At 43.0% G+C, this 144,179-nt stretch overlaps 2 protein-coding genes and 1 long non-coding RNA gene across 4 annotated transcripts; all 3 read right to left on the bottom strand.

The window, feature by feature from the left end:
• Positions 1-9,724: 9,724 nt before the first annotated feature.
• On the bottom strand, positions 9,725-12,810 carry LOC133207276 (uncharacterized). The gene is made up of 2 exons (XR_009724003.1): positions 12,736-12,810; positions 9,725-10,648 (listed from the first exon to the last, which is right to left on the bottom strand). It is a non-coding gene; the product is annotated as an uncharacterized LOC133207276 (long non-coding RNA).
• A 21,752-nt stretch (positions 12,811-34,562) lies between these two features.
• LOC133207277 (PDZ domain-containing protein 2-like) lies at positions 34,563-101,287 on the bottom strand. Of its 2 annotated transcripts, XM_061344039.1 has the most exons (3): positions 101,154-101,287; positions 97,653-97,761; positions 34,563-35,657 (listed from the first exon to the last, which is right to left on the bottom strand). In XM_061344039.1, the coding sequence occupies exon 3, from the start codon at positions 35,299-35,301 to the stop codon at positions 34,819-34,821; it is 483 nt and encodes a 160-aa protein (XP_061200023.1). In that variant the 5' UTR covers positions 35,302-35,657; positions 97,653-97,761; positions 101,154-101,287; the 3' UTR covers positions 34,563-34,818. The 2 variants fall into 2 exon arrangements, with proteins under 2 accessions (XP_061200023.1, XP_061200024.1); XM_061344040.1 differs by lacking the exon at positions 97,653-97,761.
• Positions 101,288-123,300: 22,013 nt separating this feature from the next.
• Positions 123,301-134,156, bottom strand: LOC133207278 (Golgi phosphoprotein 3). The gene is made up of 3 exons (XM_061344041.1): positions 133,948-134,156; positions 127,974-128,088; positions 123,301-124,788 (listed from the first exon to the last, which is right to left on the bottom strand). The coding sequence occupies exons 1-3, from the start codon at positions 134,026-134,028 to the stop codon at positions 124,364-124,366; spliced, it is 621 nt and encodes a 206-aa protein (XP_061200025.1). The 5' UTR covers positions 134,029-134,156; the 3' UTR covers positions 123,301-124,363.
• Positions 134,157-144,179: the final 10,023 nt, after the last annotated feature.

Here is a 144,179-nt window from a genome sequence, read left to right as displayed (position 1 = left end):
TGGCCTTGTTTTTCACCCATAAATTCAGCAATGGAGATTTGGCATGCTTTGTATCAACAAGCCATGCCTAAGTGTGCACTTTATGCTAAAATACAAGACAGCAAACACTATAAATCTTAGCAAGATAAGACAAATCCAATGTTCCCGCTGCTCATCTTTGACACCTCTTCCCCATGCACTGCAAGGGGATCATTAACCTCACCCCAGATCAGGCTAACTAACAACACAGGAAGCTCTTCTGCAGCAATATAAATATGTGAAGTATTTGATTCTTCGAGCAGCAGCTCTGTAGTGGAGACACTGGGGAACAGAGGCACTGGGGAAGAGAACCATGTCACAAGGAGGAAGACCTCAGGGAGAAAGCACATGAGGCTCCTAAAAACCACTGTGATTTAGTCATCTGTTTTGAAACTGCAAGTGCTGTAAAGTGACAACACGCGAGCCACAACCACATGTTAAGAGAGTTTGTTTTAAATCACGGGGTGAAAATAAGAATCCATTCTAACTCTGTTCAACATTCCCAGGCTGCTATGCAACTCTGCAGCCCACGCAACGCCACAGCTGTGGCAGCAAGGTCTTGAAAATCAAGTCCAATGAGCAAGAGAAAGCACCAGAACCAAAAACAAGAATAGTACCAGAGGTCTCAGACAGATTGGTGCAATCATTCCCACCCGGCCTTTCCTCTTGCATCGCCATTTACACCCCAGCTGCAGCCAGGCGGCAGGACAAAAACTGGCTCCCTGCCTCTAAAGGATTTCTTGCACAAGCTTCATGGTTCAGCAGATTGAAGGCTGTGGCTCAAAGCCTCTTACGCTGGCCACCCAAAGTACAAATGTTGCCTTAAATAACCCCTGTTGAGAACTGAGGCTTTCCACACCTTTCCACAAAGTAGTTGCACTTCAAGCAGAAAAATCTTTTAACTAAGTGATAAAAACCATCTGCCATGCAACTTAAATGGATCAGCCTCTAAGGATCCGCAAGCCATTAAAAAAGTAAATAAACACCCCCCCCCCCCCCCCGAAAAACTGATGCACAAATGTCTAAATAGTAATGACTCAATAATACAGCTTTTCCATGACTCTTAACACAAGGACAAAACTCTAAATTGCCTCTTCCAACACACACAGACAGAGCAAATTGGCACACACGTATTTTAGTGGCTGGACAGTAAATGCTGTTGATTTTCAAACCAGCATAGTCTGGATTCTCACTGCCTCAGCTGAACATCTCACAGATCCCTCCCAGTTTCTAATCGACCATCAAAGCATCAGGAGTGGCTTGTTTGCTCATTTTACCTGTTAGAATTCTCCAGATGAGCTTTTAAAGCTACTGAACAAAAGGAAAAATAGCAGTTAAGAGTGGATTTGTAGTACTGCATCTCCCTCAAATGCTGCTTTTTAGTGATCATCATGAAAGTATGGCCTTTTCTCTCTGATACACATGTATGTTCACAAAATGTATAAAGCTGATGCCCTAGATCTGTCATGTTCTCCATTAATAATTCAGATTACTGGCCATTTTAGGCATATACTATGTATGCTTCAAAATTTAGCCTCGTTTTTTAATGACCCAGTTGGTGTAAAGGGCTGCACTGCTTGCTCAAAGCTCTGGGAGACCATGGTACTCATCTGCCAACTGGAACTGGGCTTGGATAATGCCCAGAGAAATGATCTGTGCTGGTCTTTTGGCACTAGCTATAGAGGAAGACACAGATGAAGGTTTTCAAGACCATTTCTGCCAGATAACACACTTACATAAACAAGTGAGACAGTGATAATACTATTTCAGTAATGCCTTCAATGCTTACAGCTGACAGAATTGATAATTTTCAGCTCCGGTCATTCCCACAGCTAGTAAGAGTATAAATTAGAAATGCCATCCTCACTTTGCACTCAAATCAGTGGTTTCATGTATTCATAATTTTGCCATTTTTTTTTTATTTTTTTAGATGAACAAAAACCTTCTCCAAAAACTGTTAAGCGCTGATAATAAGAGACCCAAATACAAAGCCATTTTTCACCTCCAAGACGAAATACTTAACATCACAGCTCTGACACATATATACTTGTTGCCAACACCCTGCACGGTGCTCGCCTACATGTGGATCACCCACCGGCCCAGCTCCATGATCCATCCTGTTTACCATTTAGGACAGACATTAGAGCCAAACCAAGCTCCACCTCTGAAAGCCAGAAGAGCAGCTTGTGCAGATGTTGAAATTCTGGTGAGAAAGACAAACTATAAACAGATTTCCTAAAAGATCTGCCTTGGGACAGTCTTATCTAGCGATTCCACTAATTCCCTTGGTAGGGAAAGTAGGGGGGCGCAAATGAAATCTGCATACAAGAGATAGCTGGGAAAGTCTGTCAACTCAGGGAATGGGCAGAAGCTTATTCAGAACATTTGAGGACTAAAACAACTGACAGGAGGTATCGTTGTAATAAAGCCAAGTGCAGTCATGCACTTTGGGATTAAAGAAATATGTTCTGCAGCATGGGAGCTCAGCAGTTGGAAGTGATATAGAAAGGGAAAGACTTTGGTGGTTTAGTGGTTCATTGCAATAGTGTAAAAAAGCCAGATGTTGCCAGAGGTCTCGGTGAGTAACAAGAAAATATACAATCACCAGTAAGGTCTCAGCTGGAACAACATGCAACTTCAGGTTGCTGAGTTCAAGACAGGTTAAGCGAAACCGGAATAGTGCAAGAAAAGGTCAGCAGGATGACCTCTCATGAGACAAAATCACGTTGGCTTTTCAACTGAAGCAAAACGAAGGCTCTCTTTGGAGGGGAGAAGGAAAGATAAAGAAGTATGAACCAGCCATAAAGAGGCTCAGGCTGGAACTTGAAAGGAGGCTTATATCCGTCAAAGTAATACTGTTCAAACAAAGCTTGCCGAAAAAGAACATTAAGCAAGGGGCTGATTGTTCAGTGCATGAAGATTTACAGCATGGTTGCCTGAGATAGCCCAAACCAAGGGCAGATATGCAGGAGGTTCAAAGCTGGACCTGATCACACATGTCCTCATCACAAACTGCCTGATGAGCCCAATAACCAAGGTGCAGGAGCTGTACCACTACCCCAGAACCTCCAAGATCATCCCTCACCTACCACCAGGTGTTGTGCTGTCACCAGAGGGACATGGTGCTTTAAGCACATGAAGAGCGCACACACACGCTACCAACAGACAGTAAAAGCTACTTTGGATGCAGACAGGCTTCCCAAATCACTGCACAGTGAACTGGGTGATTTTTCCCCAGAAAACCTGAAGTTATGCCCAACTAACACCCAACGAAGATGATGAAAGAAGGCTCGTGAAGAGTACAGCAGTTCACTCAAAATGGCTGGGGATAGAGGAGAAACACTACTGAAGGAAAGTATGATGCTTCGGAGGGAAGAAATGAGATAGTTACGGCTGAAGGCTTTAGGAACCATCAGTGTGATAGCAAGCAATTTGCTATCATGGCTGAATCCCCCCACTATTCCAAATATTACCCAATAAAATTAACAGTGCAGGTAGGTTCAAACAAGGGCAGTTTACAATCTTGCTACTACAAATTAATCTCTGTTTCAGATGAAAAACATGAATTTAAAAGGGGGATGGAGGGGTGAGAAGGAAAACATAGAGGCTAATTAATGTCAATCACTATAAAAACCCATGACTGATGCTTTTGACATGATCCCTCAAGACGGTGTTCTGCAGACAGCCAAGCAATCGTGAGATGAGTGCATGAGTGCCACATCAATAGTGGGATTAGATAGAGGGTGCCTGGAAAACCACACAGCACAAAATCATCTCACACTGACATTTACATAGAATCATTGAATAGTTAGGGTTGGAAAGGAACATTTAGTCCCAACCCCCCTGCTACGGGCAGGGACACCTCATACAAAACCATGCCACCCAAGGCTCTGCCCAACCTGGCCTCGAACACCGCCAGGGATGGAGGATATCTGAAGGGGGGCTATAGGGATGCTGGGGATGGACTATTCATTAGGGACTGTAGTGATAGGACAAGGGGTAATCAGTTCAGACTTAAACAGGGGAAGTTTAGATTGAATATAAGGAAGAAATTATTTACTGTTAGGGTGGTGAGGCACTGGAATGGGTTGCCCAGCCAAGTTGTGAATGCTCCAGTCCTTGGTGGTCTTCAAGGCCAGGCTGGGCAGAGCCTTGGGTGGCATGGTTTAGTGTGACGTGTCCCTGCCCATGGCATGGGGGTTGGAACAAGATGATCTTAAAGTCCTTTCCAACCCTAATTATTCTATGATTCTATGATTCACAACTTCCTTGGGCAACCCATTCCAGTGCCTCACCACTCTCACAGTAAAGAACTTCTTCCTTATATCCTATCTAAACTTCCCCTGTTTAAGTTTTAACCCATTACCCCTTGTCCTATCACTACAGTCCCTAATTTAGAGTCCATCCCCAGCATCACTATAGGCCCCCTTCAGATACTGGAAGGTTGCTATGAGGTCCCCACACAGCCTTCTCTTCTCCAGGCTGAACAGCCCCCAACTTTCTCAGCCCCCAACTTTCTCAGCCCCCAACTTTCTCAGCCCCCAACTTTCTCAGCCCCCAACTTTCTCAGCCCAACTTTCTCAGCCCCCAACTTTCTCATCCCCCAACTTTCTCAGCCCCCAACTTTCTCAGCCCCCAACTTTCTCAGCCCCCAACTTTCTCAGCCCCCAACTTTCTCAGCCCCCAACTTTCTCAGCCCCCAACTTTCTCAGCCCCCAACTTTCTCAGCCCCCAACTTTCTCAGCCCCCAACTTTCTCAGCCCCCAACTTTCTCAGCCCCAACTTTCTCAGCCCCCAACTTTCTCAGCCCCAACTTTCTCAGCACGGGAGGTGCTCCAGTCCCCTGATCATCCTCGTGGCCTCCTCTGGACTTGTTCCAACAGTTCCATGTCCTTTTTATGTTGAGGACACCTGAACTGCACACAATACTCCAAGTGAGGTCTCATGAGAGCAGAATAAAGGGGCAGGATCACCTCCTTCAACCTGCTGCTGGTCACACTCCTTTTGATGCAGCCCAGGATACAGTTGGCTTTCTGGGCTGCAAATGCACACTAAAGCCAGCTCATGTTAACTTTTTCTCATCAACCAACACCCCGAAGTCCTTCTCTGCAGGGCTGTTCTGAATCTCTTCTCTGCCCAGCCTGTAGCTGTGCCTGGGATTGCTCTGACACAGGTGTAGGACCTTGCACTTGGCATGGTTAAACTTCATGAGGTTGGCATCAGCCCACCTCACCAGCGTGTCAAGGTCCATCTGGATGGCATTCCTTCCCTCCAGCGTATCAACCAAACCACACAGCTTGGTGTCATCGGCAAACTTGCTGAGGGCGCACTCAATTCCACTGTCCATGTCAGCGACGAAGATGTTGAACAAGACCGGTCCCAACACCGATCCCTGAGGGACACCACTTGTTACTGGTCTCCAGCCAGATATTGAGCCATTGACCACAGCTCTTTGCATGCAGCCATCCAGCCAGTTCTTTATCCACTGAGTGGTCCACCCATCAAATTGATGCCTCTCCAGTTTCGAGACAAAATATATACTATATAAATATATATATAATATATATATATTATATCCGTCCCAAAAGTTGCTAAATAACTGTCCCAAATGTTGCTGTAGAGACCTATGGATTCTATTCTATGCTTATGGCTTCCATACCATCTCAACAGCAAAAGCTTAAAATGCCTTTGTTGCAGGATAAATAGAAACTAGACTGCAAATTACTTCCATGCACAACTGCTTACTAACACAGTATATGTGCAAGGAAGGACAACTATGCCTGTAAGCTTTTTATCTGCAAATCCACCACCCTGCTGCCAACTTAGATTTAGAAAAGCCACAAACAGCACAAATAGCTCATTCTAGGTTCCTCCTCCTCCCTCCCCCCAATTATTTTGCTCACAGAGGGGTTTCATGTATAAATTATTTTTGCAGGTGCTGTACTCCACTTAAACTTCAAAACTTACAATATATTGTACAGTATTTTTAGATCATCAGGTAAGACTTAAACTTTCTAGCCATGAAAAGAAAAGGAATCACTATTCAAAAGTTTATGGAAGAAATGACCAGTCTCCCCCTATTCCTTGACCACAGCCTGTTGCTTTCACTTTGATGCAACTCTGGGACTAGTACAACCAATATCCCTTTCATTATATAGTCATCATTGCAACACCAAAGACAATTATTTCCTTTCTTAACTAAGCACTGGCAGGAGGCTTTGCTAAGCAATGGGATCACATAGTGGAAACAGCACTTATATTACCCCTTTTGAGATCTGAATTAAATTATAAGCAGTACTATGAGGTGTCCTCAAAACTACCAGCATATGCCCCCCACGCGCTCTCTTGCAATTCACCTGCAACACAAACAACTGCCTTTGGCAGACTTAGTGTTTGTTTATAAAGGGCAGCTGAGCTGATGGAAGACAATATAAAACGTATTTTCCCCTGTTCCTCAAGGAGCATGCCGGCTGCTCAAGCCAGCTGCTGCTCTTTGCAGGCAGCTGGACTCTCTTAAATTTTAGTTTTAATGACAAAACTAGCTTTTCAGCCATGAACCAGATTCCAATCCAGCCTTTTGCATCCCCAGCAGCTGTTTCCAGAACGCTGCCCAAATACCATGGCTGAGAGGCGGCTTCTTTAGAAGTTTCTTCCCTGGAGGGTAACTTCAGAAACCATCTTGGCCGGTCTAAACTTCTGCTTTAGAAGCTGCACTGGAAGGCGCTTCATGGTGTTTAAGTGAAAGCAACACTTTAAAAGGATTGAAGCAGATGGGCATGAGAAGCCAGGAGACCCTGCCTTTATCCAAAGCTTAAAACAGAGCCTACAGCTAGGAGAGAATAGCCAAATTCCTTTAGATCGGTGTAAATGACAAATAATTTCATTGACGTCCAGCTGGCCAGACCGCCCTGAAGAGAAGTCTTTTGAAGCCATGTAGCTTCTGAGCGCCATTAGAAGAGCCCAACAACACCTCCAGCAGCCAGAAGATGCTGCTGCATGGGCACTTACATGCTTTCTCTACAAGATGCAACCTACCTACCTCGGTTCACTCTGCCTTCCAACAGGCACTTAGAGTTTTTTCCTTTTCCTGCCTCTCACCTTCCTAGGGAAGCATCCCATCTGCAGCCCTGTCTCACCTTTTCCTCCCTACTCCCCTGTTCAGATGTCAGTGAGGGAAATGCAACAGGGCAGCACAGTTTTAAGTCTTCAGGATCTCTTGCATCACTGTTGGGTCTTCTTATGCAGGTGGTGCCTGGTAGTTCCTACCAAAAACATTTCACTTTTTTCACCATTATTGTAAGAACAATGTGAAAAAGCTGAGGCAGCTTTATGCAGAAAGCATTCCTCTGTCCTTTGCAGCCTTCTTCCCAGGAGATCTACAAGTCACTTCCCTTTGCTAAAGAAAGCAACTTTCCCCAATTTCATATCAGTTGGCTCATCATCAACCCAAGCAACAGAGTATTTACACCGGAGATGCCACTTAGTCAACAAATAAATCCATTCTGTACTCAAACCCAAAGAGGCATCAGTATCAGCTCAACAAACCACACTTATTCCTAGGTCACTGGTCAAGACCCACAGCATCAAGAAGTCACTTTCAGTAAATATTTTCACATTCAAGCATTTGGGAAAGAGCCAGAAACTTCAGACAGACAGAGGAGTATCTAGCTCAAGCCAAGCAGTTCCCTATGGTTATCCTGTCTCTGGAAGCTGGCCTCTTAGCAAGTTATTTACATCTCATGCTCATTCATATTTTAAACAGCTTTTTTAAAAGCTGTTTCCTACATATGTGTTTAAGGATTTCCATAGTTTTTTTGCTTCAGCTGCTGTACCCTCCTCCCCTCTGCTCTTTCAGCTTTGACCTAGAAGAGCACAAGAGCTGAAACTGGATCAGCCCGCATCGCAAAACATCCTGTCCCCAAGAAAGGAAGGGCAGTGTTCAAAGACACAGGACAGAGATCTTTTGCCTGGTATCACTACTCCCTCATCATCATCTGTGAACAACCAGCAGAGAAGCTTGACCTCACCAAGGCACTCTTGACCATCCTGGATTACAGACAAGAACTTGGAAAATGTGTTTCCTTCCTGTTCCTGGGGTGAGATTCCTGCTCCTCTCTGTAACTCCTGTGTCAGCAACATCAACGCTGCCCTGCTGCTCTCCCAGCTCACCAGCAGCTGCAGGGATTTACAGATACATTCCCTGTCTATTTTGTACAGTAGTATTTGGAAGCTGCACCACAGTTTCTTGAGACAAAAGGTCAAATTCTGTGAGTTACTGCAAATCTTCAGCTCCAGCAGAATTCATCTGTAGCCAAGAGGTTCTCCATGCTATAGGAATTGCTTGAGATGCAAATGTGACAAACCAAATGACCTATGCCAATGTGAACCTAAATCTCAAGGAAACAAAGCTGGCAGCTGCGCAAGTGCCTTCCTTTTGCAATGTTCAACTTATGTTTCATATTTACATTAGATTTACATAAAATTAGATATAGGGCACCACCCATTGACGGGGGGGTTACATATAAACTATTAAAAATGACATGGGTATGACATGTCCCAAAACCACCATACCTCACTCCAGCACAGGGCTAAGCAAACACAGCAATGCTACTGCCCATGCAGATCTAGGAGCAGCAGAGCCAACTTCTCCTAATGCTCTAGGGATCTACTTGACCTGAGCTGGCCCTGCACTAAGACTACCGACAGGGCTTCAGCCATCTTCCCACAGCCAGGAAGCCTGGAGATGGACTTGTGGGACTCCAGATGGACTGAAGCTGGGTCCTTAAGACAAAGCATTTCTGAGTACCCCAGTTCTACAGCTCTGGGAAACAGGCCAGGACCTGTGCCAGGTTTTCACTCAAGAGACAAGTGGCTTCAGTCAGTGACCACCGTCAACACTCATGGAGCATTCTGCAGAAATGGCAACATTTCACCTGAATCCTGGGTTAAGCTCTTGCTCATTTACTACATTTTGGCACACAACAATGGAATTCCACTGTATTCCCATGTATTTTACTTGAATGTATCATTATTCCTCATTAGCAGTCTCAGGCTGTTACAAATTTTTAGCACAGCAAAACAGAGTGCATTTACTCCAGAAGTGTTCCATTATAGCATTCCTACAATAAGCATAAGAGGTAGAGCAGAAGTACCAAGTCCTGCCCACAGGCTGTTCACACCCTCACAGACTTTACTGCAAACCAAACCTCTCCACCAGAGTGACAGCTACTACAGGCACAGTCTGGTGGAAGAACTGGAAAGAAGAAAAGCAACAAGACTGAAGAAAAATGCCTCAGCCTATAGTGAATGAAGGTGTGTGTGTGTGTGTGCATGAGTTTACGTGTGAAGTCAGGGCATATTCACATCAACCCAGACTTCACTACAGTCCTTGAAGCCAGCATTCTCACAAAGCTGGCTGTAGGCAGCGCCCCAGTTAAAACCTGTGAAACCTTCTTTAAGGGCTGCTGCATTTTTACTGTCCTTCACAAACACACAGTGCTCACCAAAGCATCCATTTCTACCCGCACATGTCAAACAGGCTACCACCTCATGTTCTCTGCAGTTGCAGCTCTACCAGGACTGTGGACTGCACCTTAAATCAACTCACAAAATAAGCCAGAGAACAAAACTTGACTGTTATATCCCAGGGCTAGAAGGAAAGAGGGGGGTGGAAAAAAAACCCAACACCCAAACCAGCCAACAGCTCTTCACGCCAAATGAGCAATTTTATTAAGGAAATAACATCTGAACAAGACACAAAGCGCACACACATTCTGCAGCTGGAATCTCTTGTAGCTGATGCGTCTCTTGGCTATATCCGAGTCAGAAAATAATTCAGCTCAGCCTTGGAGGGCTAGTGGTGGCAGTGGCTCTGTGGTCGCAGCAGGCACGAAGCATGGTCACAAGCCAAGTGCAGACCTCAGATGGTGTATAGCAAATCTGCCGAGAAGCATCTTTCTTCCCTGCTGCAGTGGACTCTGGAAATAACATGCTTTCAGAGACTCACCAATGTTCAGCCTCTAGAGGAGGGTTCTGACTGACCAGAGAGAAACTCTGGGGCGCCACAGCCCACCAGAAGCTGTCCTCTTCCCAGGGCTCCCCTGCTGCCAGGCTGTCTGTGTCAAGAGACATCTCCGCATGCAACCAGGGACACTCTGCACCAGGGCACAAAAACCCCTAGTGTCCATAGGGAAGGCAGAGAATGCCACACAAATTAAAAAAAGTAGGTAGCACCCAACTACACCACGCTGTCTTTGTCAGTTCTTACCCTAAGCCCACACGATTCATCATACTTTAAACAATAACAATGAAGCATTAAATGGCACTGACATACGTAGGCCTGTTTGGCATTTGCTGGAATAAACAGGACATGTACAGAGAAACAAAAGAGATCTTTGCAATTTCACATACCTGCCAGCTTCAGCTATACCTTACTGGTCTGTTCCCCACCAACAGCACCTCAAGGACCAATGATCAGTGTCAGAACAGTCTGCCACCTTCTCCTTTCACTTTGGGGTATGGTGAGTGAGTACAGAAGCCTGGCTGTCAGGGGTAGGACAGGTACCCTGATTCCACAGCCTGCTTAAGTTCTTTCCTCCTGCCAGCTGCACTTGAAGAAAGTTGCTCTGCACTAAAGACAAGGCATACAGAAGGTCTTCCGTGAAGGAAGGATCCTCTTCTCTGTGGATCTGTGTTTGCAGAACAGGATTACCTCTGCTCACACTCATAGTCTATGCATAGTCTCTAAATCACAGCAAGATCCTTCTATTCTGCTACAGGTTTTCTATTTCAAATGGATTAAGAATTTGCAGGCAACAAGCTTTCCTGACCATGAAGAAAAATCGTGACATATAGAATATATCATTAATACATTTCCACGAAAAGATCACACACAAGATATACCAGGCAAGATGACTAACCTTTCCAGCACATCCATGCAAGTAATAAAAATACTAAATTATGAATTTCTAAATACCATGATAAAATTTAGTCACTACATCAAAAATCTTTCCAAATCCTAATAAAAGTAACATAAGAGACACACTTTCTTCCCATTAAAAAAGTGAGGAGATAATTCCGAGATAATTCCCACCCCAGTCAGAAAACGGAGGTAACCCTGCTGTGACAGGTCTCACTGTTCCAAGTCCAAGAAGAAACCTTTATCACCTTTCACCAAAACCACCAGGAGGCTTCCCATCTCTCCATACCCCCTTAATGAAGGGGGATCCTCTTTTTGAGCCAGGAGATGGAGCCAGAGACACTCCCTACCATGAAGAAAGGGTGAGATGTGGGGGTAAAGAACCTCAGTTTCTGCTGTCGAGGATGCTACTATCAATCTATTACTATCAGTCAGTACGAAATGGCAATCCACAGTAACACACTAAGATGCAACAGACAGCTGCATAACTCACAAAACAGCTCAAGGAAAGTTAAAGACACCACCTACCTGAGCCAGCAAACACCAGTTACTCTTCTTATTCAACAATTTGAGAATGTTTTGGAATTAAAAAACTTAAGAGCACACACACATCTCTAACAAACACGCTGACCAGAGGTGTCAGGCATCAAAAGTGCTGTCAGGAGAGAGATGAATTAACCTCTCTCATCAGAACCGCTGCTGTTCCACACATCAATGCACAGCATTTCTGAATAGCACAGGGACCAGCTCAGATTGTGGATGAATTCATAAAACCTAGAGTTTTGCAAGCTGAATGGCACACACAGAGAGCACACTGTTGTGCAACACAATACTTAAGAGGCTTCCCATCTGCACTCCATTTCAAAGCATATTTTACTTGTTAGCTTCATTTAGAAGGTCCCCCCAGTTCCGCTGCAAGAGAGCACTTTGCCAAAACACAGGGCTGAGCAGAAGCATTGAATTTGTATCAACATAAAGTAAATATGAAGTAAGAATGAAGTACGCCTATGCCCTACATGTACAAAACCCACTGAACACCAACAGACTTTGGCTTGCCTCAGGATTAGGAGATATTTAGAGAACATGATGGCCGTGGCACTCGAACGCCACCAAAAGCTCTCGTAACTGAAAGCCAGGAATCAGGATAGATTTAGGAAGCGACAATTCAGCTCTATTTTCTGCATCCAGTTGGAGGACAATATATTTTCTTTATTGAAAGCCTTCAGTGCTCAAGCTTGCCAAGCAAAGCTCCTCTGCAAGGCTTTCAGCAGTGCTTTCATTTTAAAGATCTGGTATTCATATGTCCTACAGGGAAGCATTTTGTGACTTGAGTTGTAAAGATTTTCGCCAAACGAACTGTTTAGCGGGTTTGGACAGAGTCCTGTCCCCACGGGAAAGCGGACCCTGATGCCACACCGCAACTAAAGTTCCCGCCAGCCCCAAGTCCGAAGCCCCCAGCCCGTGTCCACGGGTGCCCCGCACCCCTCGTCCCCGACCAGACCCGAACCTGACAACCGCCCAGCGCCAACGGGGCCACGGCGGATCCCGCCGGGTCACCCCCGACACACGCCGACCCACCGGTGCCCCCGGCACCCAAAGCTCGGTCCCCCCGGGGGCCGCTGCGCCCCGGCCCCGCTCCGGCCGCCGACACAACTTGCGGCTCCGGCCGCTATGTGCCCCTTCCCCGCACACCTCTCCGCGTCCCTCCGCCGGGCTTGCAGCAGCCTTTCCGCAGCAGCGGGCGGCCGCGGCTAATCCCTGCCGCCTGCCCCCCGCAGACTGCTCATCCGCTTAATCACCTGCCGGCACCGAGCCGCGGAGCCGCTGGGCGCCGGCGGTGGCAGAGCCTGAGACTACCGGTGCTGGTGACGCTGGAGCTCCTGATGCCGCTGCTGCTGCGGGCGCTGGCGCTGCCAGTGCTGCCACTGCCGATGCTGGTGCCGGCGGTGCTGGTGCTGCTGCCGCTGCGGGCGGGGAGGCACCTTCGCCGGCGCCACCGCCTCCCGGGCGCGGGGCGCGGCTGCAGGCTGTTACGCGCGATCCCCGCCCCGCCCCGCCGCGCACCGGGATCCGCGCCGCGCAGGTGGGAACGGGGACCGCGGGGCGCGCACGCGCACGGGTACCCCCCGGGGCGAGCACGGTCCCACTGCGGACATCACCGGCGTGTCGTGCCTTATGCCTTCCCCCCCACACTGCACAGAGCCAGACCCGTCAACGGGGCTTTGACCCCAGGTCCGGTGCGCGCCCCTCCCCACAGAGAGGTAATGGGGTGAGCAGCGCATCCCTGCTCCGCCTTAGGTGACCTCAGCTGGGACCTGCTCAGGACACGGTGTTTTCCCCTCCCACACGCTTGCCACATCCAAACCAGGCTCCTGTTGAAAGCCACCCTGCACACTTACTCCCGCCACTCGGGGCATCCAAATTAAAATCCCCATGCAACAGCCGGGGGCTGTTTTCTAACCTGGAGCGGGGCCTGATGTGCCAAAGCCAAGTGTCTTTATCACCGGCTGTCATTTAACATCTCACGGCCATTTTTCAGGTATGTGGCAGACAGTTCCCGGCAGGCCTAACAGCACTCTGCTTATATCCAATATTGCTTTTTGGGGTTGTTGGCTTTTTTTTTTTTATTTTTTTTATTTCTACAGTCTAAATTACACAACTGTGGTCACATTTTGATGACTGACATTTTGACCATACACCGGGAATAAACCCTCTGCTATAACTAGAAAAAAAGGACCAAAGCCATAAAAATAATAAAAAGAATTATTATATTTGCCCAAGGGGTGAGGAGATCTGACTGTAATCAAGATGGACAAGGATGAAATTCTTCACTGAGTTCTGTGCTGTGTTCAAGCAGTCTTTTAACAGCTTAGTTTTGCACACAGGAGTCCTGGCTCTCAGGTACAGTACTGCCCCACACAGAAAGCACCGTCCCTCCTGTTTTTCAGGATTGTCAGCATGATGTTCAGCCTTCCAGGAGTTTAGAGGGAGACAGAAGAGTCTCTGAGCTTTGTTCCTTGGAGCAAAATTCAGAGCCTGGTGTTAGTGCCTCAGCTCCCAGGGAGCACAAGTAGTTAATTAGGTGCCAAAACTGAATGCATCAATAGTTAACAAACACATAGCTAATGCAAAGGGAAGCTTTCCATCCTTGGGATGTGCCTCTTTCTGAGGCTCAACACTGCTAACCAGGAAATGCCTCCCTTCCAACTGTGATTCATGGCTTGACATCTCCCGAGAAAAGCAAGCAGAAAAGACAAAAAACATCATAAGCCCCTTCACTTATAAAGCAGAGATCAGGTTGTGAGCACAGTGAGTGGAGGGTGTGATGGCTGCATCTGTCCTCTGTGAAGCACTGGGGCTGGGGAGTTCATCCAGGACACAGACAGCAAGTTCAGCCGCTCAGGAGGAGAGAAATGCACACCAGCATTATTTTCCTAGGAAAACAAGTAGCTTCCAGAAGGCTTCTGCCTAAGCCCTCTACGTCACCTCTTCTTTTAACTGAATTCCTCTGTGCAAAACACAATGCCAAATTCAGGATATTCACGTGGGAGGCAGAGGTTGTCCTGAGTCCCTGTTCTAAAAACTGTTTGTGATGTTCCCATGACGTGGTTATTATAATAATACAAAAGAGTTTTGGAGCAAGAATCACTCCCTGGGATGCCTCCTTTTGTCTCCTTAACTATTTAGGCTACAGTCATAAACAGAAAAGAGACCACAGCGGGTACTCTGCACTGTCTGCTATGACACTGGAAGTCTAGAAAGATCCATGAATTGTTTATCCAGTGGGATACAAAATATGACCCAACTTCCTATTCATGCAAAGGAAAATGCAATGTCCTTCCTGGTAAAATATATCAGGCAGAAGCAGCCAGAGGGTGTGAGGAGGTGCATTCTCCTCCCCACTGACCTGAGGAGCCATGGAGGGGAGAGAAATGGCATGTGGGATCTGTGGGGGACAAGGAGACAGAGGAGCAGCTCAGGCTCAGGCAAGACCAAAGTGGCCTGGATGAGAGCACAGAACAGGATCCTGAGCAACAGGAAAGCCCAGAATCCTTGGGCACTTCCCAGCTCAGTGATGGCTGTGCAAAGCTTCTCTATTTAGCAGCCATCATCCCACTGAAATTTTGGAGGATTTGTCCCTAAATGTTCTCAGCTCTTATTCTGGAGAATACTGATAGCAATTAGATACTTCACACGCACACATGCAGCTGTGTATTTCAAAGTAATCTGTTTTGATATAAGCCAAAACTGGATTTGAGTCATGGTTTTTTACAGATAAAGCATTGATTTATAAACACATAGTGCAAATGTTTAAGGAAAACTGGCTTAAGAAGAGCTACTTAGAACAGATCATCCTCTCCTGCCCAAAAGAGCTGGGCATCCAATTCCTTTCTAGCTTTAATTTCAGGAGTACAGAATGAAGGATGGAGAATATTAAGGATGAAGAAACTGTGGATAGATGAAACTCTCATGGCAGTCAAAAGAAGGCTGCAGAAACAACCATTTTGGCACTTAGCTGATACAGTTGCAATGGCATCCCCATGTCATTGCACAGGGAAAATGCGACATGGTATTTTTGGGACTGCCGTTATTTTTGGTTCTTGTCATCATCTGTGCACAAACAAGTTCTTGATTCACACTCAGGCAAACAACAACAAACACAAATCACCTTAGAGCCACACTCCTACAAACTAAATGTCACTGAAATCAGTTTCTCTAATGCGTTAGTATTAGAAGCTAATACTTCAAGGAAGCAACAGAGGAGATCTCATAAGCGGTAGGTCTGGTACCTAAAACTGCACTACATTTAAGCTTTACCTCAAGTGTTACCTTCAGAATCTGGAAGCACCAGAAACATTTGTTCTTTATAACAGACACAGACATTTACATTCTCCCAACACTGCTGTGTCCTGGGCATCATCTGTCTGACACCCCTGCCACACAGCACACACAGACAAAGTCAATTATATGGTAGGTGTTCCCAGGACCCAAGACTTTTTGTGGATCTGATGGACAGCAAAATGAGCATACAGATTTAAATTAAATTCCTTTGAAAACATAATAAGAATCCAGGACCGCACATAACCCAGAACAACATTGGGATGTTCCATTTTTTCCTAAAAGAATACAGCAACATTCAGAACTCAGCCAGAAGCCACAAAAATGACACAAAGAGGGTTAACACTGCATAGGAGTCTATCATGTCAAGGCACAGCCAAGGACTGCAAAGGGCATCTTCTGCTTCCAGCCATGCCAGTGTAAATACAAAAATCCCTCCCCTGACCTCCAAGTGGATCTCCCCAATTTGCTTGGTCCATTCAGTGCATTCTGGCCATCGAGTTCCCTAAGCATCCACAAACAGCACCTTCAGAAAGCCCCATTTCTGTACCACATGCTATTAACACTATGAGATGAATACCACAGAGAAAAGCTTTCCCTTACCATTTCTTCTGCACCCAAGCACAACAAAAGATTGGGTTTTTTTTATAAACAGGGGTTTAATAGCTCCAACACACAAGTACCATAAACAGCCCTGGAGAGCTGAATACCACAGCCCACAGCCACCATCCCAACCGAGCCACCCAGGGCTCAGCTAGGAGTTACACCCTCACCATTTGTGCCACAAACCCACCACGAGTTCATAGGGTCTACAGAAAAAATGTGCCCAAAGAATTCCAAAGAGCTCCCAGTCTGGCTCAAAACACCCCAGCCCTTAATCTTTAGTGGGGTTTTATATGTAAATTGCAGCCAGACCTGCCCTTGGGAGAGCTATACCAGAGTTATTTGTAAACACCCGCTTATTCCTCCCACCATGCAAATGGTAGGAAATAAGATGTTTAGCAAGCAGCCATATTAGAGCTGATTGTATGCATTTATAGTTCATTTCTAAGCTGATAATTTTAAAAATCAATTATGTACATGAAAAAGACTCCCACTTTTATTGAACATTGCATGAAACTTCAAACCGTGATGCAATTTATCTACATTTTATAGCTCTGATGTCACTTCTTATTTAATTTCTTTATGTGCCTGTAGAGCTTATTTAGAGGTTACCACAAATTTATAGGGGATAAAGACTTCTCACTCAGCAGGTCCCTAATTCAGGTAAGTAATTCAGGTAAGTACGTATTACCAGAACAATATCAATTAGATTTACATGGCATTAAGTACACTGTATTTAACCTCAAAATAAAAAGCAACCCAAGATCAGAGAGCAGAAAACAGATATAAGGAAATGTACTAGTGCTGCTGAAATAAAACAGGGAGTAATAACCTAGAAATCATGCAGTCTTAAAGTAATTTGCCTTATCTGCTACATTTAACACCAGCTACAGTTATTAAAATGAAAATATCATCAAGCCATCTTTCACATCTCAATCCTTACTGTTTGCATTTCTCTCAGTAATGTCCTCTGTTTAATTTTAACTTCTGTTCACTTAATATAGTCTCTTCTTTACAGTGTATGGCCTAGGTCTGAGACTCTACACAGAAAAATGTATTTGCTTAAACCAATGTGTTACCACTAAGAATTTTGTTTTTAAGTGAAAACACTTATCTAAGCCTGGTTTTATAAATTACAGGTTGGGGAGAAAATTTAGAATTCACATTAACCTCTAAAAACAAATTAAAAAGAAAACAGTGAAAGTCCAGGTTTTACCCTTCCTTGAATCCAAATACTCCCATCAAGACCTCCCCCTCCTCTACACTGAGCCAGACATTTTCTCCCAGATAATTTTTCGAGCACTGAAGGAAAAATACTTCCATGAAGATATAACATCTTACATTATGTACTCACCCTTAGATCCCTATTTAAATTGCATTCTTTCTTTCCTCAAGGTGATGGCAGTTTTCTCTGCTGTTAACCTTTCCCCCCTGTTGCGCAATTAATGCAAACTTTTTTTGCAGAGTTGAAGACTATGTTCTGATTTTTCCTTACCCTGTTTGGTCCAAAGGTTACCATTTCTCGAAGTATCCTAAGGACATTTTTACTACCAATAAGTACTTTGACAAGAACTATTTTTAACTCTGCTAAGCTCTGCTGAGTGTAAAATACTGCACAGGGTGCTCAGCAGCCTAGGGGAATACAGCTATCAACGGGGTTTGTTTTCTTTGCATGAGAACAGCAATATGAATCTTCCAGCAACAAGACTGTACACACAGTACACGATGTACATCTCATTATAAACCTGCAGGGTCAACAGATAGGGGAAAAATGTACTTAAAACCCACCAGCTGATAGCTGCCAACAGCAAGGTGCTTCTACTGGCTGGGAGGGCTCTGCACACCTGCTACTGCCCATGCCTCATGCTGAGACTTACAACTCTACTGGAGATGATCAACATGGCCAAGAGATCATCAACCCCCTCAGGATGTTGCTGGTGATCTGCTCCAGGATGGTGCTTCAGGTGCTCTCCCTGCCTTCCCCTACTCAGAGTATTGGAAGTGATTTAGCCATTCCATAAAATGGGACAAGACTACAAATCTCAGAAAAAGCATGAGGGAGGTAAGGTAAAGACTAGAGAGGCAGGCTGGTGCCACTTCCCATCCCCAGCCATGACCTCAACTGCATGATGATGCTGCAACAGGGAAGCAAGACCAGCCCTTCTGCTGAGGAAGGCTGCCAGGAGCACACCACCACTTAAACACACCTCCATGGGGAGTAATTCAAGCTCTGGTGTGTTTTCAGAAGCAGCCAAGGGAACACAGTGTTTTACTCCTCTGCAAACACCCAGCAGGACACTTACGCACTATATGCAAGGCCAGCATGCCAGCTAGCAGAACCTTCATAACAGGGCTACACAAGCTCTCTGTTCAGGGGCTGACTCCCCCCTGGCAAACACTCTGCCCATATGTGCTTGCTCACTAGGATTTCCTATCAAAGCAGTATTTTTCCCTTCTTCTTAACTACAAAAATAAAGCAGGTTACAGAAGAGGCTGCCCCCTCCAGCAACCTGTGCTCCACCCTGGAGTCATTTTATATTACTCTCCCCGGTGTCCTAAACCAGGGCTGCAGAGATTGTTCCAAATGTGGCTTTCATTTTATGCTAGGATAGCCTCCATTAATGCAATACGCTGTGCTGTGTACATCCAAAGTGGAAGCCCAGATCTTGTTTGCTTTTTTAAACACCACCAACCATCCTGCATTTTATCAGTGCGTACTTCCCAGCACGTGGTGGAACGTGCCATCCGCTCACCACTTATTAATGTTTCAAGAGTCTTCCTTAAAACATACATGAGATTTAGGGAGGATTTTGTTCTGGGAGTCTTCCGACCATTCTGTGCAGTCAGAGAGAGTAGTTTTGTTTCACAGACAGGATTTAATATACAGAAACATACTGCATCTGTTTCCAAATATTTTCTTTCTAAAGCCGTTTTGAAAACCAATGCCAACACGTGCTCATTTCTCTTTAAGGAGGAAACCTAATTTGGATTTCTTGATCCAGATCTTAACACCCAGGCTCAATTTTGCTTGCTAAAGCAACCTACAGGCTACAGCTAATATAAATTTAATCTGCAAGACTTCTTGTTCGGGCTGAATGGGTCCAGCGTGTCTTTGTTATAGGCTTCCCACTACATATCAGTAGTAGCATTTGCTACTGATTGCAGATCTCAGGCATCATGCATATGGGCTACATGGGCAGGCTCTTTTTGGACTTCTCATCCATTTGGGATTTTTCAATAGGATATCCCCATGTCTTGTTGGATCAGAGATTTATTTATTTATTTAGCCATTATCCAGCCTTCCCAAGTGTCTCCAAGGGGCATCAGTGTAAACAAGTGAGTCCTTAGCTTTGTGTTATATTTTGGAGGTGTGATGATTTCTCATGGACCTATCTGGTGCAGCCGATCACATTTGAGAACACATCCTACAGGTCCAATCCTTCCTTTACATGGTCATAAGCTAAGAATTACTTCTTTAGTTAATCAGGTTACCCTCGCATAATGCTTACATGTGGAAATGAGGAACCCTTCCTCTATCACCTAACATTTAGGATTCACCTCTTTCCCCCTCAGCGCTTATGTAAAATATCTGGGGGAAAAATGAAGTCATTTTATAATAAGGGGTGAAAAATAGTTTGCTTTTTTATTGTTTAGAGGAGTATTATGAACAAAAACCGATGTTCTGTGGTTTCAGGTTTTCATTTGGCAAGGTCACAGCCTTCCTCCCAAGTCAGGAGGAGATTTTACCATCAACTGAAAGGAAAAAATAAAAAATCTCAGTGACTACACAGGAACATTTTGATCAATTGTCACAAGCTAAAGGTTAAAAGTTACAATTTGCAGCTGACCTCAGAAAAAATAAGAGTGACAGTAGGTTTAAAATTTAAATATTCAGTCAAGCTATTTCTCTAGGACACAATTTTCAGGCTACTTTGATGAACGCTGCTGAAAGAGCAGGTGGCAAAACGTGACCAAGATGGAAACCTTTAGTCTCACCTCACATTCACTTCTTTTGTCCCATTCCCTGCATGAAGTTAATCCTCAGAAGAAGAGCCTGGGGAATGCAAGAAACAGAAGTCCCTGAACAACGTGAACAGCAACATAAACCTCCACCCTGTGTCCATAACCTCCTCCCTGTGTCCATACCTGAAACTCCCACACCACTCCTGCGTGTCTCCCATCGTTGGCTCCCTGACTGCCAAACTGGTGACCATAAACCAATGGGTACATGTGTGACGTGAGCATGAGAGAGGGTTATGGTTTTGGGCTGGGGAAGGGTGAGGATCGCATCACTGGGGGGGGACTCTTTATTAGGGACTGTAGTGACAGGACAAGCGGTAATGGGTTAAAACTTAAACAGGGGAAGTTTAGATTGGATATAAGGAAGAAGTTCTTTACTGTAAGGGTGGTGAGGCACTGGCATGATTTGCCCAAGGACTTTCTGAATGCTCCATTCTTAGCTGTGTTTAAGAGCCTTGGGTGACATGGTTTAGTGTGAGGTGTCCCTGCCCATGGCAGGGGGGTTGGAACTAAATGATCTTAAGGTCCTTTCCAACCCTAACTGTTCTATGATTCTATTGCCAGGCTGTTCCCAGTAAGTGGCCATGCAGCCATGAGATGAATTACATGGTTGTATTTAATCCTGTTTTTCTCATGTGTGTAGCTTGATACGGGCTCCTCCTCAGTTCAGTTGCTTACTAAGGAGTCTGCTTATACTTGCAAGAAGATTCTCACCAAATAAGAGTTGCCTTGAACAGGAAATCATTTCATCACATTTTCCCCAACAGAGCCCCAGAGTGGCTCCTTTTACCTCAGTAAACACACATCCCACATCCACAGCTGCCTTGCTAGACTTCTGCTCTAAAAGATAGCCCAGTGAAGGTATAATATGCAAAGTTTTATAAACTGGAGTGCTCCAACCAGAATATTGGCAGCTCCAGCAGGCTTGGCTTTGGACCTTCTCACTTCACAACAAACCTCAGAGACCATATCTGGAAATCAAAACTTCATCTGTGTGTTGGCAAGAGCACCACAACAAAAACAAGGTTGTGTTTTGGGGTGTTTTTTTTCCTCAAAGCCTGTACTAGGCACAGAAACGGACAGTGTTTTGGCTTCAAGAACTCAGAAAAATAGAATTCAGTTTTTCCATTCTGTCATTATTCCAGACAAACCCTACAGGTAAGTAAATCTCACTTGTTTATACTGATGCCTCTTGGAGGCACTCAGGAAGGCTGGATAATGGCTAAATTCATAACCAGGAAGGTATCTCATAAGCTAGGGCTTATTTGTATTGCTCAAATGTACTTCTGCAGAAACAGGTATTTCAAAGAATTTTAGCCTTTATGAAGCTGCTCTGACTTTATAACCTTCCAACAGACAGGCAGGTACCTGGAAAGAAATGCTCTGCAGTAAAGCCCAACATTTAATAAAGTGCTTTTTCCCTGGGGAGCTCAAGCACCTGCAGAAAGCAAGCTGCTGTCATCACCTCCCTGTCACCAGTGCCATGACTTGTTCACAGTGGGGGGAAAAGGCTTGACCAGGACCCAACACATAAGTCCACCCGTGCTATTTATTAGGCTGTAAGACCCTGACAGGAGTTAGATACATAGCTCTAAGTCATATGCAGTTTATACAAACATAACTAACAAGTAACTGATTTAAAGTAGAAGCATGCAGAAGATAAACGAGAGATAAAGTAGCCAACCAGTACAGGATTGCTGCAGAAAGCAACATGGACTAGTAGCAAATGCCACTAGTATGTTGAGGCAAAACTTTGAATGGAATTTAAACTAGTTCTTTATATTTGGTTCATGCTGGATTCTCACACCAGCTTATGACCTGGTATATAGCAAGGTTATATGACATTTTTTAATCTAAAGGGCTTGGCTTCACCAAGTCATGCATGACTCCTGCAGTGTAGTACATGGCCAGTGGCTCCCCAGTGAGCTGCTGTGCATGTTAAAGATTATAAAAAAAGGGAGACTGTGTTTCCTCATATTTTGTAATACTATTATTGATATTATCATTAAATGAGAGAATATCCTTGAGGCTGGGAAAACCTCAGGGAGTATGGGAGCTGACACCTGCACTCAGGATTGGTTTCCTTGGTTATGAGATCTAGCTGAACTGTTTTAACAGATAATGATATCTAATTTAATTACATATTAGGCAAAATACTTTTGATTATTATTCAGCCAGACAGAATTAATGAATTTCTAAGTCCTTCTATCCTATTTTTTTCTACCCTCTTGTCTTTTACCTCTTTTGTTTTTTTAAGCTCTTCTGAAATCCACCTCTCTCAAAACTGACATTTACTTCTCTACTAACTAACTTGGATGATTATTTTTTTTTTTAATGATGATGCCCCTTAACCTCATTTCCACAGTTTATAATTTGATTCTTGGGTCATCACGGAAAGCACCTGAGTCACCAAATAATTCTAATCAAGCACTGAGATTCTGCCTTTCTCATACACTATTTAAAACACAGTCCATTTAAAGGCAGAGAACTGCAGTAAACCCTTGTTGACTTTGAATTCCACACACCAGCCATTAACTTCTGATCCATTTGGCGCCTGTACACATTTTTAAGCCGTTATTATTTTTTTTCTCCACAACTTAACGGGTGAATTATTGGAACCCCATTTATTTTAACCACATAGTTCATCTTGATTAAATTGGCTAGTTTACTAAATAATTTTCTGCTCTCTGTATATTCCACTTACCCCCCAAATGTAGGCAATGATCAAAAAACAGATCAGAGGGAAGACAGTTCTGTGTACTGCTGGGTCAGAGTGGCCAGAAGAAATTTGGAAGGCAGAGTTTTCCCATTTCCATGGAGATAAATGGGAAGCAATTCCACCACAGCCCACAGCCTTATGGTATTGTCAGAGACCTCAGGCACAGCTTTGCTTTCATGTGCAAGAAAGTTGTGCTTCAGACTTGCCAGCCAGGAAGGCAGAGAGTCAGCAGGAGAAGGCAAAGTCATGAACTACTGGTGGTTTCTATAGTACCTGCAGCCATGCAAGCATGACATTCCCAGGGCTTCCCATGAGTGGAGATCCCTGCTCAGGGTCAATCAACCTGACTGCACACCTAGAGCCCCAAACATAGCTCCTTCAGCCAAAGACAAAGAATAATGCCCCGCATTTAGCTTTTAGAAACCTTAGAGCTAGGGAGATCCAAACACAAGCAATTAAAACAAAGTGGTGATGAATATACAGTTCAAACCCAAAGCTATTCATCAGATTCATGCAGCATGAGAAATGAACTAAGAATATTTAGTTGCCACTAACGTCTCTAAAAAATTTTCCCAGCAACTTATAATTTACGGACTCCTTACCATATTTCTGTTAAGACATGGTTTAAGAGAAAGTCTTGCCTGGCCAGCAGAAGTAATTAAAAAGCAGTTCTCACCTACTTAACTTGCAAAGGCTACAGAAGAGCTGTGTCCTCAGATTTTGCTGAGAGCTCCCATTACTCAAAGTAGAGGGCAAATCGTGCTTTGCTACCTAATGCCTGCTGGCTTTGAAGCCAATGCAACTATTGCTCTTTTTATTCACAGGCCCTTGTTTTCAAATAGAGTGCTTTTGGGAATAAGTCTTTTACTTGAATTAATTGCTTTTCCTGTTTGGGGAAAAACAAACAAACAGGTTTGTTCATTTAGAGAACTTGGCAACTGCAGATTGCCCATTACTTTTTTGGAAGAGCTATTCTGCGAAGAAAGTTAGCCCACAAATTCAGTAAACATATGGGATTTGCAAGTTAATCCAATAAGGCCATTATGGTGATGCTCCAGAGGACTAGTCACCATCAGGAGGGGAAAGGAGACTAATTCTAAAAGGATTTCCCTAAAGCCATTTTCATGTTGGGAAGTCAAGAGCAAATTTCCCTCTTAGTAGTATTAGTCTGGGGGAAGGGAGAAAGATAATGACAGAGACAACAAAAAAGAAGTTTGTGCCATGTCAGTGTGTTTCAAATTATGCAGCTGAGCTTTAAGGAAAACAAAACAGCCTTTATTCATATTTGCCATTTTTTACACTAGAGTAACTGAAAATAGGCGACAATATCCCCTAAATTCAGTTCTTACAGTCCAGAGTGGCCACCTTTGATTTGTACTAATTTTAGCAGCTGTTTATCTGGACAATTCATTTGAAATTTGTGCTGTTACTAACACCCATCAAACAAGCAACACAGTTAATGAATTTGGGAATACCTGATTTCTTAGGGAAAAATGTAGCAACACAGATCTATTGTTTCCTAGGTCCTGAGGACCACTTAGTCTTGGTATTTAGATTTATCCTCTCCACTGAAGTTCCAGCTACCAACATAAACTACAGGAACTGGTAACTTCATTCTCAAGAGACTGGATTATAATCTCTTTTACAATAGTTTTAAATAAGGTGTAGCAGCTGAAAGTCCTTGAAGCTGCATGGGAATAAAAGAGAGTCAGGTCTTCATAAGCAGCTCCCTCTCTGCATTCCGGCATAAGCAAATCTGCCCAAAATGCACAACATATTTCTGTACTCCTTAAAGGGATTAGCTACTGCGCTGAACAAACCCAAGAAACATTTAGAGTAATTATATTGCGTATATCGACACCTAAAAAGCATGAAAAGAAACAGTTTTCACTGCCATTTTATGAGTTCTTAGGTAAGGTAGGCTAAATTCCAGGCTGACGTAACCCAAAAATTGCTTAAAATATTTATATGACATTGCCCTCTAGAGGAAACTGAGAAAAATCTGTAGTTTAGTAGAACGTATCTACAGATGAAAATCTGAAATGTCGTCTTCAGCAGAACAATGAGCATGTTATTTTCAGTGAGAACATCACAGACAAGTTTGGCTCCATTTACTGCTCATGAGTTTTCAACAAGGAATTCCCAAACCTCTAACGCATCATCCTCATGTGGGCTCTATGTTCATATAGATGGTACCACTAATTTTACTGTTTATCACATGTCCATGTTTTTCTCTTCACTACCAGAACAAAAATAGCCCAGGCTATGAAAAATTCGTAAGTACTTAGTAATTTTTCAGTTGTCATGGCACAAGGAGCTACTGGTCAATGTGTATGAGTATGAGAAGCAGGGAACCACTGTTTCATTGAATAGTTACTGTGCTACCCTGAACCCATTCCAATGATCAAGTAACAGACTAGGAAAACACAGTCAAAATGGTTGCTCTGTTAATCAGTTATTTGGTTTGCTTTTTTTTTATTATTTTTTTAGAAGATCATCCTGTTATCTGTAACACCTACTGTGGAAAGAGAAAAAACAGACCTTGACACCTCTTTAAACAATAATCTCCTTCAGTCACATCTCAGCAATGTTGCTGCATTTTTAAAAAGCCTGAATCCATTTTCAACATACCTCTAGTTTCTCACAGTCTTGTTAAAAAGAGCCTTGAGTCTGGCTGGGCTTCTTGAGTGTTGGATGCTCTAGGGTGAAGTTTGCTTCTAATAATCACATTTGCCTGCTCTCGTCCTGTCTCTGTAGGTACAAGTCTTTTTGAACAGCCCCAAACCTTCTGGCAGCACCTGCCAACTTATCTTTTTACTGCTACTGGTCTGTTAAAAGCGTTTCCCTTTGGAGGTGCAAATGATCTTGCTGAGCATCATACGTTTTATACAGAGGAAGCAGTGAGAGCAGAGAGTGATGCTGCAGAGCCTGCGATTGATACATAAGCCCTTCCTGTCCTAACCTATATCTGATAAAAAGGAGACAGAAAAATAAGTTTCAAGGAGCATGTGATACTGCTTGGAGCTGGAGGGAAGTGTCACATCAGATAAGAAAAGCAATGAATTTTCCACAGGAAAGAAAAGCCTGGCCCCACAGTCATACAGTTGCAGCAGTTCTGGAGTTATGTACCTGCCTCTCTGCTGATCACACCTACATTTCTTATATTTACCCTCTCACTTATGTCTGTAGATAGCAGGTTCATGCTGACAAGCCATTTCTCTGAGGCTGATGTCAAGCACAGTCTCTGCCTCTGGAACTGTCTCCTGTTCATCCTCTTTCAACCCTCCCCGCTCCTGCACTTTCCAAGTCAGGCCTGATTTCCAGTGACAGGAGATAAGCAGGTTTTAAGCTGCCACCACTGTTAACGCTTTTAGCTCTGGAGGATCATAGTTCAGTCACAGTGCATCTTCCAGGACAGCAACCATCACACACAATGCTACATGAGGCTGGCAAGAAGGTATGATCGCCACTTCCTTGCAGAGTAGCCATGAAAGCCTTCTGAAAATGGAAACACTGCTTCCTTAGACCAATGCTATGAGAAAAAAAAAACAACATTTCAGTGAAGACTGGAGAAGCTGTGCCTTTCCAGGACTCATGGAACATTGGTCAGTATGAGTCAGAAAGGACAACCTGCATGTATCCCGCTGTAACGCAGTAACCTGGGTCCAGTTACATCCTCTTCCTCCTGCAGCTCGGTGCTCCCGTCTCATGGAAATCAGTCTTTAGCCCACACCCTGCTTTGTGCAAAATTTTGGACTCCCAGAATATGAGGAGAAATTCACATTTACAGATTAGAAGAGACACTATGAGTGACTGCACATTGCAAATTGGTGTGTAAGGGCACAAGCATTACAGAAAGGGCAGTAATAATGGGCACAAAATGTTCTTTGCTTGTTTTTTTGAACATCTCTATTTTTAAATATTGATGCCTAAAGCACTGCTCTGTGTTAGCAAATGCACTGCTGGAGAGGCTGTGAAAGTAACTGCTGCTGTGGCCAAAGGCCTTACCTGCTCTTTGGCTGGGAGGTGGAAAAAAGTGACCCTATTTTGCACATTCCAGCAGTTTGCCAATTAGTTGAGTTCTGCTGCATCCTGACAGTGCTTCCAGATGACCTGAGAGCATGGGATGCTTGCTTCATGCAAAGCTGAAAATCCCACTCATGACGGAAAGGTCTCTTGGTGCCACTTTGGCATCAGGGATAAATGATGAGGCACGAGGCTGATTCACCAAACCAAGCTGTTCCCATACTAGATGAATGAGGAGGGCAGAGCTCCCTCCCAAACAGTGGGCTTCTTGTAATTACAGCACAGTCAGAACAGCAAATTAAATGGAGACGCACAGCCATACATTTGGCCACAAGTGACAGCCTTCTAAGCAGAACTTTCACAGCTCAATGGAATAAAACAAAAGCATACAAAAAAATTCCAGACAACCCATTTTGTAACCTCTGAAGCTTTTGTGCCTCCTAAGGCAACACCACCAACCTCTGTCCAAGTCTTTTCAAGCCTGATGCAATCCCCTTGAAAAGAAAGCATGCAGAGCCAGGGCTGGAGAGCATTTGCTGCAGATAACCCTGGGGATGTTGCTTAATTATATATATATGTCCTCTGGGTAACATGCTTTCTACCAAGAGAGGCCAGCTCTGCTGTTGAGTTACAACAGTGTGTAAAAAGCAACGATGAGCACACTGCTCCCAAAATTTTGGGACCAACATGTGCACACATACAGGACATAAGCCATTTAAATCAGAGGGAGTCTGTCCACCATTTTTTATGGGTTTTAGATAAAGATAAATTAGATACAAGTTTGAGGAGGATGAGGGACTTGGAAACCCTGTTGAGGAGGCAGTTGTAGCAGCAGTGGGATGCTGAAAATGACCGTCACTACAAGGGAACACGTTTTGCCTCCACACAGGTTGGGTTAAGCACAGAGAAGTTGAGAGGAAAGGCAGGAACCACAGGGTGCAGAGGTGAACTGTGCTCAGACTAATAAAGCAAAAAGAATAAACAAGCTAAATGATCTCTGCTGAGTCTGGGGATTAGTGACCTTCTGTTTAAGTCTTTGGCTCTTGAGAGCCGATTTGGTATAAAGCTCATTTCTTCAGAGCAATTTATTTCTCAACACGTGTGGCCAAGTCTGCTCATACCTTTCCTGAAGACATAAAAGCAGAAAACATCTTAGTCCTGTTATATTTTAGGGGGGGGGGGGGGATTAATATTCACTATCAGCATAAAATACAGCAGCCGTGATTCAGAGGGGACTCCATTCTCCAGTGTATGAGACTGCAGGAGCACAGTGAGACACGTAGGCTGTGTTTGAGAAATGTCAGACATCCATAGGCTTCCTCTCATTTTGCACAGGTTGAGCACACATTCACTGTCTCCCCACCACAGCAGGTCAACTGGAGGAGAAAACCCTCAGCCACAGTCCCTACGTGCTGCTCATTTTCCACCCTCAGAACTCACACACCAGCCAGCTCAGAGGGCATGTCAGCATATGTTTCTCATCCATGCCTGTGGTAACAAGCTCCAGGTCTTAGCCTCTGTGCCCTGATCCATCACTTAGCAGCATGATGGGTGGTAATGTGGTATAAAAAAGGAAACAAATTCACCTCCACAATAGTTTACGAGTATTTTTTAGGTCAGTTATAAGAAATCTACTCCCTGAGATTGTATTTGGAGGCTGCAGCCCCCAGGACCGCTGTGCTTGTTTTCCTCTGTGTAGTCAGTGCTGTTAATATTTTAACAAGGAGCTTCCACAGAAATGTTTGCCCCTTGGCCAAGGGCAAAGGGCCAGGATACATTTCCATTTGTTTTCCTTTTAAAATAAAAATATTTTCTTATGAGCATAAGCAAGAAAAGGCCCTACTAATACCACGCAAAGCAGCTGCCTATACTGAGCAGCACTTTGTGTTGGCAGCACTTTTGCTTTAGGAAGGAGGTGAAACACGGTAAAACAGAGCAACCAATCTATGCAACCTGACATGCCCAGGAGGTGGGAGTGTGGTGAAACTAAGCTTTCTGTATTGACCACTGGTAGTTATGTATCACAGGGTGATTTTTCGCTATGAAAAAGGACACATGAAGGAGATTGCTTTGACAAGTGGAAAATAAATCCACAATAACTTCTGGGGTAACACGAGCCCACCACAGGCACAGAAACCTGAAAACCTCCCCTTGCACCATAACACAGGAATCCTTACACTCTAACAGCCAACACTTTAGTGTAAAGAACGGATGTGTTACCAAAACTGAGGGCCCCAGCTAATGAGAAGAGGGCACAGCCTGTGCTCCCCGCTCCCACAGTGTGTAATCCGCACACACCAGCTGGAGCACCTGGAAGCACTCAGAATACACTGCTGAGTTGTACGGATGCTCCAGAGATAACGGTGGCCACCAGCGCAACGACAAAGTGGCCAAGGTGAGGACAGCCAACCCCCTGCAGTGCCAGCGTCTCACCACAGCGTGGCAGGGAGCAGTGCCTCATGGAAAATGCAGAATGGGAGTATTGCACTTGGATATCAAAGAGTGACCAGATTTTGGGGAGGCGGTTTTCCCATCAAGAAACTTTCCATTGCGGGGCAAAGCAGCTTAGGATAAAAAATCATTCAGTTCAAACTTCTGAGGAAGGGGGAGTTCAATAAAAGGTTCCTTGAAAGGTGTGCTCTTCTGAAACATCTGCCTTCAAACCACATTGTCAGATTTTTTAGCAGCTCTACTCACAGACGCAGCATGGGTTCTCCATTCCCATCCCCTCAGTGGATGTATCGCTCTGAATCTCCTTGCATGCAGGGCCCCCAACAAGGGGGCAAAGAGGAAGAGCACTCCCCTGAAGACCACCACTGTTCAGAGTAGAATTTGGCTCTGAATACAGCCAGGCACTGAATATTGGCTTTCCAGCTCCAGCAAGGACTGTTTTGATACAGAGACTTAAGATTTCATCCAGCTGAGCCCAGGATTGTTATTGACTGCCACAGGCAAGCAGCACAAAGTGCTTTGCACGTCTTGAGACCTGTAATTTGGTTACATGTTCAGTATTGTGCTCTGTAATCAGCTACTAGCGCTTAGAGAGAAGCAGCTCTGTGTTTAGAATGTCTATATTTCACACAAATACAAATAGGATTGACCTGTTAGGAAAACCAGGACATTACCTTCATAATTCCAACTATCCTGGAGCATGTAGATGTGACATGCAGTAACAGCAAGCACTCAGGAAAGATCCTGGCTTTGCTGGAAACCCCAGTTTCAAAAGGTAAGGTCAAAGCTTCACCTTCAGTAGTGGCACTTGAAGCTCAGTCACAACTGCACATCTGATTTCTGAAGGTCTTTCTCAGAGTCTTTGAAAATAAACCAATTTCCTAACATTTGGCATGCCGTATCTTGTGCTGGGGAGGAGTCCTAGCAGCTCCCCCAGGACACAGGCTAAAGAGGAGAGACTAAGAAAACGCTGTGCAAAGGTATGGCTGTTGAAACACTTCTCTGTTTTCTGGAAGCAACACCAAGTTGTGGGTTAAGAAGAAGCCAGCCAGACTGTATTCCCACACATGGCGATGTTTGGTAATTTCTGGTGATGAGGAACACGGTATTTTGAAGCAGTGGTTGGGCTTCCTCAAAGACAAAATTTTAATAATATCTTGTGTTTATACCACACTGTCATCACTTGTAATGTATCTTACTCTGCTTTCTTCAAGAACAGTTTGAATTTGGAAATCTATTCAGCACTGATTTTAAAGATTAGATGTACATGGTATCTCCGTCCCAGCACTGCAGCTAAGCTTGATGACATTTGTAATCAAATATTTCAAACAGAATGATACTCATGACAAAATAATTCTTTTGCTATCCTCCCAGGACTTGCTCAATGAAGCCCCACTCAGTCATGCTCAAGAAATGAAGGATTCATTTGTCATCTGCAGGAATACTAACAGCCTCTCTCCAGTAAATGAGTAATAGACCAAAATGAGAGGAGTAGCTCCAAAATACATAGGAAGTTCTTGTCTGGGGGAACATAACCCATGTGTTTTTGAGATACAGTTTTATAGACAGAAGATAAATAAACATGCAGAGTTGTGACTAACCTTTATTCAGTACTCCAATACAGCTCATTTCCCTGCAATTGTTTGATAGACACACACGATTTGCTGACTCTGAAGAGAGCGATAATTTTCCTTCAGTCACTAACATCACCAAAATTGCCACCACCCACATCATTCCTCTCTAATGTAATAATACTCTGTTAAGCAAAAAGCTTTGATGATTATATTACTGCATAATGTTTCTCTAAATGAAAAGAAAGAAGAAAAAGAAACCAGCTCAGCAATAATCAGCCTGTCTCTGCTGTTTACATGGCAATCAGGTGGAAGTTAAAGAAGTAACTTTTCTCTAAAGAAGTCAGATTCTGCTTCTCTAGCAAGGAGAGACAGATGACTGATACCCACAGATGTCTCCTCCAAGATGTGGCTTGCTGCTCTTGTGTGCTGTGTCTAACTTCATCACCACCCCACAACCTGAGGATCTACACCAGGTAGGTGTCAAAAGAGCACAGTCTGCCCAGGGATGCCCAAACTGTTATAGTTCCAGCTATCTGCTCCTGCTGGCCACATCCATAGGACAGCCAGCAGAAGGGATCCTGTGCCCCTACCCCTCTTCTCCCATTGCCTGGTGTATTGGCTTAGCCCCTTGGAACAGTGAGGGTTTGTGTTGTGGGATGCAGCTGAAAGTGAGGTGAAGCCCAGGTTATGTAAGCACACTTCTGTCAGCTCTGCCACAGGGTTGTGAGAGAGGGCATGAGACTCTCATGCCAAATTCCCTGCTGTTATGGAGATAAATCAGGAGATTCCCTAAAGCCCCAGTGTAGACAACACATTCACCAGGCAAGATGGGGCTGCCCTGGTACACTTGGCACTTGAGAAATAAACATGTAAGCAGTGATTTTGCTTGCCTAATCCAGCTTGATGCTACAGAAGCTAATTTCGCTGACCGTGTGCAGGCTGTATTAAGTACATCACACTGCAAATCACAGCATTCACACCCCTTTGTGGACCTGGAATTGTTTCATAGCCAGACAATAATTAGGCAGACATAAATCAAGCCAGGGCTACTTTCAGTGTGCTGCCCTGCCCCAATGCCTTGAAGAGCCAAGGGAAAAGGGTGCTGCTATTGCCACCTTTGCAACAATATGGAAATACTCTAGGAAAGCTTCTACTTTAAAACAGTCTTCCCAGAAGGCAAGGTGATGTTGCCTTTCAGCCTGTTATAAACCTAGACAGAATTATATCCTTTCTGAGTACTCCATGAAGAAATCTACTGAAGGACTCTCAAAGCATCCTGAAGCAGATCAGATGAACAATGTGCTAATATGAAGATAGGCTGAGAAAGTCAGGGCTCTTCAGCCTGGAGAAGAGAAGGCTGTGTGAAGACCTCATAGCAGCCTTCCAGTACCTGAAAGTGACTTATAAGGATGCTGGGGAGGGACTGTTCATTAGGGAATGTAGTGATAGAACAACAGGTAATGGGTTAAAACTTAAACAGGGGAAGTTTAGATTGGATATAAGAAGTTCTTTACTGTAAGGGTGGTGAGGTACTGGAATGGGTTGCCCAGGGAAGTCGTGAATGCTCCATCCCTGGTGTTCAAGGCCAGACTGGACAAAGCCTTGGGTGACCTGGTTTAGTGTGAGGTGTCCCTGCCCATGGCAGGGGGGTTGGAACTAGATGATCATAAGGTCCTTTCCAACCCTAACTATTCTATGATTCTATAACATGGGGCTGGAGCTACAAAACAGTTCCCTGAGAAGCAAAACAAGGCATTCCAAACTGAGAGCATCCTCAAGGTCCCAAACTCAAGGTCATCCATCAACATCAACCTTGTCAGACAGCAGTTAATAAGGCAAGGATGCTTAGGATGCTGAAATTGTATCAGGTTTTGACTAAGAGATGTCTTAAATTTTGGCCTAAATTAGATGTAGAATATTCTAAACCAGGATCTTACAACAACAACACTGGCCCTGCACCACCAAAACTCTGCCTTCATAATGGCCAAGAAACCCTCTCAACTAAGGAAAATGGAGCACTTGGTTCTCATTAGCAGCCGTCACAGCTTGCTGGTCTAATAACAGAGCTTTCTAAAAAGAACAAGCCCAAAATGAAGCCTTCAGGGGAGGATAAAAAGAGCAGACATCCTAACATTTTGGACTCTAGTGGATATTATCTTATTAATAGTAAGACAACACTGCTGGCCACTGCAAACAATTCCCTTGGATTTTAGGAACAATCACATCTGGCAAAGGGGAAACAGCAAACTAACTGCTTTTTGCCAAAAAACCTCTCAGACTTGGGGGTACCACTGATTGATACTCCCACGGTACCAATATTTATACACTCATTGTATTACAGGCTTGAAATTACAGAGGAATGTTATCACACCTGCAAAACCACAGCCAGGTTGACTTGTCCAGCACCCACAGATCAAGGAATCACTGCTTTTATTCTGCCAATTGGCAGAATTGGGAGCAATGGCCACCCCAAATCACTGCTGCATTCACTGCCTGTTGGGAGCAAAGGCCATGTACTTGGCAGGATTGTAACTTGCAAATGTTACACCCCAAGGTCATTGTGGCTTTACAAACCCAACAACTAAAGCAGCGGATAAATAACCATTCAGTCTTCCCATCAATGCTATATTCTCACTGGACGAACCTGTGAAGATTCAACTCCTAACTTTTGTTTCAGTATGCAGCTTATTTCAGTTAAAGTTTGTTATTTGCTCCTGTTGCAAATCTCACCCGCTTGAGCGCTTTCTCAGCTAGTCTGAAACGGCATGTTACTCCAAAGGCCCATAAAACATGCTGGATTACCCAGGTTGCAGATCAACAGATTCTCCTAAAGAATGGCCGCTTAGCTAGCACTTTGCTTCCAAAACTGTCCATCCCCAAGATGAATCCCCTCTGGCAAGAAGGAGAGGATTTCATGCCCTCCAATACATTGCAATCTTGGGTATGAATGAACACTTTCATTCCCATGTTTAGCAAAGAAAGGCCTTTGCAAAGGGAAGTGTGAGCAAGTCTGTTGGCCCACAGGTGGGTCCAATAACTGATTCTACTGCATGCAGCAGCTGAAATAAAGAAGCAGAAACAATCTCTATCATTGCAAGAACCTTCATTTCTGAACTCTGAAAGGTTTCAAGTTTTCTGGGATAGGAGACAGCAAAAGAGAGCAAGTGAACTAAAATCAAAGGGAATTTATTAAAATGAAGTTGTTCCAATCTGGAAAACACAAAAACATCTTGCTTTGAAAAAGTCTGAGACAACATTTAGCTGTCAAAAAATCCTCTAAGATCAGCTAAGATGCAGCTCTAAAGATCTTCCAGTGCTGCTGAGTCTGTGTTCTTTTTCCCTCAAAAAACCCACATTTTTATCCAGACGCAGACTCCTCCTTCAGTGGACACCCTCCAGTGCTTACCGTGTACTATTTTTTGACACAATGACCCCTCAAAATCTTCTAGTGGATGTCCAAGAGCAGGTGTAGAGTAGTTATCGATTTGCTTTTGTTACTTATTTTCTACAGACCTTAGGAAAGAACCCAGTGCTCTCTTCAGGGCTGGAAAGCAGAGGTCAAAACCTCTGCTCTCAGACGTCAATCAGTACCAACCACAACCTGCACCACACACTGTGAGAGGCAGCCACTGGTGGCTGCTCTTCCACCCTTACCTCGCACCGGTGACATCCACGCCAACCATCAATTGGCCATTCAAAGACAGGATTTCATCTTTAAGATGCACTCTCCCGCACTTCCCAGCTGGGCTGTTTTTCTTCAAGTCCGTCACCCAGATGCACCCAACATCAAGCACTGGTCCCTTATTCCCCTTCCTCTTCTTCCCTCCCCGACGCTTCTCCCCATAGTCCCCCAGAGCGGGGATGTTCCCAAAGCTCAACCCAAGAACTTCATTTTTCCGCATCTCCTGGGCCAGGTACATGGTGCAGATCTCTGTATCCGAAGTGCTGCAGCTGCCTGGCTGCATTTTGCTCTCATCCACAGAGAAGTTGAGCTGGATGTACTCACTCAGCTTCTGTACAGCTGAGCGGCAGAGCTGCTGCTCGGCGCCCTCAGCCCCCTCCCGACGGCTGTTCTGCAGCCACTGGCACAGGAGGGGGAGGTAGACCCCTGCGTTGTCCTGCGTGATGGGCATCGCTGTCCCTGTGCATCCCCTCACAGAAGCAGCCCTGGACCCGATCGGCTTCCCAGACCTTGGCTCTGCTGCCTGCTGCAGCCCCCTGCAACACCTGAGGCCATGCTGGAGTGGGGTTGCAGATCCAAAGCAAGCCCCATCAGATCTCACAGGAATGGATTTTTTGGGCTCCAGCTACCAAGAGCACAGTCAAGGCAGGATGTTTGGTGTGAACTCACTGCAGCTAACCCCACAGAAAGGTTGATGGATGAAGTGGTGGGGAGTGTCTGTGGCTGTCCAGGTATGCCTGTTGTCAGGATCCCCACTCTGCTGAGAACGATGTCTCCTTCCCACCACGGCCAGCACACTGCCTAGTCCTGCAAGGAAGAAACGGCATGGTTAGAACTGCCAGAAACACAGCAGGCATCCAGCAGCCTCTGCCCATTATCCTCCCCGGGACAGGAGCCCAAAGCCGGGCTTGCACGGCCGCAGCCGCTCTCCTATGATTTACCACTTGAGGGCACCAGCTGCTCTTCTCAACAAGGGAATAAAAGGTCACGATTAGCTCCTGACCTCCCCGGTAAACAGGGAATTGATGAGCTGTGAAGATGTTCCTTCGACAGCGCCTTGCCTGGCACCGAAGCAAAGCAGATGCTCCAACCAAATCCATGCCAAGGACTGCCTAAGGAGCACAGCACAACACGGGTCTCGCCAGCCACTGAAGCTGGTGGATGCCAATGCTGAGCTCTGACCTCCTCCATGCCAGTGTTTTCAGGCTGGGATAGCCTTAATCTGGTCATTTTTCCGACTTGGCTTCCCACCAAGCTGCAGGAGGGGTGGGCAGCAGCAAACACAAAGGGTGAGGACAGGCAATGTGGTCTCTCCTCTTATTGGCAGTGGTGGCTTACAATGGACTAAACCTACCCTGCACGTAAAGCATCTAAGGGAGGTGGCTACCCAGTTCCAAGGGACGAGTGTTGCTCAGGTAAATTCCCCAGTTTCCCGCAATTCAAAAAGGGGTGCACACAGGCAGCCAGCAGGTAGCGAGAGCTGGGGCTTGTCAAGCAAGACAGTGAGAAAGGATTCTTTTCTATGATCATTAGGATCTATGAAACAAAGAAAAATGCTGACATGAGTCAAGTCTGATTGACCTGTTTCTTTTGGGGAGTTCTTTTCTAGAAGCAGATCCTGATCACTGATCTGTGCATCAGGAAGCTGGAAGAAGGCCACAGCTTGCAGCTTGCAGCCTGCATGTCTGCTCCAGCAGATGTGGATGCAAAGCTTGGGTTAGGCAGAAGAGCCTGTAGCAAGAAACCACGACTCCAAGAGCACAAGCATAAACGGACTCTCTGGCAAAAAGCTGCTGCTGAGAAGCTGGATCCAAACTGTTTTGCCACTTCCCTGGCTGCATGGTACTACCCAGATGGCCAGGGGTGACCCTAAGAAAGTGCCAGCAGGGCCAGGGACAACACATCAAGGCCACACATGATGCTCTGAGTAGGACCCCAGCATCTTCACAAACAGGGTAATTTTATACCAATGGCTGAATAGTGATGGACATCAGCTCAGGAAAGGAGGAAATGGCTCATCACTGCTTAATGAGAGGGATGTCTGAATTAGGTTCACAGTAACACACACAGGGGACAAAACCAGAGGAAAGAATAAAAACAGGAACACAGTTCTAAAGAGAAGGGGTGATAATACAGATTGACCAGGAAATAGAATTAAATCCTCTGAGTATCTTAGATAACTAATGAAACATACTGCTTTTGATAGAAAACTTAGGTCTTATTTAAGGTATAAGGTTTAATTTAAGACAAAAGTAATGATTTAAATGGCATGACTGGAGCTTGTTGTAGTAAGACACAGATCTGGAATACTAACATAAAGGTGCATAGCTTATATATGGACCAGCAGAGAAAAAGTAGACGAAACAACTTTTGGTATACTAAGGATAATGCATATACTTGCTCTGAGGTCCAGAACACAGAGGGAGGAAGATCTACTAAATTCTCCAGTTAATAATATAATGAAAAAAAAACCCAAACCAAACAAAAAACAACACAGGGTAGGGCAGAACAAACCCCAGTCTAAGAAGATAAAACAGATCAGGTGACCTCATAGCAAGTGACTCAATGGTAATGGGAGAGTACAGGCATGAGATGTCTGCTAGGAAAGGAAAGCAGCAGGAGACAGAGAGTCCTTGTTCCTTTGGAGCAATATTCTCGCATAACTGATAGGTCAAGTAATCATTAAGGAAGTGCCTCAAGATAGATGTGTTGGGGGTAAGCAGGTGGAAGGAAAATCATGTAGGAATGCCTGTGAAATGATGAAATCTTCCATACACAAGGGATTGTGGACAGCAAAACACAAGCGCCTGGCTTCAATACATTCACGTAAACCTGCTAGGTAAGAATTCATGGAGAAGAGTTTAAAGGAAAAAGAAACCAAGGTGAGCTGTAGTTTCTTGAAGAAACAACATTTTGTGCTTTCAAAGCACAGATACAATAACATCTCCATGCAGAAGAAGGATCAGAAGACTTGGCAGCATCACGAGCTTTTGATTTATCTCAAAGACAAGAAGAAACAACACTAAAAGGTTACTGAGCAGGAGTGAAAAAAATAGTGTGAACACACAGGCAGAAATATTAGAAAAGTCAGGGCATAAAACTGAAATGAAACTTGCAGAAGATTAAAAAAAATAAAATGTGTATTAATACCAAGAATACAGGATGGTATAGTGTTGTTCAAATGCAGAGAAAGTTATTGAAAAAAGATACCAAAAGAGGCAATGCTGGTTTGATTTTTGCTTTAGTCCTTGTCAAAATTTCCTACTATGCACAGTGGATTAATACAGTTAATACTACAACACAATGTCACTGCAAAGGTATATTATCCTCTCCTCAACCTGTTCCAGGGTGAGATCAGCCCTCTGTCCCAAGTCAGGTATTTCCAGAACAGCAGGGTCGGACAAACCACCTTCTAAATTCCCCACAACAGCAGCTGAAGCTATCCCTTGGTCACCTGTGAAAGCTCAGACATCAGGCACTGTAAAGTGCCGGAAGTCAGGAGAAAGGCAAACACAGAGCCTGTCTTCAAGGGTAGAAAGGGAAGCAGCACAAGGATGCGACATCAGTCAATCTATCTTCAATCCTCTGAAAAACTCTAAAACGAACAAAGAGACAGCTTGCATGCATGTGGCAGATAACAAAAACATAAGCAGCAGCAGATACAGAAGAGACAAGGAAAAATCGTATCAAATCAAATTAATTTCTTTTCATAATGGAGAAGCTGTTAGATGTCATTTATCTGGGCTTTATTATAGCTTTTGACACCATCTCAAACAACTTTCTCATAAATAAACTCGGGGCGCATGATTAAATGAGTCTACTATAAAGCCATACCCAGGGAGTAGTTATTAATGATATTCTGTGAAAACAGAAGGACACTGTGAGCTGAGCTCTGCTGGATCTCTATAGTCTAGTTTTGCTCAGCACATTCATTAGTGACCTGCACGATGAGAGGGAGCACGTTTATTAAATCTGCAGATTACACGAAGCTGGGAGAGACTGCAGACACACTGGAGAACAGGATTAGCATCTGAAATCATCTTGGCAAAAAATAATAAAAAAAAAAAAAAGTCTAAAACTTAGGATAAAGTTCAGCAAGGACAAGCATGGTGTACTACAAAACAAAAATCACAGATAAGGTTGGCTAGGCGGCAAACCTTTGGGAAGAGATGGAGGGTTTTTAAGGAATAATTTCTGCCAATAAAGTCTGGCTGTTGAGGGGGAGAAAGGTTGTTGAGGGGAAGTGTCAAGAGGGATAAAGCCTACCAGATATATGAAATATCTCTGCAGCCTTATGCAGGGTTGGGAAGGTCTCAGCAGCAGAACTGCCCAGTTGGAACAGAGCTCTGACATGACTGCCGGTCAAGAAAATGTGACTTAGTAGGAAATACTTGAGAAATTAGGGCCTGCTCGTCTGAAAGGGAGAAAAGGAGGTGGGGTGTGAGAACACAACTGAAGGCCCTCATGTACTTGAAAAGGTCCCACAGTTGAGTTATGGATGTGAATCACACTGGGGTAAGGTGTAGGTTTGCGGTTAGGTAGCACTAATGAGGATAAAGAATACCAAAGCACTGGAGGACACTGTCACAGATGGCTAGAGTCTCCATCAATCATGGTCTCTGCAGTGGGTTAGACAAATACCTGCTAGGAACAATGATTACAGCCAGTCTCCCTTGGGCTGTGGGAGGGAGTAGATCTCTCTGTTTTAATCCCTCTTACTTTTTTACCTTCAGTGTCATTTTTTGTCTTAGTGAGAGCACAGTGAGAGGTCATCTAATGGGTAACATCCATAACTTATGACAAAGACACCCTTATTGTTCCTTCAGCAGCGAACACAGGGTTTTGGTTTTTACTGGGTTAGTTCCCAGTAACCACACAGGGTTCAAAAGCATTCAAGATCTAGAAATTATCAGACCAAACCACCTTTTGAGGCCCTTTTTGGCCTAATACTTTGAGTGGTTTTGCTCTTAGCTGTTTATTTTTGACATTGGGTGGACATGTTATGGGCTGCCCTTTGCAACCTATCCCCAGAGAAATAGCACTGCCCTAGCTTCAGTGTGGAGAATCTGGGGCACGTTGAAAGCAGCTCACAGTTTTAGCTCCAGAGCCTCCAAATCTCTGCATCGGCCAAGGGCATAACCTGATGTTGACTTCAGCTTCAATCCTGCAGACAGCTGGGCAGGATGGGGCATTCAAAGGCATCTGCATCCCACACAAAACTCATGCATCATTCATTTAGCAACATTGCTGGAGGGCTCTCCCTCTCCATGCACACACATTCCTCCAGAGATCGAGGGTAGCAACCTGCTCCACCCCACCAGAGGCAGGCAGCCTTCAAAACCCCATTCCTCCTCTGCACAGGAAAAACTGCAGGCATCAATATGCTGCAGGTTGCTTCTCTATGCCCCTGAGCTCACTGCAAAGCCATGGCAGACACTTTAGATAATCATGTAGATAATTATGAAGTACTTTCAAGGGATTTGATTTTCTCAAACAAAACCTTCTGGCTTCGGAAAAAAAAGAATCTTGACAAGCATAAATAGGAAATACTCCTTCCAGATGAAACAGGAGGCACAGCACTGAGCTGAACACCTCTGTGCTGGTGAGAAGAGCAGTTCATGCTGTCTGATGCCAATGGGAGCAAAAAATAGAAAGGTGGCAGATTGTTCATCAAGGGAAAAAGTAGATCTGCCTGTTAAAAATGGCACACTCAACACTGAGAAGAAACTGATTTTTGCTCTTGACTTCTACTGAAATAGACTCATGATAAAATTTACTGGAGTTGCCATCACCTTGCATACTTCATACAGGTGACAGACCTGTCACTGTCCAGCTGCCTTGCATGGATTACAAGCCTTATATACAAAGGAGACTGATTTTATGCTCATCCAGGCATTAACATTTGCCTGAAGTAAACCTTGCCAACACTGCAAGCTCAGAACATCTCAGCTGGAAAGATACCAAAGTGGGAAATCCTACTTAATTTATTGGGTCCTGTTCAAATTTTAGTTCTGTTCAAATAGCAGGGTCATGATAGCGGAGAGACAGCATGACCACTCAGTTCGAGGAGGACCCTCAAAACAGACTATCCCTTCACGGGCTCCTAATTTAGAAAGACCCTCACCATGCTGAGTATTGCTTTTAGGGCTCAGATTTACCCTCCTCTGCTGCAGGACCCCAAAGGCTGCACCTGAAGCCAATCCACAGCATGGGACAGGGATCATCCTTTGCAGGAAGATGGACCTTTGGGGTCAGAGGCTCCCAGAGGATCAAAAAGATGCTGAAGCAAACACCTTGAAAAAACATGGTTGCTTGTCACCCAGCAGTGCCAACAGCCCAAGGACCACCTCTCTCCATCCAACCACAGAAACAACCAGCCACCTTGCACAGACGCAGCCAGCCCAGATTGGGTATATGCCTCTTCCCAAAGTCATGCCACCTCCACCCAGAGAGGAGAGCAGCCTGGTCCCTCCCCAGCCAGCTACCAGCCACAAGGATCCTGCTCAGCATCATCAAATCTGGTCCCTAGCTATCAGAGAAACTCTTTTACCCTATACTTAGTGAAACTCATCAAGTTTTAATTTGGAGTAAAGAGGATTTACCTCTGTTATTTTGCTGGAAAGCTGTCCCACCATAGCTGCAAAAGGTCTGTATTCCAGCTTAAATGTATTAACAATCACTTTATACCCACAGATGTGTTGCTTCCACAGCTTTCTGCTCTTCTTGGTGTTTATCAGCTCTTCTCACCTTCACCCCTGGAGTATTTGCAGCTAGAAAAATCAGCCTTTACCTGCTCTTTTTCCATCCAGCACTCTCACATAAGATGTGCTCTCAAAGGCTGAAATATCACTCACATAAATGAACTCCCTATCTTTTCCTCCCTTCCTCAGTGAAAGTTTTTAGCTATGGCTCAGGAAGCAACACACTTTTTTCTTCATTCTTTTCTTTTATTTCAAAATACCAAGTTAAACATAGGTGATACAGGTGAAGAGAGGTTGCTTCCTTTAGGCTTTCTTAAGGAAAAGCTATCTGAAATGATTGCTTACAGAAGAATAACAGTATTTTCATTAAATGAGTTGAGGCTGGAACTGTCAAAGAGCATATACGGACATTCAGGGCACAAGCACAACTTTTTTTGTTCTGACCAGCTGAGCTTTTCTTCCTGCATCATTCTCAGAGGAGTGATGTAAAGAGCTCCAACAATCACTTTCTCATAAGGGGAAAAGGAAATACAGAGGGTTACTAAAATGTCCTGTTACCAATTTTTAAAAGGTGGTTTGTGCAAATGACCAAACCACAATCTTTCAGGATAACCCCTCTGTCATTTCCAGCCTAGCCTAAACCTCCAGAAAAACATACTGACAGTTACCAAAAATGCCTTTCATCCCCTGAGTAAGATCACTTTATAATTGCCTTAAAGGTTATGTTTAACAGGTACTATTAATCTTTTATATATAGATGAAGGTGTTGCACTTGTTTTCCTAAAGTCACCTGGGCATTTCAACACCAGAAAATAAATCCACTAGCAGCAAAGACATTCATTTACTAATTTCTATTCAGGTGCAGCTTTCATTTCCTCTGTTTTCCAGTTAGCAACTAACAGCAAAAAAGTAACAATGGAACAAAAACTGCCCAGGAACTGAGCTTTTTCACTATAAGAAACACTAAAAGAAACACTGTTTTACTGTAATGGCCCAAGGTCTGAAATCCTTCAGGACAGTAGCAAATCTGTTTTATTCTGGATTACCCAGTGGTACAAATCAGATCCGGGTGCACGGTTATCTGTGCCGTAGTGCACACTTACTGGTCAGCTTTATGCCAGCAGTAGAAGACTACCTATATTTGACCTGGCAATAAAAATTTAAATCTTACGCTGGCAGGCTTTAAGGGATTTTGAACAAATTTGAATTGACAGTTTTATAGCAGTCAGCATTTTGTATCTCATGGCCTCAATGCTTTTAATCCATCTGTAGGAGCCCTAAAGCTGGATTTACTGCACAGTCAAGCCACAGCCTCATGTTTGACCTCACCACAAGTAACCAACAGGAATACAGGGACATGAAAACTGGGATTTCTGTTCCTTAGCATCAGCTGAATCCTCACCTCAGCTTGTCGCCATGGGCTCCCTTTCTGCCTAAAGGAGAACAGGCACTCTTAGGAAATGGTTATCATCTGGCCTGTTGTAGATCTTTATTTTCAGATGCATGACATCTTTCAAGTGCACTTTCTGCTCCATTGCCTGAATACTGTGTGGCAAAGTCAGAGATATCTGAATATGATCAGATGGATCCTACTCTAAAGCATGTAGTTAACCAGACAAATTTGGCACAGAAAAAAAAAAATCTAATATAGCATAGCTAAATAAAGGCAGTGGCAAACTCTCTATCAGCTCTTGCAGAAAAATTCCCTGTAATGCTTTTTAACTGCTTTGATTTTCATCTATTTACACTGACTACATCGAAAATCAAAAGACCTGTGCAAAAACCTAGTCTTCCTAAATGAAAACAAGTAATTGCCAGGATGTTTATAGGATCAGCCCAAGCAATCCCTGAGAACAAAGAACAGTTCACCAAGAGGACACTGAAATAGCCAAGCGCAGAAATGCAAAATTTGTGCAGGAAATGCTATGCAATAAAAGGGTCAGAACAGTTTGGTAAAAACCTAGCCATATATTTGGATTTCATTTGAAAACCTCACTACCAAGACAACACTGCACAAAAATGTCTCTCTACAAGAGGTGTTTATTTACCAGGCGTTCTCACAGTATCCAAACCAACTGGCAATTAGTAAAATACTTAAGGAAATGGGATTGTCCCTATTTTTATACAGAGGGAACAGAACTCTGAAAAGGCATTCATCCCATACAGCCCCATCTGACATCTTCTTGTACCTGCAATACCACTGGAAAATTTCATAAGTGCCATACATGTCCCTGCCAGGCACCACGAAGGGCACCATGTCTGCATGCCAAGCTCCAGTACTGGCAAAAGACACATCACATGAGGATGAGGAACCCTCCTTCCCTTTCACCACTTCCATCCTACCCACTACCTGTGCTACTCTGCTGTGTGCAGGTGGGGAGGGTAAGGCCATCATTTCCCAGACAGTGGGAAGGGAGCAAGGCTCCCTTAGGTTCTTCTACCCTCAACCCAGATCATCTGAGCACAAGGTGACAGCACTACAACACCAGACTCTTCTCAGTAGAGGAACAGTTGCTTTAACACCACTGTAAAGTCTACAGAGGCTTCCATCACCGGCACTAGCTCAAAGGCCATAGTGTATGTTTTTAGCATCACTACTCAGAAGCTGCCTCAGTTCTCACAAAACCAACCTCAGATGGAGCTACTTAAAGCACCTAGAGCCCTGAAGCCATCCACTGCCTCCTTTATTTGCATGTCCATGCAACATAAGCAAGCTCGTACAAAGAGACACATCTCCAAAACACGCTGTGTGAAATTATACCAGAATTCAGGGTTCATGATATCCTGGAAAATGCTTCCACTGGACCAGGAACATGATGGGATTTTAGTGTTATTACTAAAATACTATGAACAGGTGAATGCTGAAGAAACATTTGCCGTACTTCAGCAGGCAACAGTAAAACTTGGAAATGCGGTGTCAACCAAAGGCTACAGCTACCATGCCAAGGCCAGGCAGCACAAGTCCTTCCCTCACTGCACATCACTGCAGTCTTGCCTGCGTTCAAGCGGCTGCTGTCCTGTGGGGACAGGGAGTGCGATGCATTTTGGAATAGTGAGGCATTCATGCAGGAGGCCCTGGTCTGAAAGAAGAGAAAGCTAAAGCCAGTTGTGCTGCCCATGGTAAGACAATGCAGAGCCAGGGTTACGTTGATGCAGCTTCCAGGTTTAGGTCTTTTGCACATTAAACAGCAACAATGTCTGACCTGCTCAACTTGGTAAGGAAACTTTCCGAGCATATTTTTTGACCTGCCAAAACTGCCGCTGTGCAAGTGAAGTTTTAAGGACAGACACAGCAAGCTTTTAAACTGGAGAGACTGCCTGGTTCTAACCGATGGAGTGTATTTTCCACCATCATTCAGATGAATTAAAAAGAAGGCAGCAGGGGACATAGCATCCATCTGAGCATCCATTATTAATGAGAGGCTCAAATCTAAAACTCTTTCTGATACTGATGCAGAAGCCCGTTAGTACCATCAAGTTATTCTCTCTAGTCTTCACCCTTTTTACGCATACCGTCTGCAGCAGCCAGCCTGTTCAAGTCCAGGTCAGGTGCAACAAAGGAAAAGCTTTGCAATTTCTAAATGACTTTCTTAATCTTTTCAATAGTCTTTTACACTGAATGTACTTTTGAAGGAAAATAGGCTTGTCTTTTCGCATTCATTTAAACCAGAATGAAATGACTTATGTCAAAGACAAGACGTAAAATAATTCTCACATGATCTAATGTCCCAGAATATATCAAAGCAAACCTCTATAGCTGTCAGACAGTCAAAAACATCTATCTGCCCATGAGCCCTTAAAGATTACTCAATTTTATAGCAGAACAGAAAAAGCCTGCTTAAGGAAATAAGTTATTGCAAGTTTACGGAATGATGGAGGAACTATATTTTTAAAGTTTCTTGAAGAATGGTGCCTATACAGTTTTGCAATTATTCCACATCCTCCATACACCAACATCCCTAATCATCCTTTGGATCTCTTCCACTTGCTGAACAGCTCAGAGCTGGTGCTGGGAAGCACCACAATGATTTTTCAGAGTACTCAGAATTTGTTTCTGACATAATTTATAGAAGTAAAAACCTGGAGCAACTAAAGTCAGTGGTGCTTTTCTGGATTACTTTACGGTCGTGTAACCACAGTGGAAGTCTGATTTTAAGTATGCAGATTCCTAGAAACATCCCCTTACCAAGGTTTAAAATAGCACAGCTCTCTCACACCCTCATATGCACACAGAGAACTAGTCACAACTACAGACATGTAACGTACGCAACAGAGTTAGGCTTCAAATTTACATTTACATCTGGGAAGAATACAGGGAATACATTACAAAGGTGATGGAACAACTTATTCTTGACACCATCTCTAGACATATCAAGGATGAGGGGGTCATTAAGAGCAGCCAACATGGTTTTACCAAGGGGAAGTCATGTTTGATCAACCTCATAGCCTTCTATGAGGAAGTAACTAGGTGAATGGATGATGGTAGAGCAGTAGATGTGGCTTTTCTTGATTTCAGTAAGGCATTTGATACTGTCTCCCACAGCACCCTCATAGATAAGCTAAGGAAGTGTGGGCTTGATGATCAGTTAGTGAAGTGGATCAAGAGCTGGTTGAAAGGAAGAAGGCAGAGAGTTCTGGTTAATGGGGTAGAATCTAGCTGTTTAATATTTTCATCAACGACTTGGATGAGGGAACCGAGTGTACTCTCAGCAAGTTTGCTGATGACACTAAACTGGGAGGAGTGGCTGACACACCAGAAGGCTGTGCTGCCATTCAGCGAGACCTGGACAGGCTGGAGAGTTGGGCGGGGAGAAACTTGATGAAATTCAACAAGGGCAAGTGTAGAGTCTTGCATTTGGGGAAGAACAACCCCATGTACCAGTACAGGTTGGGGGTTGACCTGCTGGAAAGTAGTGAAGGGGAAAGGGACCTGGGGGTGCAGGTGGATAGGAGGGTGACCATGAGCCAGCAATGTGCCCTTGTGGCCAAGAAGGCCAATGGCATCCTAGGGTGCATTAGAAAGGGTGTGGTTAGTAGGTCAAGAGAGGTTCTCCTTCCCCTCTACTCTGCCTTGGTGAGGCCGCATCTGGAATATTGTGTCCAGTTCTGGGCCCCTCAGTTCAAGAAGGGCAGGGAACTGCTTGAAAGAGTCCAGCACAGAGCCACAAAGATGATTAAGGGAGTGGAACACCTCCCTTATGAGGAGAGGCTGGGGGAGCAGTGTCTCTTTAGCTTGGAGAAGAGAAGACTGAGAGGTGACCTCATCAATGTTTACAGCTATGTAAAGGGTGAGTGTCAGGATGATGGAGCTAGGTTTTTTTCAGTGATGTCCAGTGATAGGAGAAGGGGCAATAGGTGTAAACTGGAGCATAGAATGTTCCATGTGAACATTTACTGTGAGAGTGACAGAGCACTGGAACAGGTTGCCCAGGGGGGTTGTGGAGTCTCCTATGTTGGAGATATTCAAGATCTGCCTGGACAAGTTCCTGTGTGATGTACTCTAGGTTACCCTGCTTTTGCAGGGGGGTTGGACTAGATGATCTTTTGAGGTCCCTTCCAACCCTTGGGATTCTGTGATTCTGTGATTCTATGCTGTCCGGGAAGCTAGGGACCAGGTTAGGAAAGCTAAGGCCCAATTAGAATTAAACTTGCCTAGGGATGTGAAAGATAACAGGAAGGGATTCTGTAGGTACGTAGCGAATAAAAGACAGACTAGGAACAACGTAGGCCCCCTCCGGAAGCTATCAGGAGAACTGGCTACCCTGCATTTGGACAAGGCTGAGGTTCTGAATGACTTCTTTGCCTCGGTCTTCACTGGCAAATGCTCTGACCACACCACCCAAGTCTTGGAAGGCAGACGCAGGGACTGTGAGAATGAAGACCCTAGCAGAGGACCTGGTTGGAGACCATATTAAAAACCTGAACATACACAAGTCCATGGGACGTGATGGAATCTATCTGCAGATCCTAAAAGAGCTGGCAAATGAATTTGCTCAGCCACTGTCCATCATATTTGAAAAATCATGGCAGTCAGGTGAAGTTCCCGATGACTGGAAAAAGGGAAATATAACCCCCATTTTCAACAAGGGGAAAACGGATGACCCGGGCAATTACAGACGAGTCAGTCTCACCTCTGTGCCTGGCAAAATCTTGGAGCAGATTCTCCTGCAAGGCCTGCTAAGGCACATGAAAAACAACAAGGTGCTTGATGACAGCCAGCATGGCTTCACTAAGGGGAAATCCTGCCTGACCAATTTGGTGGCCTTCTATGATGCGGCTATGGAACTGATGGACAGGGGTAGAGAGGTGACCTGCACCTGTGCAAAGCGTTCAACACTGTCCCACATTACATCCTTGTCTCTAAATTGGAGAGACATCAATTTGATGGATGGACCACTTGGTGGATAAAGAACTGGCTGGATGGCCACACACAAAGAGTTGTGGTCAATGGCTCAATGTCCAGCTGGACACCAGTAATGAGTGGTGTCCCTCAGGGTTCGGTGTGGGACTGGTCTTGTTCAACATCTTTGTCAGTGACATGGACAGTGGGATTGAGTGCGCCCTCAGCAAGTTTGCCGATGACAGCAAGCTGTGTGGTTCGGTTGATACGCTGGAGGGAAGGAATGCCATCCAGAGGGACCTTGACATGCTTGTGAGGTGGGCAGATGCCAACCTTAATGAAGTTTAACCACGACAAGTGCAAGGTCCTACACCTGGGTCAGAGCAATCCCAGGCACAGCTACAGGTTGGGCAGAGAAGAGATTCAGAGCAGCCCTGCAGAGAAGGACTTGGGGGTGCTGGTCGATGAGAAACTTACCATGAGCTGGCTTCAGTGTGCACTGGCAGCCCAGAAAGCCAACTGTATCCTGGGCTGCATCAAAAGGAGCATGACCAGCAGGTCGAATGAGGTGATCCTGCCCCTCTACTCAGCTCTCGTGAGACCTCACTTGGAGTACTGTGTGCAGTTCTGGTGTCCTCAACATAAAAAGGACATGGAACTGTTGGAACAAGTCCAGAGGAGGCCACGAGGATGATCAGGGGACTGGAGCACCTCCCATATGAAGATCGGCTCAGAAAGTTGGGGCTGTTCAGCCTGGAGAAGAGAAGGCTGCGTGGAGACCTCATAGGAGCCTTCCAGTATCTGAAGGGGGCCTACAAGGATTCTGGAGAGGGACTCTTCATTAGGGACTGTAGTGGTAGGACAAGGGGTAATGGGTTAAAACTTAAACAGGGGAAGTTTAAATTGGATATAAGAAGGAAGTTCTTTACTGTAAGTGTGGTGAGGCACTGGAATGGGTTGCCCAGGGAAGCTGTGAATGCTCCATCCCTCGTGGTGTTCAAGGCCAGGCTGGACAGAGCCTTGGGTGCCCTGGTTTAGTGTGAGGTGTCCCTGCCCATGGCAGGGGGGTTGGAACTTGATGATCTTAAAGGTCCTTTCCAACCCTAACTATTCTATGATTCTATGATTTAGGCACCTAGATAAGTGACCCAGTTTTCAGAAGCCCTCATTAATGTCACCTACTCCTGTATGACCTTGAAATAAGCACTGAATACCTGTACCTTGATAGCCAGAACCTCATATTTCTCAGTTGCAAGGCTTTCTGAAGAAAAGGACTGTGCTTCCATGTAACATTTTGAATACTCCTATAGGAATTTACTGCGCACTCCAGTTCTTTCTGAAAACATGACTTACATGAAATAAGGGACAAAAAAGGCTTTGTAGATCTATAAATATTTCTAAATGCTTCCACTCTTCGCAGGACCTTCCTGTGGGAAAGACCTCTGTGATAATTATTCAGAAAACATGAAAATGCAAATAACATGTTAAGTTTGGACCTCATTGTTTGCAGGAGTCAAGAATCCAGAATTACATACAAACCACAAACATCTGATGTTCTAATACTGCAACTCTGTACTAAAAAAAACAAATGTGCCTAAATTGTTTACATTAAATTTTGATACGCACCAAGAAAGCTTCAGCTTAAAACTCTGCAAACTGAATACAGTTGGAAGACAGACTGATGTGACTTTACTGTGTTACCAGAAAAGCCACAATTTGAAAAAAGAAAGAGAAAGAAAGAGAGAAGTTATTTTCTATTATCTCTTAACTCTGTATTAAGACAGCAAAATTATTGTTATTAGCAGATTTAACAAGACATATTTCCATATCACTATTCCCCAAATCCATTTATCAGCTCTAATCTGACCTGAACACTGAAAATAATTATCAGTCTACTGTGAGTGCTCCCAGGCAACTGTGCCAAGTAGTGCTTAAGAAGGGAGTCCCAGAGAATATCCTTCCTATCTCAGCTTTGGCAGACCTCGTATCACTGCTCACTTATCATCACCAATAGTCACTTTCACTTCCCAGTAATTTGAATCTCCTTTAAACCTAAGGATGTGCAGGTAACAGTTTACATCTCCATCACCAATATCTATCTGGAGGCAACAACAGCATTTCCCTTCAACACTACATAGTCGTGCTTTGCTCACTCTCCATGAAGGATCAGTTTAGCTGTGTGAAGCACTTCAGCATGTTGGCAGAGCTCAGCTTTCCCCCATGCAGTCCTGGCAGGCAAGCAAGAACACACATGAAGCCAACTACGTATTACTATCTTAAGGAGTGCTTCTCTGAAACCACCCACATGACATTGCTTTGACCACAGCCAGCAGCACAGTGCACCTGAAATGAAGGCCTTCCATTGCAGGAGGGTCAGTCTGTGCATGCTGCAGTTTTAGTTCAGCTCCTATTCCTGCTCTCAAGTGAATGCAGAGGTTTTTGTGGCAACAAGGGCTCATCTGTGACCTCTGAAGGACACAAGCCACTGAACCATAACCCTGCTATTTCTGCCTCTGTCCTCTTAACCTCCAGCTGAACTATAGCAGCCTCCCAAAGCATGCAAACCAGACTGCATTTCTGTTTCCCAAACTGAAAGTTAACCCTGCTGGTATAAACTTGCTGGAAGCAATGAGCTGTCACCTCTCAGAGACAAGATGCTGCTGATGGTGATGCTGACCACAGCATTCATTTCCTTCTGCAGCCAGACCTCCAAGAGCAGGGGCTCGAGGGCCTCAAATCACTGCACAGTCATTGGGAGCCAATGCACTGCATTCAGCTGCCTTAGCAATACCACGGACATAAGCAGCATTCACCAAGAAAGCCCATGTGAGACCAGTCCAAGCCTCCTCTGACCTTCTTCTGGAAATGTGTGATCACCAAACTCTGCAGCTGCTTTTGAGGTTTCACAGAACCAAGCCCAGGATGGACCTCTGGTAGCAGCAAAAGCTGGACAGAGTAAAACACTACTGCCTTTGGTCCAGTTGTTCTCAGTTTGTTGGCTGACTGAAAATTATCCATTAAGAAAAAGGAGGGGAGAGTGCAGACAGAGCAAATTCAGTTTGTAATGTAAGGGCATTTCCCATGGTTTTGGCAGTTGTTAAGTATTTTCTCCCAGGACTGTAGGATCTACACCCAGCCAGTAGAGCCTGTGCTCTCAGGGTAACTTTAGGAGATGCTTGCCTCCTGGCAGTCTCCACGCAAACTTCAGCAGAGTCCAGATGCCACAACCCAGGCACATAAAGTGCAGATAACGACTTCACTCTTCAGGGACCACTGCTACCTCTGCACGTTAGTTAGCAGACTCACATTGATTAGGAGACACCACATACAATCTCACTAAATCTTCACACAGTCTGGGGCAAAGTTGTCAAGAACATAAGTTGCTGTCATGGTAGATCTCATGTATCCCTTTGATGCTTTAAAAAACTTCACTGCTGCATTGAGCCCTAATTAAAAATACGTAAATAAATGTTATGGTCTATAAATAATGATTCAATGCTTTACCTAATCATATGCTTTTACGCAATCATCATCTCTGCAAAGACAAGGAGCAAAGAAAGCCTGGAAAGTAAAGTCTTGCCTTTGGAAATTTTAAATATTCAAGTTTCTGAGCAAACGTTCTTACTGGGCTGAAAGAACAAAAGAAAGAGTCCATTTAGAGCTAACACACATAATAATCTTTACCATCCCATACACTACTGGTATAATAAACATACACTGGACTTACAGAAGCACCATATGCACTTTCATGTATTATGCTGTTCAGATGTGTGCAACAGCAGATTATACTTAAAAGAAGCCAGACAGGCTTTCAGAGACATGCTAAAGACTTAAAAACATGCAACGAGCCAACTCCCCCATGTAAGGTCTCATCATAATCATTCTCTGTAACAGGATATAACTACTAAAAGACACAAAACAGAACAACCACACACCCTGTGTTGCCCCCAAACCTTCTGCCATTAAGCTCAAGTTTTGAAGTGAGCCTCATTTAATCAGAACACACTTTTTAAAACTAAAAAAAAAGTGTTTCTGCAATGTTGGACTCAATACTATAAATTAAATGTACATTTTTGTTTGGTTTTTTTTTTTTCTTAAGAAGAAAGCGGGAGCAGCATAGACAAAAACCCAGATATCGAAAACTAAAGTAATAATCCTTCAAACACTTAAGCAGCTATGCAATACTGCTCATAGCAACAGACTTGCAATGCTTCAGTTTCACCATGTGCTTAGAAATAGCTCGGGATCACAGACAAAATATCTTTATGTTGTCAGCAGAATATTCCCAAAGACTGTATGATATATATTTAATACTTAACATGTATTTCAGCACAAGAAAATCCAACCCACCTCTTCATACTTGCAAACCCTTTTCTTAAACACTTTCTGCTTCAATGTTGCCACATCATCCCAAGTAAGATACTAAGACGCTGCCAAAGAGAGGGATTTGATAGCCATACCACTGCACTATGTATCCAAGCAAAAACAAAAATCAATTTTAGTGTTGTGATGATTAATGTTTCATTATGAGCAATCTCCCAGGCATGGAAGACCCAGCACCAACAAGAAAAACACTAAAGAGAAGAAAATACCCTGAAATTGCAGCAAGAACCCACTCTTCCCAAGCTCATGAGGAGTTGCCTATCAAGGACTGAAAACCCAGCAGCCAGGAAAGCCAGAGCATGACATAGCATTGCACTCCCCAGGATGAGACAGCACAGGTACATAACACCCTTCGCTGCTTTGCTAGTCCCAGGTTCTCCTATTGTGGCAACATGTAAGCATGGACCTGATGAAACAGCAGCTCTTCTCAGTGACTTCCTAGTATGGTCTGTTTGTGCACAGTGGGTAAAGAAGGAAGAAGCAGGCTGTCACACACAACTTTAAAAAGACCACATAAAACCTAAGCAATCCCTCATCCAAAACAAAGAAAGGACAAGTGAGACAAACAATCACCTGCACGTTGATAGGGTGGGTGGCAGAAGACAATTTCCTGCACTAAACTTGATCCACTCTTGGAGGTGCAGATGGAAGGGGCAGCAACCTCTGTCCCTCCCTGGATTATTCTAGCACCTTGCAAAGACATTCCCAAACTGGCTCAAAACCCAGTGGAAATCCCAACATAGGGAAGGATTTCCCCCTGGAGCAAAGGCACCATCCCTGCTCTCCCAGGCACCCCAAGCAAAACTGTAGCCATCAGAGACCAGTCTGTACCAGAGCTCCACCCAAAAGCAGGACTGTAACACCTCAAACTCAAATTAATGACTTGGTGGTACCAAGGAAACATGTGGCAACAGCAGCTTTATCAGCTGCCTCAAAATGAGCTGGGCTGATCTGCCAGCGCCAAACTCAAGAGGGCAAGGTCCTCTTCTGTCTGTCTTCACCTACTTTTCTTCCATTAATACTACTAAAATATGCAAGACTCCCTTCAGATTTTTGCACTACTTCATATTTTGGCTGACAACTTAGATGATACCAAGGGCAGGAGGTGTCCTGCTGCTGTGCTGCGTGGAGAGAGTCAGAGACAACACCCCAAAGAACCCACACTTCACCTATGTCTGGTGAACCACTGAAGTGATTACATAGGAAAAATGCTGAATGAGACCACAAAAGACAAATGAGAAATTATAATTACAAATTACAATTAGAATAGTGTTCTTATTACCTGGAAAATGGAATGCATCTTTAATTCCCTTTTCTATGTTTATTTTTACCAGAGGCAGAGGAGCTCTTGTTTGAATTCCATTCATTGTGAAGCATAGAAACTCATTCAGTTATCTTAGTATCATCCAGAAGGCAGCAACGTAACAGTCTTGTAAATCTGGGCTTTATCAGGTGAACCAACCCAGTATCATAGCATCTATTTCACATATTACAACACAATAGTTTGTAACTTCGGTTTCATTTTCTTTGTTCTGTCCCATGATGAAACACTGTGCAAGTATGTATATGTCAGCATGGCACTTTGTTTCTAAAAGCTGATTAAAAATGCATTCTTTAAAAGGGAAATATATGGAAGTGACTTTGGAGGCCTAGATTTTAAGCTTCTTTCATTTTTTTGACATCTGTTTGCTGAGTGCATATAATTTCTCTCTTGAATTATTTAAATGTCCCAGTGCTTTTCTCAGAAAAATGAAGCCAGATGCCCATCCTCAGAAATCCCTCAAAATACAAGAGTTAGTAAAAAATTTAAATTCTCATCCACTGGGAAAACCTAGTATTTTAAAGAGACATGTTCACTAGAAAATCAGATTAAAACACCTGTACGGGTCTGAAAGTGCCACATAAGTACACTAAGAAATATTTCCTTCTCTTTTGCCCTTTACCCTGCCTTCAGTCTCAAAAAGCTGAAGAGTTTGGGTGTTCAATACTGTTCTTGCAGACAAGGCTGATGATCACACATCCTCATCCTGCCAGTCCTCACATCAATGGAAAAAGCCCAATGCGCATCACAGGAGGCAAGCCAGAACAGGAGGTGTTGCCTGTTGTGAGGAACAACACCTCACGTGAATTGCCACTGCAAGCTTTCCCACGAGGAACAGCTATATTACGGACTCTCCTTCTCCACCGACAAAGCACACTGAAAGAAATTTCTCACAGCTTCTACAAAAAGCTTCCAAGTGCAACCCGTAACGGGAATCCAGTAAGGAAAAAAGCAGAATTAAAATAGGATTTCTTAAAATCATAATCTGCCAAGAGATATTTTCTGTTACTTTTCTATGAATAGTCTTGATACACTAGGTAACAATATTTTAAAAAATGTATGAAAAATTAAGCCCTTTTGTCACCCATCTCAGCTATTCATCCCTGGGGTTTCCAAGATTGCAGCCCTGCCAAGTCCTCTTGGGGATAGGCAGGTTGCTCCCGACTTCTCCTGCACTGCAACACTATATTTGTACATTTCCATCCCAAAACTGCTCATCTTTCATTAAAAATTGATTTTATTTCATAAAAGATAAAGGGGAGGGGGTTGCAAACAAGCTTTCTGGACTGTGATATGAGAGGGATAAAAATAAAGCAGACCAGCTTCCGAAGCAGAAGTACAACACTTGGAGAGGAAGAGGAAAAGAAAATGCCAAAAATAAGGTTGCTCGGATACATTGTGTTGCAGTTTATAATTCTAAGATGGAAGGACATGTGCAAGGTTTAGTTTTAGCCTCGTTACCCATGTACCCACAGCTCATTAGGATACCAAGACCCTCCATGGGCCCTCACCAGCCCCTAGGCAGGTGTTGCAGGATTGCAAACTCCTTTCTCAAGGTGCCAGCCACCCTCTGACTTCAAGTCAGGGATTCAGTATTCCTGAATAAGGAACAGTCGGAGCCCAAAGCAGCTACAGTACGTTCAGGCAAAATCACTGCAATGCACCTTAATGAGGATCAAGCAAGCAGGCACCAGTCAGTCACTGCTTCAAACACCTTGGGAGTGTGAGCTGCAATGCTAATCTTTCTATTTAATGGTGTAAAGGCTTTGGAGAGCAGAGATTTATTTAAAAGAGCAGACAGAAATTCAATGAGGCTGCCTTATTCAACCAGCATACAGTGAATTAAGAGAAGGAACATGCTCTCAGAGAAGGGTTTTGTTTTCTTCCTATAGCAACCAAGTACCAGGACACACCAAACACCAGCTCCCCAGGTATCTTCCTGCTCCCCTTCCCTCTTTCACCCTCTCTTCCCAACCATCATTACTGGATGTTGCAATCAAAAACCATCCTGCTCCAAGCATTTCCCATGCCTGAGAAGCCCCACCACTCTGAATCACAGCAGTGGCTGGTGAGGCTGAAGACAGGACTTTCAACCTCCTCAAACAGGCATTTAGAAACCAAGCCCCTCACTATAGAAGCAATCATCTCTAAAAAAACACAGGCATCTTCAGCAAACTTCAGAATTATTTCACGAGTCACTAGACTAGAAGCAAACTTCATCTGGCACTGCGATGCAAATTTTTTTTATTTATTTTATTTTTCTTGGAAGCATTACAAAACATTCACTGTCATGAAGGTGGTGAGAAAGGAGAAGTTCAAAATCTGACAATCTAGCTCCAAAAAAAACACGTTCAGAGCCCAACCTGAATATCATGGCTGAGCAAGCTCCTTGCTGCAGCTTTGGGGATGCACTATGTCCTCATGTGCTCTTTCACCCCAAAGATGCAGACAGTGTCTGGTCTGAGACATGTTCCCTTCCACTACTCCAGGGGATGATAGGTGCACACAGCCAGACTGAAGACCCGGCCATACAAGTGTTAGTGCTCATGAAAGCGAAGGCACAGGACCGTGACCCATCAGTGAGCAGGAATGGAGCATGGTTTTGACCTATCTTTGATCATCAGAGGTAATCACTGATCCTCAGTTATCACAGCACAGCTGACCTGCGTGAATCATTACCCGATATAATCTCCACTACATGTCTGAGCCTTAACATCCCCTCCAAACATACTGCAGTGGCTTGCTCTCAAGTCACCTCTAATTTTTATTGGCTGCTGCAAACCAGGTTTCATGCAGTGCTGTGAACCATTTGTTGGGGATATTAGGTTTCAAGGTCTCACTAATAAGCTTTCCAATGAATAACCAGTGAAAAATATCTTCTTTAGTCTTAGTTATATATATACTACTTGAACAAGAGTGACTGAACAGCAACAAGAAAACATCTAATTTACAGATCTGTGCAAACATGCATGACTGGGTGCTGAAGAGCATGATACCTCAGAAATCATCCCTGTTTAGGACAGAAGAGACATCTCAGGCACCAGCAAGTAGGAAGTCTTGCTAAAGCACCAAATATGAAGCTTTGGTTGCCATCTAAGGAACTATAAGGTCTTACAAAGCTAAAGAATAAATTTAACATCACAGAAAACAGTTACTTTTGAAACTTATGACCTATTTGGGGTCAGGGCATTTCAGTGGAGCTCTGTACGTGTTATCATAATTACTGCGCGTCTTCCAAGCAAATTTCTTGGACTTATATTCAGCATGAAAACAGAAAATCAGTCTCAAGACCTGCCAGCTTTAGACTTCCCATTCTCTAAAAAGCCCTTAGGCAGGGAACTTGCTACTACGAAACCCAAAGGTCTGGAAAGAAATCAAAGCGACTTTTTGCAGCTATGGGGATCTGGACCTTATTTCTGCTCTGGTTGTACGTAATTTTTTAATGTCAAATATTCTTTCCATTAAATGCTTTTCTGTCTTGGGCAAGGACAAAGGGAGGTAAAACTCCTGCTTTCTTGATTTTAACCTAGTACAACCATCTTGAAAGGCTGACTGCCCTTTTTCTGTCAGAGAAAGCATACTAACCTACTTTGGAAAGTATCTCAATAGGCCTCTGTCTCCTGGCTTGAAATAGGGTTGAATAGAGCAGTACATCCCTGCAGATGCCTCCACAACAATTTTGTTTAAATCTCCACTGATGTGGATCTCCAGCCTCTCTAGGTAACATTTCCCAGTGACTTCCACAATGTACAGTCAGAATTTTATTTTCTCAAGTCTGAATTCTTCCTCCTTTGCGGCAAGCCTATGTCCGTGGGCCATTTTCTATCTGGTGTTACAAGAGGAGGGTGTGTGAGAGTTTGCGCCTTTCGCATGGTCCAAACTTTTGGAAAATCACAGACACAGAGCAAAGGAGAGAAAGGACCAAAAGATACAGACTGGGCAGAATTCCTGTGCTAGTTGTATTCTCACATTACATAAATTTGTCATTTTTATTTTATTCTAAATGCTAATTTGTGGCAACACCAGCTGCCAATTTAGAGAGACATACTTGGCATGCCAAGATTTGTGTCACTGAGATTCGCGTCCCTTACTTAATTCTTCTGATAGTCACCAACTCTTCCAGAAAGACACATTCACTTGGCACTCTTCAGAAAACACTTACTTGATGAATGATGCTACCTCAAATCACGAGCCTCCAAAACTCAAAGCTCTTTGTCTAATGAAAACTATTACTGCTTTTTAATAAGTTCTTCAGCATTTAAAAATAGCACTCCTAATTTCCTGCTCCACCGAGCACCACCTTGACTTCAAGTCAAATTATTCACAACCTCTTCTCCACTGGCCCTGGGGGATACAAGTCTTGCGTTTTGGGGCTAAGTACTTCTCTCAACAGCTGTGAGAAGCTCTCTGAAGCAGGAAAGAGCAACTCACTCTTAACAGTCTCAGACATCAAAGCTAAGCCACCCGTTTTTTCCTACTATTTTAACCCAAATGTTGTAGGGTAACAAGCAGCAACACCTGTGGGATTTCTTTGAAGGAACTTGTATTCAAGTACATCATACTGTGGGAGAGCAATAGTATTAATTCAAGAGCCCACCAAAAAGATTAACATTAGCACAAAAATAAGATTTAGCAGTTTTAGCTTGCTCTAGATCTTGCCAGGCATATTTCTCCCAGGAAAACACCACAGGCAAAATACTCACCTACAACACAGAACCCAACAGAAGTGTGTGGTACTGTGCCACAGCACCACAAGACTTAGCTTTAGCATTTACAGTAGCTGTTTCATGCACAAAACCACAGGGCTCTTGCACAGAGCCCTACAGAGAACATGGGATCTCCTTGCACAGGCACCATCCTAAGATCCAGACAAATGCTCCAAGAACTAGCAGAGCCTTCACGTGGGTTGAAACTTCTTCCTTCACCCCAGCACGACCAGCCTGAGGACCCATCCCACCTGGAGAACACATACATCAAACAGACCAATGGCTTTATACTCTGTTGGCTTTCAGAAGTTGTTGTTAAGTACCTCTTCCACCGCTTTTCCATTTTTTCAGACCTTCAGCCTACTGCATTTCTTTGCACATTTTTGGAAATTCTTGTTTTTTATTACCTTATTCTTTCTTGTTGACACTTCATGAACTTTAAATATTCTTACAGGTAACTGAATCTCTTAAAACTGCCTGGCTTCCTGGAAACCTAACATTCCTCAAATGCTTTTACAAATCTCCTTGTTAACTATTTTATTAAAACACATCCTTCTATGATTATATTTTTGTTTATGAAATACAAAAAGAAACAGTGCACCCTTGTGTGACCTACTTCTGTGTAAAACTAGGAAAAAAAAAGGTTTTAACAAAATGGGAAATAAACTGCACAATATCTGCCTTTTTAAGTTCAAACAAAATTTCTTTAAGAACTTGAGGGAAAACAGATTTTTTCTGACAAAATGCTGTAACTGAGGGCTTAGTCAAATGATAAATATCAAACACCAGGAGACCTCCCCAGCTTTATCCTAATGTTCTTATATTATTTTTGATTCTGCAGCCCATGCAACAGCAGAAGAAACACCCAAGTACAAGCTTAATGAATTTGTTATTCAGTTGTTCAACATCTCCAATAAGACTTTGTGCTTTAATGCTGTGGATCTATGAAACAAATACCACCAAGTTCTTTCTCTGTAAAGTTTTGTTTGGGCTATTGACTCATTTATTTAATGAAAACTGCTTTTTTCCGCGTACATAAGGTGTGCAGCTTGAGGAAAAAGTAAAATCCAAACCCAGACCCTGCCATGTGTATAAAACTACTTTCAAAGGTTGTAACCGCAAAGGTAAAACAACATCCAGAGGATACTGTGAAAGAAGGCAATGAGCATGGTTAAAACACATACTCATAAAACATGTAAATGTCCCTCTGAAGTACTTAATGCTGACCCTCAAAATACATTACAAAGTCCATTAGAATCTTTTATTCAAAAGGAAAAAAATGATACTCCATCACATTAAATGGCAGTGTTTATCTAAAGCTTCCAGCTAATCTAATAGCAGCTTCTCAGTTTTTTTACATTGCAAACCAAGATAACCTTCACTCCACATCTGCATGTCACTTTCCTGTGCTAAGGACACAAGTGATGCAAACTTGAAACGAGTTTCTATAAAATAAACAGGACATGCAATGATATTATGGTTTAACCCCAACTGGCAACTGAGTCCTTGCTCACTCCCAGTGTGATGGGAAGGAGATCTGAAAAAAGGTCCCTTTGGTTGAGATAGGAACAGTTTAATAATTTGACTGAAATTAAAAAGTAATAAGAATAATGACAATACCAGTGTGTTATGAACATTATTCTCACACCTATTCCAAAACACAGCACTGTACTAGCTACCAAGAAGAAAATCAACTATCCCAGACAAAACCAGGATAAATGCCTAGGACCTGGCAGGTCCTCCCTCAATTCTCCTGTGTTACAAACCTTCCTTGAGGTTTACTTTTCCTCTTTGTTACAAGCAGTCTTGCTGGACACAGGCTACTGAAAAAAAAAACTTCCCTCGAATTTTTCCTTAGAACATCTTTCTTTTGGTGGATAGATAGATTTGTAAATTCCAACAGCAGTGTGAAAAAAACAGCCTCAGTTAGCTAGTTAAAAAAAACAAACTTTAGACAGCGTGCCTAAATATATATGTGCTTTTACATATACGCAAAGAGAACCACACACAGGGCAACCCATTCTCCTAGAGCAAAACTATAAAAAGAACTAATGCTTCCAAAATAAGGCTAAAATTGTGAATGTATAATTTATTTTTTTTTTTAATAATAGCACTGTTTGGGAAATTACTTCTAATAATAATTACAGGTATGTGAATTCCTTAAGTAAACAGCATATTCCCTAACTTTTTATGCTAAACTGCCTTGGCCTTATTATATATGCAAAGGAATCTGGACTTCGGCCACAGAGCATTTTCATACTGCCTTTAACCAGACCTTTCTGAAATCAATATCATCCATACACTCCAGTGCACTGAGCTTGTTCCTCTGGGGTCAGGGAAGACGCCCAGTTTAATACACAATTAAATTAAGAGATACATGGCAACAGCCTCTAGTAAATTTTAACCTCTCCTCCACGCATCATTTACTACCCTGCCATTAATTAAACAGAGCTATTACACTAGCATGTTTATAATTACCGTATTTTCCATAAAAATGAACAAAAGCTATTTAAGGGATCCAACCAAATGGCACTTGTTCATTCATGGTGCAGGACTGAATGCGGATGCTTCAAGTCAGCTGGCGCTTCGACAGCACTAACAGCAGTCAAGAGATGCATAGAGGCAGGTCAGTACAAATACTTTCTGCCCAGAAGAGAACACCACACTGGATACTTAGAATTCCTGCTTTGAACATTGACATCTGAAAAAGGAAGCACTGCCAGGTGTCTGGATACCCAGAGGAACCAGTGCATACATTAGTAAGCTCAACTCAAGATATAACCCTTCTGCAGATCTAGCAGGTTGCAATCCATTGTCTTTGTAAGTGCATTTGAAATTGTTTGGCGCAAAGTGCCATCAGATATTTGGAAATAGCATTACCACCACCCTCAAACATATGTCTCTCATCAGACAAGCCTCTGGAAAGAATCTGCTTTTGGTGGTGAGCAATGGAAAGACATGGCCATGGATGCTTGACTTGACAACTCCTCTGCATAACCAGTGTCATGATGTCATGAAACACCCAAATCTGCACAAGTGGACAGAGACACAGGACGTGCAGCCAACACCTTCCCACTAAACCATGTTCTGAACCTTCAGGTAAAAGATTTAAGATTCTTCAGATGAAACAGCAGATCACTCAGTGCGTAGGTTTGACACTGCATGCAGTCTAAGGCAGCTGCAATGCTAAGATTAGCCACAGATCTATCATCATACGTTATCAAATATAAACAAACTAGTCAAGTGACAACAAAGCCAAAGAAACAAAGGACTTTTTGCTTATGCTACTAATCCAGAAATGTGTAGCAAATACCTGAATACTTATACGCAAATTTGAACTAAAAAGAAAAGGGGGGGGGGGGGGGGGAAGAGATCTTTATTTAACAAAACAAAATGCTAAAAAGTTTTGTGTACATAGTTTCTCATTCATGTGTTAAATGTATGACACAAAAATCCCTACATTATTTCTACCTGAGAATGCTTTCAGCATAAGCAGAACAACGGGGAAGGAAGACCAAGTTTAGACTTACTTCACAAAATTATCAAGAAAATTGTCAGTCTTTCACCTGGAAACTCAGGGCCATTCTCAATCTGCAGTATGAGGTTTCAAATCCCTCAGAGGGAGAGGGATTGCACCCTGGACACCTGCTGTTTGGATAAATCCAATTAACATCTTCCGTTCGCTATCAGGTACTTTCAATATTTGGCATGGATCACTCTGAAAGACATATGAAGGCGAGACCGGAGCTGCAGGTCCTTGCTGCACTTCATGCTGAGGCATGGTATAGAAATGTAAGTTGGATGGGGCTCTGAGCAACCTGATCTAGTTGAAGATGTCCCTGCTCATTGCAGGGGGGTTGGACTAGATGAGCTTTGAAGGACCCTTCCAACCCAAATTATTCTATAACTTGTCAACAAAATGTAGCTACATGAAAAGGGATCATCATGGCTGTAGAGCCCTTGGGTCTTCTAGATCCTTGGGTCTCTGGTTTTGGAAATAGGAATAGCTCAGAAGAAGATAGTTTACACAAAAAGCTTGAAAACTTTCTTTTTATTATTTTAAAATGATTATGAAATCCTGGTCTTATTTTGCTTTGTGGTCAGAAAGAAGCATCATTCTGCTTTGCCAGCAGTATTAAAAAACTTTCACAAGTGTTCCCAACAGCGTTGCTACACAGCCCCTACTCACTGAACACATTTACAACTCAGGAGCAATTACCCATGAAGCATATTGCATTTTGGCCTGCTCATTTGTCTTCTAACAATTATTCTGCTTTTCAAAGGACAGACTCCTCCCCTTGCACGAGCAGATGGGGAAATGTCATCTCTCGTTCTTAGAGGAGCTTTTGACCAATGTTCTGACTTGGGCATTAAATAGAGCAGAAGTCTGCAGAGCTACCTATGCTTTATGGCATATTTTTTCTTATGCATGAGCTCTGCTGTCAGCAATGTCAGCAGGAATATGCATGATGTTACATGCAGTGTTTGTCAGCTGGTCGCTTACTATGCAGCAAGGGCCCAGGAGCAGCAAAGAGTGGAAAATCAGAGCCCCCTTCATTTAAATTTATAATCTACAAAATCAGGGCAAGGAAAGAAAACAGCAGAAATTGGCCCAAGTACTAGGATCTACACCAAGATTCAAGATGCTGAAGGTGCAGAAGAGCTCAGGAGCACCAGGGATGACTCACAGCTTGTTAAACCATGTGAGAGGCACACAACTTGCACAGTGGGAGGAATATACACAACATTGAAAGCCATAAGGCAGCATAGCCTGCCCCCAGAACAGAGAAGGACAAGAGCAGCTGAGTGACAAGGAGCACAGGGAACGGGGCAGTCTGCAAAGTGTCTCTGTTCAACCAAAGCTGTAGGAAGATGTGTGGCACCAGTGGGAACTTGCTCCTGTGGGGGCAATCAGGATGGATGTCCCTCTTCTGAGGCAGAGTGTGAAGGGATGCACTTGGCACCATTCATAGCACTGGGAGAGGACAGCATGCTCCCAACGGGGGGATACAATAGCACTTTATTGTGGCCAACAGCTGGCAATGGCTGCTACACTACACATGAAGGTTGCAAATCAGTCTGTATTATAATGTCTTCAGTTTGCATGCTCATAATTTATCATATTTGGTCTCCAGGGAAATATCTGCCACTATTTCATTACAGGGGTGTTTGAGGAGGAAGAAACAGTTTTCATAAAAGACTCTTGACTTTTGTATTGCGGGTGGAGGTGAGTGGGTAAACTATAGTTGCCAAAACAAAGGAGAAATAATTGCATTTCTTCTGAACAAATCCCCATGAAACCTGGGAAAGGCATGATTGTCCAAAATGAACAGGGTCTGTGATGAAGGCAAAGGGGGAATGCAGGCAGCTATAGGAGAGGTGAGCTTACTCCCACTTGAAGGACATACTTGTACATACCATGAATAACTTTCCAAAGAAATACATACCAGTAAGAACAAGAATACAAAGAATTTTCTTAGTCACATGATTCTCTGTGCTCACCATCATTATCTACCCAACACTTTCAATTTTAAGATGCTCTTTCTAACCAAGCTTACCAATGCTGCTTAAGGATGTATCCAAAAGTAGTTAGAAATAGAGCAGAGCAGCTAAATTTAGCCCCAATATACTCCATATCTGCATGTTTTTCCCTTTGTAAGTATTCATTAAAGGTATATGTTATAAACTTCATACATCAGAAGGCAAACTGGCATGCAGGCCACTATTGTAACTTACAAACTTTGCTATCCCATCTACAAGTTGAATGGGTTTATTTTGGTTTTACATCAAGCATCATGCAACGAGGGTAAAACAAGCAGCACAAAGCACTTAGTCACATTTCAGTGCCTCAGATGGGACCCAAGAAGACATCTCAATGATTTGCTTTGGCTCTCAAAATAGCCTACTGGAAGCATAACAGAAATGGTAAAATACTGAGTAATTATGCATAACAATGGCTGGAGGATGAAGTTGCAGATGCAGCTGCAAACATATCTTTTAACTGTTGTCTTGTTGGCAAAACTGCTGCTTAGAAACTAAGTATAAATTAATGCAAATGCCAGGCGGCTTGGGCTGCATACACTTCCTTTTCTTCAAGAGGGAACAAAGTCCTGCATGTTGGTATGGTTCAAGTATTTGACTTTCCTCTAAGTTGTTCCTGTAGCATAACCGTTCTCCTCTGCATACAGTAAGGGCCAATGTGAGGTCATGCTTCACCTTTCTGGAAGAGAGATCAGAAGTCTGGTTGGATTCAGCCTCTCTTTGAGCTTTTCCAAGCTGTCAGGGTTTACACAGGCAACTATTTTTTCCCTTGCTTCCAGTCCTTCATTCATGGAATGCTTAGAGGCTTCCTTACAAGTTGATTGCACACCAAGAGAGAGTTTACATTGCCAGTGGTGGCTGTACTGGGCTTGGATGCTTAAAATCCCTTCTTTCACTAGCATTTGGGCACTTTGAGTTTTACTTTTGAAAAATAAAAAGGCCAAAAAGTGAATATAATCATGCTAGGTAGCATCGTCACTTATCCAGCACAAAAGACAGGTTGCTATGCATCCCTCCAGCAGCATTCCACCAAACCTGGGCAGTGGGTTGCACTCCAGAGACCAGGTGCTGAGAAGGCACCAGAGCAAGCCTGAATTTTCCCCCTGAAATTCCCAGCTCGGCTCCTCCATCCTAACCTGGCAGACAGCATCACCCTCCCTCCCAGGGTACCGAGGCTACTATGGCCCATGTGATCCTGCCTGTGAGGCAGAGAGGCTTCAGCTGAGCAAAGAGCATGGCTGGGGGGTACATCTCCACCAGTCCAGCAGCCAAGTCCTGCCAGTGAGGGGGACATCTCCACCACCTCCCTGCCAGCAGCACTGCCTACCCAACCCCAGGGTAGGCTGCCCACAGCCGAAATTCAGGCCTCCAAAACCAAAAAGCTTTTTGGCTGTTTTCAGTACCATTATTGATCATCACTCTCAGGGTAAAAGAGGGGACAGATCTGTACAGCCTGGGGAGGACATGACTGGGCCACCAGCCATTGCAGGCTCAGCTGCATCATGGAATTGCACCCAAAATGCAAACAGGACCCAGGGTTTGCCACCAGAAGGCTCCTGTAGCAGACAGAGCAAGAAGCTGCTCAGAGAAGTTATAATAACTCTTAGCCCCAAAGATTTTGGAGTATAAAAGGTATTCTTGTATCAGACAACAGTAAGAGACTCTGTAGGGAGGTTAGAGAGACAGAGACAGACTTAATTCGCAAACTTAAGCCATTTCATGCATGAAGCTGCTCTGCAGCACTTGCAGTATTGACATGAGCAGACAGTAATTGCCAGGATTGTTTTCTGCTGAGCTCTCTCTTTCCAAAAAGTCATTACCCAATCAGTATGGAAAGTCATTAGCTAATCCCCTCAGGATCACACTTAACAGAATTTGGTGCGCTGCCTGGACACTGGCCGACAATATTATATATGAACGCACAAACGGAGGAAACATCTTAAGCATTACTCAGTGGGGTCCTCGGCTGCGCTGGTCAGAGCCCTGTGCTCACACACTGGGGCTTTTTCTGTCTCAAGTTCCATCCAGTGAATTTCCCAGCACAATTCTGGAGAGTTTCTGAACTGTCCTAAATTGCACCAGTCTGTAATTCCCAATAGTCACACATTTCTAATAGCGTTTCCCCTGTGCCAAGAAGAAGAAGAGCTGCAGAGACAGCTCTGCACCAGTGGAGAAGACAACCATCAGTGGGCAAATCAGAGCATACTGGGTGCCGAAGCAGAGCACACAAAGCCGTCCTCACCCAGACTGCCACAGAACAACTTACACAGCATCTACAATAATTCAGCAGAAGCAACAATATGCTCACTCTTGATCCAAACTAAAATTGTACTGCAAGATAAACCAGTCACGTGCAGAACCCAGATTAACTAATGCAAAAACACAGACTAAAGAAAAAACAGCCTCAGGATTGAAGATTAGCATAGGGAGTTGCCTGAGGCATAGGGAAGACATAACAGGCAAAGAATATCAAGGCTATTTAGCAAAATCAGGGAAACCAGGGAAAAAAACTGCAATCTGAGATGAGGATTTACAAGGATTACTTCTTGAGAACAAATTCCAGGCAGAGTCCTGGGGTTTGATGAGAGACCATTGCTGGCCAGGGTGAAGGCAGTCTGTGTGCCAGCTTGAGTAAACAACTTCTCTTGAAGTAACGATTTAATTAAAGCACATCTTGTCTCTAAATGCACAGCAGCTCTGTTTTTCTACCAGTTTTTCCCCATAAAAATGTGTCTTCATATGAAAGAGAGTGATTGGCACTGAGCGAGTTGACAGAAACTGGTGGTTACCATGGGAGAGAAAACAAACTTCATTTCTCAGTAGGTCTGCAAATCCTGAATACTTCCCTAAATGTGCCGTATGAGTGCAAAACATCCCCTTTGGGCCATCAATACACAGGAGGGTGCACTGCTGCACACACGGGGGTGTGATCGTCATTTGATGATTATGTGTACCTGGTGGCATCCATGACATAGTTATGGAAACACATAGAGGTGAAACAGGAAAGAAACACACACTGATTTATAGTTTCACATTTCTAAGAAGCTAGAATGCAAACCTAACTAAATGCACCAAGCACTTCACACTAGATATTGAGGGTTTTCTGGTTTTCTTATGCAGAGTTCAGATCTTCTATTTAACAGAAGCCCTCACCCAAGACTGTGAGCACCCTGGCTTTTATGAAGCTTTCTCCCAGCATCTCTGGGCAGCTAATATGCAAAATACTTTGGTTCAGATGCAGATATGTTATTCTTTGCATATACGCTATTATCCCAACTGCTTTGACATGTACTTGTGTCAAGTAAGGAAGTACCCACCAGCCTTCTTCAACTATTTGTCTGCAACAAAGCACTTCAAAGATTTTGGGAAAAAGTGATTAATAAAAGAGAAAAAAAAAAGGGGGAGGGGGGGCCTTCCCTCTACACATGCCCACCCTTAGGTCAGGCTTCACTTCATTATAGAATCACAGAACAGTTTGGGTTGGAAAGGACCTTAAGAACATCTAGTTCCAGTCCCCTGCCATGGTCAGGGACACCCCACAGTAGACCAAGACTCTATCCAACCTGCCCTTGAACACTGCTAGAGATGGAGCATTCACCACTGCTTTGGGCAACCTGTGCCAGGGCCTCACCACTCCCATGATAAAAATTTTCTTCCTTATATCTAACCTGAACTTCTCCTATATAAGTTTAAGCCCTTAGCCCTTAACCCCTTGTCCTGATGCTACATTCCCTGCTGAAGAGTCCATCTGTGGCACGCAAAACCCTTATACCCAAACCACTCTAGCTGCAGGACTAAACTCTGCCTGTACATCTTTGGAATGGCCAGACCCAGAACCCTTGCTATTCCTTGCATGGCTGCTCAAGCTCTTCCATCCTGTTGACACTGGCACCCATGAGGGAGCGGTGCATCCTTCCACAGCAGTGCCCAGACCCACTCCATAGGGAGCAAGAGCAATAACACAGGTGGGCAGAAGCCCACCTCATATTTTTCATACCAGCAGCCCAAGATCTAGGGCACGCAGCATGGGAATTCAATCAAAGGTCCAGGCCAGGCAGCCACTGAGCTGGCTGCAGCCTAGCATCACACTCACAATTAACTTTGACTGTCTATAATTTGAAGAGAGGATGCACCACACCACATCACACAGCACAAATATCCCTCCATGCACTACTGACTGTGCTTTTTATAAACTAACAACCAATTTCTGCTGCAACATTTCTCCCCAGAAACTAAAGCACAGCGCAAAATGATGCTTGAAAAATGCTGATTTTGTACACATGGAGAATTTGAACAGCTACATCATAATATTTTGCTGAAGTGAAATATTAATTGCAGGTCTGTGATGCTGTCTCTTTTCTTTGTTGGAAATATTAGTGAGGTAGTCTGTATCCATGGTACGGAAGCTGCGATCTGTTGAATAAATTTGAAACAAGAACTTTCCCCCCCTGTTTTTACATTGCTTTTAGGAGAGAGTAGCTGGAAAACCCACCCACACAGACAAATATTCAGCTGCAAAGAAATAGCCTGTTGTTATTTCAAATCCATACAACAACCCCAGCTCTGGCTGCCCCAACATTTAGAAAGTTGCTCTGTGGTATTGTGGAAGATGCATGATTTCTGTAGCAGGGATCTGAAGTAAGGAGGGAGATAAAATGTCCACAATTCCCTGAATCTCTGCATTTGGGACTATGAAAGGAAGAAAGAAGAATTGGAACTGTGTAAAAGATAACATTTTGTCTTAGAGAAGACTTTTTTTCTTACATGTGTACTTTTATCTGTTAAAAGTCATCTTTATAAAGATGTTCAGAACCAATAAACTTAGAAATAAAGATAGCCATCACAGATCATACCCAGCATTTTCCATTAATCATCTCCACTGCATACAGTAAGACAGCCTACTAGGTGACCAACAGATACATTCTAGGTTTTGAATGTTTTACCACAAAGCTGTCTGTCTCTCTGAGGAAAGGCTAGAAGAAAGAAAATTATTTATTCTCAGAAAGAGAGGTCTGAACATTGTAACAGTCTTTAAATCTGTGTAAGGTTATAAAAGGACAGCAGCCAATTGTACTCCATGCCCACTGAGAGTAAACCAAAAATTAATCAGCTTAATTGCCAGCAAGGAACATTCAGGGTACACATTAGAAAAAAGCTGCAAGGACAGGGCACATAGGAACAATCTAGGAAAGTAAGTTGTGTAATGTTCTTCCCTTAGGTTTTTAAAAGAACAAGTTAAGTAAACTAGGCTCCATCCCTCTGAGATGGCCTAATCTGGTCCTGCTCCAGGATGGGCAGTTGGATCCCACAATTCCCAATATCCCCCTGGTCCTGTATTTTGTTGACTTCCCAGTCCATATGCCTCCTAGGAGCAAAAATAGATGCCAATCAGAAAACAGGCACAATTTCCCCCACCCTGTCTGGGAGTCCTCCTATTGAATGCTGTGTCCTCTCCAAGAACAGACACATTTTTTCTATACTGACCCCCAAAGCCCAGTGCAATAAAACAGATACTCACAGAGTTGTGCTCAATACCCATCTTTTGCCAGCTTGGCATGGGTGAAACAAACATGGCTGAAGTAATGTTTCTGCTCTGACTTCAAGAACAAAGCAGACATTTCCAATCCCCCAAAAAACAGGGCTGAGAAGGATCACATTGTTCCTCCAGAGACAACCATTCCCACAGTACCGTCAGAGGCATGAAAATACACAAATGAAACATGACAGACAGCACCACCAGTGACCATGACTGCCATTACCTTGACAGTGAACCATATGCAGTAGCGATGCACCAGAGACGATGACACTGAGACCCAAGCTGGTCCTGAAGCTCCAAACCAAGCAGGAAGATCTGGCTTCCTACTGAGCTCCTGCTGTATATAAACGCTGGCTCTGTGTCCACAGGCAGCACATATATCTGGGATCCACCTAAGTTTCTACAGTTCATATGAGAGCAGATCACACCAAAAGGGCGAGTATTTTCAAAGCAATCCTCTGAGGCATAGGAAAACATCTGGCATCCCCCTACAAAGTCCTCCCTGCTTCCCACACATGGGCTGGACACCACACTGTGCTGTCAAAACCCTCAATCTGTTTATAAAAACATTTCCGGCAAAATGAAAACCGAACCTAAATGTTTCCTTTGCCAAATGATGCTGCCTCCTTTCTGGTTGTATTTATGGGGGAAGGAAACTGCTGAGTTATGAGAACAAATGAGTAAGTCACTGGTCACTTCCACCCCACAAAAAGTCTCCTACCCCTGAGAAAAAGGGCTAAAACAGACCAGGCATATATAGCAATTTATGCTGGCAGTAACTCTCAAATGTGGCTTAAGTTATACCTTGCCTTGGTTTCTAACTGATGTAAAACACCACCAAAATAAATGGTGCCACCGTAAAATAAATAAAATGCCATCAAACAAGGCACAAAACAGGACACAGGGGACTACCCACCCCTGGGATGCATACACACGCGCAAGGTGATAGCAGCAGCATATTTTCAACTAAACCCCAGAGAAACCAGCAGCTTTTCCCTTAAAGAGCCACATAGAAAAGCCAGTTGCAGCCAGATTTTAATTTTCAGGGCTGAGCTCAGTAAACCAGAGTTTATAACAGTGAATTATCTTTTCTTGCTGCTGAAGAAAGTCAACTAATTCACAAAGAGGGAAGAAAAGTTTAAGTGCCTTTGAGGAGGTGATGGTTCTGGTGCAGTGGCCGATTGACAGGGTTTGGCAGCACTCAGCATTATTGCAGTCTTTAACTGCAAGCTCATCCTGTAAGTCTTCTGTGCCTACACGCCGCATCATACCGAAATGAACACCATTATGTACTCCTGAGGTTATTTGCTGCTTGTTGCAGCTCCCCTGTGTCCTCTTCCCTGCTAACATATTTCTGCAGTTTGAGGGTATGCAGCTGAACCATTCCTCCCATCAAGTCTTTCCCTCAGCACCAACACTGTTACCTCAATGCCTCTCTTTCAGCTTTACCATAATCATACTTTCCCATAATATGTAAGAAAAATGAAGATAAACAGTACACAGTGTAGCCCTGATATCCACCATATGCTCCTTGCCAAAACAAGGATGCAGGATTGTAGCATTCAAAATCACACAGGCGTCTTAATCCCAGTTCAGGGTTCCCAAAACCTACCCTGGCTGTGGGAAATCAGACTGGTTTGGAGAGTACATGACACCCTGCCTCCCTGGACTGCTTTTTCCAGCTATCTGAAAAGAATGTAATGAAGTCCTTCAAAAGAATATGAGGCACGTACTCACATAAGAAGCTCACAAATGAACATTCAAATCACTGCTTTTCTCTTTGTCATACAGTCAAAGATACGTGGACAAGCATGAAAAGGAAGGCCAGCATGCCATCCCATGCAGGTAGGTGCATGTTAACACCAGGCACATGGTACCACTCAGAGTGTTAACCTCCCCATCAAAAAACAGGATGAAAGCATGTTCATTTATAACATCACTAATAGTTAGAAAGTCTCATCATTCCCAATAAATACAGCCCCAGCTGTAAGATTTCATGTACCTCAGAGATCTCTGCATGTCTGACTCTGCAGATACAACCTGATACTGCAGATTTTCTTTGCATTAGTTCTCTTTTATTGAAAGGATCTGAGGTTATTAATCTTTACATCCATTCAATTTCATATGCTTTTGCTGACAAATACTTTAAAGACAAAAGAATTCAAAAATCACTACAATTAAATCCCTTTTGATGGCTCCCATTTAAAAAGAAAAATCAAAGCCATGAAAGAGAGGCAGACATTAATTAATAAATGCATTCATAAAGCAAGCTCTAAACCTCTCACAAGACTTTGCCAGGAATACTCAATAGCCATGAGTTTCTGATGAAAGCCACATTAAGACAGCTTGTAAATCAATTCCAGCTTTTCCTCTGTAACTCAAAGAAGTCTTGGGTGCTTACTGAAAGTACAGAATTTGGAGAGGGGAAGAGCAGACCCAAGGCCACAAAGCAGAGGAGTCTCACACCGTATTTCCCTGGAGCTATTATTACAAGTGTCTATCGTCATTTAGCTTAAAACCGCTTCACAATATAGGGCAGCTCAACAATAATCATTGTCATCATCAGTCCTTTTGTAAGAAGGCTGCTTGTCAAAGCTAGAGAAACTGGGCAGTAGTTAGGGCACAGCTAGAAACAAGCCTTTTTAAGTCTGAAAAAGAGTCAAACCAGGACCACTCCATAACCTGCTGTTTTCCCGGCTGGCACTGTGCTCAGCTTGATCAGCTGGTGGTGGCTCCTCCAGATGAGTATTTTAGCTAGATACAATGAACATCACACTTCAGAACACACCATTTCAGCCATCAGCGCCCCAGCATGTACCCCACTGTCGGCTGGATGATGGAGTTAAGGAACCCATCCTCAAGTGTGAAGGTAGAGGTTAAGTTTTAATAATGACTCAAAGCACCACACTGACATCCCCCTAAACACAAAGACTTCCAAGTAAGGAGAGAAGGAAGCATTTCATAGAAGATATTTTGAAGTTAAAAAAAAAAAAAAAGTTTTTTATTTACATTATGAGCAAAAAATTTAGTTTCCATCCTCATCCCATCCATCTCATCTCCCTTTTTTGTGTTAGCAGCTTTCTGTAGATCTTACTGCTGGTTAAAAACAACAGACTTAATTGTCATGTTGCATGCTCAGCTTTTAAAGACAAAAGTATATTGTATCAAGGCAGAAAGTAGAGTTTTATAACCACTGTTAAATTAATTACTTAGGAAATCATCCAGCTTACATAGGTTTTCCACAATTACAATAAACTATAGAAGTGATTGGTTTCCATATTCATCACAGATGCATGTGTACTGGTCTCCTGGCCAGAACACTTCAAAGGAAAAACTGAAAGTGGACAAGATTTATTATCTTGATGAACAACATGTTCAAGTAGTTGTCATCACAACCATGGGCTGTGCAAGTACAGAACAAACTGATACTTTCCTCAATAGCTGAGAAATGAAACACAGGCCATGAACAGATCCAAGCAATGATATGAGTCAAGGATGAATGAATGCACAACACCCCACTTAGCAAATTCGGTATATTAAAAAAGGTATGCTTAAATCTCTATCACTTCATCACGCTGCCTCTATCACCATGTAACCATTATGTAAGGCAGTATAATTAAAAATAAACTTTTACTTCCCATCAGCAGTTATGCAATAACTTTCAATTAACTGAGATCCTTCATGTTTTAGAGAACATTTAAGGAGTTCAAGTTATAACTCAATGCCTTTTCTCATCTTCATATTCAGATCCTCCAACAGAAACTATCTGCGTCTTCCTTCTCATCTCTCCAGTACAAAGACTGTTTGTCAGGTTTTATTTAGTTTTATCTGCTTGCAAGATGCTGTCTCGGAGTCCTAAAAATGCAGAGACATATTTTGTGCAATCTGTGAGCAACTGTCTTCAGATGCAAGGCTACAGGGAGCCGATGAGCTCTTTTCTTATCAGAATGAGTCGCAAAAATGGATTATCCACACTTAATCCTCCTCACACTGGTGAATTTCCTGATTTTTTTTTTCAATAAAGTAAAATGAAAACTGGCCTGATGAAACCTTGTAGGAACAGTCTTCCCTATGGATGCCCAGGCAGAAGAGAAATTATCACTCTGCCATTTTAGATGACTACAAAGCTTCCTGCATCCATTACTACTTCTCCCTGTTTCCAGCACCCATTCCCCCATGCCTTTATACTCTGGTCACCATCTGCTCCCACATGATGTCCAGTAGTTGTGTTTTGGGGGTTCTTTTGCCTTTTTTACAGTCCTTTTCTCCCCACAAACTGAACAAATAGCAAATCATTTAACCTGTTTTGTTCACAGAACATTTTCACTTAGTAATCTAAATTCACTTGAAATATAATTATTTTTTTTACAAAATACGGCTGTTTTTCATGAAAACCAGTACCTCGCATGATCAGAACCCCGTCACTGAAACTCTCTTTCAGTTAAATCTCAAAAGAACAAAACCTGAGCTTGGGCAACTTCCCTTCCATTTTGAAAAGGGATTTAGAAAGAGAAGTGTGAGTTTTACTGCTGTTTGCTAATCCCAGCAGAGAGAAAAAGGGATCCAAACTGCCTGAAAGCTCATCCCTGAAAATAATGTGATTTTCCTATAAGATTAAAAAAAATAAAAATCTATTCATAAATTTGAGCTTAAAGAGGAGCATTCATATTTCTAACATATGGATCCATGGCCAACTTTTAGTGCAAAGCTGCCCCATCAGGCAGCAAGCTGACGAACAGAATGGAAACCAGGGCTTCATCTTTATGGTTATTTTCTTGCTTATTGGATTTGGGTTTTTAGCTTCACTCTGAAATGCTGCCATGCTACATTTAGTACGTAGTAGCTGGCATCACTTTAAAGGCCCCAGCAGAGCTCAGTCAGCAAACCAGATTAGTTACACTGAATGGGGAGGACGGCTTGTGTATTTTGGGGAGCGATGGGGGAGTAGGAAGACATCCCATTGAGGTAGTGAAAGCAGCAATGGTGGAGGGAGAGGAAGAAAACAAGGCTGCTCTTAAATCTTGACTTTCATCTTAGACAGCGTGCTCTATTTAACTGCACAAGACCATTATGCACGGATACGTCTCAATCGTCCTGGGAGACTTGGGCAGACTGTACTGCACACGAACTGCCTCACCGCTGGTGCAGAAGTTGGTTTCTTTTCATGCCACATCAGATTTCAGGTTAATGCACCCTGTCAAAGCTGTGGAGCAATGCAATCGGTGTCTGCATCAGTAAACCCAGCATCCTTCAGGTGGTATGTGAAGGCAGAGGTGGGTGAGCATCCTGAGCAAAACAACAGCACTCAACAGAGCAGCAGCAGCTCTGGATAACATCTCTTCTTCTCCAGAAAAGGTTCTGCCATTCAAGGTTCTTCCACCCATATGTAGAAGACTGCGATAGGATCCACCTTCACTTGCCTGTACCGTACTCAATTTGCCAACCATTTTGAAAAGGGTTTCAGGCCAAGCACTTTCTGTAAATTACTCTTTTCTCTGCAAGACCCATTTAATGGAATTAAATGAAGGGCAGATCTGGCCTACGGAGTATATGAAGTACAGAATTAGATCTTCATCTCATTCCATTACAGAAAGTTCAAAAATGGAGGAAGATTTTCAGTCATAGGCTGATAAAAGTTAATATAAAAATACAACACAGAAATAGGAAAATTCTACAAACTATTTTAAAATATATGGTTTATTCAAAGCATGTACATCATCAAAGAATTATAGATGACAGCTGCAGAGAAAGTGGATTAGGGGGAAATTTTAATTATTTTAAATTTCCTTTTTCAGTTTTTCAGCCAGATGAAAAAAAAATCATTAAAGCAGAATCATAAAGATTACTCTACAAGGAGAAAAAAAGCCCCTCACATTCAACTAAAGACACCAAATGAAGTTAAACACATATTTGACAATCTTCTATTCATTAAAATATACATTCGGGTAATCCCCTTGGGCTTAAGAACTTCTATAATGTAAAGTTAAGGTACCGTATTTTTCCCTGTATCCTGTCACTTTTGGGGCATTTCAGCATTTTTTCCTCCAATACAGGAAGAGGAAGGGTTTCATTTTGGACCTACCCCTTGGAAACTCTGCTTCCTCAGGGGTCAGATTCTGTACAGAGTGATATCTCTTTCCCTGTCAGAGAAGTATACTCCGCACAGCTCAGCTTTTTGGGAGGAGATGAAGGAACAGCAAGACAATTGCATAAACTATTATTAATATCTGGGAATTGCACCACCTTATCAATACATGGAAAACATGTAAAAGGGTAAAAAACATATTAGGTCATGTTTTGGGCACTAACCACTAGCTCACTTTCAGCTGTGCCTGTGCCACCTCTGACAACGCTCTTGCTGCCTCCATTGACCACCCATCACTTGGGCTGTGTAGCAATACCCACACGCACGACTCTGTCACCAACGGCTTACCCCTTCTTCACCTCCCCAGGAGAAGTATGCAGTGTTTAGATAGATAAAACAGTTTTGCAATCAAGTTACTTTATCATGATGTGCACACAGAGTGCCATCTTGGGGCAACCTGGTATTAAGTTATCTAGATATTTTGTCACTACAGGAACTGCAGACTGGATTAATTTCAGCTCACTTCCATTGCCTATATTACATTTCTGAACGCATGCTTTATCCACCAGAGAAAATCTTGCTTTTTTAAGGAACAATTTATTGTACTTTTCTAGACATCAACTTAAAGGCTACCTGAACTGAACAAAGTACTGACAGGACTTTGAATGCAAGTGCAGAAGTTGTGAGAGAATTTGTATTTGGTCAGAAGAGTGCAAACCTAAACACCTGTATATTGATTAAATTAATAAACCCATTAAAAAACACACCCTGCAAGAAATTTACTCTGTGCCTGCAACAGGACAGTTGTATAGGGGGAAAAAAAAGATGCACACAGCTAACTCTTGGAGAAACTGCTAAGAATTAAAGCACTGTATTACTGACATAAAAGCTGAGGTGCTGCTACTATTCTCTTCCTGCTGTGGAGGCAGTGCGAAGCGTCTGGTCTCAGGGCTTGGTTCTGCTGGAGTTGAGTTAGTCCAGAATCATTTCAAAATTGATGCAATGTCTCACCTCTGATGTTCAGCCTTAGCCCCACACAGCAAGCACAAACTCTCAAATCGGTGTCCAAGAAACACACAGAACCCACTGACAATCCTGCACACACAGAGCAACATGATGACGCAGAGGGGGTTCCAGGACCTGTGCCTAACCACAGAGTACAATAATGCAAAAACATGACTGTCCAATCTCAGCATCCCGCTGAGTTATTAGACAGCAGAGGAGAAATGCACAGAGGAGAAATGCACAAAGGAGAGGAATAACTGCATTTTAGTAACTCTCCTACCCTTCTTCTAGTAATTTAATACCAACAGGAAAAAATACCAACCCTTTCTGTAAATATACATGAAGTATTACTACCATGTGTGTGGAGAAAGGTCTTTCCACTTGCCTTCACTGCAGAGCTGAGATCCTGGGGGTGATCTTAAAGAGAAAAACAAAACTAGGGGTCTGCTGCAGAACCTCTGTACATGCATCATAAACCATCGGGTGCCCTGGCACAGCTCAGACCCACCAGCAGCTCTGCTCCAGGCAGCCAGGACCAAAATAACCAGAGTGGGAAAACTTCCAGAGCCATTACCTACTCAACTTTTACACAACCAAATACAATTTGCACTAACCTCCAGAAGTTCATTGTTTCCTTCAGTAAATAATAATGACATAATAAGTAAATAATCACAACACAAGGAAACAAGCAATGGGATTTAGAAAAAAGAGACTCAGTTCTAAGAGTAACATCCATGAAGATGTACAAGGAGAAAAGGGACAGGCAACAGGAGAGGTTATATAAACCAAAACACGTTTTACCTACAGAACTGATCCTGAAACACTTTCGACTTTAATACACAGTGATGGCATCTCCTACAGGCCAAAACCCTACTGCTGAAGAGTTGTCCTTACGCAGAGCCTGAAACAGCACATGTATGGCAAATGCCCCCCCAGTTGGAATGAGCTGGTCTCTACCTGTCAACCAGCAGGCAGATAATCCATACATTCACCTTTCTGTGCTCTTCCCAATAAGGTTGAGTGGTTGGATTTAAAGGAACATTTAGGAGAAGGTGAGATGGGCTATGAACACCTCTGCATCACAGCGACAGACCAAGCAACACCATGCAGTAGGGTGAAATGTGTGTTAACAGAAGCGCAGCTGCACGGAGTCCCTGTCTGGGTGACCTCCTGTTCACACGGATGGATTTACCAGCCATACAGACGTCCTAATCATGGCAATGAAACACAAGCTACTGCCTCCTGTGCTGAAAGGTCAGGGAGGGTCCATCAAAGGTGGTTTTGCTGCCACAGAAACAGATCAGCTTTATACAGTTGTGGAACCTCTGACACCCCAAAGCATGCCTTCTTCATGATGCAAAGATTAATCCAGGTTAGAGTAAATTTGGAAGCAAAACAAAATTGCTGTTCTTGGTTAAAGGGACATGAAAGGAAATAAAAACAACTTGTAACTGAAGTTTGCAAAGGCCAGCCTACAGGGAATTCATCATGAACCACATGTTATAAATATATTTCTTTAGTTTCCCTTTGCATCACCTTGAGATCATCCAGCCAGATGAGAAATTACTGAATACCAACAAATAAACATGAAAACAAATAGTGTCACACGTCCCGGAGTGGTAAGTGTCCCACCAGAAAGGAGACTCGCAACCATGCAGTAAATCATTCCCCCACCTAGATGCCTGTTTCTTGGAGGGATGTTTTTGCAGCCCACAAAGAGAAAGTCAGGTCCCAGACTTATGTCATCCCACGCTGAGTCATCTCATTACGCAGATTCTCTCCCCTACCATCACTCTTCGGCTGGGCTCACGTAATGACTACCGCAGAGCTGCAATCATCCATCCCTGAGCAGTCAAAGCTGGCATCCCCACCCACACCCCCAGAAAAAGCCACCCTCGCCCCAAATTCAGCAGCTGAACGTAAAACTGAGACCTGAAGACAAGATGGGGTGGTTGGGAGGAGTTCCTTTGGGCACCTGAAGGGACTCAGGCAGGGGATGCTGCCTAGGATACAGAATGCCCTACATAGAGGGGATGGGAGTGGGGACAGAGGAACAGTGGGGGATGGAAGATCTGTGCCTTGCTCGTGCCTATGACCAGGTTATGTCAGGTGTAATTAAGGCACGAAGCGTGAGTGCGTGTGCCTGAAACCCCACTGCAGACTGCTCCAGCAGCCTTGAAATAAAAAGAAAAAGAAAAAGCTTTTCTCAAAATAAAATCCCACACCATAGGCAGCAGTTCAGAGAAAAAAAACATGCTCCCAAATACAGGGGACCAAACCAAGGGAGGCTGCACCTCCAAAACCACCCTCCTCCCATGGGTTTTGGGAGTGCTGCTGCGGTTCATCTGCTCAGCTCCACCGTGTCCCCTGAAGGCAGAGCTGCAGCCAACGGGGAGCTCCGTCGTGTCTTCAAAGAGCTTAAAGTGGGTCAGCAGAACGGAGAGAGAAAACCTGATTAAAGCATGAAGAAAGCGGGCAGACCTGCTGCCTGGGAGATGGCAGAAGGCAGGGGAAGGCACTCACAGGCTCTGCAGTTCCACAGAGGCACAGAAAGGTGCAGACTGCTGGTGCCCTCTCCCAGAACTGCAGGGAGCGAACTGTGCCCCCCAAAACCCTATAATCGGATGCAGCTAACAGGAGCACATTTGGGGAGGGGGAAGTAGGAGGAGACAAGTGTGTCTCTCTGTCCTCCATACAGCAGTGTGTTAGGGCCACCTTCATCCATTCTGACTGAAATCAAGTGAGACAATTTTAATCCTTCCAATTTTAAAATCCCTCATCAGCCTGATGGCCATGTCTTGCACACTCCTTCCTTGCATTTGAGCAAACCAGAGGAAAAGCACCACCACCAACTCCCAAACTCAACCAACATCTTTTGGAAGCAATTAAAAATGCTGAACAGGATGAACAGGAGATCATGAGGAAGAAGCTTTATTTTCTCTGTTACTCTGATGGAGACTTTCAACCTTAAAATAAAACAAGCTAAAATGACTTGTGTGTTTGTAGACAAAACCCAGCAAATGGGTTTGGGGGCTGCCAAGCTGCAGGGGTGAAGAAAGAAACACACCCTTAAGAAACACGCAACTGCCAGAACCATAACTGGGGTGACATTTGAAAAGTAAGAGTTTGCAAACTATGAAACAGAGCAGCTGAGAGTTCTTGCAAGGACCAAGGCTTTCTTGATGTCCAGAGCAGGTGACAGTGGCTAACAGAGACCTTGTTATCCCCCAGTGCCACCAAAAACCCAAGGACCATACACATTCTCTCCCCACCTGGGCTTTCTGAAAACTAGCACAAATCTGACCTTGCTCTGGCAAAACACCTTCCAAGCCACATCGCTGGAAGCTGAGCATGTTTTCCTCCACAGATCTTGGGTAAATCAGCTCAGATCCCTCTATGGAGCTGGATACTCACCAGTGTGGTCTTTGGGCCCACACAAAACCATCACAACCTCTTCCTGATCTCCAGCTCCAGGGTGGGCTATATATTTGCTTAAAGACTTCCAATGAAAATATCAGCTTAAGAAATCACAGCAACAAGGGACGGGTGCGGAGAACATTCCTCACAAGAAAGAATATGAGCTCTGTAATTGCACATATCACATCTAGATACCGTTGTAAAGAGCTCTGCCTACAGAAGGAATAGGAGATTCTATCAAATACGCAAATAAAATTCAGGGATCTCTCCTGCCAGCAATAGAAAAGGCTATCAATAATTCATTTAACAAAAGGGGAGATCAAAGAAAAATATCGTATTAGTTTGACATTTTGATATGCCGGTTCAGGATTCTTCTTTAATGTAATACGTTACAAACAGCAAAGTACATCTATAAATGCCAGACATGTTTGTAAACTGTTGAATACAGCGGATCCTACTAATATTCACTTAGACTTTTTAAATTCATTCACTTTGACTGGCTTTCCATCACTTTTACTGCCTTTATCTAGCAGTTGTAGGTCAAGTGGAGCTCTCAGAAATGCTACAAAGAGGTTCCAAAGATAATGTTTCAAATTTATAACTGCATTTCCACCTATTTCTTCATGTTACCCACCACACAGCCTAATGTCCAACCCAGCTTGTTTGACTATCACATACTTGCTGTGAATTGCTTCAGGAAATTGTATGGTCAGGAGCCAGAATGTGGTGTTTGTGTCCTCAATCAACTGTGTGTGTAAGTTCACAGTCATATATAGTGGTTTAATTTCACTTACAATTTCCTTATGGGCATTTGTTGGAGTGGATGAAGTATATTATACTCCAGAAAGCACAGGCTTGTAATCCACAGATTTCAGTGTTATGTTGCAAGAGGTATTTACTGCAGTGGAGAACTGTTGGCAAATCTAACATACATTGCTCAAGCTCAGTCTGCATTCCCATTGGTGTGCAGGAGACACAAGGGCACTCGCATCTTCTAGATTTAGGAAGGGCAGGCCAAATTTCTTCCAAGATATAATCCTCTCTAAAATGCAGAGAATGTTTGACTATCTGTCACTTACAGATTCCAGGGTCGAGTAGAAAAGTTGTAGATGTAGATGTAGAAAAGTAAATATGGTGACGGAACACTGGAACAGGCTGCCCAGGGAGGTTGTGGAGTCTCCGTCTCTGGAGACATTCAAAACCCACCTGGACACGTTCCTGTGTAACCTTATCTAGGTGTTCCTGCTCCAGCAGGGGGATTGGACTAGATGATCTTTTGAGGTCCCTTCCAATCTCTAATATACTGTGATACTGTGATACTGTGATACTCCTGTTGTTCCATCACTTTGATTAAGGATTCTCTTTAAAGTACATTTTTAAGGAATATTCTGGAAATATTCCTGAATATTAAGGAAAGGTCTTTAAAAAACCATTTCCCGAAAGGCAAGTCCTTGATGGTAACAACCTTCATTAGAGGCTGCCACTGCATATGCTACCTTTGGAGGGACAGCAGTTGCCACTCAGGCACTGAGCATGGCTGGATCCTATAAGCCTCTTGGTTACAGATTTGTACATCCATGGGTTTTCTACATATTTTAGTTTTTAAATTACTATTTACATTGGCTGCTTTATCGGGAACATAACCGTAGTTTGACGGAGGGGGTAACAGTTACTGAACGTGATGACAGTCCAGATGGCAAAGCTGTTTCTAATCCAGATGATAAAGTCGTATCATCTTTGTTACATCCCGTCAGTTGTGAACAGAAAGAGTCAAAATGATTTTTTTTTTAACTTTTTTTCACCAACTGTTTTCAGAGTATGATGCTGACAGTTGCATCTACTGCAATCCTATGGCGCTGCCACATGTCTGAAAACGGCACTCACAAAACCATGCATCCCTTGATGGACTGCTTTTACCCATGCTGGCAAACACAGGGGTCCTCTGCCCTCCCAGAGTGAGCTGCCAGAGGGGAGCTTTTTCCCCACACAGTTCAGCCCCAGGAAATCCCATCTCCCCATACAGTGTCTCATAGCTCAGCACTATGTCTACAGAAGCAGCTCCAAGGAGCTCAGCTTCATGCCTGAGCCACCCTGACCCCACTGTCTCTTGGGTATCCCCCAGATCATGCAAATGTTGCACTATGCTGAGGAGAAGCAAGTCCTGGACATGCTTGCAGATGGCATACCTGCAAGTGGGACCGGGTGGTCCCAGAGGTGGCCTTAGGTCTTCCCTTAATCACATGGGGAACATACACAGGGATAAGATGTTCAAGCTAAAGACAGCTCTCAACTCACTCTTAAAGCCAGTACAAGGTTATTCTTTCTTTTTCAGATGACAATAAATCTGTTAAATCACTCGGATGCTTTTGAAAACTTCAATCACTGTTGGAATAATCCCGAAAGAATCTCAAAGCAGCCACTGCCACTCAAAGGGCTATGCTGCAAGATGCAAATCTCTGACGCCTATATCAAAACATGCCACTCCAGAGCAGGAGGTGAAGAACTGCCACAGCCAGCTGGTGTGTGACAGACTGACATGCAGCTGGGTCCCATCTGGTAGCATAAATTTTATTTCTGATTAGGAAAAACACAGCCCATTGGCACAGTGGCTGGATGAGGAGCTAGCAGATCTGACTGCAGCCCCCCACCAATATGACCTCTCCCAGTACTCTGGATGGGTGGGTGAAGCAGGTATGCAACCCTGGTCCCTGCAACATCACCAGAGAGAAAACAGGGGCACTGCACTAAATTTATGAGGTTCAAAGCACACGACCTGACTTTACGTAAGCCTGTCCACTCACTGATCTCTATATCACCTAAATCGGGGGGGGGGGGGGGGGTGTGGAATATTTCCCTGACATGCAGTATGAGCACAAACATGTTATTATTTGAAAGGCTGTACAAAGGTTAAGTCTTTAATCCCTTTAATCCAGACAACAAACAAACAAAACCCCAAGAATGGGATCCCAGAGCACAGCTGAGCACTATCAGGTCTCCCCCAGGCCTCTCCACTCATTGCTGCAGCAACTTAAGAGCCTCTAGCTAAAAAGTTGATGTAAAGGAAATAGATGCATGCATGGTTTTATTCCCTATTCTTTAAAGCTTATCACGGGCAATTTGGCAATCTAGGCTCATGTCTCAGTGAGAAAGGTTTAATCCTCAGGCCAGTGGTACCAGGGTTACTGATTTCCAGGCCTGGCTGCCTCTATCAACAGAGCTTTTGGACACAGTGACTCCTCTTACCTTTACTCACACACACAGAAAATGCAATTTCACCTAAATAAAATCAACACTGGTTGAGGCAGGGGAGTAATCAGGTAGTAACACCAAACAGCATCAGAATATAAACTGCAGAATGTTTGGGGCCCCAGAGGGCTCCTCTTTCAGTACACTATACAGAAAGCATTTTGGACAGTGCAGTGCATGCCAGTATTTGTACCACTCCCAGACCATAGTATTGTGATAAGTGGACACCAGTGCAGGTGCCCAAGGAGTTAATTTTCTTTAGGAAATAACCTGGCTTTATCAGAATAGTGGGAAATTATCCCACCTATTTCAATGGGAATTGGGTCATGCTGCAGCCATGTATCTCAAATGAACCACAGGAAGTGTCACTAATTTTAGTAGTAGGACTCACTCAATTCAAACTAGATGTTTGGTTATCTACCTTGACAAATAGTCTACAGAAAAAGTTTAGAGGGAAATCAACATTTCCTTTCAAAGCGTTTCTCATCTTTTCTGTATGTGTCTTATCAAATATGAATCATTCAGTGCAGATTCTGTCACTGGAATGAAGAAGAAGGGAAAAATTGGTGGACATGATCTGAAATGGCCACTACTTCAGCAATACACAGATAAGCCAGCAGAAGAGTTAACAGTGCTGCTGAAGCCCAACCCTCAGCAAGAATTTATAACAGTCTTTTTGGAAGCAGAAAGTTCCCTTTCTCCTCCTTTTGGCTACTCTCTGGGATGCTGCAATAGCTCCCTAAACCTCACCCCACTTTGCTACAAGACAGATTGGACCTAATCTCTCACTCTGAGCAGAGGTCAGAGTGGTGCTGGCAGAGCAGTGAAGCACGTGAAAGCTGTAGGGCTGTGAGATGTTCTCTGGTTATTAGAGCAATCACTCTGGTGTGTATGAAGCACACCAGATCCACACCAGTAATTCTTACTGTGGTACAGGTCATCACTGCAGTCTGCCCCCACTGCAGTCTGAGCTGCATATCATACGTAGAAGGGAGAATGCAAAAGGCAGTGGAAAGATGCAGACACAAACTATGTTATCCAGCCTACATGTCTCAGTGCACAGAGGCAGAAAAAGGAGAACACAAATGTCCCTACCCTAGTACAGGGGCCTAACACTAACCAAACTCAAAGGGATGCACAATGGCATAGAGAGAGCTGTTGCTCTGCATGAGCCTCCATCTGTCTCAGCAAATTCTGTTAAAGCATGTTATCAGTTTGAGGTTACACGTTCAGCAAAGGCAAAAACTAAATGGGTGGGAGGACGGACACCAATCACACAACACACATCCCCATTTGTAACTGCACCCTGAATTACTGTTAGAACGATGCTCAATCTGCCACGAGGATGGCAGGTGTCTGATCTCATTTTGTAAAATAGAAAAGGTCACTGCAAAATTGCAGCTTGTTCCTGGTTTTATTTGAAAAGGAAAAGATTACATGGTCCATTTAGACCATTTTGGGAGCAGTCACCTCTCTCCCAAGTGTTCCAATCTCCCCAGTTTTTCATCCCATTTCTGTAAAGCCCAACAGTTGTGTTTTAAGATCTGCTACAAAATCAGAAGGGCAATGACTGCAGCAGCCAGAAAAGGTGAAAAGAACTGTAAGGGCCAATAAAACTCCTTATTTAGACATTCTACATGAAGACTGCTAGTGCCATACCCTATCGTGCTGCCAAGCTCGTGCCTGCCTGAGTGCTGACAGCCGTTCTGTCCCTGGCAGTTCACAAGGTCGTGGTCCCTGCAGACACTTTATTCCACTTACCAGCCTGGTTTTCCATAGCCCCAGCAATTTTAGCTCTGTTCTCTTTTGCCAATAGCTCAAGAATATGACAATTAAAGATTGATGTTATAAAAGCATGGAAAGTTGAAAAATCCAGATTTTATTTTTTTTTAATATGATGCCAGACATATTCATTTTTAAACCTTACCCCTGTGGTTTAAGACATCAGGCCAGGAGTGTCACTTTTCCCCAACAGACTGCAAATGCTTTCTTCCCTTCAGTTGCCAGCTAGCTTTGTGGGCTTAGGTATTTTTCTTTAATTATTCACCGTAATGCATGAAACATTAAGCAGCTTCTTTCCATGAAGAAATGAGTGCTGCTTCCCAATGACAACAAGCTAAGTGTCCTTAATAGCAGGAATAAGGAAATGAGTTTCTTAGAACAAAGGGAAAAAAGGCAGGGAAAATCAGAGAAGCTCCCAAAAGGTAGAATTTACTAATACAAAAAAAGTTGAGACTTTGTTTTAACAAAATAGTCATGATCAGCTGACTTGGGAAATAAAAGCACGAAGAAACAGACTTTCAAAGCATAAAAATATATGTTTTCTGGTATAACTTCTGGGCTAGAATTTTTTTACTTTCTTGATGTTGATGGGGATCAGTCAGTGATGAAGAAACCACAGATGCAATGTTAGGATATGTAACAGTTGCATTTTCATAATGAGACTGAACCCCTGATAGCTGTGAGAAACGTCTGTTCTTTAGAACAGAAAGTTAAAGGCTGAAGTCATTAGTGAAAGCCATTCCAAGCCACAATTCTTCCTGTAAAAGCTGGGCTGCATACACAACTTCCAGTGTATGGTCTGCTTATTTAATGTCTTCTACAGGAGCAAGAAATGGTCTCATCAGGTTACAGAGCATCATGACCTCCTGAGAGAAACCTAGACCACTGCGTTTTCGTATCCAACCATCAACCCAAGATGGAACAAACCTGGTGACAAACTAAAGCTGATTTTGATGGGATGCTTTCCTCTGTCCTTGAAATTATGGGTAGGATTGTGTGGGCAAGAGGATTTTTTCTGAGTCTGGTGTTTATTTGTTGGGTCACAAAGGTAAAATTATCTCTGATTACTTAAAGCTGTTGGCTGTAGAGATAATCTCTGCATTAGCAGCTGTACAGTGGGTGGTTGGTGGTTTTGAATATGCAGTTGGAAGCAAAAAGGTCATTTTACACAGCACTTTAAAACAGAAAACACAGAATAAAAACTCCATCATAGTCCCATGAAGAAGTTGCCTTCCACAACAAGAAATTCTCATATTTACTGGCAAGGTGGAGAATGAGTCCCCAGTCGTATCTTTGTGCAGTCCTCTATCTCTCATGGCAGCACCCAGCTAGGAAGAAGACACTGAGCAAACACCCAACAAAGCTTTAACTCCTGCAATTGCAACATTTGTCTCTTTACGCGTCCCCAAAAGGAGACCGATTACCAAAAGCACAGCTTAAAGCAGAAGGTCACAGCAACTTGGCTTGAGAGCCGCCAAGACTGCTATCATGAAGCTAAACCCCGTATTAGCCTTGAGGGGAAAGCAGGCTCAAATCTCCTACCTTGATATGTCTTGTCTGGGAGAGATGGATATACTATGGATAAATATTTAGAGTACAAACACAAATCTCTATCTAAACTCTCAATCTGCTAATTCACCGAACTGAATACAAAATGGCATTTATTCTTTGTCCATCTGCACCTGCAGGAGAGCCACAGCAAGCTGCTCATTCCCAAGGCAGGACAACTTCGGTTTGCACATTTTGCTGTGGGTATGTACAGTTCTTTCCCTTGTACCTTCACTTTGTGTGCAGCTGCTGATCTTCAGTCCTGGAAAAGAAGGAGGTGAGTCAGGGTTAAGCCAGTGTTGGGCAGATTTCACGCTGGAAGTTTCCTAGGGGGCCTATAAGGATGCTGGGGAGGGACTCCTCATTAGGGACTGTAGTGGTAGGACAAGGGATAATGGGTTAAAACTTAAACAGGGGAAGTTTAGATTGGATGTAAGGAAGAAATTCTTTACTGTAAGGGTGGTGAGGCACTGGAATGGGTTGCCCAGGGAAGTTGTGAATGCTCCATCCCTGGCAGTGTTCAAGGCCAGGCTGGACAGAGCCCTGGGTGACATGGTTTAGTGTGAGGTGCTCCTGCCCATGGCAGGGGGTTTGGAACTTGATGATCTTAAGGTCCTTTCCAACCCTAACTATTCTATGATTCTATAAAGAACAGACATCAAGACCAAAGAGCAGGAATTGGATAGAAGATAGCAAGGGATACCAAAACATCCCAAGGATGGGAGTGACAAGAAGCAGAGATCCATACATTTCTTATTAAAATTCTGTATATGAAAGCAGAGGGGAGCATCCTTGCACACAACAGATTCTTGCGCCCTGTGTTCTCTCTTCCCTTCTAAGTGGCCTGAGACAGAGCAGAGATACACAGCTTATGTTATAGTTTTAAATATCAGCTATGGGGTTATTTTGTTGTTTGGGGTCTTTGGGGTTCTTTTAACATGTTTGCCTCAACTGTATGTGCACATGTACATGACTGCACAGACACTGCAGCATCCACACAGCCATAACTGCACGAAAGATCTGTAGGCACAATTGATAATATCTGGAACACATTTAAAAAATAGAATATATAGTTCCCTCAGCAGCTGTACTACTTTTCTTGCAGTCTTTACTAATTAACATACATTGAAGAGGTACCAACAATCGCAGATCCAAGGTCGTGCGTAGCTTCTTTTTTAAACAAGGCACAGAACAATACCTTCAGCGTTGGCAACGCTGCAGTCTCAAGTGTCATAGAACTAAAACTTCAAAGAGTTTCTTTTCCATAAGTCATCCTCCCTCCCCTTTTTTTTTTTTTTTGTCTTTTTTTTTGAATCACAGATACTAATCACAGTATCACAGTATCACAGTAGGTTAGAGATTGGAAGGGACCTCAAAAGATCATCTAGTCCAATCCCCCTGCCGGAGCAGGAACACCTAGATAAGGTTACATAGGAACATGTCCAGGCGGGTCTTGAATGTCTCCAAAGAAGGAGATTCCACAACCTCCCTGGGCAGCCTGTTCCAGTGTTCCGTCACCCTCACTGAGAAGAAGTTTCTTCTCAGGTTTAAGTGGAACCTCTTGTGCTCCAATTTGTACCCATTACCCCTTGTCCTTTCATTGTTTGCCACTGAGAAGAGCCTGGCTCCATCCTCGTGACACTCCCCCTTTATATATTTATATACACTAATAAGGTCACCCCTCAATCTCCTCTTCTCCAAACTATAGAGACCCAGCTCCCTCAGTCTTTCCTCATAAGGGAGATGCTCCACTCCCTTAATCATCTTAGTTGCCCTGCGCTGGACTCTCTCCAGCAGGTCCCTGTCCTTTTTAAACTGAGGGGCCCAGAACTGGACACAATATTCCAGATGAGGTCTCACCAGGGCAGAGTAGAGGGGAAGGAGGACCTCTCTCGACCTACTAACCACCCCCCTTCTAATACAACCCAGGATGCCATTGGCCTTCTTGGCCACAAGGGCACAGTGTCGGCTCATGGTCACCCTGTCGTCCACCAGGACCCCCAGGTCCCTCTCCCCTACACTGCTCTCTAACAGGTCGTTCCCCAGCCTATACTGGAACCTGGGGTTGTTCCTGCCCAGATGCAGGACTCTACACTTTCCCTTGTTATATTTCATCAAGTTATTCCCCGCCCAGCTCTCCAGCCTGTCCAGGTCCCTCTGGATGGCAGCACAGCCTTCCGGCGTGTCGGCCACCCCTCCCAGCTTAGTGTCATCAGCAAACTTGCTGATAGTACACTCAATTCCCTCATCTAAATCGTTGATGAATATATTAAATAATACTGGTCCCAGTACCGACCCTTGAGGCACTCCACTAGATACAGGCCTCCAACTAGACTCCGCCCCATAGACTACAACTCTCTGGCTTCTCTCCTTCAGCCAGTTCACAGTCCACCTCACTACCCGATCATCCAGACCACACTTCCTCAATTTAGCCGCAAGGATGCTGTGGGAGACCGTGTCAAACGCTTTGCTGAAGTCGAGGTAGACCACATCCACCGCTCTACCATCATCCATCCACCGCGTTATTTCCTCATAAAAGGCTACGAGATTGGTCAAGCACGACTTCCCCTTGGTGAAGCCATGTTGACTGCCCCTCATAACCCTCTTATCCTTGATATCGAATTTGGCATCCTCATGGGGTGGTCTATTCGAGCCACCTGGCCACCTCTCTTACGTCCCAACTTTGCCAGTGCAAACCTTTACTGGTTTTGGAAACTGCAAACCCAAGCCTCTTCTAGCCCCAGCTGCCTTCCTGCCCTCCATTCCCACTCCTCATGGAAACGAGCTGCCTTTGGCTGCCTTCCTTGATGTGCATTACTCAGAGTGATAATTTGCATTATAAAATACACAGGGATGAATTAACTTAAATTTTGCTCCCAAAGGCAAGCATTAAAAATCATTTTGAGGCACCCCCAACATTCCTGATGCCATCCTCCCCACTCTTTAAAAGCCACCTCCATTGTGCAACTGATTTTTCGTACCTTTTAGCAAGTCATTTAAGACAGCTTTCTCTGCTCATTACCTTAAGGAGTTAAAGGTTACACGGTCTGTATTGTCTCTCGATGAGAAAAAGAGACGGACAGGGCGAATGTTTTATTTATGTTTTCAAATTGGCTGTGGAAAGATTCATAAATGGATTAATTTTAATTACTGTCCTCATTTCCTTTTTTTTAAAAAAAAAAGAAGTCTTAAAATTAATGCACTGCTACTCTGCATATTAACAAATATGTCAAGTCTTTGCTTCTTTTAAAGCCCCTTTGTGCTTAGAGCTTTTTTTATTATATATCAAAAGCAGCCCCTGACTAGTTATTTTCAGAAACCATGTTGGAATAAAGCACAGGACAAACAACTTTCTTGCTGCTTAACAATGCTGCCCCATAAGTGATATCCTGCAGGAAAACCATTTGCACTGTGGCCTTTGTGTCCCATCAGGCATCACAGTGAGTGCAGGTCCTCCCTCTAAACCTATCCCTTTGCTGTTTGGTAAGTCAAAACTTAAGTATCAGCCCCAGACCAGACACATTTGAATAATGGCTTTAACATTCATCTCTCCTTGAACTGTTTCTCTAGTGGCTGCAGAAATTAGACTCCTTGCAGATAAAGAGCAGGCGTGGCACTTAGGAAGATTTTTAAAAGACCACATGTGATGTCTTCACATTTACATTATATTTCATTATGGCATGAAGCAAAAGTGGAATCACTAAAACATAGCAAGGACAGAAATACAGATTTTGTCTTTCTGGAGCTCACTAATCCCCATCTCGGATATCTGAGTTTCTTCTGCAGATGCCATAACCCCAGAGAGCAGAGTCATCAACCATCAGCCTCTGTCCCCATTCTCTCCCCATGGGACTCGTCAGAAACAGAGGTGTCTGCTTCAGAGGCTTTACTTAACAGGACAAAACAGGCAAGAAAATCTCAAGCCGTTTGCTATCTCTACGATCTCAATATTCAAGCCCCTATACACAAGTTCAGTTCCTGCCTCTAATATTTCTGACATTTTAGGACCATGTCTGAAGGCATCCTCTCTCCCAAACATCTCCCAGTGTTGACCCTGACATATATTTATATGCATTTAGCCTGCATAGCAAGCAGGACTTAGCCCTTCAAACACTACAGTCCACATGTCCCATTTCACAATAAAGTGCCCTCTATTATTTCCCATGATGGAAGGACCTGGAGAGAAGCTCCCTCCAAACGCTCCTGTAGCTCCAATGCCCAGGGACACCACGGCCATGGCCACCTATGCCCACATCATGTGGAGGAGACCAACAGCAGACGTGATGTCCATCCCGTCACAAACTGGGGTGCGTGGCACTTACAGAGGGAGGACAGGGCCTGTAGCTGCTACCACATTCTCACTGTTTTCTCCTCTCCATGCTCCTTCTATGAGCACCCTGTCCTCTCTGCACGTCCCAAATATATGAACGTGCCTACTCTTTAGCTCCTGGCAACTTGAGTCAGTCTGCTGTCCCTGCATCAGCAGGCACACAGGCAGGCATGAAATGAAACCTCTGGCCATTTCAGAGGGTGCACTGCTGTTGTGACACCCCCAACATAACCTGCCTGAGTGTTTTAGCTGTGAATAATGGACTCGTGTACAATGAAGTCTGGCACCTTTATGTGCTTCAGCCAAAGAAAAGGGGGAGGGAGAGAGAGAAGTGACACTTTTCCTTCCACTTGATGACAGCAAAATCTGATGGAGGCATGGAGGGGGATAAACAGGCTGGGCACTAAGCCCCTTATTAATTAATGCATGTTTTGAAAAAAGAAATGCAATTGTGCACTCATTTCTGCTGGTTTCTAGGAGCTTTTGTGACCTTAATAATTCATGTTTATGCAAGCCGCTTATAATGTTAAGCAGTTGTTTTGTGTAGATTTTGTCTATTCCATTTAACTGAGATGAATAGATCTAGCTGTGAAATAAGGTTGGCCAAAATACTCAAAAGGAAGCTTTAAAAAAAATTACAGTGTTTTTATAAAGACAAACAAAATTCACAGCTTTGTCTGAAATAATTTTCCATCCATTACTGATAACACACATGTAAAAAATGCAAAAATATTTCCCCTTCCTCCCCCAGATTCATCTTTTCCCTTTCCTTTTCACGTTTTGGCAGCATTTCCAATACCATAAACTTTCACTGTTTCTCAAGCACACAATCAGTGTCTCCTGTCTGGTTTGCTTTTCTTCAAAGCTACAGAAGAGTAAGGGGGTGATTACAAATACCAAGATGATCAGGAAAACCAAGAGGCAGGTAGAGCTCCTGAGACCACCTTTAAACTCACATTTTGGATAGCAATTTGGGCTCCTGCAATGCACAGCACCCTGTAGCAAGTGGATTGATAGCTCAGGGAGAGGGCTCCTTCTTCCAGACTTGTGCCTATCACCCATGAACACACAAGTCCTTTAGGACTTCAGATGGTGGCTCAGACTAAGTAGCACCTTATACCTGATCCATGAGGTAGCCAGAAGAAAGCATGCCAGCACCCAGAAGAAGCAGCTGTTTATTGACCTGAATGCATTTATAAGCCTTTCCTGTCACACCAGATCAGACTATCCCTATACATTCTTCATTGAAACAAACAGGTCTCAGAAAAAAATCCCCATTCACTTTGCATCAAGACCATTTTTCTCACCCTTGCTTCAAAATTTGCCCAGATTTAAGGGAAACTGAGAACCTCCTCTTTCCTGGGCAGGTTTAGGAAGGAGACAGGGAGGCTGTTGTGAAGGTTTGCATCTCCTAAATGCTGGCAAGCCTGAGCACACCCCTGCCAGGCCATGTATAAACTGGAGGCTCTTCTATAATGACTCTTAGTTGGTTTGTAACGTGATTCCATTTAAACAAGCTCTTATTTAAGAAAAACAGTATTCATTTCAACTGGAATTGCTGTTTGCTCCTCAATATAGTCTGCCAAATACAGGTTGCAGCTGTACCTCCCAGCAAACAGAACATTTCCGTGTGCAGCAGAGGAAGAGTGAACTCGAACTGTCCCTACAGTGCCAGCAGATTCATAAAATAAATAGAAGTGGGAACTGAAAGAAAAAGATGACTGTAAAAGCCATGTGGTTTTGTTCCAGGTTTGCTCTGGCTCTAGCAGAAATGGGCCCCAATGTACCATTTTCTTCCACAAATAAGGGATATTGACACTTAACCTACACAAGCACTGACACTCAGAGTGTACGCAATGAACCTGATGTACCAAGTACCAACTTGATGTACTTTCAGTAGTCTGTGCAGCCAGGCGACGTTCAGGCAGTTACAGAACAAACTGAAACCAGGTGTTTTAAGGCAAATATTAGATCTTCCACTGAGAACCTCAAGTTCAGTTCTAACAGACTAACAATCATTTCAATTGAAAACAAAAATTAATGTAATTCGTCTTAGCAGCGAACAGTAGTTTTTTAGAACAAGCTGCAGTCCCCTCCTTCCCACCCACAACAGGAATCAATGGATGCAGCCAGAGTCCTGTGAGTATGAGCCCATAGCAGTATCATTGACAGCAGATAAAAATAATGTCCACCGTCTTCACTATCTAATAGCACATGAAGCTAAAAAAGTCTCCTTTTTTCTGTTTACCTCTGCTTACAAGGTGCAAGGTAATAGTTTTATTCTCTATAGATCAGGTACCTACATGAGTCGGCATCTAATCTGAGCCCCATCTGATGTAAGGCCATCCCCACCCTGAGGAAGGATTAGCTCCAATGAAATTGAGGAGAGACATTAAAAGAAGGCCACATCATGCCTTCCAACCCGCAATGCTTCCTGCATTCCATCAGTGCGATTACCTCTAAGCTATCATCCCGTCTACAAGCAGTATTCAAAGGCTACAGATAAAATCATTAATCACAAAGCAGGCTGTTTCAAGGCAAGACTTGCTACACAGACTCCATTTTCCCAAAGTCTCTGCACACACCAAGAAAGCTACTATTGTATTAAAGGACCAGTCCAAACAAGAAATGCCAATTTTAAAGAGTTTCCCCATGTTTCTCAAGCTGAGCTACCATTTTTGATGCTTGCTGACATCCACAGAAGTACCATGCAGGAGACAGGGAGCTAAGGACTAACAAACAAACCTCAAATTATCAGTTCACCTGGGAAACTTGCAACTGTGATATCAAAAGTTTTCCCTACTTCACACCCAAAACCACATCACCTCTTTGGCAGTGAACAACCACTGATTTCACATCCATCAGACTGGAGCACCCAAGCTGCATCCACGCCAGAAGCACCACAGCCACCCATATGGCACTGATGGTGAATGCTGTCTTCTGCAGTTGTAACTACAGGCCATTACCTTTCACTTAGAATACATTTAAAAATAAATAAATGCATAAAGTACCAAATGATTTAGTGAAATGTTCTCCAGACAAACCCTAATATCTCAACTTCAAGAAACAAAACTAATTGGAGGAAAAAGAATATTTTCATTTATAAAGCTCTGTATTTTAAAATGGCACTTGAGTGATGGGCAATTACACATTAAGCAATTTCTATTACGTAGTAACAGATACAGCAGGAAGGATTAAAAAAAAAACCCAAGCCTAAATACTCCAAGAAATAAAATTAGTGTGCAACGCTTGTATGATCAATGTAAACGTAACCACAAACATTTGCATAAGAATAGTGCAGTAAATAACCACCCCACAGCTGAGACACTTACAGACACATTAGTGAATACAGTTTCATTTCTTGCTGAGAGGATGGCAATTTATTAAACCACCCAAACAAAGCATGTTGCAATCACCAGTCGTGCTTTAATTAGGCAAGAAGGATCCTTCTGAATGCAAAACAGAGGACTAGGTGAACCAGCAAGTCCTTTCCAGGAGCTGTGATTCACCGTATTTCAGACTACTCACTGTATAGAAGTTTAAGTCTTTTGATGACCAGGTGGACATGGACTGAAAGAGAAGTCTGCAGGCCAAGACAAGCCAGCACATCACACCCAGCTCCACACAGCCCCGCACCTAACAGCAGTGACAGTGCACCAGCTGGAATAGCTATGCATTTTGGAGTGGTGCCACCCATTTCGTTGTTGCATTTATCTATTGCCAGCTGAGCTATGGGCCAGATTTCCCATACAAAAATGCTTTTTGGTTTTTTCTTCAGAAAAGGGAGATGTCTGCTACTCCGTACAAGAGGGGAGATAGGATATGCCACATTTCATCCTGCAGCCCAAAGCCATCATACCAATGAAGACATTTCTCTGCTCAGTTTCTCAAGAAATATAACCCCTATGGAGGAAGGTTGCTCAATGGTATGGATGAGGTGCTTTGTTTTTCTGCTTCAAAGACTAGGAGAGTAAAGGGTGGGGAATGTTATTAAGGGAAGGGGAGTACATTATTAAAGGAAGGGGTGCCTGGAAGGCAAACTGAAAACTGGCCTGAAGTCATCTCACCCAAACGTTCATATTCCCAGATAAACACGGTGAGCGTGATCCTGGCAGAAATACCTGCAAGGAGGGCTCAAAAGCTGGAAACTGGCACTGCAGATCTGGGATATGGATGACCATGAGATAGACAGTCATCACTCATGAAACATTCAGGTCCTTCAAATCCAGGTATGCTGGGAAAACAGGTAAGTGCATAAAACCGGGATTAATATTTTAACGACAAACAGCTGGCTAACGCTTAATGTTTAATACCTGTTCCATTTGTTACCTGACATCCTTCATGATGGGAACTCTGTTCAGATGAGACAGGGACTTTAGTCTTTAACATGAGGTCAGTTGTCATCAGAGCTCCTGCCAGCCCTGATTAAAGCTGATGTGCTGACAGCAAGGCAGTACAACAAGCAGAGGTGGCTGCCACAGATCCACTCCATACACCTCCACTAGTGCAAGGGGACACCATGGAGCTGCTATGGCTGCTCTGGCTGCACCATTTGCATCAGAGCATCAGGGTTGTATTAAGTGAACAAAGTCTTTGTTTGGGGTTTGTGTTTTGGTACAGACTTTGTACAGAGGCTCTCTCAAAACCCGTACCATTTTGGAGTCTCTTTTTGATCTTTGATTGCATTGAAAGATACATAAATACCCCAACAAATCCTGGTCATCCAAGTATCAGCACAACCAGTAAAATACACAGCTCAGTATTAAAGCTAGACTTTCCCTAGACTGCTGGACAACTGCTTTTGTTCTGGGAGCAGAGTAGCGGCAGTGTGTTAACCCCTTCCATTGGTCAGATCACCATTATTGTTTTATATAACTGCCATATCTGCACACAGCTGGATACATGGAAAAACCTTGCTCCAGTAGGGAACAGGCTATCTTTTACCAATCTGGGAAGACTAGAGCACAGCTAAACTTAACAGACAACATGCAGTGGGATGGTGGCACCGGTAATACAGTATCTAGTGAAGTCCAAAGCTAGGCTGCTTTTGTGCAGATGTGTAACAGCCAGGAGACAACAGCAGGATGTTATCTACGGAAGGCAGCAGTGAACAGAGTGGGTCTGGAATCTGTTTTAATAGATCCTACCTCTATCAAACTTCTGTGCAAAACCTGTTTGTCCGAGACTTTGCAAAGAGCGAAGCGAGCATCAAAGCTCTCCTTCGTTTTGTAGGTCAGGAAGGCTTTGGGGTTGGCACAGTGTCAACTCATATGTATTCTGCAAAGTGCACTTTAATTTTTCATTATAACAGTACCTACAGACTTTGATTGAAATAAATAATGAACTAATTCGTATCATGAATCTAAGAATCACTTTCTTCCGGTCCCCATCAGAGAGAGGATTTTCTTCCCAGTGACAAGTGTTAACGCATTTCTGCCCTAGTTTCCCACAGTGGATGTCACTATTGAAGTGTCAGGAAGGAAGGTTAGAGCTGCTTTTTCAGTCTGCTCCCATCAGCCTCAGCAGTCCGTCTTGGATGAAAACATCCTGGCAGAACACAGGCTGAAAGAAGGCTGGATTTTAAACAGCACAGCAAAAGTCTTTGTGTTGTATATGATTAAAATGTAACACTGAATAGGTCTTTTTCTCAGTCTGAGTCAGGGAGGATGGCTCCACTATGTAAAATTACAGGGTTTTTTTGCAGAATGGCAGAAGTTTCACAAGTCTTTAATGTAGTCAGAGACCATTTTCTACGCTCTTCTCATTTTTCAATGCTGTTGTTTCTGATACTTCACCCAGCACAAATCCTGATAGGTACCACTCCATTTCTGAGAGCTGACAGAGGACAGCCAGCCATTCACCATGGTGGGACCCCAAAGTGGTACCTACCCTCACTTCTTACAAAGCAAAAATGGCCAAGACCTAAACCCAGTGGGATTCAGACGCTCTGTTTGATTTGACCCATTCCAACTGTGTCAATCATGATAACTTTAATAAGCACAGTTACTTGCAGAAGAACAAGAAAATCAATTATCAAAAGCTCCTTTACTGTAATTTCAAAGTTTTGCCAAATTAGTTTAATACAATTTCATTTCAAGAGGAATTTGTATTACGTGCACACAATAAATGCTGTAACTCACCCAGGTACTAATCCCCGTTGCAAACTGTGTAACACTGCAGAGAAAGTGGATAAAATGCTGCCCAAATCAAATGGTAATGAAATTAAAGCACAATTGGCATGGCTTACCACAATGCTTTAGCAGCATCTTTGGAAGATGGCACTGAAGAGGAGCCATTGCAATTAGGCAGGTATAATAGGAGAAGTGTTAGATTGCAGAATTAGAGCTGCTCCCAACTCCCTTGCAAAGCTTTACAATGTCAAAACAAGGCAGCAGTATCAGCGCGTTGATACTAGATTAGAAGCCCTTTTTAAACGGAAAAGGGTAATTATTTTCTTCTGCAAAATAACTAGAAATTAATTTTATTCACCCAAACTGCATCCGTCACTGCTGGAAGCTGCTGCTGAAGGACCACAAGCTCTGCCCTGGATGACACCACATTGCATGCAAATCTCTGGCTGAGTACAGTGGTGGCTTCACAAGACATAATGTCTTGTGACACAGAGAAGGTCAGATTGGACTATCTGACTGTCAAGATAAATTTATTGATTTAGTGAAATATATTAATAACACCATTTTAATTAAGACAACATGATACAAAGAGCAATACCACTTAGTCCATTGCAGAACTGAGTTAAAATACAGTATTCCTGTAATCACTTTTGTACATGATCTAGTTAAAATTAGCCAGGAGAGCTGTTACTGTAATGCATGGGAATACAAGTAGAAAGCTGCGACTCACCAAAGCGAAGTCACTGCACTCCATTATAACCTCAGCAGAGCCAGACACACCAGTTGGAAATAACAAAAGAGGGAACGCTTAAGGATCATATATAGCACAGCTCACAGACCTTGGGGAACAAAATGCATTTCATTACAATGGCATTGTTTCGACAGAAACAAAACCCAAATTACTCATTTGCTGATGTTGGTTTTACTCCATCAGCAATTGGGTACGTCTGCGTCAGTGCTGGACACACGGTATAAGGCAGTGCCAGGCTTTCCCCAGCTCTACACAAGAGCCAGCTGTCACATGGACAAGGGGATCAAATTCAGCAAAATAATCTTTTTGACTCTTTCTCTGCATACATTAATCTGCGTGCTTATTCCTGTTTACATTATGAGATGTATGCCATAAAAGAGCTTACAGGATGTGTATTGCAGCCAAGTTAATATTGCTGTTGGAGTCTCAGCCTCTATTTCCTGACTTAGCATTGCCCAGTTACAACTCTTTTTAATTCTTCATTTGTCCGATTGAGTTTATTAGTGGTTTGAACCCGTTTAAGGTAAGAATGCTACACAGAGCAGCTATTAACACCTGCAGGAAACCCAGGAAAAGAACAAGCCCTGTGCTGAAGACAGTAACAACATTCAGAAATATTTAGTATAGAAATGTGTACAAATACAGCAAAGAAAGGTACTTTTAGTAACAACATTCAGAAACAATTTAGAAATGCACCTACACTGTAAGGCATTTTCATATATCATTCAGGTAAAATCCACAGCTTTTCATATAGGGCAACTTAATGGACTTTTCAAGAGACAAAGCGTACTGTTTGAACTATTGCTACAACAGCAACAAAACTAGTTGTTTTTTTCACAGATGTCATGACTGGATTTTAAAGACAGGAAGTGCAGAAGGGTTATTTAAGTTGGACAAAACATTTCACAAAGCTTGTGCAGATGAGCTAAGGCAGGTGGACTCTACATTAAAGCCTCTTCCTCCGAATGCACGCTGTGTTCTCCTGGACCCAGCTGGGCTCCTGCCCAGAGCCATTTCTTTATTTCATAAAGCTACTGAAAAGCTAGCAAGATACTCATGGCAATACCATAGAGACATGCAAACCTATTAAATCTGGCCCTTATGAAACACAGGTTTGATGTCCCCGCCATTGCCAAATGATCCCTGCAGTAAATCCCTGCAACCCAAGAAGGCTGCAGCTCTCTGCATTCCTAGGAAAGCCTTTGCAATGCCACCTGTACTTTGACCTTCTCTCCCTATTTTGTCTTAATTGAAGGAACCAGAGCCTTCATTTCTGCTCTCGGGCTCCTGAGCATCCCTGGCTGGACTCAGGCCTGCTTATGCCCCTGGCAGAGCTGATGGTGCTGCCTTTGCCAGCTCACGAGCTGGTAAACCAGACTAAACATCTACTCACGTCAAGTGTTGGACTAACAAACCCCTGTTAAAACTGTGAATGGAGCATAAAGAAGTCCTCATGCCATAACAATGGAAAGACTTTTAGCTCTTCTTTAAAATAAAAAGAAAAAAAAACCCTCACATCCCACTTTTCTAAAATGTTCATGAGTTTTATAAAAGTAAAAAAGAAAAAAAAAAAAAAGGTTTCCTCCAGGCTAAGCACTGAATAATTTTAAAGAAAAAAGACTTCAAAGACATGTTTTTACATTCTATTTGCATTCAGGCATTTTGTTTTTCAGAAAACTATTACCTCAGTAATATTGCAGGCTATTTTCCACACATTGTGAGCAGCTTTGGCTACCCAGAAGATAATTTGTCCAGTGCAAGACCCATGCAAGACAGGGAGAAGCCACTCCACAAATGGCAAAGTTTGTGAATCATGTTGAGGAACTACAGCAATATTTGCAAGGACGTGCACCCTGGACATGAAAAGTGAGGGTGGCAGAGGGCATACACATATAGCATTTTGCTTTAAAATGAAGGCAGAGGGACCTAGACCAAAGTCGTCAAGTGCTTTGACAAGATCTACTCGGCCATTCCTGTTGCCCCTTTGCCAGGAGCAAAATGAAGCCCAAGCCCTTATGGCTCCATTAAAAAGAAAAGGCTAATGCAGGGGTGCTGGGGATGATCCTTGAACCCATTGCCACTGCACTGGCCAGAGCACACCAACCCCTTGCGTCAGTCCTTCACGAACAGCCCCCAGGGATGAGGGTGGCTCAGGCATGTCTCCTCTCACACAGCCGCACTCTCTCTAGACAGCAGCAGAGGAGATTTGACAGCTCACTGAGAGGAATTCATGAGCACTGTTGTTCATTAAAAGGCTACAGAGGGAGAGCACTGAGGTTAGTGGGATGGGCTATATTAAAGCCCATTTATAGCTTTATGGCCCTTCAAAGGGGCATCAGACCTTTCTGCAGCCAAATGTAATGGTCAGATAGTTACAAACTGAGACAGACTTAAGAGAGTACCCCAGGCTACCCGGAGAAGAGGCTGCACGGTTAACTTCAGAGTTTCAGGTCAGCTCTTGATGTTTTCCTCTTACGCATCTCATCCACAACCGCTTCCAGGCTTACAACACTGCATATATCACAGCCCGCTTTGTGCGGACAAGAGTATTTAATGACACTGAGAACTACCTTGTGATGATTAGGGCGAAAAAAACCCAGCCAGATGTTTCATGCTGTCTGATTTTATTAAACTGCTGTGTGCAGGGAAGGGGGGTGGTTGCTGTTTTTCTGTGACTGCTACCCCTCTTCCTCATATCCCCTGGCCCTCCTGCACTACAAGACAGTAACACGCACTGTCACGACATGACCTAATCCAGGGAGATAGCACGAACTGTCACAGCAGGCAACGGGGCTGCCCCTTGCCCTCCAGACAGACACACTAGGGTCAGCAGAGCAACGAGAGGGCAGAGCAAGCACCAGGGAAATTAAACCCCACCGACGCTGGGAAATGGACCCTACTGTCACCTGCCCCACTGACCTACAAAGGGATGCACCCCTCTGGCCCCAGGGCATGGAGTCCTGCTGGTCCCTGGGGAATACACCTCACCAACCCGCTGCGAATGGAGCCGCCAGGATTGATGTGGTACACATCCCACCGACCCCCTGCAGGGGGGATGCCGCCCTCTGGTCCGCTGGGGATGGATCTCTAAGGCTGATGGGGGAGGCACCCCACTGACACCTAGGGCGGAGGAAAGCGTAGCACTCCACCAACCCCCTCGGGGGAAGACGAAGCGCCTCAGCCCCACGGTGGGGAGATGCGCCCCTCCGACCCCAGGAGATGGAGCCCCCAGGGTAATGTGGAAAGCACCCACCGACCCCCGGGAGCCGAAGTCTCGCTAGCACGGGGCGCGGGCTGCACCTCACCGGCCGCCGGGGGATGCAGCTCCCCGGTGCCGGTCGCGGGGGGGATGACTCCCAGCGACCGCCGGGGAACGGAGCTCCCCTGCCCGCTGCGGCAACGCGGATGGATGGGCACGACCCAGCCCAGCCCTTTCGCCGCCCGCCCCAGCCCCGCGCTGCCGCCGCGCCCCGCACTCACCTCGGCCGCACGGGGGGACCCGGCGCCCCGACACCTGCCCGGCGACCCCGGGGCAGGGCGGCCCCGGCCCGGCGCCGCTCCCTCGCCTCCTGCCGCGCCGCCGCGCTGCCCGCCTGTCCCGGCACGGCACGGCCCGGCCCCGGGAGCGGCGGGGGCGGCCCCGATGGAGCGGGCGGCGCGGGGATCCCGAGAGGGGCGGCCCGACGGGGCGGGCTGCGCGGCGGCCCCTTCTCGGGGCGGTGCCCGGGCGGGTTCCACGACCCTCCCCGGGACCCGGCCGGCAGCCCTCGGGAGGCAGCGGTAGAGCCTGGTCGCACCCCGGGCTGCGGGCGAGGCGAGGGGGCCGGGGCGGGGGTCGGCTGGAGCTGGAAGAGTTGTTTGGAAACTCCGGCCCCCGAGGGGCAGGCGTTGCTCCGTACAGGTTTTTAATATTTTCGGGCACGTCAGGATCTTTTTTAAGTCCTCTAAATGCTTTCCTTGTATCGCTTTTATCTTCTGTTCTCGCTCAGCAGGCAGTGCTGGTTTCAAAGCGGATTTAAACGAACAGTGAATTACCCTTTTTCTTCTTTTAAGATCTAAAAGAATCTTTTTTTAATTTAAAAAAGTTGGGGGTTTTTTTGTTTTTTGTTTTTTTTTTTTTTTTTTACTGGAAACTCAAGGTTATTAAAATGAGAGCACATCCTAAAATGTTTGGTTGGTTTTTCAGGTTCACTTTTCCTAGGCTCTGCGAAAGGAAATGGTCAGCAGCTCTGTTTTCTTTCAAGCCAGAGCCCCTTCCTGACTCATGCTCCTGCTCAAAGCTCAGGGAGTGCGTTTCCAGTACTGCTGTTCTAAAATTAAATCTGGAGAAAAAAAAAAGAGAGAATTCAGATCAGCTGAAGTGTCTCTAAAGTATTGTCTTTATTAAAGACTCTGTCAGGTAATCACGTTACAATTTGGCCCAGATGCTCTGCCTATCACTCCTTTGAAGATGATTGCTTATGATGGCAATGTCTGGCCTGATAACTAAATCAGGCGCAGCATTTAAAGCGGAGGGGTGTCTAGAGGCACTTGTTGCAGTGACAAGCAGTGCCTTAGGACTCTAAGGATGCTGTTAGTTGAGCTGAATTGTTCTGCAAATGCAGAATACTTCCATACAAACAAAACAGTACAAACAGTACCGCAGAGCACGCTCTGGACCTCCCTCTGTGCAGAGCAGGGAGGTTTTCAGTAGCATCAGCCAGGCCATAGCTGCTGAACTCTGGGATGAGGCTCAAGAAAATAGGTGTGTGAATTTCAAGCCTGTTCAGTGGTTCCCTGCAGGGCCGGGGTCAATCCACTCAGCATTTAATGAAATCCCAGTGAAAACAGATTGGGGGTGTATAAAGTTCTGCCACCACTGAAGACACCGTGTGGCTAATGCTGCTCTGTGTCAGTATCAGACTAGCTCAGTCTCCATCCGTGACTTTTCCCACCCTGTTTCTATGGACGTGCCTTTGAACAATGTTTTGTTCATTATTTATCTGCATGAGAACAGCCATGCTTGCAAATGATTCCTCTGTGCTGCCAGGTAGCTTGCTGGTTAGGGTGCTGGCTCACAACAGCAAGACGGATGATGGAGCAAAGCAGGAGAAACCCAGAGAATTATTCCCTTTGACTCCAGAGTTCAAAAATGTGATTATTTCCCTGTAGACCATGAAGAATCCCCAGAGGTCATCCAACACCTCAGGATAGCAGCACAGAGTGCTGAGCCCTTATTTCAGAGCATGGCTGTCTCCTGCAATAAAACTGGAAGGAAATAATAGCCAGTGGCCATGCAAACATGATGCATAATTTCAGCATCAGCAGTGTGAGGATCAAAATCACCAATATATACATGCACTACTTTCCAGTTATCAATTGTCTTAATTTTAAATGTCTACAAGTCCATCTGATTTGTATGGCTTGTTGCTAAGACCAGGGAGCAGATTATGCCTGAACCATTTCTCATTCAAATCAGAGCAGTTCTATTCATTTCAGGGGTTACACTAATATAGAAGTGGCATGAAAAGGGACAAAGGGACTTTGCTCTGTCTTTCATATCCACCCACATAACAGTATCACTCAAATCTCTCTAAAGTCATTTCTCCCATTCTCTGCATCAGTTGTAAGATAACAATATAAAGCACTGAAGGTTTGGTGCTCCTGCTGCAGACCGTTTGGCTTCTGGCAGGGTTGTACCATGGAAGCAAAGCTAATGCTCATAAACAATGTCTTTTGCTAAGTACTTTTTTAGGCAGCTCTTGGCATTCATTTTTGTAGTGTAAATCAATTGCTGCTTATATTTTCTGATTTCAGGTCAGAAGTTTGAAAAGACACTGTGCTCTATATGTTTTGGGTTTATTCTGATGATCTTTATAGGAAGGTCAACTTTATCCACAACTGGAACCAGTAATTCTGGAGGCTGCCAGCAGTATTTTACATTCTCTTCTTACTCGTCTGAGAAAGACTGGTTTTCTGCTGCTCTTCCTAAAGAGCCATGCGAGCATCAAAATCCTAATTAAATGTCATCTCATGAGTATCGATCTCCCAACATTTGTTACTCAGGATTTGCAATAGCAGCCTCGCCAGATGTTGGTAGATAACATCAGCAGCGTTCTGTGTTTTTCTTGGACACCAGCGGAGTAGAGATTAAGTATATTCCTTAGTGTTTTCCACACTTCACCTGCCAGAGAGTGCCCAAAATCTCCTTTTATTTTACTTTAGATGAGGGAAGGATGCTGAAACAGTTATCTGGACCTCAGAAGAACCCAGAAGAGGAGCTGGAGCCCAAGAAAAAAGGGAGAAACCAGAAAGCAGAGAGAAAGATCAAATTAAGCCGATGGAGTAATATTCAGCTTTCAGGATTCAAAGGCTGCTTGGATCATATCACCTGGTGTGGCTGCATCAGCAGGACCGAATTTCAGTAGTTATATTTTCAGAAGCCTGGAGTACTTTCAGAGTAGCTACACAGCAGATTTTAGTCACCCTAACAACATTTTATCCAATGCCAGCTTTAGCAATCTGTAGTCTTGTCACATTCTCTGAGTGCAAGCAGGATTTTCTGCTCTGACCTGTGCCACTGTGACAGTGTCCATCTTCTGCTGTGCTCTGGGGATGGCTGGACAATATCCAGAGATCCAGCCAGATCTGCTGAGCCATCACCTGCCCTTGGCTCTCCCTGAAATATTGAGGTGTTAAGGTTTGCATTGTTCTGAGGTTTTTCTTCAGCTGATTTGGTGCTACTTGGCTCAAATTTAGGGCTTGGGGAGAGACTGTCTGGCCGTAGGTAAAGAAGTAAGCACAAATGAAAAGAACATCTTCACACTGAGGTAAGGTGCACGTAATGCTGCCACCACTGACGGTAAAAAGTGGAGCAGTAAGTATATGTGGAGCTGATTAACCTGAATGATGACTTTTCCCCAGCATCTTCCAAAATCCAGGCTGTGATTTAAAAAGCACAGCATGACTCCGCTAGCAAGACTTGTGTTTTCCTCTGTTTATGGAACAAAACTGGGATCCTTCATCTTTACTATTGTTCCTTTATCTTCTTGATATCTCTTCACAGACACACACTCTCCCATGTATATAGCTGGTATAAAGTAGACCAAGGACAAGCCACCACTGACTGTGCTATTATAATTTCCATTCGCAAGGAGACTAAAATGAACTATTCTGTTGATTTCCTTGTCTATGTGGAAAAATTAAGCAGCATGATTACTGTAATAACCTAGAGTTATTGTGGTCCTCAGGTGGGCACAATGCTCCAATTTTATTTGGAAATAATTACTTCAAAAGCAGAGCAATTTTTCCAGGACAGTGTCTTACTCTTAAAGAGTGTATGCGCATGGCTTCCACTGCATCAGCAGTGGCAGTGATTTTCTCTGCGTAAGCAAAGCCCAAGAGAGGGAACACATTACATATGGCTCCTCCATAACATGCTGCAGTAAATATGAGACTAAAAAGGCTGAATAAGAGAAATCTTGTAAGTTGGATGGAGCCGCACACTGAAAATGAACAGTCACGCCAGGCTCAGAGCCAGAGTCACAATTTGGCTCTGCATAGACTTGTGTCATCTCTAACAATTACAGTCTACTTTGTTCCAGCTGTAATTTGGATCACCACATAAAAAGGGAATAACAGCAACAAAATAATTATCCTGATCCTACACTTTTTTTACTGCCTTTTGAAGTTCTACTACATCTTTACAGAAGGCTAATAAGAAGAATAAGCTAATAGCTATGGATCCATCAGCAGGGATTTCTCTCCACTTACGTCTTTCCTCCTTAATTTTCACACACTAACTGCAAGCCTTACTAGGATGTAAATTTTCCCAGATGTGGTTGGTTTTCATCAGAGCACAAAAATGGGCAACCCTTAAAAAGTACTTAGTATTTAAACCAGTGTGAAACAGAAACGCCTAACTGCCTCCACATACAGGGGAGTGAAGGCAGGGAACAAAAATGCCACTATCCACAAGATCTAAACTTTGAAGTGAGAAAATATATGCTTAGATACAGTTATTATAAATTGTTTGTGGATACTACCCATTCAATTATTCACTTGCTGCAGAAATCTAAGATATGTACTTCATGTAAGTACTATAGCAGCACAAAACAGGCCAGTAGTTAAGGGTCAAAGTGTCTCAAACACTCAGCTATAGATCTTCATCGAAACATTCATTTTCCAAGATCCTGAGGGTAAAACCCTCTCTAAGATTATTTGCTATGTTTCTATAGTACAATTCTTTCAAGACTCTCTTCCCTACAATTCCAAGATCAACACTTGTTTTGATTTTAGTAGTATATGATATCAGGGGTCAGACTCATCCATGGATGAACTTGACTGTAGATAGACCATTTGCAGAAAGCAAAGAAACAGATACAAATAGTCTAAGGTTAACCAAAAAACTTAGTCACTAGAGATCATCTTAGAGCTTCTCATCAAGATAAAATTTTTCACTAATTAACAAATTAGTCATCCTCTTTATACTGTGCAGTGTTTATCAAGCCTGCTCTGAGGCTGTGTTGGTTTTACTTTGAAGTAATAAAGTTTGGATTTCTTTGATTTCTATTATTAGGTGACCATATCCTCCTTTTGTTTACAGCAGTGGTCCTGTGTACTTCAGGATTTATTGAATTTCACTGTGGACATTAGATTCATCAGATTTCATTAGATCCATATGTGGGCATATACAGAGTCATTTACTGTTTCAAAGCACCTTCTTCAGTTTGAACATCACTGCACAAAATTCTGCATCCGCACATACCTGAGGGAGAAACCAGAATGTTTTATTCACAGTAGTTGTTGGGTGTGTGCTGTCTTGACGGGATGATAAGGAAAGCACTGATGAAACCCGATCTTGCACAAACTGGCACCAAGGAGTTATAAAATAACTGCAATAGACACCAAGTCCTGCTTAAACATTGCCAGTGCAATCTGTTGCCAGGGAAATGTCCACATCTTCAGTGCACAAATAGCAGAGCCAGTGCCTAATCAGTACTGATTAATCAAGGGCTGTGCAAAGTAAAGTGTTTTAAGAGATTAGCTAAGTTTTGGAGAAGCAGTGCCCCACAGCAGCCAGTGTTGCTCTGTTACCGGGTACTGACATTGCTCCAACTTTCCACAGCACAGGCAACTTCATGGCCCATCAGAACCAAGGGAATCAGCCTGGTTTCATAATGTGAACCACCAGAATGATGTGCTGTCCTTGCAGGAGTGGGAAGCACTTGCTTTGCACAAAGCCCTTGAACAATCTACTCGTTATCCAATAAAATACTTGTCACACATGCTAATCATTATAAACTTCTGCAGTCAGATAGTACCATTCATCTGATGAGCTCAGCCTACAAATTTAGCTTGAATCTGGTCTGGCATCTGCCTTGAAGTATGCTTTGATTTGAAAATTACATTAAAACTCTGCCTGGAATTGTTTCTATGTGCGCACGTGGGTCTGTGTGTGCGTGGACACACAGACAGAAAAGCACCTAATATTTCAGTTCTGTTTGAATGAGTGCTGAGCACAACAGGCCATCTGCTAGTAGCTGTATTTCCAAACTTGGACAGAAAATAAAGGAAGGGATATTTTAATCTTTTTGCTCACAACAGCAGTGATTTCTCTGGAAATTCAAGCAGCTCTGAGTGGGATGTACCATTTCCAAAGGCAGCAGTCAACAGGTTTGTGAATTCTCTGTAACCTAATATATGAATATTCTACCATGTCAAATACAGACCAAAAAATACATGTTTATCTAGCCAGAGTCCATATGGCGGGTGCTTTCCAGGTCACTTGGAAGCTCAGATGTAAAGTGCTAAGGAAAGGCAAAACAGTCTTACTAAATGAGGGCAAGGCAGAAATTATGTGCACTGTCAGAACATCTTTGTGGATCATGAAGTCTCTGTAATAGTACATACAGTACCTAGTTAATATCTCTTTATCACACTCCCAGTGCACAGCCACAGCAGGCACTTCTGAACATCTTTTCATTAGGCTTTTGCCCTGTAATATTCCCTTTTGTATTTCTTGTGCTTACTCATAAATTAAAGAGAGAGAGATCCAAGGCTAACAAAATGCAGACTGGCTAGTGGAAAAAGCTGCAGACTTGAGTTTTTGTAGTGTTCACAGCATGCGATGCTGAGTCTTGTGAAGCAGCAAAAGTCTCTCATAAGTGCTCCTAAATCTTCCTTCGCTGGCCATTTCAAGCAACCAATATCTGGCTTCCTTTTTTTTTTTAAGTAAAACATGCTGTTACTCAGCTTGAACTACCTGGGGTCTAGAAATATGAAAAAAGCTAATAAAAAGTTTTCTGCACAGTTCTATTTTTGTGTTGAATCCAAAGCACTGCAAGCCAGAGCTGTTACTTCAAATGAACATTTTTCTGTGTCATTGAGACACAGGTGTGTTGTGACAAGCATAAGAAATCCAGCAAATCATCAGAAATCCTGATAGAGAGGGAGAGACAGGCCTAGAAAGTTAGACTGCTGCACTGCTCCTGAAGAATTGCAGTTTACAGCAATGAAAAATGCCCTTGCAAATAACATCATTGAAAATTTCCAGGACCTGAAATGTCAAATACTAATGCAATTCCGCTAAATATCCCCCATATAAATCCCATTTCAGTGACATTAAAGAGTCAGAAGTTAGAGAATTACCATCCATGGAGCTGAGAACCACAGGGGAGGGATGGAGATGCCTGAAGAGAGGAGGATCCAGATAAGGGCCAGAATTAGCATGCCCGTTATGCAGTCCATCCTGGTGAATTCACACATGGAAGTGAGTCAGCACAATAGCTGTTTATACTTCTGTTTCTTTCCAGAGTGGTAAATGAATAAGCCTTCTCCTCATCATGAATCTGTCAGGTTTAATGGAAGGTCTAGCCTGATTTTGTTAATTTGCTTGGAGCAAACAAGTTTAAGAGCCATAAACACCATGAATATCAAAGGGGTCTAAGTGATACTTGAGTAATACAAGGGACTGTTATGCAGGCAGCCAAAGCTTTTTGCATTGTTTTATTTACTTATCTTTTTAGTATTTCATTGCCGATTTGCAGTCTGAGCAGGTACCTGGCACCCAAGGGGTGCAAACCCACTGCTCCTCACTGGCTCCGTGTTGCTCAGCAAGCAGCTGCTTTTGCTTCACTTCTTTAGGGATCTGTGGCACCACAGGTCTGCCCGCAGGAGAGGAAAAGGCAATGCAGCAATGTACTCTTCCAGCTGTGTCCCACCTACCCACTTTGTGGGCTGGAGATGGAGCAGAGGTACATGAGTCACCTGCCTCTCTCAGAGGATGGTCCCCACCGGGTCTTTAATGCAAGGGGGCAGATCTGTATGGGAGCATCTACAGGCTGGTGAGAGCCATGCCCTTTGGGACCTTGTGTGACAGCCTCTGCAAAGTCTTTGTCTTGCAAGTCAGACAGGTTCCTGCCTGCATGGAGAGCACTGTACCATGGTCCATGTCTGGGCATAAATACACATTTGGTAACAATAGTGATTGCAGTATTTTTGAAGTAATTGCAGGGTTGGTGGAAGGTCATTAGGCAAATGTTATTTCTGATGGTGGCAGATTACATACTACTACACCCACTTCTGACACCTTCCATCAGTCACTTTGGCACATCTCCCCTTGATGCTCCTTAATGCAGAGCAATATAAAAAGTGCCTTAGACCTCTTTCACATCTCTTGTTACCCTGCCATCCTGTCTGCTGCAGGCCATTTGTGTGGCTGAGGGTGCTGAGCACCCATCTCTGCTGAGCCTTTTCTCATTCTTTCCCTGTACAGTCACTTCTGCCTGTACCCATCCAAACAGTGGTGGAGAAAGCACACATGGCCCCAAGACCATGATTCACCATCTTAGACCAACACAGATATGGTGATGAGGTCAGCTGGCACTCATTTAAGTATTATATATGTGATATTAATAAGAGCGAAGTTACTAAATTGAGTTGCAAACAGCATCTGGTTGAGAAACGAAGAGGGCTTTTCCACTCTGTATTTCTGCACAGCATCCAGCACTGGGAGACCACAGTCCAAGGCAAAGGGTCTACTATGGAGCATCACCCTGACCAAAACACCATGCTGACTGTGAATTAGTCCTCTCTCTGTTTCAGCTGTGATGAAAAAGCCAGCCTTTTGCTGACAAAATCTCATCCAGAGCAATAACAAAGCTATTGCTGCAGGCAGATCCCTCTGTTTCAGCACGCATGTAGCTACCCAGAGCAGCTGAAGTTGAGGAGCTTACATCTGCAGCATCTTTCTCTACAGATTAGCTCCCTGTAATGCAAAAAGAAAGATACCAGAGCACTTCTCAGACAGAGAACTTCAAGAGGAATTCACTGCTCAGCAGCCTAAGTCTGCCCATCCTCCGTCTCTCCCAGCAACACTCCTGCTCTCATCTCTGTGAGATGCTGTGGCTCTGTATAGAATAAGTGGTGACTGTGAAAAAACCCGACAAAGGAGAGGGAACAAATGGGATATTTCTATTTCTGGAATTGCCCATTAGAGAAGCATGGCAGTGCACTTTAAGAAATAAATAGGAACAAGAATATTAGCAGAGGAAGCTTATGCAGCCTCAAGACCATGACTCATCGGGTTAAATCGACCAGCTGAGGTCAGTGCTTCTATTTATCAGCTTTTAGTTGCAAATATGGTGATGGGGACAGTGATTCTATTACTTAAATTTTACATGCTCTGTAAAATACGGCAGTGATTAATGTCTGTAACTAAGGCAGCTAGCTAGCTAGATGTGCTGCTTTTAGAATTTGGAACCTATTTCAAGGTCAAAAGGTTTAGTTTTCAGCTGGTAAAATGGGCTTCCTACAGATTTCAGTGTATTTATAGGCAATAAAGGTATTTTGTGCTCTCATCAGCATCCAAAAACAGAGATGAAGCACAGCGTGATGAGAAAAGCCCCACTAATTGCACTTCATAGTCACCCATCCTTCATACATTGTGGGACCATGAAAGCATTGACCGTAAGCTGATGCCAAACACGAGGCTATTTTGAGAAACACAGGAAACACTTTTGTAATGTGGTGTTGGTTATCCTTTTGGTGTCCCAAAATTTGGATGCAAAGCATCCTCCTCTTTAGCCACTTTCTACCCTGAACACTTATGCCATCAGTGTGTGGGGGTTTGGATTACATGGTGCAGGTGGGGGGCCCTCACCCTTGGTTTGTTCATGGGCTACTGCATTGAAGCTTAGGCTCAAGCAGATGGTGAGAAACCATCTCTTTGAGGAATGTCTGCTTCTGTTGCCAGGACATTGTGTGAGGAACATTGCTATAATAGGTGCAAGTAACCTTACACCTCTGCTGTCTTGTATGTGAGATGTTAACATTTTCACTGTGAAATTATTCCATTCTGGGTTTTTCTGTCAATAAAAATAATAAAATTAATAGAATAGAATGAAATGAAATAAAATAAAAATCAGAGGTAGTGCTGATGGGAAGACAGTTTTCCTTTCTGTCAAACTCCCAGAACCCCATAGACATGTCCAGGTACATTGCATTGGTACAGGAAGAGAGATACTCTTCTCTCTTCTCTTTCATCAGAAAACCACAGGATGACGACAGGGCAAGCCCACAGTAGAACAGCAGCTGCATTACCTCCACTCATCTCTATTTCCCAGCAGAGAAGCAAAGGGAGTTAAAACCAAGCAACTCCCCACTCTGATTCATATCCCACTGCTGTTATCCTTCATCCCACTGCTGCACAGGTAAACAAGGGCTTAGTAGGTCTAAGAGAAAACCAAACTCTGCTCAAGCAGGGGAGCTCACTCCAGAGGCTGTTACAGCAGGCAGAGCTAGACTGACTGCTGCAGCACAATCCCAACTCTGTTGCTCAAAACTAAGAGCAGTAACACATGGAAGTCCCAACCCAACAGCTGTACTGCAACATCACAGCTGGATGCAGCCCGCCCCTGCAGCCCCAGGGCAGTGTGGCTGGGGAAAATACCCATGGGGAGACCACAGGCGTCTGTGGGCGCACCCATAGAAGGGCAGCACAAGCATAGGGTGCAAGGCAGGCCAAACATGCCAAGGGTTTACCAGCTGCCATCCCCAGCAAGCAGAAGGCTGAAAGGTGTGTTGGCATGTTGGCTAACCCCCCTGAGCATTTGGAATGGGGCTCGCCACCTCCCATCTCTTCCTTCCCCACTAGCCTCCTCCTTTCGGCCTTACTCTGTCAAGCAGACTTTCCAGGGGTGAATCCCTGTCCTTCCACACCACTCAGGCTTGCATCCCTGCAGCTGTCTTGCCTGCCTGCAGCCTCTTAGCAGTCAGACCCAGTCACCAGGATGTGTAAAACTTCTTACAGGAGCCCCGTAGGCCCACGGTAATTACAGGCAAATTGCAGTGCTGGTTGGGGCTGTGCTGTAATTACCAGCAGCAAAGATAAAACCTCTGAGCAGGCTCTCAAACCTTTTAAGTTAGAACTCCACTCAGCACTGGCCCTCTGCAGCAGCATCCATCAGCTGGTCACTGAGCAGGATTTCATGCAGTTTTGCCTTCTTCAAGGGTTTTGTTTGTTTAAGGGTTTGTTTGGGTTTTTTTGTTTGTTTTTTCTTTAAGGCAAACTTCTGTATGAGGTATTTAGGTCAGATTTTTCTCCCCTAAAGCCCTCACTAGACACCACTTCGTACTCATGAATTTCATTATTTCCGATGGAAATTGCATGCTTTCCAGGTTCCTGGAGCATCAAGGGGAGGTGGTTTAACTACTAATGCCAGCCTGCTAATTGTGTGCCTAGGTCTGGAGGCATCCTCTGCAGCCACTTCTTCACTAAGTGCTTGATGTCTTGAATTTTTCATGGCTAAGACATCTATGACTAAGGCATCCAGAAAGATTATTCTTTTTAAATACAGGTTAGCTACTCTTTTATTTGATCTGTGTGGGTGTTATTTCACTCAGCACTTCAGTGTCTTGTGACCCACTTACAGGCTGTAACAGGCTCCCGTGAACTTTCATGCCTTTATATTCAGGTTGCTCTTAACTTACTGAAGGAAAAAAAATAAAGAAAAAAACCTCTGAAGCAACTCTATCCTTGAATTTTAAATCAGAAATGCCTATTCTGTAAAAATGTAAAAATGTAATAATGTTTTATCAGTTCAATTCATGAGACTCATAGGCTATGAGAGCCAAGTGGGGCCTCAGCAGGGCTCAGGATGCTGGACTTGCCTATCAGGATAAATGCCAGGAACTGTTGTGAGCTTTAGTTTAACTCTCATGAAATCTCATGATCCACATCCGAGAGGGTCATGGAGCCAGGGCATCTTCTAATGTGCATGTGGCATTTGGGGTGAAGCTGCTGCAAAAGCTCAGGTGCTCGTCGCCCACCTCCAAACCCTCCCCTGGGCAGGAGAGAGCACTGGGAGACTTTCCAAGATCCCTTTGGAAGGAGTTTAAAAGAAAAGGAAAAACAAACCGAGTTCTACCCGAAAACAACAGCACCCTTTTGGGGAGTTCTGTTGGTGCCTGGCACTTTATTTTACTGGTGTAAGTATGCCAGGAGAATATGTGTGCTCTTCTGCACTAATAAGCCCTTAAGGAGTTTAAGCAGTTCAGTCTGTGTTTGAAGATGTTGTGATGTGGGTTAATCACAATGTAAATGCATCTTCAGAGGGAGAATACCACAATATAACGGCTGGGAGGTACAGTCAGGATACCAGGCGTAGAAATGTAGGACACTTGCACAGTGCAAGGTTAAATTTGTCCATATAAAGCTAGCAAAAGGTGAAAAGGAAGCATAAGGCTCCCAGTCTCTTGTTATCCTCACGTCAAGGCAAGAGGTCTTACCAGGAAATCTGATTTAGCCAAAACCTGTGATGCTCAGTGGGAAACAAATACAGCTTTTGGTCAGGAGGCTGGACTAGATTTACTAACAGTCTCTTCTCACCTTTAAAGTCACCTTTATTAACAGCCACTTCACAAGCTCTTGTAGCTTCAAGGAGGAACTTGCCATTTCAGAGCAAGGCAAATGAAGATGTGGGTGTATTCCAATATCTTGGTATATTCTACTTGCATGGTATACTTTGCGTTTTAGCTTTGTTTGTTTTAAGAACTGTGCAATATGATAGGTCATGAAGGAAAGCTAACAAGAAAGCAACTGATTCACTGAGAGAAAACAGGCAGACAAAGAATTGTCCCTTCAGTCCTAGAAGTAAGAGGCACCAAAGGTTTATGTTATGTAAATACTTAAGAAATCTAGCTCACGCATTGGAGACTCATCGATTTGTTTAGGTGCTTACTGAAACACACACACGATCTGCCCCATGATAAAACCTAGTCACTTTTAAGGGACCTCACACCCACATGAATGAACATAACAAAAGAGCAAACTGACTTCCAAAAGCAACAAGCTCTTGCAGAGCTGTTGATTTCCCTGGGCTCTCGCATTGGTCTGTGCTTTCAGTGTGTTTACCTCTCAGCTCCATCCCTTCCTGTCTGCTCCGTTCTGTCTGGTGCATCCCACCGTGTGCTCAGAGACCCAGTTTCTAGTGGCAGCTCTAAATTATTCTTTACACGAACACAGATACTTGTTTTAAAACTTCCCCTTTCTCTTTCCAAAGGTTTTATGCTCCTCAGAAAGGTTGCTTCACATCCCCTGTGACTCACAGCAAACAGACAGCGAGACTGAAAGTGGTGGGTAATTTCTAAAGAAATCCAGATTGTCTACGTGCTTTTTAATTACATAGCTATGTGCACACTTAATTAAATTAAAAAAAAGATTACCACAATTTATGATATGTATCCAACTCTTTAGCAAACAGGGATTGCAGCTGAGTTTGCTTCTTGACTCCTTTCCTTTGTAGGTGACCCTGGCTCATGTTTCTCCTTATGGTGAAATAACAAAAGGCAGTTTGCAGTATGTGCACTGTCTGTTCATTGCTGGAGTGACATTAGCCTTTTTCTCTTCCTGAGGGAGGCTGGATGAGTGTGGCAATTTGTTTATTGGACTTAAATGAGCTTGAATTGAAAAATAAGAGACGACAAGAACCTATGCTGAACACCATAGTGTCTCTTACTGCGCAGACTGGTGCAGTAGGAGAGATCCCTGCAGGGAATACAAGTTCTTTCTACACTACTAAATTCCTTGATACTCATTCATAAATATGAATGGGCATTAATTAGAAAAGGCAAGTGTTTCACTGATGCAGACACACAGTACTGTTTTCTGAAGAAAATGACAGGTGTCTACGTATTTTCTGAAAACATCCTGGAAATTCATGGTTTTTCTCACTTTCTTTTGTTCAATGAAAATATCCACAATGGGGTCTAGTCCTTAATGCTTAAAATAGTGAAACAACTTTATAAATAACACCCATGGAGTTGCGTGACTTTGTGAAAGCCAAAAAACACTTCTCAGGCCCCAGTACTCTGACAGTAGCGGGCAGGGGTGCAAAGCTTCTCTGCCTCCCCATATCCCCTATGCCATGCTGCAGGTGGGTCTGGTGCCTTGCTTGGGGTTTGCTGCCTGGATGAGACCACAGTGGTGCATTATCTGCCTGATACTGACATCAGCTTGCAAAAGAAATGTTGGTTCTGGCAGCAGTCTGTCAGTCAAATTAGGCATCAAAAATCTGTGCCTAAATTAAGTCTCATGAAAGAACTGAATAATGTTTCTAGCACATGTAAAATTTTGGGGCATTCAGGACAAAAACTGATTAATATTGTGTGGGCTGCTTTTCTTCTGTTCAAATAAAACAAGAGCAGACCACCCTCTATTTCCCAGCCTCTCCCTTTGCTATTTGACCAGCCTCTTGAGCAGGAAGCTTGCTGGAGTATCAAAGTTAGCAGTCACAGTTGAAGTAATGAAGCTGATCACAGGATTACAGAAATAATAGCTGAGAAGGACCTCTGGAGGTCATCCAGCTCAACCTCCCACTTGGAGTGGGGCTTTTGCCAACTCTGGATCTGGTCAGCTGTGGCTTTGTCTAGACAAGTGTTTAAGACCTCCAAGGATGGAGGATGGAGGATGGATACTACAAAGACTGGATACTACAAGGACTCTGGTTAGCTTGTCCCAGGGATGCACCATGGTCCTGGTGAATAAGTTTTCCTGAATTCTGATTAGAAACTGCAAAGGTGCAGTTTGATGCTGTCACCCACTGCAATATTATCTGCTGCTACTGATTTTGCAACTGCCTCCACAAGTAGTTGTGGATTCCTAGGCCTCCTCTTGTCTGGATTAAACAATCCCAGCTCACTCTACCTCTTCTTGTAAGCCATGTCCCCCAGGCCAATGACCACTCTGAAATCCCTTTGCTGGATTCTATTTTCTCAACATCTTTCTTGAACCAGGGGACCTGAAGCTGGTCATGATGCTGATGGTGTGGGTGAGGTCTCCAACATGGAGAAGAAGGCATTAATAACTTCCCTCAAAGTGCTGGCGTCCTTCTTAATATTGTGATGAGACTGTCCTGGTGGCTCATATACAACACAGCCCATGTCCTTTCCAATGGCACCACTAACATTTGATTCCCAGCCTGCACCAGTGAGTTGGGGTTTTTCCTATCCTAGGCACAGGACTCTGTACTTCTCTTTTCTGAACTTCCTCATCTTTCTCTTATACCAGTGTCAAGCTTCTCTGTGTCCCTTGTGGTCAATGCTCTTTCATGTGGCATGTGGCGTTATCATCTGTAATGAGGATGCACCTTTGTCTCTTCACGTAGGTAACTGATAATGCTGCAATATTAGCCCCAATATTAGCCCCAGTCTAATACTGGAGCCCAGTGGTCCAGCCAATTTACACCTCACCCAACAATCCAGCCTTCCAGCCTGTACTTCCACAGCTTCTTTCCAACAGTGCTTTAGAGATGGTGTTGAAAGCCTTCCTGAAGCCAAGTAGCGTTATATACGCTGCCTCCCCACATCCCCATAGCCAGGCGTTTCATCACAGGAGGCAGTTCTGTTGGTCAGGCCCAATTCGCACTTCATAAATCTTTGCCCTGTTCCATGTTTGGAAGTGGACTCAAGAGGTTGTGTGTCCTGCACTTGCCTGAGGCTTTAGACAAGGCTGACTGTGCCATGTCCTTCACCTCAAAGACAGGCACAGACAGCTCTGGCCCAGTTCCCACGGACTTCCCCAAGTCAGTGTGAGTTTTCTGGGTGAAGCTCACTGTCAGTCTCAGCCCCTTGGGGTGAACCCCATTCAGCTCCATGAATCTCTCTACATCCAGCCTCTCTGAGCAGCCCCTGCTACTGGCCACACCCTTCCATCCCAAGCTGTTGGGAAACACACACGGAGCTCTGGTGCATGCAGAGAAGAGTACATCAGCCTTTTCCCATATCTCATGTCACTTGGTTGTCTCCCTCACTCTTTGGTGGACCCACAGTGTTCACTATGGGCTGCCTCATCTGGGAACAGTGTACTTGGAGCTCCCCTGAGAACCCTCTAGATCTACAGCACTGAGCGTGGGAAGCCTGCAGGCACAGGGCTCCTAGCCTTTGGAGGAGACAAGCCTGCGAGGAGAGGAGCTTCCAGGGCAGCCTTGACAGCTGGCTGCACATCTGAAACCAACCAGGGACAAACGTGCAAAGCCTCGAGCAGCTCAGAGACATCAGTGTGGGAGAGCTGGGATTCATTTGACTGTACAACCAAAGAGCTGAGAACCAACCAGGCTCAAGTCCCATTCATTACTGAAAACCCACAGGGTGAACTCTTAGCTTTCTGAACTCCTTTCCATGCCATTGATGAACATAACCTGCAAGGCATGCTAAGAGCAGGATAGTCATCAACCTGCTCATGCCTCTAGTTATCTTCTAAGCGATTACCTTCTGAAGATACACTTCAATTAAGGCTGCAGTAATGGTTGCTTCACACTATTGCAATGCAGAGTAAATGAAAATATGCCAGACATTTCTGCTCTTCATGGCTCACAAAACCTTAACCCTTGTGCTGACCATCAGCCATATGTGATCTTGGCAGCAGGTCCTATCCATTCTGTACAGAAGAAAGAAGAAAAGAAAGAGGATTCTTTGGTACAATCAAAAGACAACTTCGCTCCCTCTTAAAGGAAAATGCAAGACAGTTGTTTAAATGTCTATACTGCGTACAAATTCCCCTGCATGTCAGTGCTGGCAGTACAGAAGGGACTCTGTATGCCTTTGGTTAAGCACCTCCCATTTGGATATATTAAAATGCATGTAAATCTTCAGCTGGATGTCAGAAGGAAGCTTTCAATAGCTAGGGCCTAACATCAGGCAACATATTTGCAGGAAGGCATTTATTAATGCAGTGAATTTAGCTCCATTTCCTGTTTGCAGTGTATCCAACTAACAGACCTCAGTTGTTATTTCAAATGTGTTTATAATTGCATCTTATTTCAGGCCTGTTTTGTTTGTACATATTCCAGCCTAAGGAAGGTCACACGCACTCCCTTGTTCGAGTACAACCGCTCACCCACATGACGCGGTGTTTTCCTGGATGACTGAAACCTTTATGAACGGCCGGCTGTTGCTCTCCCACACAGCCCCAGACACATCTGCACCATATTGACTGGTGGGCAAGAGCCAGACCCCTCAGCACACAGCTTTCAAGTCTCCTCTGCTGTGCTCAAAGAAACCCTTGGACCAAACAGATCTCCTTGGGACCACTCGGAGAGGAAACTCCAGGGGAAGATGCTCAGGTCTGTAACTGCTGTGATGGTTCATGGCTTGCCTGGCTGGAAAGCAGCTCCTACACCACGTGAGGGGCAGAAAGTCCTCCTATCCTCTGCCCCACAGCCAGCTCATTTCACCAGGGAGGGGAAAGAGTAACGAAGTGTGTGCCATTTTCAAAGTGTCATTAAGAGCATTGCTTAAGATTAACGGCCTCAGGAGCCCCAGACCTTTCCAGGAGAGGAAGCTCCCTTCTACCCAGGTTTTGTTCAGGCATTAGTATGACCTCTCCATCAAGGGCTCTGCTTACAGGCACAGCTGAGGCGGGTTATTGTGATACCACTGTTTGGAGAAACAATTTAGTTCTGCTAAATTCCTTCTGCAAGTCCTCTGAATATAAGGTCTGAGATTTTTAATGGTGTGTAGGTGGTGTTCCGTTTAGCATTGCAAAACTTACACATGACTTGGCTAAATCTTATTTTCAGAAGTGACAGAGGTCCTCAGGAGCATAAGGAGTCAGGGCAGGATTTTAAAAGCTGGTTGAGACATGATCTGGTTTCATTTGAACAGACAGGAAACAAATAAGGACCTACAAAGATACCCTGGCAGTGGCGAAAAAAGCGTATAAAGCGCCTGTCATTTCACTTTACAACCACCAAAGTACTCTTCTAACACCTCACTTCAAGATCAATCCCAGGAAAAAAGGAAGAAAAAAATCCAAGATTTGACTAAACGTACAAAAGGAAGGGGCAACAGATGATAAATCCTGAAGGACTACTGCGTAAGGTGACGGTAAACCCTTTCTGAGCAGACATCAGAAGCACTACATGGGAAGGCACTGCTGATGCATTAGGAGTCAAGACAGCAAAAATGAAAACCTAAAATATGTTGGTCTATTTTGCCAGAAAAACGGCTTATGTAATCACATTCTAAGTGAATCCATGCCTCTTTCTTCCCCCAGGTGTCACTTTTAATCAAATTAAATGGAAGTAACCTTCCAAAGAATTTAATTTACAACTTCCATAAAAATAGCCAAATAGAGAAGATGCTTTTTTGAGCTGCAACACAAACTCAACTCTTTTTTAAGCAGGAAGCCCAGAAGGGGAAATTATTCTTGTACATAATGCTCTCACTGTAGGAAAAGCTTAAGTAAGTGGTACCAAGTCCTTAAAGCACTGGCTCAGGAACAAGATCTACTTACATTAGAGAACTGGCAACAGCATGATCCTCAGCTACAAGTCTCCCTTCTGCATGGCCAATAGCTTGTTTTTGAAGCAGGCAAAAAGCAGCTTCAAGGTAAACTAGCATCACATTTTGCTCACCTTAACAAACCATCTGTTGTAAGCTGAAGCAGTGGCCAGCTGCTTCAGTTCAGCCACCAAGGCAGACTTTATTGACAAACCTATTTGTCGAAGAAGGGGAGGTTCCTTGAGGCATCGGCAGGGAATGAAAGCAGAGGGGAAAGAATCTGTGAGAACAGAGTAATGGAGAGTCAAGCTCGGGCAGACGGTAAAACAGAGCAAAAAATAAAAAAGGTTAGTAATAAAAAAGGGGAGAGTGGAAACAACCAAGATTGGATGATCTGTACAACTCATTCACAAGCATGAAACAGGAAGTCACCAAGCAACAGGGAAAAGAGAAGAAACAGAGAAGATCAAGAGCCAAATAAAGAACAACAAAAAAAGAGCTGAAAAGCAAATTGTTTGGAAGTACAGAAAGGTGGGAGGGGGGAGCGGGGAGGGAAAGCCAAAGGCCAGTCATCAGCATTTCATTCCGTTCTTTTTTGCCATCTTACAAACTAACTTTTCTTCTGTTTCTGGAGAAGCTCTTTCTCCTCCTGAGTCAGAAGGCATTTGTTACTGCCAGCTTTCCATGGGCTTCATGCTGCTGCTTTGTAGGCAAGAGAAACCAAGAGCCAATGGGAGGAAACTCCAGACTTCATTCAGAAATTAGCATGGGCAGCAGCTCTGACCATGTTTCTTCCCCATGCAAAGATCCTCCTACACACACCTGAAATCACACTTTTTGACACAAAACACTTGACAGTGTGTCATTCCTAATTAAACTGTTTTATACATTAAGAATTGCCATAGGATGTATTACTTTTTCAGTAAATTTGTATTTTTCTGAAGCAGGAAACCCTCTTCCGTGTGAATAGATAGAGGGACAACAGGGAAAAGTAGGACACAACAGGCTCTGACTACCTGAAGTGCCTGAAGCCCAGCTGAAGCCGAACTGAGGCTTTGGTGGAAATCTTGAAGTTCCATTTCCCAAAGTGGTGAACACCAGAGCCTTAAGAAACACCAGAAATTACTTAGCAAATTAAAAGAGAAAAAAATCCCCATCCTTTAGGTATTCATAGAATCATAGAACAGTTAGGGTTGGAAAGGACCTTAAGATCATCTAGTTCCACACCCCTGCCATGGGCAGGGACACCTCACACTAAACCATGCCACCCAAGGCTTCGTCCAGCCTGGCGTTGAACACTGGCAGGGATGGAGCATTCACAACTCCCCTGGGCAACCCATTCCAGTGCCTCACCACCCTTACAGTAAATAATTTCCTCCTTATATCCAATCTAAACTTCCCCGGTTTCAGTTTTAACCCATTACCCCATGTCCTATCACTACAGTCCCTAATGAAGAGGCCCTCCCCAGCATCCCTATAAGGCCCCCTTCAGACTGCATGCATGCAATACGCAGTAACCACCTGCAGCTCATAGCTTCAAAGGGTGCTTTATTTCTTTTCAGTACAGATTCAGTCCAGTTCACAGAGAACATGTTAGTTTATACATATCTTCACTTTGCAGGAAAAATGGACATGAACACGAGCACTCAGTCACCAGCCTTTGATAGGCAATTTATGCCATTTTTGCCTCACAAGCATTGTGTATGGCACACAGGTTTCATTAGCATCCTATATAGGACCACTGTTAACATCATCCTAAAAACACAGGAGAGCAGGATGTAAATTCCAAGGACTGTAAAACTGCATATATATGTACTGCTTGGGGATTTAACTTTCAAAATCCTGATCTTGACATTAACTTGAAAGTTTGTTTTAAAAGAATGTGTCCCTGAATGATCTATGTTCTTCCTTGAGGCACACGTTCAAGTTCAGGCTTTGGATAGCAGTCTTTATTTCAAGCAGCCATTGAGAGCTGAGGACTTGAAGCAGACAAAACTGTCTTAAAACCAGCTCTCAGTGAGCTGCAATAGCAGCTAATAGGAGGAAGGGTACCTGAATCTCAGCAGAACAAAGCAGTCTTGCACGTTTAACCATGTAATTAGAACCTGAAATACCAATGAAGTCAGTTCCTGTTAACCTACCAAACTTACCTTTCCTTGTTAGATACATGGTCTGGTAATGCTCGTGAGGCTTTGGGTTTTTTGAAGTCCAAGACTGGGAAAGCTCATCTATTTCCCCTGAACATCCATGCTTATACCAGGTGGTCTAGCAAAAGACACTGTTGCTCTTCACAAAAATCTGTATTACATCAGTTATTTGATAACACCCAGTACAAACTATCCCCATCACAGACAGAGGTTCTGTCTTAAAGTAAAATAAAGCTGATAAATACTGTAGGCAGTTATCTTCTACACGAAAAAAAATAAAAATCCCCAAATCTTCTTTCTGAGGGGCATTAAAAGCTAACTGTATTCTAAACCATGCTGGCTGTAAGGGTGACAAAACACCAACATCCTCTACAACCTAAACTGAAACAGACAGAATATGGAAAAGACTCACAGAACGAAGATGAGAAGACAGAAAAGGGACTACTAAAAAGATACTTTCACTCTGAAGCATGTTTCAATTAGCTTAGATTTTCAAAGTCATTTTAGAAGTTCTGTACACTTAACTTGCTCCTGAAAACTCCGCTATATTTCTGACCTTTCCACCTAATTATTTTTCTCTCCTTTCAAAGAGCAACAGAAAAGGAGAAAACACATCACAGGAGAGACAGTGAAAGCGGTGAGTTAGCATATACTAGCAAGCACAGAAAGTATTCTCTATGCTGTCAAATACAAGATCAACATGGCAACTTTCATTTTTCCTCCACTTAAACCAACTGCATTTTAAAATGTTTAAAAGAAAATATCCAAAGTTCATGCCCAAGCTCCTCGAAGTTAAACACAGCATCTTACAACTGAGAGAACACTTGTCTTTTTATTTGTAAACCAGAGGTTGAAATATCTTACAATGTATTTTTAACTTCATTTTTTTTTAAGGAAACAGCACTTAAGAACTGAAACAGTGTGCCATTAAATGTTAAGGACCATATTTTAAAAACCTTTATTAAAAAAGGTTATGTGTGAATTTAATGGTATGATGAATTTAAGTTGTATTTTAAAGTCAACTACTTAAGCATCTAAATGATTCAAAATGAAGTGCAAAATTGGAATTCCAGTCACAGATGAGGCTGTAGAGTTGTGCTTAAGACAGATGAGGTCTACCTACGGCAGGCACAGCTACACTCCCAAGCTAACTCGGTGTGTCTCAGCCATGAATCCTGCAGATCCGAGTGACACTGCCGATTATGTCAGTTTGATCTATTTAATATAAACTCTCCCTTTCTAATAAGAAGGATATTAACTAAAGCTTTCAGTTAAGCAATAAAACCTTTCTAATTAGCAACAAAAAAATAAAAGTGACATGCTTGCTCTGTTTCAGGCACTTTCAAGATCATAGTTTATTTACTGCAGGTAAAAAGCTAGTATACAGATTAAGGGAACCCTTAAATTTCTACTCTACAGTTATACACCATCTAGTATTCTTGATCTGAATATTAACCAAAAAAGTTTCTCAACACCTGTAAGCCCCACTATAAATCTGCATTGTTATAAAGGGGAAAAAAAAGAAGAGATGTAAATTGTTGCTTAATTTTTTCAATGCGCAATATTTACACTGTGAAATGGAAGAACAAGGAGTAGCAAAGAGGCAGTAAATTTTAAAAAGCCAGAGTTTTATATTTTTTTCACAAGTGGGCTAGTCAGCATAAATGTATGTAAAAAAAAAATAATTAAAAAAAATCAAAAAATCAAAGTATAGCAGAGCGTCCCATGACAGAAATCTTAATTGTCTGAACTGCAGTCATTATTTGCTAACTGTTTACATGCAACAACTGCTAGGACTGAATTTTTGCTTTTGAAGTATAAAACAGATTATGAGATTTAAGAGAAAAACATTAATTTGTGTATGAAATAAAAAACTGCACTCGAGAATTGTACTGGTCACTCTTCCATAAAAGAGGGAGAAGAAAATAATTAACAAAACAAAGTACAAACAGTGATAGAAAGCAGTCTCCTTCTGTACACTTAATTATCAAAGGCAATGCACAGACTGAGAATACCTGGATGGCAAACTCTGCAGACATTGGAAACAAACAGCTTTCACATACATGCTCTTCACAGGAGGCCTCTCTTTCAATTGAATGGCAATGGCTGACAACAAATAAGGGGCATCAGGTGTACAACTAAGTAGATCTTGCAAAATACTAAGATGGGGCAGTTGTTAATATACAATTTGAACTATATATACAATATAATGGAATGTATCCCATCCCAAAACTGGTTTATGAAACAACTGGACCTTTCCATACTAGCCTTATGACTCAGCTATCATTCTAATTAAAAGTACACAAGAGACTTACATAAAAAGTAAAATTAATGGGGCATTTTACAAGAACTATTGACAAAGCTGCTTAATGGCATTTCTGCTTTTAAAGTAATTTTGTTAGATATAATTGAAACACATCTGTGTACAAAATGTCCTGAAAGACACTTCAACACGGAGCTTTGGTGATTTAAACCACTTCGGTAACAATAAGATGAAAAATAGATTAAACAAAGTATTTCTGATAACTCCAACTGAATAGGAAATGGAATGCCAATATGGCAGTAAAACCTTTTTCTGTTGTTTTTAAACAGGAGAGTCTCTTGTACCAGCAGAATCCTGCATACAGATACACAGAGAAGGAGGGAATACACCGCTTATAATTCCCATTAAACAAAAGCCGATTCATCATGTGAGAAGGTACAAATTACAGAAAACATGAAGAGTCAATAGAAGACTAAACAACTGGTTTACATGAAAGAGAGAACACTTCAGTCTGAATGCAGTTACTTAGTGAAAGCTGCTACAACAGCCCACAGAACCTCATTCGTGTTGGCTTTCATACACTCAACCTCAGGGTCTAAATCCAAAAGCTGACGCACTCTCTTTGTGGCTAAATCATACTGCTCATCCAAAAGGGGGGCAAAAGCGTTCTCCAGAACATCTGAAGCATGGGCTAAGTAAACAAGTGCCAGCAAGCGCTTGTCCATGCGGTGAGGGTCATTCACCCATTTGTCAAGAACTGCTTCCTGAACCTTCTTGATGAGGCGCTGTTTGATATTGTTGTTGGTGAGAGGGTGCGTGGTCATGTCAAAAAGGAGGAAGTTCTGTTTCTCTGTTGTCAATACACCTTTTTCCACTAGATTTTTAGCTAACCGCTCACGGACATTTCGTAGTTGGTAGTGCAACTTCAGTGGGTTCCATGTTTCACCTAAAAAGACAAGCAAAATACCAAATGGTCACGTGAAGTCTAAGCTGCACTGTTAAGAGTGAATTCCCCACCTTCCCCCCCTTCACTGTGATGGACAATGAGCTGTGAAATATATATAGCTAACTATTACACTAAAATACTGTGGCAATGTCAGCATTTCTCCAATCGGACCTACCCAGATATAGACACAGAGACAGAAAATGTAAGAGCCTCCTTGGAGGAACTTCAGTGTATATCTGAAGTATAAAGTAAAAATCCCCAAACAAGCAAAACCCAAACCAGACACAGAGTTTAACAATAAACATCTTCTCCAATCTTGTACATTTGTTTACTTCCACTCTTTTACCATTTCAGAGACTGGAAGAAGTGCCATTGCCTTTCTTACTGCCAGAGAGGCAAGCTAATACAGACCTACCCGGAGTATTTCTTCATTTCGTCAGGTTTTCATTCTCTGTGTTCCTGCCCTCACCAGGTGAAACCATGCACTGTGTGAGTGGTTTGCACATACAAGCACATTAGGCAGGGAATTTAATATTTATATAGAAGTTATTTCTAATGATTTTTGTCAAGGGAGGAGAACTGGGTTCTTTAGAGGGCATGACTGTGTGTGGGTAGAGGAGGGAATTTAAAAAGCACAAAGTCAGCATCAACAGCTACCGATAAAGCTAGAATTGTTAAGCACTGAGAAATTCACCTTTATTTAAGAGTTTACTCAAGTTAAAATTTTAGATCCAGCCTAATAAAGTATTACCATAGGTATTAACATCTCTAAAAGAGTCTAAGCATATTAAGTGGTCAGAGAAAAAACAGCAGTACTTATTTCTTATACAAATGGAGTTTTCCGTAGGTGCAATACAAATTTCTGTATCAACTTGTTTCTGTACCAGAAAGCTTTTAAAAAATTCATTGGTATGACAACAACAATTAATACCCACAGATTACTTTAAGGTTTCTCCTGCTGTGATGGAGGGTGACATATGCTGTATCCAAGTAACAGCCACTTAAGTAAACAAATGAGGTGATACTAAGTGCATAGTGAAAGGCAGAAAAACCACCCACGCCTGAACTATACAAGTCCCTTGTAGGGCCCACACTCATTGAATATGATTCCTCAGCTTGACCATGAATTAAAATATCACACACACACACACACACACACACACACAAAACAGTAGTTTCTTTACAGCGTTTCAAAGGGCAAAGGCTATTTCCTACACTTGTCTACATTTATCAGGTGGATGTGGCTGTACGGCCATAAAAATCAGTACTGTGCTGACACCTTGTGACCAATCTCCTCAATTACACCGACACTTGCTGTGCAGGCAGATGTTTGTTACGTCTACAGAAGACCCGACATTTTGATTCAGGCTTCTGTATGCCCTACACTTTCTTCCCTTAGAAGCTATCTTAGAAACAACATCAGCCTGGCAAACATGACCTTACACGTCAACATTAACATTTCCATAATGGCTCTGAAATCGTATGTACTGTAACTTCAAGCCACATTCTTTCACATCGCTGGTAATGACAATGGGAGTAGCTATTTTCAAGGATCAGGCCCCAAAGAAAAAAGTTTATAATAAAATAAAACCTAACAAAACACAACAATACTTCTCTTCAAAAGGCAGTCCTCTAAACCACGGGAAATACAAAGAACTCTAATGCCATCCAAGAACTAGTAATAACAATATGTAAGTAAAAATGTTTGATCCAAGTGTTGGTCACCACACTGACAATAACCATTTTCCCAGAGCCAAAGCTCAGTAGGGTCAGGGAAACAGCTTAGCTCAAAGAAAAAATATACAACATTGTTCATTCATTAGTTGACCTTTTTTAAATCAGTCCTAACTTGATGTGCTCTGCACTGAGAGAGAAGGTGAAATGTCAGCACAAATTATGTATTTGGGGAAAGAAAAATGAGTTGGTTTTGCAGGCTGTTAAAATGAGGGAGTGCTAAGCAAGAACTGAACTGCCAGGCTGTACTGCAGCCATGCCTCCTACTGACAAGGACTGCTTTGTTTTCCTGTCTCCCCTCTCTGCCTTACAGTCAGTGAGCAAGAAGGGAGGGATGGCAAGGACAGTAGTATGAAGTGGATGATGTGCAAGGAAGGCCGTTTATGGTGGTATAGGATGAATGGGAAGAACATAATGAAAACAAGCAAGCAGAGAGAGGTGGAGAAATTTGTTCGTTTTTCAAATTCTTACATATCAGTTGTTGCAAGCAACAGATTCAGAGAAACAACTTCAAGCCTCATTAGCCACACCCCACCCCAACCTCCCAGAGTCATGATGTTGACAAAACAGTGTGTTTTTCTCCTGCAATGTTGGCACAGCTGAAGTACAGTTCTGCTATACTCCAAGGAAGCTGCTGTGTTTTGTAAAAACAAATGCTGGTGATGAATTCAGGCTACAGAAACAAGAAACCCCCCCCAAAGCCCAGTAAAACCACTGCATGTTAGAAGATGGTCATTGTTAATTTCAGTTTAATTTATGCATCCTAAGGATTCAACTGTTGGTAACGTATATAAAAAAAATGTTAACTGTAATTGTAAAAATTAAATCTAACTGGTATTTCATTTGTTTTGTTTCTTTTCCACAACTTACTAGCTGTGCAGAAAGTGCTTTGTGTGAAGTACTCATCTTGAAGACTTTGTTTTGAACAACAAAAAACATCTAACACTTGAAAATATTAAATTTGCTCACTTAATGAAAAAATAGAGCCCCTCACTCTGTTGCTTCATGATTACTGGCCAAATAATCCTCAATTTTCACATCTGTGTGGCAATCTCCTTATCTCCTTTCTTTATAAAAAAGATCTGAACACTGAATCCCACACCTATACTCCAAACTTCCACTAACCCTGATTTCCAATTACAGAGAAAGGCAGTTATATCTCCAGGGTGCAGTCCCGATTTACTTCAGAAACAGCAGAAGGCACCTCTTCCACAGAGTTGATATGTCCTCTGACACTTCCATACAGATCCTTTCTGTACCAAGTCAAAAGCAACAGTTACTTATATTTGATTACAGGCTACAATCAACAAGAGACTACCCTAGAGAACACACTAATTAACTTTTTTGCATACTTTCTCCCCCCAAACCTTATAGTACAATCTCTAGTGATGCTAGATAATTACCTTTATTGGGGGCAAAAAAAAAGCAAACATGTTATGTCTAAGGCTTACCACTAAGCAGTTCAATCCAATTTTGTACTGTTTCAGGAGGCTGTGTCTCTTTTATGTGCTTCAGAGCTTCATCAAGCAGAACATCCCCTGTAGGAGCATCTGACTTGCAAATCACCTATGACAGAATAAAACAGCATTTTGACTTAATTCATATACTACAAACATTCACCAGTAAAACTTGGGGGAAAAAAAAAAAGAAAAAATGTATCTGCTATCAAAACTAAAGAAATCTTAAAAAAATAAGGAATCATCTCTCAGAACTTTAAAAAAAAAACACCCTAAAAAAAAAAAAAAACACAAACAAACAAAAACCAAACCACCTAATCTTTAAGCAAGATACTCCACTAACCAAGCCAGGTTATTCACTTCCTCCCTAAAATAAAGTTACTAACTATAGTGTTAAACTACTCTCTGATAGCAGTCTATTTTACTGCTTCAAGTCAATTTATTCAAAATACTGCAGTTAAACAATTACAAATTAGCACTTTAAAGGCACCAGGTAAAAAGGTAACAGGCAACTGGCGAAAAAATAACACAGTATGTAAGAGAAGAAGCAAGAGAAAGTGCTTTTTGTGTAACACTTCACAGTAGTCAGGTGTCCTGGAAAACCTTTAAGTGTCCTTTAGAAATACATCCCATTAGTTCTGTTCTGTAGTTCTAGTCATCCTTACTATAAACAGTAGAGTGCAGTACATTTTCATAGGGTCTGAGATGACACTGAAATGAGCTGCAATATTAAGACAGCTTTAATACTGGCAAGATGATCCCAAACTGAGAGATATGAAAAGTCACAGAGATGAAATGAAAATTGATGGAGAGATCTCTGTGAATACCTAAGAGGTCATAGCTGGAAAATTATTTCCAATTTAGATGTTATATATAAATCAGAGAAAATAAGATTTTCATTGAAAATCAGCAAGAATGGACCAGTCCGCAATGATGGCAACAAAGGGCAAAGTTTGTTTAGATCTAAAACAAAAACATGTAAGGCATTTTTACAAAGAAGGTATCAGAGTATTTTATGATGCCTATTTCAGGAAAAAATAAAAGATACCAGCTTTTTTCTGGAAATACAGAAGAGCAGGATGTACTGTCAAAAGCTTCAACAGGCAAATTAAACTGTTAAGCAGCCAGGGAGCTGCTCAACTGCATTCAATGGAGAATTTTAAGACTAAACATCTGCTAGGGAAAAACAGAGAAACCTCATTATCTATTACTGCATCAAGATTAAATGGTCTCTTGAGACACTATGCAAGTCTCCATTTTGGGGAGCTGGAGATCACTTCAACCATAACCCTTGGATGTTTGGTTTTAAGAACACAACTACACTTTAATCCAGGCAACTCCTTTTTTAAAAACACAAAACAATGCATGTTTGTCTTTCTGATTTACAAGCTTCCACCACAGCATCACTCAAGACCTCTATTAAGTACATGTAATGGTATCACATGTCTTGCAGTTTTATATCAAGATTCTGATTTTGTTTTGAAGTGTCTGTTCTTTAATTACACAGGAGTATGCCTGAAGTTGGGCTTTTATGCTGCTAGATTGCCTGTCAGATACTCCTTTAATAGTTAGCCTAAAAAATTAGCCTAAACCCACCCAACTTACCCATCATTGCTTCTTTTCAAAACTGACTTCTAGTTTCTGTGAATTGTCTTATTAAAGGAGTCTTCATTACACTGGATCACTCCAGCCTGTTGCAGCTGGTAACCTACTGCTCACCATTTCACATTAACAGGCAAGATGTGAAATCACCTTTCTTACCTTATTATTATTTAAAAAAACCCACCAAAACTAAATAAAGCCCACAAAACAAAACCACCAACCGCCCAAAACAAACCTCAATGAAGAGACAAAAAATGCTTTTAAGTTTAGGATATACACAAGGGTTTTTTTAAAAAGTTTAGAAAACAGCCTTTCTTATTTGAGGTTAAAATACTTTTTTCTACCACTGCAAAGAAATTTAAGCTAGCCTGAATACAATGCATTGCAACAATATGAGCCAAAACATATAGCCATTTAAAGGAAAGAGCTGTAAGGAACAAAGACTCTCCTATTCAACTCAGTCAGAACTCCATAAGCTCTTGTGAAGCCACAGTGCACAATTTTGTCTCCAAGTTTACAGCTCTCTGCAGCCACGCATACACCATTGTTTCTTCCCTGCTCGAGCAAGTCCACAGGAGGCCAGGAAGATGATCTGAGGGCAGGAGTACCTCTCCTCTGAGAACAGTCTGAGAGACCTGGGGTTGTTCAGCCTGGAGAAGAGAAGGCTCTGGGGAAACCTTAGAGCAGCTCCAGGGCCTAAAGCAGGCTACAAGACATCTGGACAGGGGCTTTTTACATGGGCCTGTAGTGACAGGACAAGGTGGAATGGGTTTAAGCTGACAGAGGGGAGATTTAGACTAGAATCAGGAAGAAATTGTTCCCTGTGAGGGTGGTGAGGCACTGGCACAGGTTGCCCAGAGAAGCTGTGGATGCCCCATTCCTGGCAGTGTTCAAGGCCAGGTTGGACTGGGCTTGGAGCAACTTCCTCCAGTGGAAGGTGTCCCTGCCCATGGCAGGGGGTTGGAACTGGATGAGCTTTAAGGTCCCTTCCAACCCAAACCAGCCTATGATTCAATGATTCTTCTCACTTCTCTGTTATACTGACTATTCATGGGACAAATTCTTTGTTCTCCAACATAACGTGAAAAGTGGTTCACACACTTCAATATATTTCTCCACCACTTCCCAACACACAGAGTCAAGCAGCCATGGAAAACTAGCCACACCCCTCGTATCTTCACGGATCTGCTCTTTCTTGAAGGATTAACTGGTCAATAAGCTTGGCTAACCCTTCAGAGTCATAACAGCACAAGAGCAGCAGGAAATGAAGTGGGTTGGGGATCTTGTGAATTAAATCACCACAGAATTCTGAACAGCCACAAGGGAGAATGTTTTTCTATCTTTAACAGAGGAGGTAAGGCAGAGAAAGAACCTAAGATCCTGGCTCTTCAGAGATGGTGGTCGCAGCCTTACTGCAAAAAGTCTTTATTTATTCCAATTTCTCAGTGATGTATTTGGTACTAGATTTGCCTTGCATCCAGCTGCTGAGAAGATTTCAATTATACAGGATACTTGATTTACATTTTCCAAAATGCAGCTTTATAATTAAGCAATGTTCAAGATTAAGCACTTCTTGTGTTGATTTTTAAGTAAACTTCATAATCTAGTTTTAATACAAAAATTCACTCGTAAATTAATAACTCAGAATTGTTAGCTGTAAAATACTGAAGTTAATCTGCCAAGGATTTGGTGGGATTTCTTTTAAGAACTCTAATGGCTTAGTTTTCTTTCTGAGGTTGTAGGGCAGCACAGAGTACTATTTTCTATCTTCAATAACCACCAGCCCTAGAAATTACCTTATTTATACATAAACCTCAACATTTAAATATTTATTTCTAAAACTGATACCAGTAGATAGAACTCCAAAATGATGCAGTGATTACATACCCTTAACCCAAATTTAAGCAGATGCTGCAACATGAAGTACATCATATTGTCTGCCAGCTTTTCTAGTCTCATTTGTCTCCCTATGGCATTCAAGCATGAATTTAACATAGCCTGATCCATTCTGAAGTTCTGTCTTAAAAACTGCAAAAATTATCAAAGATCTACCCGATTTAGGGCTTGAAGTGCAAATCACTGTAGCTAGCAATCTTTTCAGTCAGTTGTATGAGCAAGGCCACAGCTCATCACAAACCCATACTACTGTCTGAAGAACGAGTTCTGCCCTCTTCTTGTGCTCATCTTATTGCTTGTGCCAGAAGTCTCACTTGTGCCACACCTGATGACAAGACCGAGAAAGCAACTAAAGTAAAAAATAAGCTGATTGAAGAAGTGAATTAGTTTTCAGCCAGAGGGGTTACACGACAAGGCTGCAAAAATGCTAGTAACAATCCAAGAGAGACTCCAGTAAGTCTCTTTGCAAAGACAGTACTACCCTTCTCATCTGCAACACAAGCTAAAGTGACTGAAAACTAAACTCCCCCCTTCAGATCATGGCTTGAAGATACAGGGTTTTGATTCACAAATCAAGGTTTTGAGGTTTCAGGAGGTTTTACCTTCCCACAAAATTGAAAGATGGACTTGGCATGAGGATGAAGAAGGACTAATCTGGATGACACAAAGTATAGAAAATGGTACTGCCATGAATCACAACCTTGGATGCACTAGAGAGCTCATTCCACACACTAAGCACAGTATTCAATTCACAGCATTTAATTCACAGCATAAGCTGAGGGCAGAGGGAGCAAAGCCTGCAAAAGGGAATTAAGGAAGACACTTGGTGGAGTTAAGGCATCTAAATCTAGCCAACACAGAAACAAGACTGAAATTTTGTTAATGTAAAACTTAAAATAAGGCATAAACCAATACAAGTCATTCATGAAAATAATTTCTAAACTGAGAGCTGGTGCAGGAGAAGAAATCTCAAATATATCACCAGTTAGAGATTTTATTTGCAAGAAATCATTTAAGCAGAAAACAATCTTCATTTAAATTTTAAATTAAAGCTTTTTTCACAGAACCCTCCTGCCTGCAAAAAGAAATCTCATTTGCCTTACAGCAGAAGAAGGAACAAAACCTTTAATATTGGGTAGCTTAATTAAGAGAAGGGAAGGAGAAAACAAACACACCCACCCTCAAAACAACATGATAAAATTTAACAAAAATTAAAATTAAAAAAACCCCAACCAAATAAAAAACAATGAAAACAACCATGACCACCCACCTCCAAACCAACAAAACCACACAAAATAAAACACTGAAGAAAAAAAAAAAAGATAATAACTTGCTTGCATTCTTTATTGTAGATAGGCCCACATCAATTTGCCATTTTCAAAACAAATAAGGAAAAAACACCTCATAATCAAAATTTCAGGTTGATAGAGCTGACAATGTTTACAACAACAACAAAAAAAAAACCTACTAAAAACATTCCTATATGCCTAAGAAGCCAAAAGTTTTGGAGAAAAAAAAAAAAGCAAAATAATTAATGCTGAGTATACTTTAAATGGAGCTAAAAGAAGTAGGAGCTGTTTGAACACAGGTTAAGATTCAAGAGGGTGAAGCTGGGAGAAGGTTGGGGGATTTGTAAGCTTTACTTTTAAAAAGCCAGCAAAAGATAATATTGACAGGGAAAAGTGCCATAAAAGAGAATTTATCTGTCATGGATAGATAACATTTAACCATGTTTTCATTAATCTTGTAAAGTAAGTATCCGCTAATGCTGATGAAGTCAAAATTCTTCTGACACTCTGACTTTGCACATTTTGTACAACAGAAAAATCCAGCAGCAAAAGTAATAAATTAAGGCCTCAAATCTTCAGCTAATTTAATAAAGGACCTTAAAAATTTGGCCATCTCAAAAGGTCAGTGAGTGGTACAATATATTTAATACACCACTCATGCTCAAACTAGACAGAATTTTGTTTTCTGGGAGCCCAAGGTACAAGGTTAGCTTCCTTCTGTTCCCCTGCACAAACTACATCGTGTTCACCAGAATAAACTGGTGGCTTGAAGGACACAGCTGGCAGACTGTCAGCCATTCTTTTCCGCCCTAGCCCACATCTCACCAACCTTGCACAAGCCACTTCCTTCAGCAGTGGTATCACAAACAGTGGTACTGGCTCTCAGCAGTCATGGCTGCCACTGCACCCTGACAAGACCCACTGTCAAATATTTGTATAAGATTCCCAACAGTTGCAGGAATACACCAAGAGAACAAACAGAAGCAGAGAACAAGTACTGAAGGCACGTCCGCTCACCACTGAAACACTTAACTCTGTGCATCTAACTTATGTCACTTCAGGATCCCTATGCCCACGTAAAGAAAATAAGAATTCTTTTTCTTATAACCAATGTAATTTACAGGTCCTGTACTTCCTTAAACATGACACGAAAGCAACTGTGATCATTTTCTTCCACTTACCTTTCTTGTTAGTAGACTTTTGCGCCTCATTCCACAAGCCTCTAGCTGAAGCCGCCCTCGCAGTGCCAATTCAATTAACATACAACCACGCAATCCTGAGGAGATACAGTCATTCCAGAATGATGTGTAACCCTGTGAAGAATGAAAGACTGTAAGATATCTCCACCTCCACAAATCAAACAGAAAACGAGGCTTACTGCACTCTCTAAGCAGTTTTCCTGCCTTCACGCAGGCTTGAAGTAGCATCACAACCACCTCTCCTGAAAGAGAAATAAGACTCATCCCCTGTTAAGACACTTAAGTCTTTTACTCTTTAAGGAAACATGGAAACCTCACAGAAGTGATACAAAATGAAACCGCAAGATATGAACAACTACAAGATACAAAGTGTAGTTTATACATAGACAAACTAACCTTACCTTTAAGACACCAAGCATTTGGCATTACCTATACCACACAGGCTTATCTGAGTTTCCTGAGAGATTTTAATGTGATATTACATCCATAAACAATATGGCACTGATAAAGTAATAATAACAGATATTAAGTAAAATATGGAGTGTCCTGGAAACACAAATGTGGCAATCAGTACAAACCAGAGAACCCATTTTTTAGCTTGAATACAGTAGACCAAAAGACAAAAGTTTTCAAGCAACTAGTTGGAAAAGCTATTTTGTTATTTAAAACCTTTAAAAATGCATTTTTAAAACTTAACACCCATTATTCTTATACAGACTGCAAAAAAGCAGAACACCGATTCTATGAATCACGTGACATCCAGCAATGCAATTTTATTCTATTCTGCCAATACAGATACATAAGATGCATGCATCTGAAATCCACAGAACTTACAAATCAGTTCCTAACTAATGCATGCCATAAAATACAGATTTCCAGCAACATAAGAATACTTATTTCTATATAGCACTTAGCTATTTTCAAGACCTGTATTACACAGGTGACCAATACTTCTAAAAAACTACTGAAATATGTCACAGATATTTGCTTAAAAGGCCATAAATAAAAGGTTGGAAAGACATTTCAAGTTATTTAATCAGTCTTCTAATCAGAGCTGATACTTTGCAAGCAACAGCTTGCCCTTCTGTAAATTAAGATTTTGTTAGCACCAGACATTTCTTGGCCAAAATCCATGCAAGATAAGGAGCAATATTTGCTTGACGGGGAGGGTAAAAAAGTAAAAACAAAAAAAGAGACTCCTACATTCCACTATTTCTAATTAGTCTCTTTACATAATAATTTTTGAAATCAGACAAAATATACAAACTAAAAATCTACTGCACAAAGTTATAGCTGTGGCACAATATCTACTTCTGTTCACAAAAAAGGTTTTATAATTATGCAAACAACTGAACTGCTATTTTTTCCCTTCAGTACTGAAAACTGAATTTCTTTTTATAGTGAGTTGCAGAGAAATAGAAGATGACAGATTAACTCAGGTTGGAAAGGACCACAGGAGATCTCTAGTTCAACCTCCTGCTGCAAGCAGGTTCAGCTATTAAGCCAGGTCAAGTTGGTTAAGGTTCTATTCAGGCAAGTCTTGAAAACTTCCAGCGATGGAGACTGCACAGCCATTCAACAGTTTTTAATGACGTGATCCTGAAAGGCAGCTCAAAAAGACTGTTTTTTGTAAATGGAACTGCTTGTTCTACTGGATTAGATGACATCAAAGTCATGAGAATGCATACATTTCCCCCCCTACCCCACCCCAGCAGGTTAGGAGTTTGCAGGTGAACCACTAGAGAAGGAACACTGTATTTCAATTATACTGCTATGACCACAATGAGAAAGGAGATGCTTTAGAACAGATGGTGTCATCCTGAACATTCTTCAATCCATTAAACTGATCTTTCCAGATAGTTTAGGAAGATGGACCAATTGTTTTTGGCACTTACTGCAAAGACCTCAGCTGAAGGAACCTTCACAGAAGGTCGGTTAAGCACATAACAGTCTAACTAAATCATCCTTTAAATTAACTCAAAAATCTTGGTATGACTGAAAATGAGTAGAAGCAAACATTTATCTTCAACACTGTGAACAGCTTCTTGACACCCAATTTAAATAGCATACAGCGTAACAGTAATAAAATGCACAAGGGAAACAGTAATACTCGGCATTATAGAACTACTGACTATTAAGGAGGTTATAGATAGTGCAGAAAATGAGCAAAAGAAGTAGAGAGAATAATAATAATACACAAGAGAGAGAGCATAAATAATGTACTATCTGCACAGGAAACAATTGCCTTTTCCCACAAACAAGGTCTAAAATGTGCTAAATGAACCTAGCTCACTGGTTAGAAAAGTAAGAGACCAACCTCTTTCCTATGTTTCAACTGGTTTTCCACAAAAGCAAAAGTTTTTAAAATATCCTTTAAAAAAAGTTAAACTCACAGCAGATTAATAACAAAGTCTGACAGACAGCAATAGATCTGTAAACCACACATGGCTTTGAAAGCTTCCACACAGTTGAAGTCAGTGTACACTGATGGAGGATTTGTCATTCTGTACACACCATTCCCTGAAGAGGTTACTCATTGCTCATTACAGGTTATGGAACAAAACAGGGATTTAGCTTGACTGTTTAACACTGTTCTCACCATTATTCCAAATACCTAACAGCCTCACAACACTTAGATTGAAGATCAAAGATCACTATTTATAGATGCAAGTCATTCCACTATTTAATGCTCTCAAACAGCACTAGTTTTCGCACAAACACAACACCAAATAATTTTACTTTACCCTTCTTCCTACAAGTCTTTTATAATTATATAAACATCCTACCTCAACGAAATACTTACACCATTAAAGTTGCTAAGCATCAGGAAAATAAAAAAGAAATCTCACAAGGCAGGGAGTTATTTTTATCTGACAGCAATTGCACTACAACAGCACTTCAAGCTATGAATAGATTGCAAAACAAATTTTAACAGTACACTGATTTCAAGATCAAAAGAATATTTACAACTGACATGTTTATTTACACAAACACAGCACAAAAGCATTTTATGTCAGAGCTAACCTAGAAATTTTCAGGTAAAAACTGATTAGCTAGACAAGCATAAAGGGAAACGAGACTAGTTTGTAACAGAAACTTGTTACGATATATATTAACTTTGAAAGCTCAGACTTTCCACCCAGGTATGGCAAAGCACAGAGCTACAACAAAAATGCACTTTGTGCTTAGACTAAGTTATCCAAAATCCGTGTTCATTAGGCCTTTTCTCTCCCACCACCTCCAGCAGCGTTTACTCGCTTTCTCCTCTTCCCATTCCCTTTATCTGATTTCCAGCTCACACAGGTCTTCCAGTTCAGTTAGCCATTATTCACTTGAAACTCTCACTAATAGTCCATCTCCTAATGATTGCCCTATACCTCGGAGTGTTACCCAACCTACCTTACCTTCCACCCCCTGCTTTTTCCTTGCCTCTAGCTGCACTTTTCTGTCAAAATGTGACACTCTCCCTTGTACAGCAGCACCCTTCCCCACCTCATCTTACTGTGACATACAATACAGTAACTTATCACTTAAGAGTTTTACAACAATTTGAATTTGTGGCCCTCAAGGATTTCCTTAGATCTGTTCACACAGATGGTGCCGACAAGACAGCAAGTATTTATGCTACTTACAGTGAGCAGCTGTCTTATTCCTGTCTCTTGCTCTGAGACAAAGCTGTATGATACACAGATGTACAAACACCTAATCCTTACCAACATGCTGGCTCTAGCCCTGCTGAGCAAAGCACAAGCTCTTGCACCTTCCTTCTACTTACTGTAGGAATACCCCAGCTCATACATGTATATAAAGCAGTGAAAACTTTAATTCATATTATTCCCTAACAACATCCTTTCCCAGTTTGCCTCCAGGTCCCTGGTTCTCAAACTTCACAAAGCTGTACTTAAAGTGGAATAGGGTCCTAGGACTTGCAAAGTGTGTCTAAGGACTGCTGAAAATTATGAAAACTCCTACACAGACAAATAAATGTCATTCAGCAACTCAAAATTATCATCCAGATTTGAAAAACCTATTGGGATCATCTGTGTATGCTATAATAAAGCCACAGGTAGATAGACAAACTACACAGAGAAAACACACATACAATACAACAGCATTCAGAATTTGGTGGATATTTAAATATTTTATTGAAGCACTCCGTACAACTGATGCCATTGCACATTTATGAACATTACCTCAAAATATTTCTTGAGGAACAAATGAAGAACAAATCTTTAATGGATTAGAGTAACTAAAAAGACTCACACAGGACCAGGTAATCTTTTAGTTAAAATATTTTTTACATTTTACAACATAAGAGTTACTAAAAATCTCTCCCCACTACAGAAGTATACTTTTTCTCTGATTCTTCAGTTAACAGAATAGTAGTGTCAGTAGCACTATACCTGACACAAACCAGAAAAGAGTGAAAAATCCACTGAAATCTCTCAGATTCAAAAGAAAAGAAACACTTGCAGAGTTCCAAGCCTGAGTCCTGAAGATACACACATGATAAATAAATAGAAATAAAAATTCACAGAAATAAAAATTCTGTATTTAACTTACTTGCTTAAGGCCACCTGTTTACATCGTGCTGTACAATTCTGTAGACTGCAGCTGCCAATGCATTCCCTGATATAATCCAGGGAGTCTCAAGCTATTACAGATTACTTTGCAGACCACAGAACCATGGCTAATGGAAATCAGCTTTGTTAAGTCTTTCAAAAAAGCATTATAAAGGCATAATAGATAACTGAGGGTTACAACAGCCCTGACTCAGACTCAATTTACTTATGAAGAACCACAACAGCAGAGTTTCCCTGGGAAAATGGATATAACACTACCCAGTGTATACTTTCCTTAGTAAAAGCCTTTTCATTTTACATTCAGACTTAATAACACCCCTTAAGCCCTCATCTAGCACCCTCTACTTAGAAGCAAGAGATCTATGGTAGCCAAATGGAAATAAACTACACCTTCTGAAAGAGAAAAATCACTACAGCTACCCGAACCCCTGAATTCTTGTTCTCCAGAAATTCCGAGTTCTTAATTTACGAAAGACACAAACAAACACTTCAGAAATTGGTAAAGAACGCAATTTCTGAAACTTCATGTAGAGACAGCAGAGAGAAAATGTTGGTTGGGTAGTCCCATCAGAAGAGGAGATGGCCAGCTTTGGAAGTAACAGGAAGCCAAGATAAACACCAATTACAGCCTCTTCAGATTTTGAAAGTATTAGCTTTGATCTGACAGTCTATCAAGAAGACACAAAATCCCTAACTTCACGGTTTCTCAGCCAGGAGGCACAATATAGGTTAAAGAAAGCTTTCACTTTAGCAAACAGTAAATTCTGAATTTAAAGGTAGCCTGTTTCCCATTAGAAGAATATTTCAGAGGAAAAAAATTCAACCAGATCTACTTGGATGGTGAAAGGTAGAAAAAGACATACTTCCTGAACTCTGCTGGAGTTTGCTACTACTTTTATTACTTCTACCTGGATGACATTCAAATACTGTGTTGGTAGTAGCAACAGGTATAGAAGTTCTGAGGCACAAAACTAGTTTATAAACAAACGTCTCACTTTCCCAAACACAGGTTCCTTCCTTGCTATCTAGACTTTCCAATATGTGGCAGACTATTTTTATGTTACATTCTCAAAAATCACAGATGACAAACATGCTCGAAAATACTCTGTGCTTGCTGGCATCACGGGAAGTTACTAAGGGCAATTATATCCAGGCCCATTTAGTCACCCTCACCAAATTCACATGCCAGCATAATAAAAATGTATTTTGGAGACCTGTGGAAAATACAAAGCTCAGTTCTACTAATAAGATAGGAGTAAGAAAAAATGCTTGTCAACAGATGTATAGCCTGAGATGGACTAACTAAAGCAAAAGTATAACTTGGAAGAAGAAAAGAAAACAAGCCAAACAAAAAAGAACCCACAGAGACAACTTTGAAAGTCAGTTTAGGTCATTTGCAGGATTGGGCAAATAAACTGAGTAGTCTGCTAGTATAAATGTTATGTGTGGGACTGATTTTCATGTTGCTTAACAAAATTAGCAAAGATCCTGTTTCGAATATTTACACAGCATGTGTCACAAAGCATACACCTGTGTGCTTACTTTGAGTAGGCATCTCAATACTGAGAAAGAGACCCATGTTTTTGTAAACATAAATTCAGTTATTTTTCCCTCCCAGTCATATGCCAGCACCTATAATAAATGCTCAGAGCAATGGAGAGATATTTCAGCTGCTCTAGCCAATGAGCCAGCTTCATTTGGAGCTCAGCTCAGATGCCTCTATACAAACGCCTGTAGCACAGGGAACAAACAAGAGGAATTAAGAGATGTGTGCAGTCTATGGGGATATAACAGGCATCACAGAAACATGGTGGGATGGCTCCTATGACTGGAGCGTTGGAATGGAAGGTTACAGGCTGCTTAGAAAAGACAGGCCAGGCAGGCAGGGAGGGGGAGTTGGTATTTCTGTTAGGGATAAGCTGGAGAGTATGGAACTCTGTCTGGGGAGAGGTGAGCAGTTAACAGAGAGTCTGTGGGTCAGGGTTAAAGAGAGAACAGCTACAGGGGACATTACTGCGGGGATTTGTTACAGACCACCTGATCAAGAGGACTCCAACCACCGATATCTGTTTGAGGGACGTTACAGCCCAGCATAAGCAATCCAGAAGGTTTCCTCAACTGTGTGAGAAGACAACTTCCTTCTGCAAGTAACAGAGGAGCCAGCGAGAGGAGGTGCCATGCTTGACCTCATGCTCACCAACAGTGAAGGGCTGGTTGGAAATGTGACACTCCAGGGCAGCCTTGGTTGTAGCCATCATGAGATGGTCAAGTTCAAGATCCTCAGGACAGTGAGAAGAGTGTGCAGCAAGCTCACTGCCCTAGACTTCAAGAGAGCAGACTTTGCCCTCTTCAGGAATCTGCTCAGTAAGGTTCCATGAGATATAGCCCTACAGGGCAGGGGGCCCAAGACTGTTGATTGATATTCAGGGATCACCTGCTACAAGCTCAGGAGTGTTGCAGCAGGAGTGTTGTAGAAGGAAGTGCAGCAGGAGGGCCAGCAGACCTCCTTGGATGGATAAGGAGCTGCTGTGGAAAATTCAAATGAAAAAAGAGTTTTATAGAAAGTGGAAGCAAGGACAGGCAGCCTGGGAAGAGTACAGGGACATTGTCTGGGAAGCTATGGACCAGGTTAAGAAAGCTAAGGCCCAGTTAGTATTAAATCTAGCAAGGCACATGAAAGAAAACAAGAAGGGATTCTGTAGGTACGTAGAAAATAAAAGACAGACTAGGGACAACATGGGCCCTCTCCAGAACCCATCAGGAGAACTGGCTACCCTGGATTTGGAGACAGCTGAGGATCTTAAAGACTTCTTTGCCTTGGTCTTCACTGGCAAAGGCTCTGACCACACCACCTAAGTCTTGGAAGGCAGATGCAGGGACTGTGAGAATGAAGACCCTAGGCCCACTGTAGGAGAGGATCTGGTTGGAGACCATCTTAAGAACATGAACATGCCCAAGTCCATGGGACCTGATGAAATCCATACACAGGTCCTGCAGGAGCTGGCAAATGAAGTTGCTAAGCCACTGCCCATCATATTTGAAAAATCATGGCTGCCAGGTCAAGCTCCCGGCGACTTGAAAAAGGGAAATACAACCCCCATTTTCAAGAAGGGGGAAATGGCTGACCCAGGGAACTACAGACCAGTCAGTCTCAACTCCGTGCCTGGCAAAATCTTGGAGCAGATTCTCCTGGAAGGCATGCTACGGCACATGAAAAACAACAAGGTGCTTGGTGACAGGCAGCATAGCTTCACTAAGGGGAAATCCTACCTGACCAATTTGGTGGCCTCCTATGATGGGGCTATGGAACCAATGGACAGGGGCAGAGAGATTGGCATCATGTAGCTGGTCTTGTGCAAAGCATTCAACACTCTCCCACATGACATCCTTGTCTCTAAATTGAAAGATATATCAATTTGACAAATGACCCACACGGTGGATAAAGAACTGGCTGGCTGGTTGCACACAAGGAAGTGTGGCCAATGGCTCAGTGTCCAGCTGGAGACCAGTAATGAGTGGTGTCCCTCAGGGATTATTATTATTTTGTTTTGTGTCCCCCCCCCTTTTTTTTTTTAATAAAAAAAGTTTCGGCAACAGCCTTAATGTCAACTCAGAAGGTCCCAAGTTTTGCTGGAAAAAGAGACAAATGAGTGAAACATGAAGAAGCATCTGCTGGGAATTTGCATTTCAGTCGGAAGAATGATGCATGAATGTGTTGAAATCTTGACAAAGACATGCTTTTTCTCAAATGTTCAGGGACTAACAACAACAGAGTGTGTAATGTCTGTGGTGAAAAATTGTTTCTTTCATAGTTTTCTACCTTTCCAGTCCTTTTTTTAATTTCATGTCCATACATACATTACAGGGTAAGAGAAGATGGGAGATGTGGGAGAAGGAGTAACCCAATTCTGCGTGCTACACCATGCAGTGAAGTGCCTCTTTGCTGCTGAGTAAATCTTGCTTTTGTGTTCTTTGGAGGACATGCTCATTTGAAAGCAGCGTTTTGGATACAGGTTGACTTTGTGTATAAATGGTGTTTGTATTTCCTAGTTTTGCATGCGGCTAGTGTGGCTATCCCCACTCTTATAGCATGGCTGATCTGTATTTTAAATTATTTATTCATGGATAACTTCCAGAGTGGTGTAGTCCCTTCTTTCATGTCAAGCTGTGTAGTGTAAGGTGAAGACAAACGTCAGAGCCCTTCTAGTGATGCATCTCAAGTTTTTTCAAAGTGCTCTTAAACAAAGCTGTGACTCACCTTCGTCTCCCTATAGCCCTATCCAAGCTGCTTTTATTAAAAGAAATAAAATTTAAAAAATTACATATAAGAAGGTATTGCTGCTACTTGCTGGAATGGAAATCATCATGGAACTGAAGACTAATTGGTATTATTTCAAGTGTTGTTTGATCCTCAACTAGTGCAGGTACTGCATCATTTACCTCAGTTAAGCTACATGTAACAGGTCTTCTTTGCAAGGCTGAATTGAACAGGCTGAATGTTGCAGTCAGTATATTCAAGAACGACTGTTACTCACAGAGTAAATAATTACTATAACACATAGTCACTCCTGTGTTGCGTTACTGGGGGAAAAGGAAGGTAGTCTGGGGTAAATGTGTGGCTTTGTTTCTTCTGCGTAGATAACATTCTCAATCTGTTGTCTCTTAACTGAGTAAAGAAAGAAAAAAAATAATGGTCAACTTATGCGTCACTTTTAACTGCATTTTTATTGGCTTGCAAACAGGTTTTAGATCAATTTCAGTAATGTATTTTCTTCCAGAAATATTCATAACACATTATAGCAGAATGATTTCCTATATGCTTTTCAGATATAAAAATTGAAGGTTACACATAAAATGGTGTACTACTGTTCTCTTCCTCTATATACACTCTATATAAGGCTGGGAACACACAGGTGTGTGGTACTGTGACTGAGCTGTTAAGTCTGTGTGCAAACCAGTATTACGCATGTCAAGTCTTTCTCACCTCCCCGCTATATGCTATACTAAGCTACTGAATTTCAACCTTTTTTTTTTTTTATTTTTTTTTCTCTGTTATACTCCTACCCCCCTTATTTGTGATGGACTGTTAAGATAACATTGTACGGCCTGTAAGCAAGATCTCTGTAACTGGAGACGTGTTACACTCATAGCCGTTTTATTATTTGTGGATGTTACAGGATTTGCTCATCCCACTGGGAAATTAGTCTGTTGCTGATATTCTTCTAACCACTTGTAAGCTGCTTACTGCTATATTCTTCCTAGTCATCTGCCCTTATGGTCTTACTAGATAGCATCATGTTCTATTATTTACAAAGCCCTTAACTGCCAGGCTGGATGCCTTTTGTACATGGACTGTACCACAAGGTTTCTGTTTAGCCAGTCATTCTTGTACAACACAACACATCGCATTTCCATTTTTTACTTCAGTAGATGTTTGATTTCATGTGAGCGCTTCCACGTTCAGACACAATGAGTCTCTACCTCAAAAGGAGCATGCCACAGGTATTGCGTTGGCATTTCAGTATGTCTGTGCTGAACAGTAGAGAAGGCTGGGTTATAAATGCCAGGTAGATACTCAATCCTGATCAGTATCAATCACTTATCACTTTCACTCGGTGGATAAAGAACTGG

This window comes from Neopsephotus bourkii, unplaced genomic scaffold (assembly GCF_033783945.1).
Source record: "Neopsephotus bourkii isolate Nb327-2 ecotype Australia unplaced genomic scaffold, CSIRO-AGI_Nbou_v1 NB_1847, whole genome shotgun sequence".
Classification (NCBI taxonomy): Eukaryota; Metazoa; Chordata; class Aves; order Psittaciformes; family Psittacidae; genus Neopsephotus; species Neopsephotus bourkii.
This window is presented reverse-complemented; position numbering and strand designations above follow the sequence as displayed.

Coding starts and splice junctions, on each gene's coding strand:
- LOC133207278 (XM_061344041.1), bottom strand. CDS start 134,028: ATGTTAATTGAATTGGCACTGCGAGGGCGGCTTCAGCTAGAGGCTTGT. Junction 128,089..133,947: donor AAAGTCTACTAACAAGAAAG/GTAAGTGGAAGA, acceptor ATTCTGTCATAG/GTGATTTGCAAGTCAGATGC. Junction 124,789..127,973: donor TTGGATTGAACTGCTTAGTG/GTAAGCCTTAGA, acceptor TTGTCTTTTTAG/GTGAAACATGGAACCCACTG.
- LOC133207277 (XM_061344039.1), bottom strand. CDS start 35,301: ATGCCCATCACGCAGGACAACGCAGGGGTCTACCTCCCCCTCCTGTGC.